The following is a 121896-nucleotide window of genomic DNA, read 5'->3' on the forward strand; positions in this document are numbered from 1 at the left end:
ACACATGCCTTTGGGTTGAGTTAGGAGCAAATAGGTCAGATTCTCTTTCTCAAACATCTCTATACTGTTCCTCCACTGAGCAGGGATTCTGGAGGAGTTGATCGGCTTTCTTCCTCTCCCCAAAATAATAGAAATCTTTAACTACAAAAATTTAAATGTGTATTGTTTGTGGGACACTGCTGTGCGCAATTGGCTACCACGTTTTGCCTACAAAATATACGGTCAATTCACTTTCAATATATTCTGTGGAGAGCTTTGAAATGTCTCAAAGACATGATAAGGCACTATATCAAATGCAAGGGTTATTATTATAAGTTTACAGTGGTTGCCTTGCTGTCAAACTCATGAGCAAGTACACTGGATTGTATAGTGATTTTTCTCCAAGTATATTAATGAATGAAACATTGTTCCCTACATCTTTTGCCTTTCTCTTTTAATCTTCTTCCTTCTGTGCCTGCAAACCTCCTACGCATAAATGGGATAAGACCAACAAGTTAATCTTGTTATTGAAGATGGTGGAATTCCAGAAATTGTTGGGTACAAATTTGTCTGAGAATTTATTGTGTAGCATATAAATGCTGACTTTAGTAGTGGACATTCATTTGTACATTTTTGGAGGATTTCAGTGGTTCAAATAATTACAGGATTGGAATTTTTGATGGCATGATTGCAGATAATCCATTATAGGGGATGGAAAATCAGTTTGCTTTAATATGCTACAATAGCATTTTGGCATATGCTACGAGATTCATATTTTCCTGTGTCTTAAACCTTACAGTGGCAGTAACTTGAATTCTCTTCTGTTGCCAGGGTTCTACCTGAACGTTAAATTATCTTGTTCATACATATACATATATATTTATGTGTATATAATATAATTTATATATTCTTGTTCATATTCATATCAAAACAATAGAGCACATGGTGTTAGTCCACTTTTTCAAAATTTAGAAATCCTAAACATATAAATCGTGATCCACTAGAATGACAGAACAGGGTTGAGGGGCTGAATGGCCTTCTCCTGTTCCTATGATCCAGTGAATGTGATCCATTGGGAATGCAGTTATTAGGACTTAGAAGAATGTGGAAGGAAGGAATGATTTCATGGTCATTTGTGTGTGAGGTCATATAATGTCATGTGAAAAATCTTGTCAACTCATAGTCCAAACGTATCCCATGCAGAATCAACAGAATCACCCCATCCTCCAAGTATTCAGTTTCAAAGTGCTACCAGAAGCATTAGATACCTTTAGCTCTTACCACAGTATGATAATCCAGTTATGCAAACCACAATGGAGTCAACACTCTTGAATGTACAGAATAGTTGTCAGCTAATTGGGAAACAGTAGAAGACTTATTTCCCCCTTTGTAGTAGAATGGGAAAACATTTTATTTTTATTTTTTGTTCCCTCTGTTCCCTCTGTTCCCTAAACACATGCGATCAAAGACCCAAATAATCATGATCCTAGCTGCTATTTAAATACAACTGGCTCAATTGTAGCCAGAAGTTTGTCATTTGAGTAGCACCAATCTAGCAACTATTTGCAGATAACTTATATTTTGAAGAATATCTTTTATTAAAGTTCTGTGATAGAAAATCATCTAGTATGGCTAGACTCCCCAATGACTTAGTAAGTAAAGCATCCTGACTAGTGTTGCATTGACCCATGTAAACCATAAAGGTTGATCTCTTTGGAAGATGAGCATTCTTAATACTGTGCTGTTCTCCACCTAGGTTAAACAAGGAAGAAACTTGTTGATTATCTATTGTGGGTATGATCATTCTGAAGGAAGTTTGACTTTTACATACAAAGTTCCCACCCAACTCATTTTGTTCTGAACTGATGCTCAAAGCTTTTGGGTTTGAGTGGGGAAAGACAAAGGCTTCCAATGACAGTGCTCCTTCCCATTGTCATTTGAGGCCTTTGTAACAACAACCACAACAGAATTACATTTGTATAGCGTCTTTCACGTCGGGAGGACGTCCCAAGGCTCTGGACAGACAGACAGTTTCAGACCCAAGATGAGGTTCGGGGTCAGAGAGGGTGGAGGGCGGGGGGGAAGCAGGGAGATCGAAAGCATGGTCTTGAGATGGGTCTTGAAAGAGGCAAGTAAGTGGCAAGGTGGAGGGACTGTGGGATGGAGTTCCAGAGGGTGGGGGAGAGTGGCAGAAGACTGTCCACCAACAGTGGGGTGAGCAATGCAGGGAACGTGAAGCAGGCTAGAGCTGGTTGAGCGGAGGGAGTGAGCAGGATGGTAGGGAGCTAGAAAGTCACAGAGGCAGGGGAGAGCAAGACCATGGAGGGCTTTGAAGGTGAGGACCATGATCTTGAACTGTATCCCGTGTGTGATGGGAAGCCAGTGGAGTCAGGCAAAGATGGGGGTGATAGGGTCACAGAGCCTGGAGAGGACACGGGCTGCAGAGTTCTGGATAATCTGCAGCCTATGGGGGGAGGGGTTGGGGAGGCCGACAAGCAATGAGTTTGCATAGTCAAGACTCGATCTAATGAAAGAATGTATGAGGGTTTCGGGGGACTGTGGTGTGAGACAGTGGCGGAGCTGGGCGATGTTGCGGAGGTTGGGGAAGACAGAGCGGGTCATGACGCAGATGTGGGGTAAAAAGGAAAGTTAAAGGTCAAACAAGACGCTAAGTTTCTGGACTGGCTTAGCAAGGTGGAGTGTGCAACCATGATGGTGATGCTGTCAGCACCTGAGGTGAGGAGGCGCTGATGGGAGCCAATCAGGAGCCTCGGTCTCGTTGATGTTCAACTGGAAAGTTATCTCTCATCCAGGACTTGACGTCTGACAGACATTCTGTCTGAACAGCAGTGGGTCATGGAGTCCAGGGTGGAGGCAGAGAGAGAGTTGGGTGCCATCCGCATACATGTGAAAGTTAACCCCATGTCTGCAGATGATGTCACCAAGCGGGAGCATATAGATATTGAAGAGGAGGGGATCAAGGACAGAGCCCTGAGGAACGCCACACGAGATGTCCGGGGGCTAGTGGAGAAGCTATTTGTGGAGATGAAGTGCAGGGGGTGTGAGAGGTCAGATCTGAACCAGTCAAGGATAAAGCCGTGAAGATTGAGGTGAGAGGAGAAGCGGTGGATGAGGATAGAGTAGTCGACGGTGTCGAAGGCAGCAGAGAGGTCAAGGAGAATGAGGAGGGAGCCCTGGTCGCATATAGACAGAATGTCACTTTGACTAGGGCTGTTTCTGTGCTGTAGGCGGCACGGAAACCCGATTGAAAGGGGTCGTGAAGGGAGTGGAAGGAGCGAAGCTGGGAAGCACAACTCGTTCCAGGATCTTGGAAAGGAAAGGGAGGTTGGAGATTTGGGAGTAGAGATGGGTCCAGGCAGGGTTTTTTAAGGATAGGAGTGATGACGGAGGGTTTGAATGGGATGGGAACAGTACCAGTGGACAGGGAAAGGTTTATGATGTCTGTGAGTAGCGGGGCAAGGAAGTGGAGCTGGGTGGTAAAGAGAGGAGTAGAGATGGGGTCGAGGGAGCAGGTGGTCGATTTCAATCGGGTTACAGTGGTGATGAGAGAGGAGGGGGAGACGTTCAAAGGTGGGATGGGTAAGGACCCAGGGAGGGGAGATGGGGAGGGGGTAGCAGATGGAATGGTAGAGGCTGCTGAGCGGATTCCCTCGACTTTGGATTCACAGTTGGCATTTGAGGTGAGGATGGACGAGACGTTAGAGGGTGAGTGGAGAAGCCAGTTGGTGATGGAGAAGAGGAACCTGGGATTGTTCTTAGCCTCCAAGATTGTCTTGAAGTAGAATGACGATTTAGCTGAGACGCGGGCGGAGCAGGAGGATTTGATAATTCAGCAACATCTGCCGATGGACAATTAAATTTGATTTAAACCAGGTGCATTCAGCAGAATGCACCTGTGCTATAAGGGAGCAGAGGCGGCTGGTGACTTACGTGAATAGGAGACGGTTCAGGAAGAGAGGGGAGCAAGGAAATCGAGAGTGGAGCAGAAGGGGCTGCGGAGAGTACGATAGGTCATTGCGGGAGGAAGCTTAGAGGGGAAGGAGTGTTACTGCTTCCAGTCCAAGAATACAGCTTATAACAAGGCCATATATCTATCTGGCTGAATAAGTCAAATAATATTTAAGCTGCACACTGCTATCAAGATGTTTTTTTTCGTCTTTGAATGATGGCAAAACCAGCTGTGTGTGGACATTCAACTTTTATCTTTTCGGATGAGGCAGGCCATGGCATATTTATTCAACTGGATTACAAAATGTTTATTTGTGTTGTGGAGGCAAATTTAAAAAAAAATCAGAAAGTTATATTATACTTGTTCTGCAATTGTAATGGAGTTTACCTTTGTGTTTTGAACAGAATAAACACTTGTGACTTGCCTGAAGTGCTAGCCCGTGTTAATGTTTAATTTTTTTAATGCTCCTACCTCTCTTGATCAGATAACCGATCCCCACCTCGAACATGTGGATTAAATCATTCAGATTCTTTGAATCGGGGTGATCGGATTGATTCCATAGCATCACAGATGGGGAGTAACAACAGTCAACTGAATTCTTTACTTCAAGTATATATTCCAGACTATTCTGTGCGTGCCCTGACTGATTTACAGATTATAAAGGTAAGAATGGTATGGGATTCTTTTAGAAAATCCATTTTTGGCCTCTAAAATGTAGGTGTGTTTCACATATATATATATAAAAACCCCTCAAACTATATATATCCACAATATTGTAGCTCAAGGATAGGCTGACAACCAATCCAGAGCTGGGGGCGTACTGCATTATTGGAGGTTCTGTCTTTGGTTAAGATGATAAATCGAAATTGGTTCTGTCTGTTCAAGTGGACATTAAAGATCTGATGGTACCGTTTGACGAGTGGGGAGTTTCCAATTACCAATTTTAACTGGGGGATTGTTCCCCTGGACATGGGGAGAGAATTCTCTGTTTGTATACTGCCGGGGTTCTTTAGCATTTACTTGAAAAGGCAGACAGCGCCTCAGTTTAACATCTCATCTAAAGGATGGCCTTACAATGTAGCGCTACTCCCAGCACTGCACTGGAGTGTCGTCCAAGCCTGTAAGCTCAAAGTCCTGACTTGGGGCTTAAACTCATCATCTTCTGACTCAGAGGTGAGAATACTATCAGAGGTGTTTTATATAGATGTTATCAAATTGAGTGTTATTCATTATAATGCTGTTGCACGGATGGGTAGAACACTGAGGCTTTTTTTAAAAGATAATTTTGTGCTTCCAATTTACACTTAAATTTATGGTGGTGATCCAAGATTAAATTAGGGTGATATTACTTTGAAGAAATATAAGTCAAGATACACTAATCTTTCTGAGGGGAACCAAATCAAGCAAGCAATAAAGAATGAGATGTCCTCCATGCTATAAACCAAAATAGTAGTCATATATGGATTTGCGCCACATTGCATGGTTATCATTAATTGCATCAGAGCAGGTTAGCACTTTGGATGTGACCCTTTATCAGAAACTAGAGCGCTTGTGATGGAGAAGCCCTTTATAACACAGATGAAGTAAGTCCAGGAAAACTAAGATGTTATGAAGACATGGATTCCTGTAGTATAGTGGTTAGAGCACTTGCCTCCCAAGCGAGAGGACCTGAGTTCGATTCCCGGGTAGGGTGAAACCTTAGGCAAGTTTCCTTACTCCACGTGCCTCTATTTACCAGCAGTAAGTAGGAACCTGGTTGTTAGTCGATTGGTGGATTGCTTTTCCAGGGGTAATAATTTCTTTAAAAAAATAATTTGGTCACTTAATTATAAATTATAAATGGAATCTTGTTGTTGTTGTTGTTGTTAATCCATGACTATTTGTGGGCCGCTGCTGTGCGCATTTGGCTGCTGCGTTTCGCTCACAAAATATACAGTCAATTCACTTTACAGTATATTCTGTGAAGCGCTTTGAGACATCTCAAAGACTCGATAAGGCACTATATCAAATAGAAGGATTATTTATTGTACAACCACTAGCTACATACAGAGCAGGAGCTACCTGGTTATTAATGGACGGTGGAAAAGGCTGTATGTATAAACACGCACAACATTCTAGAATTAATGAAAGTATAAATTCCAGCTTCTGGTAAAGGTTCTATCTTTGTTTCATATACACTGACGTGCCCTTAATCCTCAGCCTCACACTTTGCTTCAACTTGTAAATATTTTTAAAAATGGATTGCACTTTAAATATTTTGGATTTATTCTATGACCTCTGAGTAGAACTGGGTTTCACACGGAATGAAACATTGCTGCAAATCTTTCCAAAGTGCTTTTAAGACATTCTGGGAATTAAGTGGCTGTATTTTTAGTTTATCTTTTTTATGTCAGTGCAAAGGTTTTGCAAAATGTTGACATGCTTTGAATGGGAAATCAGGAATGTTGTGCAGCTGAATGTTCTGTTTAAGCAATTTAGTCACTGTGATAAACTTATGAAGTGCTCGTGCTCTTGCAATTCTTGTCAAAACTATTCATGCTTTTTTAAACAATCAATGCTGAACCCATAACTTAAAATAACTAACGAGAATGTACTTCACTTTCCACTCGTTTCTGTCTACTCTGACAATTACATGTGTACATTTGTTAATCACCTATTTGCAAGATAAATCATAGCTACTTTTTTACACACACATAGATTTCTCAAAAGATTTGCTTGTTAACTTAGGAATGTTGAAATTAGCCAGATGGCTGCAGAAAGATAACTTTCACTCCATCTGGAATATTTTTATTTAAACAAGGGGAAAAGTGGTGCCGTTGTGGGTTTTTGGTTGAAAGCTTGCCTTGACGGACAAAAATTAGTTACCCTTTCAGGTAGAAGTTATCATAATAACAATGCTTGCATTTCATACAACAACAACAAGATTCCATTTATAGAGCGCCTTTCACGTCGGGAGGACGTCCCAAGGCGCTGAACAGTTGGGTCAGGATCCGAGCAGGGGGGAGATGGTCAGGGTAAGGGGAGGGAAGGGAGGGAGCGAGGAGGGGGGGAAATGGTCAGGGTGAGGGGAGGGAAGGGAGGAAGCGAGGAGGGGGGAAATGGTCAGGGTGAGGGGAGGGAAGGGAGGGAGCGAGGAGCGGGTAGAGAGTCAAGAGGGGAGCTGAAGGCACGGTCAAAGAGAAAGGTCTTGAGACCGGCCTTGAAGGAGGAAAGGGAGGAGGCCAGGCGAAGGCACTGGGGGATAGAGTTCCAGAGCCGATACAGCGCCTTATCACGTCTTTGAGATGTCTCAAAGCGCTTCACAGAATATACTGTAAAGTGAATTAACAATATATTTTGTGGGCAAATGCAGCAGCCAATTGTGCACAGCAGCGTCCCACAAATAGTCCTGGATTGAGTGACCAAATTATTATTTTTTAGAACAGAATATTCTAAGTAAGATGATTTTAGTCTCATGTAATGGAAAAACATTGTATGGTTGCAAATGTATTAATTTATTTCTGTACTTTTTTTTGTTTTTCACTTTGAAAACAGATTACAAGACAGCATTATCAGAATGCCCTGATGGCATCCATAATGGATAAGACACCACAGTCTTCAGACAGTGAAAACACTAAGATTGAATTAACTTTAAATGAGCTTCAAGATCATTTGCCAGATGAAATGGCAAACCTACTAAATGAGCAGAACTGTGTGACTCATAAGTCAAATCACAGCATGCACAATGAAGGCAGAATTTAGAATACCTTCAGAACTATTGCCTTGTGTATTTCTCAGAGACCTCCTCCTGTATTCTGTACGCATGCACACATGCAAGCACATATGTCCACTGTCATGAGACCAAAGAGCTGTGCCTCTGGCACGTGAAGATGATGGAAGAAAGACAGAGCTGGGTGAGTTGATCCATAAACTGCCATGAATCAGACAGACCCTCTGTACACTACTCTGGTGGCATGTTATATTTTCTTTTTGTGGTACTTTCTTGCACGTAGGAGGAAGTTAACATGTTGAAAAGGCTGAGAAGAGAAACGCTTATCTTTTTATGAAGACCTATTAACCTGTTAAAATTAACTGTGAGGCTGTAAGACTTTATTATGATGGAATATGATTTAAGATGGTCATTGAAGCTAAGCTTTCCAAATTCTTGGTTCTGCACCCTCCTCATTCCCCGGCAGTTGGGTTAGGTTTAGGCCTGCGTCTGGGAAATGGCTTGGATGATCCTGGGCATTTTGATGGTAGTGCTAGTTGTCCTCAGGTAGCACTGATGTGCATGCTCCCTCCTCTTCCACAAAGTACGAAGGGTGAGTTTATTCATTGGTGCAAAATTCAGTTGTTTTTCTATCAAGCAAATATTCCATCTGTTCACTGAGATGTGAGCTACTCACACTGAAACACCTTTTTTAAAAAAAATCTTTGTACTTCCCTCTGGCTAGCATAATAGGGGAAACATATCTGTCCAGTCAGTCATCTGATCAATTGGCACATTTTTGATTGTTAAATATTTTTATTTTAAAAAGAGATAAAATGGTTCTAGTTAGCCACATATCCAAAAAAATATAATTTGATGCATTTGGTTTCTTTTGAGTTCCTAAATGCTTTCCATCAATTGCCATTTGCCAGTGAAATGTCCCACAGCAATTTAAGGGATTAAAATGTTTTACCAAACAAGTGTGGATATACTATTTTGCAGTTATTACCATTGCCTGTTTATTGACTAAAGAAAGTGGTATAGTCCAAAATTTTGCCAGAGCTTCTTAGCTTGCACCAAGATCTGTCCAACACATCCTACAGGAGAAAAATGATCTCCTCACCTGGACACCATCTATTTTTTGATATGATCCAATGCTGGGATTACAAGGGATATTTCCTGCAAATAGATTTTGGCCTTATTGTAGCAGATGAATAGGAGGAGGCGATGTGCAACAAAGAGAAGACCTACCAAATGCATCAAAAGTTACATGAAAAACTGATTAGGATGTTGGACACATTTAATGCTAGGGATGTCCAAGGCTTGGCATGACAACCCAGAGATCAAGCCCCTTCTTACAATCTGAGGTCCTCAAACATTCCTATTTTACTCTAGTAGTGACCTATGTAAGCATCCTTTAGTACCAGCCAAACAGGTCTACTTTATTCAATGGGCTAGAATTGAGGTTGTCACTAAATGTTCAATATAAACTGATCTCATGTACTAAGTGTTGAGACCTGTAATTTCATCGGAAGTTAAATCCTCTCTGCTCCATGGGGAGTCAACTCATGTATGGGTTGTGTATTGTTTCCTGATCGTCCAGATTGCTTGCCATCCAAGTCATTGGACTGGTTTTACTCGCCATTCGTCAAAATCCGTTTAAGACCAATTTTCTACTTGCCTTGGACAGCGAATGAATGTGGATACTCTAGATCTAGGTGTGAACTGATATAACAGATTCCCTTCAATGGAAAAGGCTCTGACAGTAACATTGTTCATTGCTAATTTGGTTGAAAGAGAGAGTCTGAGTTCTCCACTAGGAAATTTCCTTGCCAGTCTACTGCAGGGGCTACGGCAGTAGCCTGCAAAGGCCTATGGCAAGGCCTGCAAAGTTATTTCTGTAAAATATCTACAACTCTCAACTCCGCCACAGATGGTTTCAACTCTTTGCAAGCCAGGTGACTGAATGTAATTGGGAAAACAATCGATTAAATTTCCTGGGCAAACAGCTACATTTTTCATGGTAATATTTATTTCAACCACCTGAAGGGGCCATTGCTTGGTGAAGGGGCCATTGCTTGGTGAAGGGGCCATTGCTTGGTGAAGAGGCCATTGCTTGATGAAGGGGCAATTGCTTGGTGAAGGGGCCATTGCTTGGTGAAGGAGCGACTGGAAAAGGTGGATCTGCTGCTACCAAATGTGTTTGTGAAGAACAAAAGAGAAACCGATTTTATTAACCATGATTTCAAAAACCTTTTGAAGAATGCCATCTTGTTTTGGAACTCAGACATTCAACTTGTTTTTAAAAGGAAACGTCATGGTGGAAACACTGATCCTGGAGCCGGGTTTGTCACAGTGGACCACAAAGATATTATTGGCACTGGCAATATTGGTAACTGATTCCACTTTCAGAGTCATATCTAGCAATTAGGGGTTAATTTGGTCTAAGAGTATGAAGACCTTTGGGAATTCTGCCCTGGTAGCTGGTTGATAGGAACCCTGACAGTGAAATCCCTGCACATCCTGGTTACTATATGCAGACAATGCGGAATTAAGAAGACCGATTGTCTCCCTTGTTAGACGTTTTGTTTTTTGAATTCCTGCAGCCTCACAGCTGAAAGTCCCATCTTCCTTGAGCCTTGTGATGATTATATAGAAGGAGGTTTGCTCACCTTTACAGCACAAAGAGCATTGACAGCTACATAGTTTCCTTACAGGGTGGTCCAGGTCTGGTCCAAGTCTGGCCCAACTCCAGTATTGTCAGGAGGGTGCTCTCATTCAAAGAATCAAGATGATTAAGTTAAATGATCTATTTTGAAAATGTGTTCATTTCTCCAGCTTAATTGTTTAACATTTTAAATTCCCATTTCATTAAATGGAGATGCAGTGTACTTTTCTTTTCCCAAAAACAGTTGGGGCTGCTGGGCATTTGAACTGTAACTTGAATATGAAAGTTCGATTCAACATTTGCACAAAGCATTATTGAAGTAATCCATTTCAACACTTGTACACAAACTGTGAATAACACTCCTATATACTGTATAGGGGACTATATAACTCCTTTGGAAGAAATAGTTACATTTATATTGCAGTTAAGTATGCCAAATCCGTGATTGGAAGAATATATAAAAGGTGTATTTACAGTTGAGAAATAGCTAATTATGAAGGTGTTCTTATGGCAGAACTATCACTATATTGTTTAATCAATCAACTTTGCAAGTATATTGCAGTTTGTATTATATTGTACAAAACTGACTGAGGTGAAGTATTCTGACTACAGTATTCATAACTGTATATATTAAGCACAAAATCTATGGATGAAGTTAAGTGTAAGTTTCCTAAGATTGTCAGTTAAATGACATGTATAATTAACAATGGTTAAAATGTTGTAGATTTACAGACTTCTATTTATTTTGTATATGATTTCTTTGTATATTTTGTGATTTTAATTGAGTATTTTGTTTATGTTTATTCTATCATTCCATTTTGTTTAAATGGTGATCTTATTTTAAATGGCATTTCATTCCACTTTTTTCCCATTATATTCTCAATTGATGCATTTTGGTCTGTTCTTGGTATTAAGTGCTTTTACACCACCTTTGTCTCCTTTAAGCAGTTCTAGACTAGTTAAAATCATTAATGGGGCTAATTATGGAAATGTTAAAACACGAACATATGGCCTTGAGATGTGGTTAATGGAAGTTGGCGTTTTATACTTCAGAAGTGAATAATAAAGAAATGATTCTTAGTTAAATGGATACTGACTTTATGAGGGCAGATTTAAAAAGTAGCATTTGGAACAGATAATGAACAGAGAAGGCCTCTATTTGTCTTCCACAGATCATGAGTGACAACACGAAACCTCATCTGAGATTCTCTCCATTGATCGATTTTACTTTTTACATTTTTTTCTGGCAGCTGACAGTGGTTGTCCAAGTAATCCAATTGAAAGGGACTTAACCAGGTTGTATTAGCAACTATTATCACGCTAATTCCCATTTGCCTAAAAATAAATATGTTTTAATCTGTTGATGGAATTCTGTGTGTTAGAAAACAATACTGACAATATTTGAATTGGTGAAATGTTATCAAGGCAAGGAATGTTATTGGTAGGAAATGGATTTCCTCCCTCTGCCACCCCACTCGATCCCCAGGTCAAGTCAATATACTGTGGGTTGGATATAGCGTAAAATGCACTACACATTTCTCTTTCTCTCCCCCCTCCCGTGCCTTATCTCCTTAGAAGGGCAGTGAAACCCCTCTATGTGCAATTATATTTCCTACATTGATCCTATAGATGGTGTTTGAGTGAATGAGAGGGCCAATCCATACTAAATTCTGGGTAGCTCACTAACTGAAGTGGTTCCCAGTCATGTTTCACTTAGCACCCTCGCAGGTGACTTGAGAAGTGGAGAGATTCATCTTCTCTTTCTGAGTTCCTCAGAGCAAGAGAATAGGGCTTTGCAATATTCAACTAGAATAATATTTAAGTACATTTTCTGAATTGTAAAGAAGGTTAACATAATGTAAATTAAAGCCACAATCAATGAGAGAAAAAATAGCTTGTGGGATTTCAGTGACTGAGAGGATACCACAGACAAGTATTTTTCTGTAACTTGGAAGTGTCAGTTTTGACAAGTTTATAAAAGTTATTAAATATGAATGTTAGCAAAATGCAGAATCTTTGAAGTTGAGCACTATAATGTAGTTTGTAAGAGATGTATATTTGGTGAGTTTTCTAATGTTTATTAAGAGAGTGCCCCCACCCCAAAAGTCCTTCACCCACAGGGAACAGCTTTACTCTATTCATTTTTCTGTATCAGAACTGAATGACGATTTGAAAGCAAAGGAACAGAGTTAAAAATCATAGTCTTGTGTACAATTTCCTCCCCTGCCTGTGCTTGATGAACTTTTCTCAAACCTGAAATTGACCTTTGACTGAGTTTCAATGCACCTCGGTGCTTTAGCAGTGGAGTTGGCGATTTCTCACATTCTCCGTGTCTTTGGTTTGTGTTTGATAGTATCCATGTGTTCTTTCAATCATTTCCAATATTTTTGCACAGCACTTAACTCTTTTTTTCTGTTCTGTTGTATTGATTAATACACCAATGTGGCTTTCTTTCAGTGTACTTAACTTATCACTACTTTTATTTCAAATAAAATTATTCTGAAAACATAAATGGAAGTGTTCCTGTAACCGTTGACCTAGTAAAGCGTAAATTAGTCGCTTGGGGGATACCAAAAATGGTGAACAATATTGTAGGTAGTTACAAAATGTATTTTTGAATTGCCAGCGAGTTTGGTTCACGTTTTTGTTTGTAATCGGAACTGTTTCCCCTGTTTTGCCAGTTTGATGCTGTTGTATTTGTGTTTCTTGACCTGCCCCGTTTAGCATATGTTTCATTCAGTACCAAACTGTAGTCCACCAAACTCTTGGTTTGCAATAAATAGAATGTAATCTGTCCTAGCATTCTTGTGTAAGCTTATACATCAAAATTGATCTGTGATACTTTATTAAACTGCTAAACTGTGGCAAATGTTGCTGTCCTATATTTGTATGCGAACAGTAAATTGGTTGTTTCAATTTGTGCTATCAGAATTGCTTCTAAATCATGGTTATTGATTTTGAAAACCCATGATGGCCTCAGTGGGCATATGACTTGTTTGAAATGTACACTGTATTTTTGAAGGTTAGTCATCTCATTCAGGACCAGTTAACTCACAGAAAAGTCAATCAATTAATTGTCTTTGATCTGTCAATTTCAGATGCCTCTCCACTCACCTCAACTTTGTGGTTCTGGCCTTGAGTGGTTCAGATCCTACCCCTCACACCGTCTCCACTTCATTTCCACAAATGGCTTCTCCTCTTCCCCCCGCACAGTATTGTGCAGCGTTTCTCGGCTCTGTCCTTGGTTCTCTCCTCTTCAACTTGTACATGCTCTCTCTTGGTGACATCATCCGCACATATGGAGTCAACTCCCACATGTATGCAGATGACACCCAACTCTCTCTCTGCCTCCACCCTGGAATCCAGGACCACTGCTGTCCTGACAGAATGTCTGTCAGACGTCAAGTCCTGGATGAGAGCTAACTTTCCCCCACCTCCACAACATCGCCCGGCTCTGCCACTGCCTCATTCACGCATTCATTACATCTAGGCTCCACTACACCAACTCCCTGCTTGTCGGCCTTCCCAATTTTTCCCTCCACAAGTTGCAGATCATCCGGAACTTTGCAGCTTGTGTTCCCTCCTGGACTGGGCACTGTGACCCCATCACTCCCATCTTTCATCCGGCTCCACTGACTTCCCATCCTCCAGAGGATAGAATTCAAAATCCTCGTTCTTCCCATCAAGGCCCTCCATGGCCTTGCTCCCTCCTACCTCTGTGACCTGCTAGCCCCATATCAACCTGTCCGCTCTCTCCACTCAACAGGCTCTGGCCTCCACGTTCCCTGGCAGTCTGGTCTTCCCCACCATTGGCGGTCAGCCTAAAGCCTCTCTGCCCCGCCCTTTGTAACTCCATCCCACATTCCCCTCCCCCCCTCCTTCAAGGCACGTCTCAAGACCCACTATTCGACAGCATCTTCGGCCACCCTCCCACACCCCCTGCTCAGATCCAAATCCATGACTGTCCAGTGCTTTGGGACGTTCTCCCGACATGAAATATGTTCTACAAATGTAATTTTGTATTGTATTGTTTTCTACTGACTAAAACACTTGCAAAATAGCTGCCAATAAAATCAGGAATCTGATTTTGTTTAATCGTTTTCAGTGACTTAGAACTTTTGTAGGTTTGAGGATAAAAATAAAGACTCATTACTTGCTCATAGTTTAAGTTCCAATATCCAATTCACTGAACACATTCCTCTAACCTAGCCTGAATAATACATTTAATATTTTAATAACTGCTCGATTGAACCTGAACCCAGGAAAAAAAGATGGAACACCAGGTTCCATTTACCTTAATTTTTACTAATTTTCTTTTTGAGCAATAAATGGAAATAAAAACCCAAGAATGTCCTTGATCCACATTTCAACCTTCTAAACTAAACAGGTGGGCAGAATTGCTGGCAATGACTTTTCACAGATAGTCTTATCACAGTTTGCTATTCTTTCTACTTTTGTTTCTTCCTATCCCGCCCTGAAGCTCAGGTCATGGAGGATTTGGGACACCCACACTGCAGGGTGGAGAGAGAGGACAAAGATTTGTTTCTAAAGTTTCAGATGGTTAATCTTGGCATGGCTGTTGGAGAAGGAAGAATGAAATGGGATAATATATTTATATTCCAGTGTGAATCCCTCCCCTTGTGACTATTGCCAACCAAATACCCAGAAGCTGCCACACGGTCCCACTAATAAGTATAGCTATATTATGTCAGCTTGGCTCAGTTGGTAGAAGTCTTACGTCTTGCTCAGAAGGTTGTAAATTTAAGCCTCACATGAGCTAATTCCAGTTGGGGAGTGCTACATTACCAGACATTGAACCAAGATCCTGTTTTGACTGGTCAAATGGATGTTGAAGACCTTAAGAGACCAAAAGAGAATAGAGTTTCTTCCGATGGCTTGGTCAGTGATCCTCCATATTAATTAAAGGTGCTATAGAAATGTAATTTTGTTGTTTTTAATTGGTCATTTACCTCATGGGTGTTTGTGGATCCTTGCTGCCTTATGCCTACAAAAATGGAGTCCTGTAGCTATTGGTTAGAGCACTCGTCTCCCAAGCGAGAGGACCCAGATTTGAATCTTGGGCGGGACAAAAACTTAGCAAGTTTCCTTATTCCATATACCTGTGTTTACCTAGCAGTAAGTACGAACCCGCTTGTTAGTTGATCGGCAGATTGCTTTCCAGGTGTAATAATCCATTCAAGAAAAATAAATAATAATTTGGTCCCTCAATCCACGACTGTTTGTGGGACACTGCTGTGCACAATTGGCTGCCGTGTTTTACCCACAAAATATACAGTCAAATTCACTTTACAGTGTATTCTATGAAGTGTCTTAAGACGTCTCAACGACATGATAAGGCGCTGTATGAAATGCAAGGATTATTATATAAAAATTCAGTAGATTCGGCAGCAATTACCTGTGAAGGTCCATCTCGAAACGTATCCCTTTGACCGAGCTTTCAGTCATCCCCTTCCCAATCCTTCTGCTTCCACCCCAGCTCCTTTTTTCCGTTGTTTCCTAGAATTTGTAAGTTTTTAAATCAGAAGGTTAGCACAATGTTGAACCTGTATGGGATCTTTCACAAATTAAATTTGGATGAATAACACCCTTTGATCCTTCCAGAACACCTACCTTAGTGTCCTCCCCAATGTCAAGCAGATACTTAAGAGAGTCTAGAGACTTCAACAGCCCAAGAGCTGTAATTTATCTAATTGTTACTCATAGTTCATTCCTCTAACATCAAGGAATCGTGCTTGTTACTGTTCTTTGCACTGCTTTATGGGTCTGTGCTCGTTACATTATATCTCAGAGATTGAAACTCCACGCAATAGTCCAGGTGCGGTATCCTGTTTTCCTTGTTTATTGCTGCCTCACACTGTTTTGACAGGGTCTCTTTACAGGACTTTCTTTAAGCACAGCGGGAGCTTTGTTTTTTAGTTTCCTCAATGACTTGAACAGGCTACGTTGAGATGTTGAGAAGTTTCCTCAGACAACGTCAACTATTTAGGAACTGGTAAATCGTTTGATGTAACATTGAATCCAGAAAGCCACACTTACAATGGGTTGATGTACTAATGTGCACGGAACATCATTTAAATGTATGAATCAGAATTTGGGCTTAAACATCCAAAAGTGAATTACATGTTAAAAAACATTTCTTGTATTAAAAGCCAAAATGTTTCCTATCCAGAAACTGTTGTCCTGAGCTTCTTGTAGGATTCAAAGATTAGAACAAATGCAAGTTAAAAAAAACTTATTTTTTTAAATATTCTATGCCAATCTTCCTCAGAATGGGGAATCTGACTTTCAGATGTCTTGTAAAAGTCCCTTGTTTGATTCCTTAATATATATCATGTGACAATTGAAACTACTTGCAGGAAACTATAAATTTTAAGATTGATACTTGTGTTTGATATAGCGGCATACATAGCACATTGTTGAAGTGTTTCACAGAATTTAAAGCCATGAAGTGAACGACCAATTTTATTTGGAGAATTCTTGGCTAGGAGACTCCCTTCTCTTTTTGAATAGTGCAATGGGATCTTTGAAGCCAGTATGAACAGGCAGATCAGACCTTTTGTTTGTTTTATATCCTCCTCCTGACCTTATGTCCTCCCGATGTGAAAGGCGTTATACAAATATTATTTTGTATTGTGTGCCTCATCAGAAGTACAGCATCGCTAACAAGGTAGCAGTTCTCAGCATTGCACTGGAGTGTTAGCCTTGACAATGAGTACTAAGTCCTGACTTGAGGCTTGAATCCACAACAACTTCAACAACAACTTGCATTTATATAGTGCCCAAAGCTCTTGTGACAACCTTCTAAGTCAAAGTATTACCAACTGAGCCTGGTGAATGTTCCAATTTTCTTTAACCAAATTCATCTGGTGAGATTATTTATGAAGGGTGGGGGAATGAGCTGTTTGGATATGGCCTATGTCCTCCGGCTTCCAATAAGGCTGGTAATGAGTGAACAATTAGAGAGGAATCCGTTTGGCACAGTCACTGATTGAGCAAAGGCACTTTCAAGGTTGCCTGTTGTTCGCTAAGAGGGGTGATGCCAGGAAATCGGTATTGATAGCTTTGTATAAATATGATTCAAGCTGGTACAGCTCGCATTATTGCGACCTTCATTATATTTCATTTTCTGATAACCGGCATAACTCTTAAACAGCAAATCAGTTCATATTTTCAAACAAAGTCTGGATAAGAGAGCGTGCCAAATATATTTTTTTACTAAATCACTTCACGAAGAGTTAGCAATCATGTAATCTATAATTACAATGTTTGTATATTCTTGGTTTATACAACGCTTGTTGTAATGCAATTATTATAATATGTTGGCCTGATTATAAACAGTTACAGTGGTGCATAGTAGAGAAAGGGTAGAGACTCATATGAAGTATAAATACTGGCACAGTCTAGTTGGGCTAAATGGCATGTTTCCATCTATGCAGTTTATGTAATTCTATGTTAATGTATATTAAACAAATACTCAGTTTTGTATTTAAGTTGGGTTTTAGTCTGGCTCAAAATGGCAGCAGAATTTTGTGGGTTATGGGTTAAATCCTTACGGCGGTGTTTAATATTGGGTTTAGGTGTGTAGGTGGCAATCCAGGAGAATACAAGGGAGAGCTGTATTGTTGGAGTTGCTGTCTTTCAGATGAGATATGAAAACTGAGGCAAAAACAGAAGTTGCTGGGAACACTCAGCAGGTCAGGCAGCATCTATGGAGAAAGGGAAGTGATTTCCTTTCTCCATAGATGCTGCCTGACCTGCTGAGTGTTCCCAGCGACTTCTGTTTTTTGTTTCAGACTTCCAGAATCAGCAGTATTTTGCATTTTATTAAAACTGAGGTCCTGTTTGCCTGTTCAGGTGGACATTAAAGACCCCAATGATTATTTTTAAGGGAGAAGGGAGTTTCTACCAGGTGTCCAGATTAACAATCTCCCAGACTAAGTTGTCATCTAACCTCTAGTCTGTGTGTGGGACCTTGCTGTGCAAAAAATATCTGCTGCATTTACCTCTGACATAAGCAATGTTGGACATAAGGATTTCTATCCATCTTTTATTTTCTTTAGCTAATTGTACACAAGTGCTCTATGAATACTTGCTGAATCATAATGTTTTAAATTATCCATACTGTATTTCAGAGGCTGGCCCTTGGCTTACACAGAGGTCATAAGTGAGCAAAACTGCTCAGGTAGTTATCGACATTGACAACGCCTCTCTTAAAAGAACAGTGTTTAAACCTTGACAATCTCTTATTAACAGGTTATTGCAGTGCATAGATGTAAGAATAATCCTTACATTTGATATAGCGTCACGTCGTTGAGACATCTCAAAGCGCTTCACAGGATATACTGTAAAGTGGATTGACTGCATTTGGGCGAAACACGGCAGCACAAATTGCACAAACTGCTGTGAAATGAGTAACCAATTTTATTTGGGGGATTGTCGGCCAGGACACCAAGAGAGAGAAACTCCCTTCTCTTTTCGAATAGTGAATAGGACAGAAACGGGAACTTGGTTCAACGTCTCAACTGAAGGACGGCACCTCTGACAGCAACACTCCCCCAACGCTACATTAGAGGGTCAGCTTGGACTATGTGATTCCAAGTCCCATCGTGGGGCTTAAACCCACAAACTTCTGATTCAGGCGAGAGTGGTATCAGTCAGGCCAGGCTGACACACAGGCTGATATGTATCTCGATGAGCAAACCTCCCCTTCCTCTCAAGCTGTCTTTATTGTAAATCACTGAGAACTTGTCCATTAAACTTAAAACACTAGCTTTCCCTTTTCAGGTGTATGGTATTACTGTTAACGCTAATTACGAAGCATATTGATGGAAGCTCCGCAAGTCATTACATTGTTAGATAGTTGCATTAATGACTGCAGTGTTCCGCCCACAAAAATAAAAGGGCAATTCACTTTACAGTATATTCTGTGAAGCGCTTTGAGACGACATGAAGACATGATAAGGCGCCATATCAAATGCAAGATTATTATTATTGAAATAAAACACACACACAAACGTAGAAGCACACAAGATCTATTTGTGTCCAGGTGATTCTTAATTGGATATAGAATGTGAGATAGACATATTATATGGAAGCCCAAAGTTAGAAAAACCTTTTTTTTCAGTTTGATCTTCTCTAGAGATTGTAATCGATAGCTGACACTGAGCACAACACTGATGTATATAAAGCTTGGCTAACCAACACCACGCTTTTTTTTTCCCCCTCCATTTGGCGGGCACTGGCCTGCTCCACGTCCCCCTGCCCGCCCCACCACGGACGGGCCTTCAGATTCTCTGCCCCCACCTTCTGGAACTCCATCTCCATATCCCTCCCCTCCCTTGTCTTCTTGAAGGCCTTTCCCTGGAACCATCCTCTTTGACCATGTCTTTGGTCACAACCCCCTTTTCCCCCCCCACTTCCCCTATCTTCCAGCCCTCTTGATTTCAACCCCCAGCTCTGGTGCAAACTGTCCAGCACCTTGGGACATCCTTCCATCGTGAAAGGTGCTACATAAACATAATTTATTGTTGTTGATCTCAGATAGTGGAGATGGCAAGTGTGCTGTAATAGGTCTCTGTGCACTGGGTCAACCATTTCATTCCAGATAGTAAATTGTACAAAGTGATGGGTACTCGCATGCTAGGCCTGTGTGTAAGGTGATTTGTGGCCTTGAAGACTGAAGTCTGCAGAACATGCAAAAGGGTAAGTGCTTAACCTTTCTTTAATTTCTTTATCCTCATCTAAATTTGAATCCTGTAGCGAGGAGTCCGTAGCTCAGTGGTTAAAGCACTCGCCTTGCAAACGAGAGGGACCTGGGTTTGATTCCCGGGTCAACGTTAGGCAAGTTTCCTTACTCCACACGCCTCTGCTTACCTAGCAGTAAGTAGGAACCCGGTTGTTTATCGATTGTCGGATCGCTTTTCTGGGGGCTAATAAATAAATAGAAAATTTAATTTAATTTATAGTATATAGTCAATTCAAATAAATAGAAAATTTAATTTAATTTATAGTATATAGTCAATTCAATTTATAGTATATTCTGTGAAGCACTTTGAGATGTCTTAAAGACATGATAAGGCATTATATCAAATGTAAGGATTATTATTATCAGCACACAGGTCATTAACTACTGTAGCAGTTGTAGTTGTGTCTGGCTAAGCAATAGCAAAGTATTGTCCCATGCTTGTTCCTGTTTGTTTGTGCTTGCTCCTGATCAATATTACCGAATTGTTCTGTCTGGCTCTAATTTTACGTAATTGCCGGTGTAATCAAATTTATGACCGTTAGTCATTTTTATTAGATTCCTGCTCTAATGTTTTGCATTTTCTCTTGATGTTAAATGACTGACGTAGCCACATAATAAACTTTTATCTGAGCTGTTAAAGAGCCTTTTCATCAATGAATCATGATATTTTTTAAATGTTTAATGCAAAGTAATGAGATGAATTCCTTTCACTGAGCCAGACGCTTCTGAAGTGGTGTAAATTCTATCCAGGCTTTCAGATGAAATAGAATCATAGAATTGTACAGCACAAAAAGAGGCCATTCGGCCCATCGAGTCTGTGTGGCTCTTTGAACAGAGCAATTAATGTCAATCCCACTCCCGGCCCTTTCCCCATAACCTGCAAACCCGTCCTCCTCAAATACCCGTCCACCGCGTTTTTAAAAGGAGTTATCGAATCGGCCTCGATCACCCTTTCAGGCAATGCCTTCCAGATTCGAACAACTCGCTGCGTGAAAACATTTCTTCTCCCCTCCCCTCGGCTTCTTTTAGAGACTATTTTGAATCTGTGACCTCGAGTCACCGACACACCCACCAGTGGAAACAGTTTTTCTAACCTATCAAATCCCCTCATGATTTTGAAGACCTCTATTAGGTTTCCTCGTAACCTTCTCTGCTCCAATGAGAATAATCCTCACCTCTCCAGCCTTTCCTCATCATCACGGTCCCTCATTCCTGGTACCATCTTCGTAAATCTCCTCTGCGTCCTTTCCAATGCCTTAACATCCTTCCTATAGTGCGGTGCCCAGAACTGGGCGCAGTATTCTAACTGAGGCCTAACCAGTGTTTATATGGGTTAATCATAACCTCCTGACTCTTGTACTCTATGCCCCTATTTATAAAGCCCAGTATCCCATATGCCCTTTTTACAGCTCTATCTACCTGTCCTGCCACCTTCAAGGATTCATTTACCTGCACACCCAGTCTCTCTGTTCTTTTACCCCCTTAATATTGTATTACCGCCTATATTGCCGCCCTCATTCTTTCTACCAAAATGCATTACTTCGCATTTCTCTACATTGAAACTCATCTGCCACGTGTCGCCCATTTTACCATTCTGTCTATGTCTTCCTGCAGTCGGCTACTATCCTTCTCACTGTTAGCCGCCCTACCTAACTTTGTGTCGTCCGCAAACATGGAAATGGTGCTTGCTATACCCAAGTCCAGATCATTTATATATATTAAGAAGAGCAGTGGTCCTAATACCGACCCCTGGGGGACGCCACTTTTTATTCCTAATAACTGTTTCTAACTCAGTTGGTAGCACTCTTGCACCTGAACTAGGAGGTTGTAGGATCAAGCTCTAATTTGGGACTTGAACTCATGTAGTCTAAGCTGACGCTCCAAAGTGCTGGGGGAATGTTGCTCGGTCTAAGGTGTTGTCCTTCAATGAGATATCAAACTGAGGTTCCATCTGTTCAGGTGGACATTAAAGATTACTTAATTAATTAATTAATTAATTAATTAAAGATCCCATGGTGCTATTCGAAAAGGGAAGGGAGTTTCTACCAAATTTCTGGCCAAATAAAATTACTCATTTGTTTCATGGCAATTTGTGGGACAATATCCTGGGTGGTGGTGGGGGGAGTGGGGTGGGGGCTGGGAAGTGACCATAAACAGTAGGGTTTAAGGCTGTACTTCAAGTCAGATAGAGAGGGTCAAGACGAAGGTGTCGAGGGTGGAAGTTGGAGTTTTGGGCCACTGGTGGTGACACGGATAGAGCTGGGGACATACAGCAAGCCTGTTACACAGGTCTGTCTCCTGTAATTTGATTGTTCCAATATCTGATCAGAAGTACAGTAGCTAAAATTAGTGTCTACAATAGTTTCAGTCCATTGGTCTTTATTAACAAGCTGGAATGCATTGCCAGAAAGAGGGTGGAATCTGATTTGATAACAACTTTTAAGAGAGAAGTAGATAATTAGAGAGCGCGGGGGAGTGGGATTGATTTGGAAGCTCTTTTCAAAGAGCCAATGGCCAATTTACAGACACAGTGGGCCGAGTGGCCTCCCTCTGCGCTGTGTAATTCTATGAACTGACTACATGTTACTGACTATCAAAGGGAATGAGTTGCACAGAGGCATTTAGGAGTGTAGTGGTTCGAGCGCTCGCCTCGCAAGAAGACCGAGGTTTATTCCCGGACGGTACAAAACCTTATGCAAGGTTCCTCACTCCACTTGCCTCTGTTTACCTAGCAGTAAGTAGCAACCCGGTTGTTAGTCGATTGGTGGATCGCTATCCTGGGGTAATAATCTCTCAAAAAGCAGTCACTCAATCCACGACTGTTTGTGGGACACTTTAATTGGCTCCTACTGTTCGCCCACAAAATATAGTTGATTCACTTTACAGTATCTGTGAAGCTTTTTGAGACGGCTTAACGACATGATAAGGTGCTATATCAAATGCAAGGATTATTATTATTATAGGAGTATCACAGTAGGTGCCTGTTTCTGTCAGAATCGTAATCTCAGACTTCTGGCAATTGCCTTTTCTATATTAGAAGGAGCCAATCTCTGATTTTGTTTTACTCTTAAGAAATGACACTGGTTTTGTCTTCCATTGGTTTGTTTCAATCAAAAATCAACTAACTGGTTCAGATAGACAATTCTCTCTCTCTGTGACTAGGGGTTCCTCTGCCTCCTCCTACTCCTGGACCTCTCCTCCGGGTTCGACATATACGATCACGCCATCCTCCTCCAATGCCTCTCCTCCCTCATCCACCTGAATGGAACTGCACTCACATGTTCAAGCCCTAGTTAACAAACCACCAACAATACATCTCAGCCAATGGTTTCTCCTTCTGCCCCAGCCTAGTTACCTGCGGATTACTCCAAGGCTCCATCCTTGGCCCTTTTCTTCATCTACATGCTCCCTCTCAGTCATCTACAGACATGGGGTCATGTATGCGGATGCCACCCAAATCTACTTCTCCAGCTGCGACTCCCAGTCCCCTGATGTCCTGTCAGCTTGTCTAACGGACATCAAGGTCTGAATGAGCACAAATTTCCTGCAGATGAATGTCAGCAAAACAGAAACCATACTCTTTGGCTCCCGTCAACGTCTTCTCTCCAGTAACTCTGAACTCCTCACCCTCCCTGGCCTCTCCCTCAGACTCACTGAAACAGTGAGCAACTTTGGCATCAGGTTCAATCCCCAGCTCCCCTTTCTACCCCACATCTGTTCCCTGACCACTGCCGCTTTTTTCCACCTCCGCCACATTGCCCGCTTCCATCCATACCAAACAACCAACACAGCCAAAAGTCTCGTCCATGCCTTTGTCACTTCCTGGCTGGACTATTCCAATGCCCTCCTCGCTGGTCTCCCCAACTCCACAATACACAGAATCCAATTAATTAAAAACTCCACTGCCCAGATAATCACCCGCACAAAACTCCATTGCCCCAGGCTCCACCGGCTCCCAATTATCGAACTGATTGATTTCAAGATCCTATCACTCGTTTTCAAAACGCTTCATGTCCTCGGACCTCCCTACCTCTCCGACCTGCTCGCCCCCCACTCCACCACCCACTGCCTCCACTCGGCCAGCTCCAGCCTCCGGTTCGGCCCTCGTCTCCTCTGCTCCACTATCGGTGGCTGTGTCTTCAGCCACTTTGCCCTGAAACTCTCTCCCTCAAACCCTCCACCTTGCCCCCTCCCCATTTTCAAATCCTGCCTAAAGACCTTCCTTTTTGATCGTGCTTACAGTCACCTCCCCTCTCCCTCTCCCTCTGGCTCGGGGTCAGACTCTGCTGCTGTGAAGCGCTCCGGGACGCTACCCCGCGTGAAGGGCGTTGTGTAATTCCAAGTTGTTGATGTCATTTACAGGTAGGATGAAACTCAGATCCTGTAATCGTTGTAACCGCCTCCTCTTTAAGGTGCCGAATATGCGAAGGATCATTGTACCAACATATTCAGAAACCACGTTATTTTACAGCAGCCTGTGCTTCGAAAGATGATCTCTTACACACGTCTAAATCTTAGCGACTTCATCTCACAATAGGCTGGTTACTTTTCAAATATTTTGCTACCTATTGGGACACTATCAAGTTATTCATTGCAAGGTGTGGAATCAAGTGAATTCTTCCTTTTGAAAAATGTAATTATGTCTGAGCAGTTATATCGATGGCAGCCCTTCAAGAACACAGCCCCTGACTTATCAGCACCACTTGCAGCAGCAGACCAGTCACTGGGGGTAGGGATTCTTTCCACTCGGCTCCTGAAAACCATTCAAGCCAAACCCCTAAGGGGGAGTACAGTGGTCCTAGCTGGACAAGCGGTTTGACAGAACTCTCTGAGGCTCCTAGCTCAAGGCTAATAATACAGGATTAGGTAAGGAGGGTGAGTTCCTCTGGGGAGAGCATGCACATTCAATTCCAGACGAAGGGAAATACATGCATGTGTGCAACTCAAGCTGTGTCTGGTTTGGTTACTCTTAAAGCATGGCTCATGTGTCAGACAGCTGGATGTGCGAAACGCAAACAAATATGGTCCAGTCCACGAAAAAAATGGCTTTGCTTTGTTTTTCCTTCAAGGCCGGTCTCAAGACCTTTCTCTTCGACCGTGCCTTCAGCTGCCCTCTCGACTCTCTACCCCCTTCTCGCTCCCTCCCTTCCCTCCCCTCACCCTGACCATTTCCCCCTCCTCGCTCCCTCCCTTCCCTCCCTCACCCTGACCATCTCCCCCCTCCTCGCTCCCTCCCTTCCCTCCCCTCACCCTGACCATTTCCCCCCTCCTCGCTCCCTCCCTTCCCTCCCCTCACCCTGACCATTTCCCCCCTGCTCGGGTCCTGACCCAACTGTCCAGCGCCTTGGGACGTCCTCCCGACGTGAAAGGCGCTCTCTAAATGGAATCTTGTTGTTGTTGTTGTAAATAATTATCCTTGCATTTCCTCACGTCTTCGAAGCCCTTCAAATAATATGTTGTAAAGTGAATTAATTGACCATATTTTTTAGGTGAAACACGGAAGCCAATTGCACACAGTAGTGTCCCACAACAGTCGTGGATTGAGTGAACAAATAATTTTTTTTTTTTTTAAAATTTGAAGGAATTATTACCCCAGGAAATGCAATCCGCCAATCGATTAACAACCAGGTCCCTACATATTGTTAGGTAACAAAACATATTGCTAGGCTTGTGGAGTAACAAAACTTGCCTAAGGTTTTGCCCTGCCCGAGAATCAAACTCAGGTCCTCTCACTTGCGAGTCGAGTGCTCTAACTAATAAACAACAGGACTCAGTACGTAACTAAGTAATGATTTGCTTTACGGTTTACAGATCTTCATTCTGCTGAGACTGTGATTAGGCCAGGTTATTGTTGGTCTCCAATCGTTTTTGGCACACCTCAATAGAATGGGCTAGCTGCCCTCGCTCTCTAGAACTCCCGTTGTGATTATTTTTACCTAAAAGAAAATTTGAAGAGGCTACAAATGAGACAAAGTAAGAATGGAGGTCAGAGGTTCTGCACAGCAGGTTGAATGAACAGCAATTTGCACATATAACGTTTACTTTCATTTCTAAACAATTTTGCAAAGAGCTTTGAGATGTTTATTCTATATGGAAGGATACAACACAATAAAGTTACATTCATATAGTACCTGACACATCAGGAGGACATCTCAAAGGGCTTCATTGCCGAGGTACATGAGCTGAGAGGTGGGAGGTGAAAGCTGACCGAAAGTCCAGTCAAAGGGTTATGTCTTGAGGTGGGCTTTGAACATGAGGTCGGAGGGAGCAAGTTGGAGGGACTCCAGGTTGGAGTTCTAGAGAGTGAGGGCAGCTAGCCCACCTGCCAATTCAAGATAAAATCTTAAAAGCATTTTTGCAGAGATGGGATCAAACACATAGCAAGGTGGGAAGCTGGGAGCTAACTGAAAACCCATTCGAAGAGTTAGAATTTTAGGAGGGTTTTGAAGATGGGGAGAGATTTGGCAGGAAGTTCCAGAGCTGATTGGCTGAAGCCTTGTCCTTTGCCATCCTTCGGATGAGTTGTTTAACTGAGGTCCCATCTGCCTCTTCAGCTGGACATTGAAGATCCCATATAACTATTTCCAAAGAGAAGAGAGATTCTTCCGGTATCCTGGCCAACAATCTCCAAATAATATCAGTCACTCACTCCATAACTTTGCAGGACATTGCCCTGCACAAATAGGCTGCCATGTTTGCCCACACACACTCAGCCAACTGCACTTTAGAGTATATCCTGTGAAGCACTTTGGGATACCCTCCCGAGTGAAAGGACGCTATACCGAATGTAAGGATTATTGTGATGGCGATGGGTTTGAGACGACAAAGGTAGGAATTAAATTAAATTGATTTTAACCAGCAAAGCAGGAGAGCTTGTCATTAGGATCGTAGACAACCTCTCTGCTTGTTCCAGCTAGGACCACCTTACTCTTAATCATGTAGGTAGAGGTATTAACTGAGTTGATTGCAGCACTTCTCCTCCGATGTAGAACATCCTGAGCGGCCCTTGTAATGAAATTAATTGAGAAGGGAATGATTATTGAATTGTACATTCTATGTTACAGGAATGTTAAAGCCAGGGATGAATTCCAATACTGTTTGCTTTGCTGCCTCCAAAGAAAGATGATCTCACTGCATTGGAAGTGCCATTAGTCCTTGGCAGTGGCTGGAAAGAAAAATCACTTCACACAGGATACAACCAAATTGCTGAATGTGAGTGAAATTTATGAAAACTCAGTGGCTTTAGCAATATTTTGTGGAGTCCTGTAGCATATTGGTTAGAGCACTCGCCTCACAAGCGAGAGGACCCGGGTTCCCGGCCGGTGAGAAACCTTAGTCAAATTTCCTTACTCTACACGCCTAAGTTGGCCTAGCAGTAAGTAGTAACGCGGTTGTTAGTTGATGGTGGATCGTGGGTACAGATCCCTTTAAAAAAAAGATAAATAATTTGGTCACTCTATGCACTGCTGCTTGTGAGATATTGCTGTGCGATTGACTGCAGCATTTCGCCCCCAAAATATATAGTTAATTCACTTTACAGAATATTCTGTGAAGCACTTTGAGACGTCTAGAAGAAGTGATAAGGTGCTGTATCAAATGTGAGGATTATTTTTAATAGAATTTCAAGAAAAAGAAACTCCCCACTGCTTCCTTTATCAATGTCCTCTGAAGGCAATTAATAACAGAGAATGATTTAGAAAGACACAGCAGTGTGGCAAACACACAACCATAGGAATGTCCTCCTCCTTCACTCCTCCGCCACCTCTTCTGTGCTGCTGAAAATCTTGCTTTTCTTGCTGTTGTGTTTTCAATTGTTTATCGGAAGAAGGGAGATCCACACTTGTGACCAAATCCTGAAGGGCTGCTGAAAGATAGTCTCTCCCTCGCTTGATAGGGGAACATTCTCAACTGGGTACAAAGGGGGTTTCTGTTCAGATTGTGTGAACAGCATCGTCTAGAGGGAATTAGATAGCTACTTGGCAAAGAAATAAGTTATGTGAGAGGAGAGGAAAAAGTAGTGTGGGATATGCTTTGTGGGCAAACAGATGGAATAAAATACCCTTTTTTTTTGGTCCACATTATCCAGCTTGAATTAGAAGATTTTTTTTCCCTAAAAGGAAATTTTTGTGGAGTCCTGTAACGTATTGGCTAGATCACTCACCTCACAAGTGAGAGGGCCTGAGTTTGATTCCTAAGCGGCGTAAAACATGAGGCAAGTTTCCTTACTCTACACACCTCTGATTACCTAGCAGTAAGTAGGAACCCGGTCGTTAATCGATTCGCGCTTTCAAGAGTAAACAAGAGTAGTAATCCTCCAAAAAATACTCCGAGGGCAGGTCTAAACTATCTAATAATAATAATATTCCTTATATTTCATTTAGGTCCCTATCATGTTGTCTAGATATCTCAAAGCGCTTCACAGAATAAAGTGAATTGACTGTGTATTTTGTGGGCGAAATGCAGCAGCAAATTGCGCACAGCAGTGCCCCACAAACAGTCGTGGATTGAAGTATATATGAATTCAAAGCCTGACGTGGGGTCTTGAACATTCTTACTCAGAGGCAAGAGAGTGCTGCCAACTGAGCCAGGCTGCCACAGACTGAATCCCTAACCTGTATATCCAACATTCAGAACTAAAATACATGTACTGTTTGTTGCTGGATCTGTGATCCCACACCTTGTGGTTGAATTTGTGTGAGTGGAGACTTGGGATTTACGACGCAGTAATGATAATAATAATCCTTGCATTTGATATAGTGCTTTTCACATCTTCTGGACATCTCAAAGCGCTTCACAGACTGTAAAGTGAATTGACTGTACATTTGTGGGTGAAACGCAGCAGCCAATTGCGCACAGGAGCGTCCCACAAACAGTCATGGTTTGAAGTGACCAATTTATTATTGTTTTTTGGAGGTTTTTTCTTGAAGGATTATTATCAGGTGTGTGGAGTATGGAAACTTGCCCAAGGTTTTGCAGTGCCGGGAATTGAATCCCTGCTTGTGAGGCACAGCACTCCATTAATTGTATCGGGGCCATATCAGCAGTGAGACCTTGATACCTCCTTCTGAATCACTTTCCCAGATTCTAGACAGTTTTCATCTCTCTTTCACTTTCCAGGGTTAGTAATCCCTCCAAAAAAAAATTGGTCACTCAATCCACAACTGCTTGTGGGACACTGCTGTGCACAATTGGCTCCTCAGCCCCTTGGGACATTCTCCCAACGTGCAAGGCGCTCTATAAATGTAATTTTGTTGTTGTTGCTTTGACCACAAACTACACAGTCAATCCACTTCACAATATACATTCTGTGAAGTGCTTTGATGACGTGATACAGTGCTACATTAAATGTAAAGATTATTATTATTATTCTATACAACTCTCCTGGTGATAATATTGGGTATAGAAAATATACAGAGCAAATACGCCATGTATTCCAGCAACAAACGTGATACAATGTTCTTCACGCAAGATAACATCTCGAAGTGCAACATAAATTTTTTTTTGATGGATTATTACTTCTGAAAAGCGATCCATCAATCGACTAACAACTGAGTTTTCTACTTACTGCAAGGTAAACAGAGGCGTGTGGAGTAAGGAAACTTGCCTAAGGATTTGCCTTGTCTGGGAATCAACATCAGGTCCTTTCGCTTGCGAGGCGGACATGCGAACCACTACGCTACAAGACTCCACATGGTGGGGTGGATTTGTTGGGGCAGGTGAAACTGGACTTGGAGTGTGAATGGGGCTTGGATGATCTTGGTACGCCACTTCATCGCACAAGGATGTGGTCAAGAATTTCCTCCTTTACGGGTGTCAGCCTGGCTCAGTTGGTAGCGCTCTACCCCAGCACTGCGTTGGAGCGACAACCTAGACTGTGAGGTCAAAGATCTGACAAGAACCTGGAACCTTCTGACTTGGAGGCAAGAGTGCTGCAGTCCAAGCCAGCCTGACGTGGGTCTAATTTTAAGACTCGGTCCCATTGTTTCAGATCCCTCTTATCAGATTCGTCTTCTATCCGGCTCACCAATTCCCTCTTTCACATCTTTATTTTCTTGGTCTTAAAGTAATATTTTATCTTATCCAGAACAGCAGAACCAGATTATATGGCCTGAGATTGAAGGGCGTAAATTCAAGACATATCTGTGGAAACACTATTTCAGTGAGCGAGTAGTAAATGTATGGGACAGGCTCCCTCGGGAGACGGTGGAAGCAGAAAGTCTTGATTCTTTCAAAAACAAATTAGATTTTTTTACAAAATAATATCTGGGGATACAGCGTATAGTTTGGGTCATGATGTGCGAATGACTGCCAGGATGGTGGAAGGTGAACTGGATGGACCTTGGTTTTCTTTCATCTGGTAATTCTTGTGTTCTTACGAGTTCTCCCGAAAACACAGGATGAATGAACGCACCGATAGCTGTGTAGAGTTGGGTGGTGCACATTACATTAAACATACACGCCAGCTGTATTTTGAGTAGCTAGACTAGACGGTACAAGTTAATGTAGTATTTCACTTTGTTTTGTTTGTATGGGATTAATTTGTGCTCTGGGAGTTTTTTTCTTTTTGAAAATTGGTTAAAATGTACAACACTATTATTCTTTGTAATGTTTCGACAGTTTCTCATAAAATAAAGGTCCATTTGCCTTGCGGGCAAACCGATTGCAGCTGTAGACTGCGGTGGAGAAGCACAAAAAATAAGTGATGCATGGAGTTGTGGGGAGGGGAGGGGGGGCGAGTGGGACCGGGGGAAAAGAGAGAGTGCATTGAGTTGGTGGGTAGGGTTAGGTGAGATGAGAGAGACTTGGGACAGATAAGTAGGAGAGCGGGGCAGGCAATGTCAGGGAGAGTGGGACATAGAATGTGGGGTCAAGAGTAGGATAGTCAGCCTCTCGAACATTGAATATTAAAGTGAGAAGTAACTTCTAACAAGCTTTGAAGCTGAATACGTTTATTGTACGTGAGCATGTGTGACCTGCTTGTCAGAAATAACCGTGTATTGCCTTGACGTTCAGGCTGAGCCTCGGAAACTCCAGTTAAACTCAGATGCAGACGGCTTTGATTGTCGTATTTAAAAATTGACCAAATGAATCTTTTTTTTTTTGCTTTGAGAATCTTGCAAACAAGTCCCGCACGTTATTTTCATTTAACAAAAAAAAAACCAAAATCTCACTGTCTGTCTGAGTGCAGCGCGCAGTGAGAAGTGGGCAAATAATCACCTGGAATAGGTTTACTATGTGGCCAGGACTCGTTTAAGAAATGCACGAAACTCCACCTCGTCTCTAACCTGTTTCGCCTTAAATCCTAAAGCGGCACCAAATTGTGGAAAATTCTTAAATTCAGAGATCATTCCAAAGCCGTTTGTTTTAAGAACTGGATTGAATTTTAAGACAAAATAGTTTGTCAAAAGGGGCTGCCGGAGATGGCATGTTTGCAGTTTGTCCACAAAATACGCAGTCAATCCATTTCGCAATACATTCTGTGAAGCCCTTTGAGCCATCAACTATTATTATTATTATATTTAGACAAGCCCGTTCAGAGGAATAGTATCAGGGGGTAAGAGTGAAGGAGCAGGGGATTTGGGATTAAGCGGGGTGGTTTCTTGGAGGCTAAAACATGGACACTAAAATATGCAGGTGCCAGCCTTCAGATGAGACGTTTTTCCGAGCTCCCTGCCTGCTTGTTAGGGATCTTGTTAAAGATCACACTATTTGAAAAGAGAAGGGAATTTCTCCTGGTGTCCTGGTTGACAATCTCCCTCACTCACTAGAATTGGTCTCTCACTTAAGGACTGTTTGTGGGATACGACTATGTGCAAATTGGCTCCCGTGTTTGCCCACAAAACACACAGTCCCTGCACATCCTGTAAATCCTGTAAAGCGCTGTGAGATTACATGAAAGGTACTGTACCAAGTGTAAGGATTATTACTATATTATTTACAATTCACCACAGTGAGCAATTTAGGCCATTCCCCCCACCAACTCTGATTTATAAGTTCCCCGTTAACTGAAAATATTCTGGTTTTGCTGGATTTAGTGGAAGGAATATTGTGGTAAATTGAATGGGTGTCTACATGGATTGATGTTTAATGTTGCAGTTCTCAGACACATGTAAGAAGTAGGTTCTGGATTGAATTCAAGATTTTCAACCTCCTCATATTCAACTCCCTGTGGGCCTCACCCCACCCCCCTAGGGGCATAGAGTACAAGAGTCAGGAGGTTATGATTAACCCATATAAACACTGGTTAGGCCTCAGTTAGAATACTGCGCCCAGTTCTGGGCACCACACTATAGGAAGGATGTTAAGGCATTGGAAAGGGCGCAGAGGAGATTTACGAGGATGGTACCAGGAATGAGGGACCGTGATGATGAGGAAAGGCTGGAGAGGAGAGGATTATTCTCATTGGAGCAGAGAAGGTTACGAGGAAACCTAATAGAGGTCTTCAAAATCATGAGGGGATTTGACAGGTTAGAAAGGGAAAAACTGTTCCCACTGGTGGTTGTGTCGGTGACTCGAGGTCACAGATTCAAAATGGTCTCTAAAAGAAGCCGAGGGGAGGTGAGAAGAAATGTTTTCCTGCAGCGAGTTGTTCGAATCTGGAACGCATTGCCTGAAAGGGCGATCGAGGCCGATTCGATACCTACTTTTAAAAACGCGGTGGACGGGTATTTGAGGAGGACGGGTTTGCAGGTTATGGGCAAAGGGCCGGGGAGTGGGATTGGCATTACATTGCTCCATTCAAAAAGTCAGCACAAACTCGATGGACTGAATGGCCTCTTTTTGTGCTGTACAATTCTATGATTCTATGTTTCTATACATCTGTGACCTCCTGCAACCCTCCCGACCCAGCCCCTCCCTTCACTCCATGGACACTGACCTGCTTCAAGTCCTCCGCTCTATCCCTCCACCAGCTTCCAGCCATTCTGCCCCTGGAACTCCATTCCTGAGTCTCACTCACTGTCCCACTCCCCACTCCTAGCCGCCTCGAGACTTGCCTCTTTGACTGTGTTTTTTGGACGCCTTCCCCCAGCTTGAGTGCCTAGCCAGTTGTGTAAGGAGCTTTCAGATATCCTCCCGTGTTGGATTAATGGGTGTGTTTCTCTGATGAGTGTATCTATTTTAGAATATTATTGTTCTTGCTCAGTTTGTTGCTGAACACAAGACAGGGCAAGTTTGGCCTCAGGAACATTTTTATGGAAATCAGAGACGTATGGTTGCTCTAGCTATAAATGTGTATTATATTGAATCTCTGGACCAAAGTCCTCAGAGTGGGCTCTCGGGTTATTGCGCTTGAGAGCCGTTACAGACACAATGGGCTGAATGACCTCTTCTGTCTCCTTTCTCTCCAGCCTGCCTGCTCCACCATTGTAAGTCAGGCCTTCAGCCTCTCTGCCCCCACCCTTTGGAATTCCATCCCACAGTCCCTCACGTCCCTTGTCTCCTTCAAGGCACGTATCAAGATTCTCCTCTTTGACCGCACCTCCGGTCACTCTCCTACCCCTCCCCTCCTTGCCCTCCCCCTGCTGATCCCAACCCCCAGCTCGGGTCCAAATCCCTAACTTTCCAGGACCTTGGGACGTCCTCCTGATGTGAGAGGCGCTGTATAAATGTCATTTGTTGTTGTTGTTGAATGGTCTTCTTCTGTGTTGTAAATTTCTACAGTTCTATCTCAAGATGGGAAAGCCCAGGGGAATGGGATTAAAAGATCTGTTGTGAAAGGATAAAGTGGAACAGGCTTGATAGGCTGAATGGCTTCTGTTTCTATATGTAAGAAGTGAAGTGTCTTTGATAAGAGTTTCCCCAGCACAGACCCGATGGGTCAAATGGCCTTTCCTGCTGTACATTTCTATGGTTGAGTGCAAATGTGCAATACACCATATGTGCACGAGATGGTGCTCGTGAGGTTTCTTCCCCTCACGTTGACACTAACTGTGGTGAGGTATTAAACATCTGTTTGGCAACATCAGAGGGAATTTACCGGGTTTGCATTATGTGATGCAGATTCAATATTATGCGCAAAGGTCTGAATGTTGGAGATTAATGTAATTCAGATTTCTTGAAATAATATAATAGTTATGCAGGTGGTTTTATAGAGAAATGGAAAACAGATGGGTTTCGCATTGTGAAAGGCAAATCTCCCTGGTTAACCCTTTCGTAGGAACAGACGGGAAGATCTGCAGTCTGACAACATGTTAATCTTTGGCTTCAGTGGCTGATGCAGGTTTAGGCTGATGCTCCATGGAGGTGGGGAGGGGGGCGGGGGGGGCGCTGCATTGTCAGAGCTATCCTTTGTATGAAACATTAAACCGAGGTCCTGTCTGTCTGTTCAGGTGGACGTTAAAGACTCTGCGGCGCTATTCAAAAAGAGAAGGGAGTTTCTCTCTCTCCTGGTGTCCTGGCCAACAATCCCCCAGGTAAGACTGGTCACTCACTGCGTGGCTGTTTGTGGCACACTGTGGCACACAAAATACACACAATCACGTCACTTTATGGTACTTTACAGTACTGTCGCTGTGAAGCACTTTGAGACATCTCAACGACTTGATAAGGTGTTGCATCAAATGCAAATATTATTATGTTTAAACTCTGAATTGAGATGAAAAATGAAAAACTGTTTCATGGGTGGTTAATGGGTACAGTCTCAGGATTGTTTGCAGAAGAATTGGGAGATGAGGTTAGCAGGGATTTCGTCGCTCAGAGGCTTGTTGTTCAACACCACAACATGTAATTGGGGAACTGGATACACACCTGAACAGTAAAACCATTAAGGGATCTAATAACAACCCTTGTATTTGATACAGTGCTTTCATGTCAGGAGGACGTCTCAAAGCACTTCCCAAGGTTTACTATTTAAGTGTAGTAACTTTATTTGTATGAACATGGCTGCACACATCAACACCCCACAAACAGCCATGGAGTGCCTGCCCATTTGTATCTGGGGCCAGGATACAGGGAGAGAGAAACTCCCTTCTCTTTTTGAATAGTGTCGCGAGATCTTTAACGTTCACCTGAACAGAATATAGACTGGATCTCAGTTTAACATCTCGTCCAAAGCTCTGACAATGGAGCACCCCCCACCCCCCAGCACTGGACTGCCAGACTGTCCAGATTATGAGCTTACAGTAGTGGGACTTGAACCTGCAACCTTTTGACTCACCTGATAGTGCTATGGACTGAGGCATTTTATGTGGGACAGAGTGCGGTTATGAATTGTTTGTAAACAGTGAAAGTTACCTATCTCTCCAATCTCCTCCTAGCTTACTCCTTAGCCCCCCTCCCCCCAACAATCCCCTCTCCCTCCCCGGACAGCTAGCACAGGCTTGCTGTCCCCTCCCGCCCCCCCTTGCCGTGTGCCATCAATTGCCGAGCTGCCTGACCTCCTAAACTGTGGAATTCTATTCAATCACTTAATCTCACCTCCTCTCTTTCTATCATTTAAGTCCCAGCTCAAACCCTATCTCTTTGAATGTGGATGTAGCCACATCCCTCTTTTACCCCCATCTTCTTCCCCCGCACCCCCCCACCCCTCTTGCTCAGTGTCCAACCCATTCTCATCCCTGTAAAACGCTCTGAGACATTGCCCTTTGTGAATGGCGCGATATAAGACATTAAAATAAATGGATTAATGGTTTATTCTTCCAGCCACTGAACAATTTATTGACATTTGGACACTTTAAATTCCACTTTGGCCAGTCTCTCACTATCTCTGCCTTCAGGGTCCTGGGCTCCAATTTCCAGCGAGGAGAAATCACGCAGTTTAGAAAAAACCCAATTAAAGCACCAGTGTTTGCAATAAATGGAACCATACCCAGGTGAGCACTTTAACTAGTTGTGAGTTTCACAAGGAGGAAAAAAAATCCCGTGGCAGCCTCTCTACACTAATCAGTTGTTAATGGGTCGGCTGTTTATTTTAATGGGGTTTTCTGATTTAGGCTCGAGATATTCAAAAAATATGGTCACTCAATCCACGACTATTTGTGGGACGCTGCTGTGCATGATTGGCTGCCGCGTTTCGCCCACAAAACACAGTCAGCTAGTTGGTATTTCTTTCATAGAGCCGGCACAGGCATGATGGACTGAATGGCCTCCTTCTGTGCTGTAAGATTTTATGATTCTATCAAATTCAAGGATTATTATCATTATTATTAGAGCTGCTGAGAATCGCATGCCCTGTTAACACACAAACACTCCCTTACCATGGGTGGGGGTGAGGATATGGGTGAGGGAAGGGTGTGGGTAGGTGTGAGGTTACAATACAAAATGACATTTGTATAGCGACTTTGACATCGGGGGGACGTCCAAAGGCGCTGAACAGTCAGGGATTAGGTCCCGGGAGTGGGGTGGAGGTGCTTAGGATCAGGGAGGCTTGAGGGCAGTGAGGGTGGCCGAAGGCATGGTCGAAGAGGAGGGTCTTGAGGCATGTCTTAACGGAGGGAGCGAGGCGAAGGGAATGTGGGATGGAGTTCCAGAGGTGGGGGCAGAGAGGCTGAAGGCCTGATTGCCAATGGTTGGGCGGGAACATAGAGCAGGCCAGAGCCCCCTGAGCGGAGGGAGTGGACACATTGATAAGAGGTGAGCAGGTCGGAGAGGTAAGAGGGGGCAAGGCCATGGAGGGGTTGAAGGTGTGGATGAGAATTTTGAACTTGATCCTCTGAGGGATGGATGGGGGAGCAGTGGCGAGGGTGGGGGTGATGGGTTATGGAGCCTGGTGCAGGCGAGGACATGAGCTGCAGAGTTCTGGTTGGTCTGCAGCTTGTGGAGGGAAGAGTTGGAAGGCCGACAAGCAGGAAGTTGGCATAGTCGAGCCATAGTCGAGAATGTGTGTGAGGGTGGGGGTGAAGATGGGGGTGGGGTGGTAAGGATGTGAGTGGTGGAGGTGCCTGTGCTGTGTTTGTTTTATTGAAGAGTGAAATAAAAAACAGGTTAATTTGCAGATGCTGTAATTCTGCCTTTTTTTTATTATTATTGCTAAGTGCAATGAATGCTTATTGTAACTTCCAGAACACACCCAGCGCATTCAGCCACCACCTGACATCTGCCAAACAGATTGCCAGTAACTGGCTGGCTCGGGCACTTATGAACCATAGTGTGGGTGGGGGTGGCGTTAGCGGGGGCTGGCGTTAGGTTGGGTGGGATTAGGGTGGATTGGGTTAGAGTGGGTGAGGTTAGGGTGGGTGGGTAACGGGGTGGAGGGTAGTGGGTGCTCCACTTTGGGGAAGGAAGGAATGACTCACATTTCCACAGCAAGCGAGGGGTTAACAGTGACGCGGGGAGACCCTGGCACCCCACGGAGTGAATACCCACAATTATGGGGGGATTTTGAAGCTTCCTTTGGTGTTGGGGAAATGCCAGGAATTAGCAGAGTTAACTTTGATGGCTTTTTCCCCCCAATATAAATTTTGTACACTCGAGAATGAAAACAACAGGATTTTAGGATGAGTTGTAGTGACTGTGTGTTTTGTAAGCGAATGCAGCAGCTTGTGATTTGTGCTCAGCAGAATCCCCACAAACAGCCATTGGGAAATTGAACGAGCGATTGGATCTGGGGGATTGTCAGACAGGACCCCGAAGGAGAGAGAAATTCCTGTCTCTTTTTGAATAGCGCCATGGGTTCAAGCGCTCTGGGAAGCTACCCTGCGTGATGTACGCTATATAAATGCAAGCTGTTATTGTTGTTGATGGGTTCGACGGGGGTGGGGATTGGTGGGGTGGGGGGAGTGAAGTTAAAACATATTTCTCAAAAGTTACTGTTTTTTTTCCTGCTTTTCCTTTTTTGAGTTTCTACCATTATCGTTTCCAATAAGTGGAATTCACATCCTGGAATTGCCTCGAACAGACAGCATCAAAGGGTTTGACGTGTGTGGTGGTGTTGTGGCTGTGAGCGGTGGCTGCCGTCACCTCAGGTAGCTCAGGCGTTTAGGAATTGTAAGTGACAGTGGGAGACGGCTAGTATTTATGTTGTGAGTTTATGGGATGCTGTGTGGGTGTCCGTAACCCAATAACTCCATCCATAATTGCAAAAAAAATTATAATGCAAAACATTCCCTGGAATTTTTTCCCCTTTGACTTTCATCTTCCAGACATAGATCCCTGGAACCTTCTGCACTGTGTGTCTTTGGGAGTGTGTGTTGGGTGTGTGTGGGTGTATGTGTCCAGCGCCTTGGGACATCCTCCCGACGGGAAAGGCGCTCTATAAATGGAATCTTGTTGTTGTTGTGGTTGTATGTATATGTGTGTGTGTGTGTGTGTCAGGAGAGCGGAATAAAGTGATGGAACACTGTCTTCCTCTCCCTTCACCTTGCCCCCTCCCTTGGCTTCTTCAAGGCCCGTCCCCTCGATGGCTCCGGTCATCCTCCCTGCCTCCCACCCACCCAGCCATTCTGCCCCCACTCCATCCCAGAGACCCTCTGACTCCCTCTCTCACCTCACTTAAGTTCTGCCTCAAGATTTTCCTCTTTGACCGCTCCCTAATCTTTGGCTCAGTCCCAGACTCCGGTGCCAAATGCCTTGGGGTCCTCCCCAGTGACAGTTGGTGTCAATGTAAATTTATGTGGTGTTTTGTGGGTCCCGGGTCCATGTGCTATAGACAGCGGTGCTTTTGCCTCCAAATACAGTCACTGTGATTGACAGCAGTGTGTGTGTGTGTGGGCGGTGGGGGAGGAGTTGCGCTGTGTCGGTGGGGAGGGGGGTGGTGGGAGCAATGTGTGATAGCGCATGTGATTGTGTGTTACGGTGATTGTGTGTGTGAGAGTGATTGTGTGTGATTGTGTGTGTGTGTCAGTGATTGTGTGTGAGTGTGGATGGGGGTGTATGTGTGTGAGGGAGAGCTCTGCTCTCCCCTCTGGCTCCTGCCACTTCAGTAACCCCATGCGTTTGATACACCACCTTTCACGTCAGGAAAACATCTCATAGTATATGCTGTATATAATGTTTCGCACCCACACATTCACACACACACGCACTCGCACCCACATTAGTGTGCAGATTGAGTGCTGGAATCTGAGAGCAGCTGGTGTGGAGCAGCACTTGCCGTGTGTCAGACCTGTCGTCGCGTGCAGCCGTTAATCAGCTCACATCTGCTCCTCGTTCCTCCCTCTCAGCCCCTCTAGTCATCGCCGAATCTCCATCTCCTTAACCGTGACCACCCCAAGAGCTTGAGGTCCACGGAAAGTTCCAGAACCAGGTATTGTGCGTCAGCCTGGCTCAGGGAGCTCTGCTCTCCCCTCTGGCTCCTGCCACTTCAGTAAACCCATGCGTTTGATCCACCGCCTTTCACGTCAGGAAAACATCTCATAGTATATGCTGTATATAATGTTTCACAGTGCATTCTGTGAAGTGTAGTAACTTTATGTTTTGTGGGCAAAATAGGGCAAAACGTTCCATGCTGTCTGCAAACGTAGTAGCCAGTTTGTACATAGCAATGTCTGTCACACAAGCAACCATGAAGTGAATGAGCAGTTTTATTTGGGGGATTGATAGCCAGGACACAGAGAGAGAAACTCCCTTCCCTTTTCTGATCAGCCCCACAGGATCTTTAACATCCACTGGAACAGACAAACAGAACCTTGGTTTAACATCTCATCCAATGGACAGAGGTTGGTGTTGGGTGGAGGCGAGGGGAGTAAGTAGGTTGGCCATAAGGCCTTTTTTCTATGGTATAACTCTATGGTTCTATGAATCCTTCAGTCTCTCTTCCCCCCCGCCCCCCCCCTTTCCTGCACAGTACAACAGCTCAGGGCATTTGGCAGTGAGTTTCACGTAAGATTGCGGTGCTGAAATTGACCGAATCTGTAAATGGGCTTTGAGCTCGTTGTTAATTTCAGCGTTCATTGAATCAGCTGAAGGTAGGATAATGGCCGACTGGCGACAATTTAGTCCAAGGACGGATGTATTCCCGTCTGGAACCCCGAGAGCAAAGCTGAAATAGTTAATCAAAGACAGCCGAGTCATCAGTGCTGGCCAAGAGCTCGCTGACATCCATTTGTTATTCTTTATTATCGTTCAGACACAGTTAATCTCGATGCCTTTTTGCACCCAGTACGGACAGCAGAGGTGGGTTTGATGCAAGTCAAGTGGGCAGTGGGTTCAAGTCCATGCCCTGAAAAAATAATACAGTATACAGTTTGGGATGTGCATGTGACTGGCAGGATGATGGAAGGCGAACTGGATGGACCCTAGTCTTCTTTCCTCCAGCAATTCTTATGTTCTTAATCGTCCCAGGAGAGGGCCAACCACTGCTTCCTCTTTTGAAGTCTAAATATCCAGGTTGAGCAAAAAAAATTGAAATGTGCTATTAGCCCAATCGGCGCTTCAGATCCCGTTGCCGGTAAAAACAATTCTGTGGAGGTTTACTGCTGTGTGTAGTCTGTAACTTTGTGTAAATGTTCCACTTTTCAGAGAAGAAGCACTTTGAGATGTTTGGGTGTATTTGACAAGAGAAGAGGGGTTCTCTCTCCCAGTCGACAAACCCTTCCCCCAAAAAAAAATAATTCATTTCATTGTGAGACGTTGCTTTGAAAGACATACGATGAATAATTAATTTTATCTGGAAAATTGTTGGCCAGGGCACCGGAAACTCTCTTTCCTTTTCCAATAATGGTACTGGGACCAAGTTATTTCTTAAATGACTCCAGTGTCCTGGCCTCAATCCCCCTTTCTGTCTCTTTACAGCGAGATCCCTACTGCGCGTTAAAGGCCAGAATCAGGTTACCAGGAAAGGCTGAGTGTCAACAGTGATCGCGGTTGTGGCCTCAAATCCCAACATTGGAACTTGAAATCCCACAATCTAAGATGACGCTGCAGTGCAGCCCTGGTGGTGTGGTCCATTGTCAGAGATGCCATTCTTCGGATGACAATTAAACTGAGGTCTGCTCTGTGCCTATTCAGGTGGATGTTAAACATCCTGTGTCGCTATTGAAAAAAGGGAATTTCTCTCTCCTGATGTTCTGGCCAAATAAAATTGGTCATTCACTCCACGACTGTTTGTGGGACACTGCTGTGCGCAATTGGCTGCTGTGTTTTGCCACAAAATATACAGTCAATTCACTTTACAGTATATTCTGTGAAGCACTTTGAGATGTCTTGAGTGATAAGGCGCTACATCAAATGCAAGGATTATTATTATTATTGAGGACAATATTCTGGAAGAATGAGATTAAAGTGGAGCTTTCTTCATCTGAACCTCTCTTGTAATGAGTGAACTTTTTTGGGGTGGGGGGAGGGGGCGAAGCAGAAGTGGACAAGACGGAGGGAGTAAATTGGAGCAGATTCAAAATAGAATGTGTGAAGCTCAAATGTTGATAATGGAGTTAACAGATTAAAACCTGTTCAATGATTTCATCTCAATACAGACACGAGAGTCTTAAGTCTTGGAAAGTAACTGTGTGTGTAAATGTAATGTAGAAAGAGGAAAATGTCTCACCTACATGAGTGAGGTTTACTGGAGACCCCAAGGCTTCTCCCAACATCTGGAAACAAATAAAAGTAGCAGCATTATATTACAACACTTTTTCTGCATGTAAATGGCCCAGTTGTGGGCAGCTGGCAAGGAGGTGAGACAAGCTCCGTCTGAACACTGAAACCAGTTAGCAGCCTCAGTGATATTTTATGGCCCTCGCTCTAGACTGTGCCTGATGTTTTTATTTTGTGACTAAACTGCCTCGCTTGAATAATCTCCAGCCTTTTTTTTCCCTTTTCCCCTCCCCCTCTCCTTCTCTTCAATCATTTCCTCCTGTAAAGGTGTTAACTTTTGACTAGGCATCATTATCATTGGACAGTGACCTATTTTTATTTTGAAGGGGTTATTACCCCCGGAAAGCAATCCGCTAATCGACTAAGCGTTCTTACTTACGGTTGGGTAAACAGAGGCATTTGGAGTAATTTAGGCATTTGCCTAAAAATTTTCTCCCACCCGGAAATCAAACCCGGGTCTTCTGGCTTGCGAGGCAAGAGCTCTAACCAATACACTACAGGACTCCATATGCTACAGGTCTCCGCTATAGAACCAGTCTACACTGGGGTGACTATTCCATGCGGTTAGTGAGTCGAGGATGGTCCTGGCTGCGCACGCAGAGGAAAGCTTGCCAAGCAGTCCTCTCAATGTGTGGATAAAGTAACTAAACCCTGTTCACTCCCCCAGCCCCATCTCTCACATGCACACACACAGGTAGGCTTTTGCCCGAATGGGAGGGAGAATTCGCACACATGTGTAACTCTTAGTAGTTTGGTTTGGAAACTCTTAAACGATGATGAGTTTCCACATGTGTTGGATATTGTAGCTATGCATGTCAGCCTGGCTCAGTCAGTAGCACTGTCTCCTCTGACGCAGAATCTTCTGTTGTGAAGTCCTGTAGCATATTTGGACTGTAGCGTAGTGGTTAGCGCTACAAGCAAGGAAGAGGACCTAGGTTTGATTCCCGGGCAGGGCGAAACCTTAGGCAAGTTTTCTTACTCCACATGTCTCTGTTTACCTGGCATTAAGTAGGAACCTGGTTATTAGTTGATTGGTGGATTGCTTTCTGGGGTTAATAATCCCTTCAAAATAAAAAAATTAGTCTTTCAATCCACGACTGTTTGTGGAACACTGCTGTGCGCAATTGGCCACCGTGTTTCGCCCACAAAATATACAGTCAATTCACTTTATGGTGTATCCTGTGGAGTGCTTTGAGACATCTCAACGGCATTATATGAAACGCAACGATGATTATTATTAGAAATCTCCGTACTTGCTCCTGCCCTGCTTCCCTTATTTTTTAAAAATCATTCTTCAAGCAAAGGTCATTTGTCCTGCAAAATAAAATAAAATAAAGAGTCAGGCCATCAAGCTGTGCTAATGTGCTAATGTGGCCCATGGCAAGCTGTGTGCTGTGTGTTTGCGAGGGCCTCGTGTCTTGCCAAAATATTCATGGCATGTTTATTTGGCTAAATCCAAACCTGCTGCCCCTGTCCCCGTTGAGACAAAACACATGGGGGCGAAAGGACTTAATAATTTAAATGTTGTTTTCCCTACAGACAGACAGCAATTTACCACTCAGGCCATGAGTTAATTCGTCTAATATTCTTTTTGTTTCTTGTATTTTTTTTTCCGTCTCAGCTTGGCTTTGCTCTGCTCTGCTCTGCTCTGCTCTGCTCGCTGACAGCGACCCGGTGATGGGGAGCAACTCACAAGCCAGAGTTCCTTCTCCAATGCCTGGCTGAGCTGCCTTGGCACACGATCAGTCGCACGCCGTTGGGCTGAGGTGGCTGAAAGCCAGTCGGAAGGAGGGAAGGAGGAAAGGAGGCGGGGGGAGAGAAAGAGCGAGCGAGAGAGAGGGTGTTGGGGGGTGGTGGGGGGAAGAGGAGTGTAGAGTGGGTAGATTTACCTATAATCTATGATTATAAATTTTACAGTGTCTAGATTCTGGTCTGTGTGTGTGTGTGTGTCTGTCTGCGCGAGTGTGTGTGTCTGTGTGTGCGAGTGTGTATGTATATATGTGTGTGTGTGTGCGTGCGTGTATGTGTGCGCGAGTGTGTGTATGTGTGTGTATGTGTGTGTGTCTGTGTGTGTGTGTGCGTGTGTCTGTATGTGTTTGTGTATGTGTGTGTCTGTATGTGTGTGTCTGTGTGTGTGTGTGTGTGTGTGTGTCTGTATGTGTGTGTCTGTGTGTGTATGTGTGTGTATGTATATATGTGTGTGTGTCTGTGTGTGTGTGTGTGTGTGTATGTGTGTGTGTGTCTATGTGTGTGTGTCTGTGTGTCTGTGTGTGTGTGTGTGTATGTGTGTGTATGTATGTGTGTATGTATGTGTGTGTATGTGTGTGTGTGTCTATGTGTGTGTCTATGTGTGTGTATGTATGTGTGTGTGTGTGTCTATGTGTGTGTGTGTATGTATATATGTGTGTGTATGTATATATGTGTGTGTGTGTTTGTGTGTGTATGTGTATGTGTGTGTGTGTGTCTGTATGTTTTTTAAGAGATTGACATGGGAGGAGTGGTCACGTGGCTTGCTCTGTCATCAGCCCATCAGATTCGCTTCCGTAACTTTGCCTGAAGCTGACGGCAAAGCCCGGCATTAAAGGAAACGAAAGACGGGAGAATCTCATTTTCCAGAGATCGTAATTTTAAAAAAATTCAGTTTTAATGTCCAAAAAACTCCGTCCCTCACCGGTGGGGATCAGTTTACAAACCATTTACTGCTTCACTGGGGCTCACTTACATCTCAAAGTGATTGTGGAGCTGGATGTTGATGTGGGGGCAGAAAGGCATACAGTGTAGTGCAGTACAGTGCAATACAGTGCAGTACAGTGCAGTACAGTGTAGTATAGTGCAGTGTAGTGCAGTACAGTGTAGTGCAATACAGTGTAGTGTAGTACAGTGCAATACAGTGCAGTGCAGTGCAGTACAGTGCAGTACCTGCTTGAGTGTTGCTTAAAACAAGTCCTTGCACTTGATATAGTGCCTCTTCTCAGTCTGCAGTAATATTAATAATAATAATCCTCGCATTTGATATAGTGCTTTTCACGTCGGGAGGACGTCCCAAAGCGCTTCACAGAACACACTGTAAAGTGAATTGACTGTATATTTGTGGGCGAACGCAGCAGCCAATTGTGCACAGCAATGTGCCACAAACAGTCATGGATTGAAAATGACCAATTTATTATTGTTTTTGGTTTTGGAGGGATTATTATTAGGCTCTGTGTGGAGTAAGGAAACTTGCCCAAGGTTACGCCCTCTGCCTGGGATCGAACTCAGGTCTCTGACTTGCAAAGCGAGTGCTCTACCACTGAGCTACAGGACTCCACGATCTTGAGTTAATCTTGAGTTAGAAGGTTATAGAATCGAGCGCCTGGGAACTTGCTTATTCCCAGCTGATGCGCCGATTCAGTGCTGGGGGGAATGCCGTGATGTCAGAGGTACCGTCCTTTGGATGGAACGTTAAGCCGATGTTTACCTACAAAGGGGTGGGTGGATGTTAAAGATCCTGCGACGCTATTCGGAAAAACAAGGCAGTTTCTCCTGGCGTCCTGGTCAACAATCCCGTGCATAAAATTGGTCATTCACTTCGTGACTATTTGTAGGACATTGCAGTGCGCAAATTGGCTGCCACATTAACCCAGAAATACCCAGTGACTGCACTGGATAGTAAATCTTGTGAAGAGTTTTGAGAGGACCCCTTCTCATGACAAGGCTCTATATCAAAGGCAAAGGTATTATTTCCTGTAAAGTGTAGCAGCTGTGTATTTTGTACACTTTCCTGTAAAGTGTAACTGCAGACAATTTGGGCACAGTGGTTCCGCAACTTCTATCTGGGGCTTGGTTGGTGAGGCTACAGTCCACACTAGGCTTCATGGGCCCGTCACCTGCATCCTTGCCTGGGCTACACTGTGTGTGTAGATACAAGGGCTAATTTGTGGTGTTTCTTAACAAAAACAACTTGCCTTTCTTGCAGGGTAAGCGTCTTGGAGAGATTAACAGTGGCGAAGCCTGATGCTGAGCTGGGGGAGGGGGAGGTGCCCGAAGGCTAAGGTTGAAGAGGAAGATCTTCAGGCACAATTGAAAAAGGAGAAAGAAGGGGCAAGGCGGAGGGACAGAGGGAGAGAGTTCAAAGTTTCGGGGCGTAGTGGCTGAAAGCACGACCACCAATGGAGGAGTGGAGGGGATGAGCACCAAATTTAGGAGGCCGGAGCCAGCGAGCGGAGGCAGCGGGTAGTGGAGTGGAGAGTGATCAGGGATTCCTTCATAAAAATAAAAAATGTCTTCCAGTTTCTAACTGAAAATTGCTCCAGCCTCCAGGAGCTTTCCTTCATGATTCCAAAGACGGGCTTGTGCCGGAGTTTCCGGGCTACGTCCCAACACAGAGAGGCTGTGAGTGCATTCGGACTTTGCAACGAAAGTTCATAGGAGCGTTGACCAAAGCAGCGCTGATAAAATGTCCGTGTGACGCAGAGCATGTGAGAAAGTGAGAGGAAAGGTTACCACAGGGAGGGGGGGTTGTGGGGGGAGGAAATGGAGGCCAGAGCAAGGGAGGGGGAAATCATCTCTCCGATGGCCAGCTGTCTTTTGTATCCAGTCCAAGAGACTAAGGCAGATGTGGGGGAAGCGTTCAGGTCTGGGGTGCACTTAGTAAATTAGTTATAAACAGAAATCTGAAAGTATTTAAATAGATTTCTGAGGTAAATGCACATTGCTGGCAATCTGCCAGTCAGTTGTGCACATCTAATTGCGACGTGGCAATATTCAGGATAAGGCAGTTATGTCATTCCTCATCACGTTACTTGGCTTTGGCTCTGACCAGATGGACCTTATTGGTTATCTCCAGGCTTGTCTTCTCCCATACGAGCCATAGTGAAATGGTTTCCCTAAAGTTATAACAACCCTCGGGTTTGATACCACGCTTTATCACATCGTCGAGACGTCTCGAAGAGCTTTACAGCATATACTGTATAGTGTGACTGTGTGGATTTTGTGGGAGAAATGTGGCAGCCAGTTTGTGTACAGCAAACTGCGGGAGATCTTCTTCCACTTGCGGTAGAAGATGGTGGTAGGTTTGGAGGCAGTGGGGAGAGGGATATAGGAGTTGGGGGAGATGAAATGGTGGTCAGAGATGGCCTTGTCGATGATGGTGATATCCGAGACGCTGAGGCCCCGGGTGATCACCAGGTCGAGCGGGTGTCCGTGAAAGTGGGCAGCAGAGTGGATGTGGAGGGAAAGGTTGAGAGAGGAGAGCAGTCTGAGGAGGTGGAGCAGGAGGGGGTGAAGTGGAGGTTGAAGTCGCCTTGGATGATGAGGTGTCGGAGCAGAGGCAGAGGGAAGCTAGAAGGGTGGAGACGTCAGAGATGACGATGGGGGAGGATTTTGGGGGGGCGGTAAATTAGGAGAATTTTTGGTGAGAGACGGGAGGGATGGCAGAGGGTAAGGTTTCAAAAGAGGGGAATGAGCCAGCGGAGTAGGGGGATAGGGCAAGTGAGGCCCTGGATATGAGGGCCACACCACCACCATGGCAGTCGGGGCGTGGGGCACGGTGGTAGGTGTAGCCGGGTGGTGTGGCCTCAGTGAGGGTGAAGGTGTCGCCTGGGGTGATCCAGGTTTCCATGAGGGCCATGATGTCAACGTTCTCATTGAGGATGAGTTCATTGACGGCCAGGGTCTTATTGGAGATGGAGCGGAAGTTTTGAAGGCCAATGCAGAGTGGACAGTTGGCAGGGTGATGTGTGGGATGGGAGGGGGTCGTGGGTTGGTTGGGAGGGAGGGTGGGGATGCGGATGAGGGAGGAGAGGTTAACCTCCGGGGTGGCTTGAAGGTGAATGGGTGGCTGCTGCTGGACAGCCAGCGCTGAATGCCACAATATGCACACCATCATGGACAAAGTTTGGGGGAGCTGGTAGAGAATAGAGGGTTCATGTCATTTACCCACTTATACTGCCCCACTCACTAATCCACTCACTGTCCCAGTGGAGATTGTTTGCCCACCTTCGCCTTGGACATGACAGCCAGACTCCGCACTCCATCCCTTTCGGACAAGACTGAAGTACCCAGAATTGTTGCGTGATGTGTGCACACACATACAAACACAATGCAACACATGTCCGGGAATTGGGAGCAGTGAGAAGGGGGGTTTAAAAGGTATTTAGGGGGTAACAAAACTATAGCGATTTCACCTACATATCTACACTCTGTGTTGTTATAGTGCTTTGCCAACACTCACTGTTATCACTCAAATGAACGACACCGTTAGTGCAAATTTTCATTGAGAGGCAGATGGGGTCATTGGTTCAGGAGATTAAAGCCTGGATATATCTATTTATATACGTGTGTACAGGTGAGGGGGGCAGGGTGTCAAGTGTGGTGGAGAGGGTGCTGTGGAGAGGGTGCTGTGGAGAGGTGCTGTGGAGAGGGTGCTGTGGAGAAGAGTAAACGCAGCGAGGTTGGTGCGAGAGGTGGGCCAGAGGGGGAGGAGTTCAGAGGACTCCAGGGCAGCGGAGAGGGACTACGGGGAGATACGATCTTCTTCCATGGGTAATTGTATAGAAGAAGATAACCCTTAATAAATAATAATAATCCTTGCATTTGATATAGCGCCTTTCACGTCTTCGAGACGTCTCAAAGCGCTTCACAGAATATTTTGTGAGTGAAACGCAGCAGCCAATTGCGCACAGCAGTGTCCCACAAACACTCATGGATTGAGGGACCAAATTATTATTACCAACCCTTGTTCATCACACGCTCGGTGAGGACCTGGCTCAATCCTAGTCAGCAAAGTACATTTGCCAAGAAGCTGCCCAGCTCAGCCTCCAGCCCAGCTCAGCCCAACAGTCAGGCTGAGCGGCTGTTAAGCACTCCGAGAAGCTGCCCCAAGTTAGACATCCTCCCAACATGAAAGGTGCTACTGTAACTGCAATTTGTTGTTAGTTAAATCCCACCCGAAAACCTCCTTGGAGGGGCTGCAGCGCAGAATCCCCTGAATAATTAGAGAGTTAAATGGTGAGGACAGGGGGGTAAACTTGGTCTCTATTCCCTTGAGTTTAGAAGGTTAAGGGTTGATCTGATTTAAAATGGTGTTTAAAATGGTGAAGGGATTTGATAGGGTAGATACAGAGAAACTATTTCCTCGGGTAGGGAAATCCAGAACAGGGGGGTATCATCTTAAAGTTAGAGCTAGTCCATTTCGGAGTATAATTCGGAGGCAGTTTTAGGAGATAGTGCAAATGAGAGACCTGAGTTCAATTCCAGGCAGAGGGCGAAACCTTGGGCAAGTTTCCTTACTCCACACAGAGCCTAATAATAATCCCTCCAAAACCCAAAACAATAATAAATTGGTCAATTTCAATCTACGACTGTTTGTGGGACATTGCTGTGTGCAATTGGCTGCCGCGTTCGCCCACAAATACACAGTCAATTCACTTTACAGTGTGTTCTGTGAAGCACTTTGGGACGTCCTCCCGACATGAAAAGCGCTATATCAAGTGCAAGGATTATTATTATTATTATTATAAATCTGGAACTCTCTCCCCCAATAGGCTTTGGATCAATTCACATTTTCAATACTGAGGTGAATAGGTATTTGTTGGGTCAGGACTAAGGGTATGAAGGGATATGGGGCAAAGGCGGGTAATTGAAGTTGAGGTACAGATCAGCCATGGTCTACTAGAATGGTGGAACAGGCTCAAGGGGCTGAATGGCCTACTCCTGTCCCTATGTTCCCTCCTCTGCTGTCACCTCCTCAGCCCCTTCTTTGTTTGGCCAACAGCCAAACAAAGAAGGGGCTATGCAACTTCATTCCCCGCCTTCACGGCCTTGTTCTTCTCTACCTCTGCGACCTGGTGACCCCATATCAACCTATCTGCTCTCTCTGCTCAGCAGAATCTGGTCTGCTCTACCATCGTCAGGCGGGTCTTCAGCCTTTCTGTCCCTACCCTCTGGAACTCCATCTCACCATCTCTTCCCCTCACTCCCACCCTTGCCTCCATCAAGTCACACCTCATAACCCTTCTCTACCACCCAGCCTTTGGCCACCCTCCCTGCCACCCACACTCCCCAATCGCTACCCCCAGCTCGGGTCCAAATCCCTGACTTGGGACATCCTCCTGACGTGAAAGACACTATACACAAATGCAATTTGTATTGTACAGTGGAGTCCTGTAGCTCAGTGGTTAGAGCGCTCGTCTCGTCAACCCCAGAGACCTGGGTTCGATTCTCGGGCGGGGCGAAACCTTGGGCAAGTTTCCTTACTCCACATAGTAAGTAAGAATCCGGTTGTTAGTCGATTAGCGGATGTCTTTATCAGGGGTAATAATTCCTTAAAAAATAATTGGTCACTCAATCCACGCCTGTTTGTGGGACGCTGCTGGGCACAATTGGCTGCCATTTTGCACCCACAAAATATTAGTCAATTCACTTTACAGTCTATCCTGTGAAGCGCTTTGAGACGTCTCGAAGACGTGATAAGGCGCTGTATCAAATGCGAGGATTATTATTATTGTTGTTATTGTATATCAATGGCAAGCTATGTGGTTTTAGCTGGTTACACTTTGCCGTTCCCCCATTGTACACTGTGATTCCCCGAGGCTTGGCTCCTGCCAACCTGTGGGAAGGAATTGCCTGCCTCTATTTCTTGTTACAAAAATTTCTCTGCCATTTCTCCCTTTGCCTTTCTCCCTGGTTTTATTTGGCTATTACACCTTCTCTATAGCTGGTCTGTGGCTCTCGCTGCCCAGCGCTGTGAAAGTGACTTGGGGGAAAATAGCTGAGTGCAGCCAGTCGAGCAGAGGGAAGCTGTCATTCGATAGGGCCCTGAGTAACAGGGATCACGTTCTCTCAGGCCAAACTCCGGGCTCTTATTTTGGCAGCAATGGCACCGCTGATTGAAATCACGTAATTTCTTTTTATTGAAGAAGAGAGTACGGTAATTGTGTTAACCTCCTTACTGAATGCAACACAGATGTGAGCGTTTTGGGTGACGGTGACCCCTGCTCTCCCACCCAAAGCGCCTCTTCTCCCCCCCACTCCCCACCCTCCTTCCGAGCCCCCCCCCCCCAGTGCCCCCCACCCAACCAAACCCCCAAAACCAGGATTGATTAACTTCAGCTCGCCCTACCCAATGCATTGCAAAGGTTAGGTGCAGCCACACGGGGAGAGAGGGGGGTCAGGTATACTTCCCACTCAGCTCCTGTTAACCCTGCGAGCCAAAACCTTGAAGGGCTGGGGGTCACTGGCCCTGACCAACAACCATCAGGACACGGCCTGGCTGGCAATAAAAGGTCCCAACCACACCCCCCCTCAGAGATTTCATGCACAGTCAAGGTCTGGGCCAGTTAGCACATTGCCCTCGGGCCGGCTGCGGAGGCCAGGAGACCATGGACCACCTCTTCCTGGTGTGTTGTTTTGTAAAGGCAGTTTGGAAACAGATGGAATAGATTCTCTTGCAGTTTGTCCCTGGGGACCCGCTGTCATGGCACTCGGTGCTGTACGACCTCTTCCCGGGGACACACGGCGAGACCCACAGCGAGTGAGGCTGGAGGATCAGAAAAGGAGGCCCTTTGGCCAGTCTCAAAACCAGGTGTTCTTCTGGATGAACGAGAGGATGGTGAGGGCCTGCCTCAGGCTCACGCACACTGGGATCAGGGACTATACACTGAGGGACAAGCTGAAGTTCGGCTCAATCACGATAAAGGCCAGATGGGGCCTGACCCCCAGCAGGAGCCGCTCCAGCACAAACCGCTCAGGGCCCAACCCCCACCGTGCAGCCCACGGCACCCAAAACTGACTGAAATAAACGTAAGGTACAGAAGGCTGCTCGACATGTAATCAAAGAGCGTCCCGGAAATGTATGTACATGTGCGCGTACGGTGCTCATCGGGGCACCTTCCAAAAGCAGCAATGGACGTGGTGTACACAGAGGCGACTCTCCACTGTTTTAAAGGGAGGGTCCCAAAAAACGTGTGCACAACCTGTGTGCGGTGAAGGAATGTACCACAAACAACAGAATGTTTTGGGAATCGGGAGAAAAGAGGAAAATTGTAAGAGCAGATGTTGTGTTTGTTTTAGATCTCTGTGGTATTAAACAATATGTTTATGACCCACTAAGGTTCCATGAATTCTACTCCTTGCATTCCTTATTCGGAAAATCCGTTTAGAAATGTCACAAATTAGACTCCGTAAGGGCTGAGGGAGAAAAAAAAGTTTAATCCTGGCATTTGATACAGCTGTCAAAATATCTCAAAGCGCTTCACAGGATTGACAGCAAAGTGTAGTGACTGTGTGTTTTGCGGGCCAACACGGCCACCAATTCAGGGCACAGCGACGTCCAACAAACAGCTGTGAAATGAAAAAACGATTTTGCTGGAGAGATTGTTGGCCAGGACACCAGGGAGAGAAAACTCCCTTCTCTTTTCACACCATGCTGGAGGCTAGGTGTCTAAAGGTGCAGAGGATGGAGGGTGGGGATTGCTCTCTAAATCAGCCAGTACAGACATGATGGGCCAAATGGCCTTCTTCGCTGCTGTAGATTGTTTTTATGATTCTCATGGCAACGTGTTAGTCAGTGAGCAATTTAATGTGGAGAATTGTTGGCCAGGGAACAAGGAGCCTCAGACCTGACTGTCTGCTCAAAATCCCAACCCACAATGCCAGCGACTGAGCCTGGCTGAATTAGCTCAAACTGAATTCAAGTGAATTACTCACTGCAAAATTAGACAGCACTCTAAGCATCCAAGCTCTAGGCAGAAATTAAATGTATTTTTATTTATACATCAAGGCTTCTGGTTTAAACCCCTGAACCGTGAATGATTGGGGTATGATGGCTCTGTGTTCTTTCTCCCTGTTAAAAAGACAGTGACGAGCACCTAATTTATATATTTCTCTCTCTCCAGCAATGCAGATGGCAGTGTGTTGTGACTCGTGCTAAGGAAGGGGAAGTTTAGTTGTAAAATCATAGAATTTTAGGGTCCTGTAGAGTAGTGATTTGAGCACTCGGCTCGCAAGCAAAAGGACCTAGGTTCAATTCCCGGGCAGGGTGAAACCTTCGGCAAGTTTCCTAACTCCACATGCCTCTGTTTACCTGCAGTACATAGGAATCCGATTGTTAGTCAATTAGCGGATTGTTTTCTGGTGGTAATAATCCCTTCAATTTTTTAATAATAATTTGGTCACTTTATCCACAGCTGTTAGTGGGATACTGCTGTGCCCAATTGGCTGCCATGTTTCGCCCATAAAATATACACAAAATTCACAATATATTCTGTGAAGCGCTTTGAGACATCGCAACAACATGATAAGGCTCTATATCAAGTGCAAGGACTTAGCTAAAATTAAAATTACTAATTTTAAAGTGTAAGAAAAAGGGGAACCAATTAATTAACGATTTGTGTTGATGGAACAGCCACAAAATACACAGCTATTCACTTGATAGTAAGCACTTTGAGATGGTCTCCTGGCATGAAAGGTGATGTACTAAATGGAAGGACTATTATTATTAGGAATCCCACCTGTGTCTAGTTTTATTCCACTTGCTCAGCATTGGCAGACATTGGCCGATTCTTAAAACGCAGCCTTTATTTGGAAACTTTGTTTTCTGTTGGTTTCTTTTAAGACCTGCAGGAAACTAGCTTCAACACAGAATTTTCCAAATACTGCATCTTCTGAAACGATAAGTATACTCAGTGGTTGCACTCTCACCTCTCAGTCGGAAGATTGTGGATTCAAGCCTCACGTCAGGATTTGCAACTTGTATAGTGTGAATTGATGCTCTAATGTGGTGCTACTGGAGGGGGAAGAATTGTCAGTGGGGTCGTCCTTCAGATGAGACGTTAACCCGAGGTCCCGTCTGTGCCCTGTTCAGGTGGACATCAAAGATCCCATGGTACCATTCAGAAAGAGAAGGGAGTTTCTCTTTCCTGGTTTCCCGACTCAGAGTCCCCCAGATAAAACTGGGCATTCAATTCCTGATACAACACCAAAGGCAGTAGGGATTTTTTCAACCAGTTTGCCTTTCATAGCAGTGTCTGGCAAGCTTTCCCGCTACTTGTCAGCCAGGACCACCCTAGTCTTTGGGCTTTGGCTGCAGCTGAGGGGGAGGATTCCCTGTCCCCAGTGACTGGTCGGCTCTTCCAGGTCCTGCTGATGAGTCGGGCCGGGCTGTGCTGCCATCAGCAGTGAGTACCCTGGGATACTGCGGCCCCTCCTGGCTCAGGAACTGGACTAGAGACCGGCACAGAGGGGGGGCTCGATTCCAACATTCTGTTGCCAACATATCACCTTGGAGCCAGTTCAGTTCAGAATAACTCTCCAACTCTCAGCCGCTGCTGCTTATGTGTTCTGTTGGATTTCATCAGGGTTTGAGATGAGCGCTAGGCTAAGTGACCGTGTAATCGCTGGGCAGGAACCAAGCCCTCATCCATAGGAACATAGGAACAGGAGGAGGCCATTCAGCCCTTCGTGCCTCTTCCGCCGTTCTATCAGATCATGGCTGATCTGTACCTCAACTCCAAGCGGGTGCTTTTGCCCCATATCCCTATGCCATTGATGGCTTTTTTTCTGCTAGAGCTGAGCAGCTTAAAGTCTGGCTGTTCAGGTGGACATTAAAGATGGCCTTTCGATATTGCAGTCATCTCGCAGGAGCTGTACCTGAGGAGGGCACAGGCGGGACTGCAGCTTAACCTCAGTTCTAAGTGAGAGATAAGTTTTGATCAGGTTCTGTTGCTGAAAAGAAATCACAGGCCAATACCCCAACAATACACATTTACATTTATACAGTTATACTTAACCAGGCCAGTTACTTAACTTGTTCCAAAAATATTGGTTTTGTGATTCTTTATTTCACCATCCTTCGGATGAGACGTTAACCGAGGACCTGTCTGCCTGTTCAGGTTGGTGTTAAAAATCCTGCGGCGCTATTGGAAAAGAGAAGGGAGTTTCTCTCTCTGTCCCAATGTCATGGCCAATAAATCACCCAATAAAATTGGTCACTCACTCCATGGCTGTTTATGGGATGCTGCTGTGCACAAACTGACTGCCGTGTTTCGCCCACAAAATACACAGTCACTACAGTTCACAGTGAATCCTGTTTGAGACGTCTCAATGATGTGATATATCAAATACAAGGATTATTATTTATTATAACAATGGCATAAAATGACATGAGACAAAACTGGTGACGATGCAGCTCTCCTCCTCTTCCCCACTGCCCCCTCCTAACCTTCCTCCCCCCCCAGCGCTGCACAGAAGCATGGGGAGAATGAAGACCTGGGCCACAGACGCTGCGGCCCAATGAATGGCATCTTCTGTGACGTGTTATTGGGGTCTGTTTTTTTGCTTTAAAGGAGCCCCCCCCTCCCAAACAAGAACCAAGATCATCTCACAACTACGTGATAGTTCAGGTTGAGCTAACTGCTCGAGCGAGTGTGTATGTGGTGTGTAAGGAAGAGATCGAAGGCTTCGCTTGCCATGTTTAACATCAGGAAATCTTTATCTTATTGCTTTGACAAGACAATGGTAACCTCTGCTTTCTCCCAATGGGCTGCGAGATGCCTGAAACATTTGCCGCAGCAACAGGAATGTGTTTCCATCACTTGTCTTAACGGCCAGCTTTTTTGTTTAATGTTTAATGTCAAAGCAAATGCATTCAGGCTCCTTCTGAGCACTGGGCTAAAACCTTCAAGATCGATCCCATTTACGCTCTGTCCCAGTTGAGATTTTTTTCTTATTTAAAGAGAGCAGTTATTTTTCATTGACTGTATAAAGTTTGGCCTTTTTATTTCAAACAAAAAAGAGTAAATATTTAATGAGAGTTTTCAGAAATTCTGTATGTCGTAGGGAAGGTCATCAGAATAATTGATTTAACATACGTTATGGCAGTTTCTGGTAAGTATCTGGTTGGGAAGCTTAGCCTAGCTGGTTAGGAACTGTGTGTTGCTTCTCACTTTACTCAGCGGGCACTGGCCTGTTCATGCCCCCAACCCTCTCCCCCCCCACCATAAATGTATTGCAATATATGCAGTCACTGCATTTTACACTAAACCCTGTGAAGCCCTTTGAGGCGTCCTCCCGATTTGAATGGCGCTGATTCAAATGCAAGGATTATTATTATTATCATTTGAAGTCTCTCGTTCCAGAAAAACACAGGCCTTAAATCTGTTTTGTCTTATTATTGAAGTGGACGCAGAATTGTGAAAAATTTTCAATGAATTCAGCCTTAAACGTCACCTACAAAACCACCTTAAACCGTAACACAGTCTCACCCTCCCTCCACCTCCGCCTGCTGTGTCAGCCTGACGTTCCAATGTGTTGGTGGGGGTGTATTCCCTTTCTCGTCCCCTCCCTCCCTTGCCTCCTTAAAGGTCCCGTCTCAAGACCCTCCTCTTCGACCGCACCTTTGGCCACCCTCCTACCCCCACTCTCCCTGCCCTCCAACCCTCCTGATCCCAACCCCCAGCTCAGGTCCAAATCCTTGACTGTCCAGCGCTTTGGGACATCCTCCCGACGTGAAAGGCTCTGTGTAAATATCATTTTGTATAGATTGGCACTGTTGGAGGTCCTGTACTTCGGATGAAATGTTAAACTGAGGTCCCGTCTGCCTGTTCAAATGGTGTTACAGATCCCAAGACTTTATTCAACAACAGCTTACATTTATATAACCCCCTTCATATAGGGCAGTGTGTCGGAGCATTTGAACTGGGTGGAAACCGACGCTGAGTGGAAGGTAGGGGAGGGGCGAAGGTCTTCAGTCGTGGTCTAAAAGAGGGGAAAAAGGGGGCAAGACAGAGGGATTGGGGCAGGACTTTCGAAAAGCTTCAGGTCGATCTATTCGAAAGAAGAAGGGAGTCTTTTTCTGTGTCCCGGCCAACAATCCCCCAACAATCCTATTTCTGAGAGCTGTGCCACAGAACAGAGATTGCGAAAGAAAACAAATGTTTTGTTCATTGCTGTCCATGATGCCACTGCCCCTTTTCGCCACCACATCAGAGATGCTGGACCCTGAGAGCAGGGAGTTACCCTGAGAGCTCTTAACCATTCTCTGGTTAACGCGGCTGTAAAAATACCTTCACTTATTCGAAGCAGAGCTGGGAGAAGGATGCTCTGGACACTTTCTGGAGAACCGTTTGTCAGGCCAATTGTCCCCCTCCTCCTGGCTTCTCCCCCTCCCCCGGGATCCGTTACTGTAAAGAGCTCTGAGACGCCGTCCGGGGTGGAGGGCACTAAATAAATACAACTTGTTGCTGTTGTTGTTGGGCGTGCTAACACTGAGCCAGGCGGATGGGGAATGAGGTGAGGGACTCTGCAATTTTGAAGACATGGGGATGTCACCACAATAAGATAGGCTTATATATATGTGTATAAGGTCTATATGGGGTCTAATATATGGTGATAAAACCATGTACGCACTCTCTCCCACAGTTCAGTCTCTGCTCTGAAATAACCCACGTGACTTTCCTTATGAAAGAATTCCATTAACCAGGTCCCAGGATTAGTTCCCACAAGCAGATCAATATCCGAAAATCCCAATTTTCTCATCAGACCTCTTTCACCCCAATTCCCCTCCCTCCCCTGTGAAATTTGCAACAGGAAGCTCACAAATTGGTTCAATCTCATTAAAAAAAATCGTTACATTTGAATTAGCGCCTTATCACGTTTTCGAGACGTCTCAAAATGCTTCACAGAATATACTGTATAGTTGGCAAATGCCTCTGTTTGTCCTACAGTAAGTAGGAACCTGGTTGTTAGTCGAATGGCAGATTGCTTTCTAGGGGTAATAAGTCCTCAAAAAAAATCTGCAACTGTTTGTGGAACACTGCTGTGCTCATTTGGCTGCCATGTTTTTCCCCCAAAATACACAGTCAATCCACTTTGCAATGAGAAAATCTTTGGGACATCTCAACAACGTGATAATGCTAATAATGCTTGGATTTGATATAGCGCTTTATCAAATGCAAGATTATTATTAATATTATTGTTATACTGTGTGGAATGACGCAACAGAGAGGCCTTGTTTAGTTTTGTTCTTTATTAAAAAAATTATTTGCATAATTTAATAGAACGTCAGCACCTTTTAAGGCAAGTAAAATGCCAGAAAAGTATTCAGTCATTGGCAGACATGCTATATTGGGGTGCTGTGCTATGATCCAGAGTCTGGATAAGGAAGAGTATACAGGTCATAAACATGAGAAGCTTTATCTTTTCGAGAGATATCAACATCTTTTGTTTTTAACTAAATACTTTGTTTTAAAAAAGCGAGGCATCAAAATATATTAAGTGTTGTTAATATTTTCTGTTTCTGGTTTACTGCTAATTACACAGTAGGGCACTTGTCAACAGATTTACTGAACAAGTAGAGGGTGTGTTTCAGTACTAGGAAGAAAGAGAGAGAGAGAGAGCATACCAAGTTAGCAAAATGAGATCAGACAAGCTGGAAGAGCTTGAGACCCAAAATTCCACCTAGTTTTAAACTACGAAACCGTTTTGTTAACATTTAAGACCACCCAGATATTTGGAAAAAAATTCCTTGTAGTCTTTCTTGGTATTCCAGTGTTCCATGTTCTTCCCGACATGATAGGTGGGAATGTATAAATGTAATTGTGTTGTGTTGTTCTTTAAAAAAACATGGAACTGTCTGGCCCCAATTGAGAATTTTTCCACTCTTCGATTTTTCCAGATGACGAGGTGTTTCGTGCTGATGCGGGTGGAATCTGTGGGCTCAGAGGTCTTCTCTCGGTGAGCTGGGAAGCGGCTGGAGGTGGTCATGTTGGTAGGTGATTGGGGAGGAAATGTGAATTTGCACAAGAGCTGGGAGCAAGAGGAAAGTGAATGCTCTTCTGCTGTCTCCAAGTGCAACCTTAGATTCCGTTCACTGACTTACTTACTTTATCAGAACGCAGTGGACGGCACTAAGTGAACGGAAACTAAGGATGATCTGGAGCTCGAGGTGGTTTGGATACAATAGAATACAATATAAAATTAAATTTCCACAACGCCTTTCATGTCGGGAGGATGTCCCAAGGTTCTGGACAGTCAGGGATTTGGACCTGAGCTGGGAGTCGGGTGGAGGGCAAGGGGAGGGGGGGGGTTGGAGAGTGTCGAAGAGGAGGGGTTCAAGATACGCCTTGAAGGAGGCAAGGAAAGGAACGCAGCAAAGGGAATGTGAGATAGAGTTCCATAAGGTGGGGGCAGAGAGGCTGAAGGTGCGACTGCCAATGGTGGGGCGGGTTAGGCTGGTTGGGGGAACGAGGAGCAGGCCAGAGCCTGCAGAGCAGAGGGGGTGGAAAGGATGCCATGAGTAGTTAGGAGAGCGCTGTTGAGGTTTCCACTGGATGACGTCTGTCTTCCCAATAGAACAAAAGCCCTTTTCTGCCTAGATACTGACTGTGGTGTACAATCCAGACTTGCACACACAATTAGATCATAAAGTCCTCTTTTGTCTCCTGAAGAGAATACCCTCAAAATCATTAAAACACGCAGAACTGGTCAGTCACACAGTCAGCCTGTGTGATGTGAGATTGGTAAGAGCAGAGGTTGGGGTGGAATGAGTGAGCTGAGGTGTATTTGAATGGGTAGATTGGTTTGGGTTGCAGTGGAGTACGTTGGTTCAGAGAGGAGGTGGATTGGGGAGAGGATAGATTGGGGTGAGGGTACATTGATTTCAAGTGGAGTGGATAGACTGTGTTGAGATGGGGTGGATTCATTAGGGTGAGTGGGTTGGTTGGGGGTTGTGTTGTGTTCATATAGATTAGATTTGGTTGCATTGGTTCAGATTGCACTGGTTACATTGGTGCAGGTTGGAATGAGTTGCATCGATGCAGGTTGGAGTGAGGTGCATTGGTGCAGGCAGCAGAAAATTACGTTGGTGCAGGCTGCAGTGTGTTGTACTGGTGCAGGTTTGGAGTGGGTTGCATCGACACAGGTCACAGTGGGTGCTTTGGTGCAGGTTACAGCGCGTTGCATTGGTCATGATGCAATGGGCCTCATTGGCGCAGGTTGGAGTGGGTTGCATTGATGTAAGTTGGAATGGACTGCATTGGCGCAGGTTGGAATGTACTGCATTGGCGCAAGTTGGACTCGAATGGATCAGGTTGGGTGGGGGTTGGGTTGACAGAGAGTGAACTGGGGATGGATTGAGTTGGGCAGGAGTGGGGTGGAAAGGTCCCATTTCCTGGGGACTCCTCTCCTTTTTCAGGTCCTGTTGTCAGAAGAAGGATCAGGACTAGAAACGCCGCTGTCCTTCTCCTCCCCTTGGCGGAGTGGCTGGGCTGCCGGCCAGGCAGAGTGGCTACCGAAACTTACAGCAAGGAGCGTTGGCGTTCTTCACCACGTAGAAGCCGATAGAGAGAGGAGGCACCACCAGGATGCGACCTGCCCGCAGTGTTTTGGGTTTCATCTCCGGGAACGTTTCATCATCGAGCAATGCCAGCAGCCGACCATTTAACTGCACCGACCTGGGAACACAACGAAAAGGCGCGTTAGTGTCTGTGACCGTACAGGAGTCGGAAAGGACTGAACACATGTACAAGGTAAAGGACTTCCCCTGCCTTCTTCACGTCAAAACTCCTCAAAGTGCTTCACAAATCATTACTGTCATGTGTTGGTAAATACAGTAGCTGTTTGCGAGAGCAAAGTTTGCAGAACCCCATTGGCGGTCGATTAGGCCTTTCAAACATCTCATCACCAGATTTTCAAACTCAAAGTTTTTTGTCGACAAACTCCGCAGCCAATAAACACAGACTAAATGCCCCACAAACAGTCAGGGAGTGAGCGACCAAACATATCTGTTGGGATTGTCGGCCAGGACACCAGCAGAGAGAGAAACTCCCTTCTCTTCTTCAATAGATTTGAGGGATCTTTAACGTCCACCTGAACAGGCACTGACAGGACCTCAATTTAAAGTCTTGTTTGAGGGAGTGGTCTTTGTGCAGCAGTCAATGTAAGACAGTAAAGCTCCACTGGGGAAAGCAATTGTTAAAGTGAAGCAGGGGAGGGGATTAGAGGCTACAGTGTGTGAGAAAAGCGATCCGTTAGGAGCTCAAAACACAGCCAGCGCAGTCAAAACACTGAGGGGCAGGTCAAGCAGGGCAAATAAACACAGAGCGGGAGAGAGAGGGATAAATATACAGAATAAATAAAAAGTAGTCACAATATCAAGATCTTTCCTGCCAGCAGCCAGCTTAGTAGCTGCAGGGCATTTGGTGATGTGGGGGTCAGTTATTTTCATAGCAAAGCTGCAATTTCTACCCAAACTGGACCTTGATTACTCAGGATACTCACTCCTGATCTGGGCTGCAGAGCTGGTTATGATCCTCACACTGGATCAACGACAATCGGTCAAAGTGCTTCATAGTAATCTTTGCACATGCATTTTGATATAACGCCTTTATCATGTCATTGAAATGCCTCAAAGCGCTTCACCAACTATACTGTAGAGTGAATTGACATCCTCGCCGGTCTCTCCAGCTCCACAAGATCAGCTCATTTAGACTCTGTCGCCCACATACTGACCCCGACCAAACCCCGTCCCCATATCTCCCCAGCTCTAGCCCAGGATTAACTCCCCATCGACAAACGGCTCGACTTCAAGATCCTCTCACGCGTGTTCAAATCCCTTCACTCTCTGACACCTCCCTCCCTCTCCAACCTCCTCACTCCCCAATCCACCACCTGGTACAGGACTCCTAAATTATTGGGGATAATTTAGGAGTCCTGTAGCTCAGTGGTTAGAGCACTCGCTTTGCAAGTGAGAGACCTGAGTTCAATTCCAGGCAGAGGGCGAAACCTTGGGCAAGTTTCCTTACTCCACACAGAGCCTAATAATAATCCCTCCAAAACCAAAAACAATAATAAATTGGTCATTTTCAATCTACGACTGTTTGTGGGACATTGCTGTGCGCAATTGGCTGCCGTGTTTGCCCACAAATATACAGTCAATTCACTTTACAGTGTGTTCTGTGAAGCGCTTTGGGACGTCCTCCCGACGTGAAAAGCGCTATATCAAATGCAAGGATTATTATTATTATTATTATAATTACCCCCCCGGGAAGGAAACTTGCCTAAGGCTTTACCCCGCCCATGTATTGAACCCCGGTCCCCTCACTTGCGAGGGAAGGCACGTCACAGGGAATCGCTGTTGAATGTGTTGGTAGGCAAACTCTCCAGACGTTCTTACACATTGGCAGTAAGCCACAAAGTGAAGTCCAACCTGTGGGATTGTTGGCCAGGAACCCGGGGCGAGGGAGGGGAAGCAGAAACTCCTTTGCCTTTTAATTTTAACATGCACCTGATCAGCCACAGACGGGACTCAGTTTAATATCTCACCTGAAGGGCGGTATCTCTGGTGACACAGCGCTCCTCCCAGTGCTCCATCAGCCTAGAGTCTGTGAGTTCAACGTCTGAATGTGCAGCTTGAACTCGCAAGTACCACGTGGGTTTGTATATAATTCCAGGAGAGAGTTCTGGATGAAGATTACCCCTTTGGTCCCTTTTATCTCCATACTATCATCTCGTTAGTGCATTGAGTTGTTATGTAAATAAAGTCTTGCCCACACCATGCCTTCTTGTAGTATATTGGTTAGAACACTCGCCTCTCAAGCGAGAGGACTTGGGTTCGATTCCTGGGCAGGGCAAAACATTAGGCAAGCTTCCTTACTCCTCACGCCTCTGTTTACTTAGCAGTAAGTAGGAACATGGTTGTTAGTGAATTGGCGGATCGCTTTTCCGGGGAAAGATATGATAATAATTTGGTTACTCAATCTACGACTGCTTGTGGGACATTGCTGTGCGCAATTGGCTGCCGCGTTTCACCCACAGAATACAAACAATTCACTTTATAGTACAGAATCATAGAATTATACAGCATAGAAGGAGGCCATTCGGCCCACTGTGTCTGTCCCAGCTCCTTGAAAAGAGCTTTCAAATCAATCCCACACTCTCCCTCCGCTCTCTCCCCATAGCCCTGCAAACTTGTCCTCCCCAAATAATTATCTATTTCTCTTAAAAGTTGTTATGGAATCGGCTTCCCCCAGCCTTTCAGGCAATGCATTCCAGATCCCAACAAACCACTGTGTGAAAACATTTCTCCTCACCTCGCCTGTGTTTCTTTTAACAACTATTTTAACTCGGTGTCCTCGGGTTACCGACCCTCCCGCCAGTGGGAATAGTTTCTCCTTGTTCACCCTATCAAAACTCCTAATAATCTTAAAATCTTCTATCAAGTCTCCTTTTAACCTTCTCTGCTCCAAGGAGAATAATCCTCGCTTCTCTACCTCTCCTGATAACTGAAGCCCCTCATTCCTGGTACCATCCTGGTCAATCTCCTTTGCTCCCTCTCCAATGTCTTGACATCCTTCCTGAAGTGTGGGGCCCAGAACTGAACACAGTCTCTCGCTGAGGCCTAACCAGTGTTTTATATAAAGGTTCATCATAACTTCCTGACTGTTGTACTCTATGCCCCTATTTATAAATAAGTATCCCGTATGCTTTTTTCACAGCTTTATCTGCCTGTCCGGCCACCTTCAAAGATTTACTATATGACTCCCAGGTCTCCCTATTCCTTCACTCCCTTTAAGATTGTCCCATCAGCTTATATTGCCTCATTTTTCCTCCGAAAGTTCATCACTTCCCATTTCTCCACATGTGTCTGCCCGTGTTACCAGTCTGGCTATGTTCATTTGCAGTCTGCTACTATCCTCCTCACTTTTTACTACTTTTCCTGGCTTAGTATCATCTGCAAACTTGGAACTTGTCCTCCCTGGACCCAAGTCCAGGTTATTTATATAGATCAAAAACAGCAGTGGTCCCAATACCGATCCCTGGGGGACACCACTGCACACTTCCCTCCAGTCAGAAAAACAACCGTTCACTACCACTCTCTGCTTTCTGTCTCCCAGCCACTGTCCTTTTAATATATTTGGTGAAGTGCTTTGAGTCGCAAAGATTGATCAGGCGCTACATCAAATGCAAGGATTATTATTATTCCTGATAACCCCATTCCAGCTGGATGCAAGGAAACACTTCCTGGCTGCTATCCTGAACTCTCCCTGTGGCTTCAGTCGGGTGCAGTTGCCGTGTGGTCCACTAGGAGGTGCCTGAGCTCTGAGTCAGAACGCAGTCAATATGCTGACAGACCTGAATGGGAGTTTATCAGGAATATTGAACCTGGGGGAATATCAAGGACTGATCTTGTTAAAATGTGTACAGATATATGAAAATAACTGATATTTAAGTGATTTCAGAACATGACCAAGCGTTGGAGAGATATTGATAATAATCCTTGCATTTGATATACCACCTTATCATGTCGTTGAGATGTCTCAAAGGCCTTCACAAAATTATATTGTAGAGCGAAGTGACTGTTATCTTGTGGACAAAATGCGGCGTCAGGTCCACACAACGTAAACAACCATGGAGTGAGTGTCTGATTTTATTTTGGGGATTGTTGGCCAGGATACCAGGATTTAACATCCACCTGAGCAGGCATGCGGGACTGGATATTGAACTGAATCACTCTAGATCTAGCGGAATGATGGCAATGATGAATGATGAAGCCCCTTTATAACATGGTTATTGGGGTGGAGGGAACTGTAAAATCCTGGACGCAATGGCCTATCAGAGCATTCACATCTTGATGTCAGTGATCACGTGCCTGGTGACGTCAATTCCCTCATTTAAAAGAAAATGGCCAATTTCTGGATCATGAGGTGCCCGCTGCCGCCACTTCCTGTGAGCCACAAGAAATGACATCAGTGGTAACTTGACCAATCTCAACTGGCAGGGAAGCCAGCTGGAGGGGCATGGGTCCTCAGTGAAGCCGAGTAATAATAATAATAATATAATGAATATAATGAGGAGGGACTGTTCTGAGTAACTACTTATTCACAAGATCACAAGGTCAGTTTGGTTGAAGAAGAGGCTTTCGCCCATCTGATCTCATCCTTCCAGAACACCCACCCTACCATCCCACCAGCACATCATCAAGCTGTGTTTTTTAATGAGTCCAGTGTCCTGGCCTCAACTACCCATCCTGGTAACTTGTGCCAGTCATTAATTGCCCTCTGGGCAAAGAAAAAGGTCCTGGTATCTGCCCTTTGCCAGTCTAAACCTGTTGGTCTACTGTTTTGGTGCATCCTAAAGTATTAGTTAAGAGATTACTTTTTCGATCGTATTTAAATGTTGTACACATCTACAAGGTGCCCTCTTTCAGTGGATTGTCTCACACCTAACGAGCCTTATCGTTTGTTTCTAACTGTTGCTCAAAGCGACATTTAGAGTCCTGTAGCTCAGCGGTTAGAGCACTCGCTTTGCAAGTGAGAGACCTGAGTTCAATTCCAGGCAGAGGGCGAAACCTTGGGCAAGTTTCCTTACTCCACACAGAGCCTAATAATAATCCCTCCAAAACCAAAACAATAATAAATTGGTCATTTTTAATCTATGACTGTTTGTGGGACATTGCTGTGCGCAATTGGCTGCCGCGTTCACCCACAAATATACAGTCAATTCACTCTACAATGTGTTCTGTGAAGCGCTCTGGGATGTCCTCCCGACGTGAAAAGCGCTATATCAAATGCAAGGATTATTATTATTATTATTGTCCTTCAGAAGAGATGTTAAACTGAGATCCCACCTTCCTATTCAGGTGGATGTTAAAGATCCCATGGCGCTATTCAAAAAGAGAAGGTAGTTTCTCTCCCTCAAATGAAGTTGGTCACTCACTCCACGGCTGTTTGTGGGAACGCTGCTGTGCGCATCTGCCTGCCATGTTTTGCCCACAAAATACACAGTCACTCCACTGTGAAGGGCTGTGAGACATCTCAACAGTGTGATAAGGCGTTGTATCAAATAGAAAGATTATTATTATATCAGTACAATACCTGTCTACAGATAACTCATGGAATGTGATATTCTTTTCATACATGCAAGTTCCAAGCAGTGAGGGAAGGTTTTTTGTCAGAGAGGCTGATGGCTGGAATGTTATTGTTTTATCGCTGACAGCGGGTGAAAGGTCCACGTTTCACACGAATGCTCAGTTCTCTGCTGAAGAGGTTACTCCCTCAGGTCAAATCCGATGGCCATGCTTTCCCCCTCCAGCCTCACTAGGCTCCAACTCAGGCACTGCGTGAAGCATGGTTCCAGATGCTTGTTAACATTCGAAGCTTCTGTGTCTTTTCTGATCGCTACCGTTGATTTATTTTCTTAAAATAAAACTAAATGTCATTACCCTCGTGTACGGGCTGTGGAGCTATTTGGCGTTGCGGGATATTTACACAGACTCTTTCCTCCTCTAAATCGTCCCATCCACACATCCCCACCCAACCCCTGCATTGTCCCCGACCCTCAGCTTGTCATCAGTCGGTCGTTCACTTCACAGCTGTTTGCGGGATGTTTACTTGTGCAAATTGACAGCCGTGTTTGAGCTAGAAAATGCACAAGGCTAGAGTTTGCAGTGAAGCTCTTTCGAGTGTGAAAAGTGTTGTATCAAATGTAAGGATGCAGGATTTGGAGGTGAGAGAGCTACCGACCGAGCCAGGCTTCCAATATCTCAACTTGTCACGCTCCCAACTGAGCCATTCACAGAACCTTGATCTGTCCTGAGAGATCTTATTTCTTAAATTGCCCTCAGGGCCCCTGAGCTAGGGCGTGCAGACTGCCTTTGGGGTGCAAATGAGGGAGGATGAATCGCCCTCTAGCAGCTAGTGATAGACTTGCTTGGTCGTGGGGCTCGGTGTTATCCTGGCAATAACAACTAGTTACATTTATTTTGCGTACATCAGAGCGCTTAACAGTGGTGTAGTTTGACACTGAGCCACCGAGTGAGGGGAGATGGGGGGAGGCAACTATAGGCGCTGTTGAAGAGAAAAATCTTCAGGTGTGATCTGAAGACAGGTGAAGACGCATTGAGTCAAGGAATTCCAGAGCTTCAGGTTGTAGTGGCTGAAGGTGGAGCGGAGGAGGATGAGCGACGTGCAGGAAGCCGGAGCCAGCTGAGCGAATGTGACGGTTTGAGGAGTGGGGGTGTGAGCAGGTTGGAGAGATCGGGAGATCTCGGATGTGAAGTGATTTGTCGGCACAGGGACATGTGAGTGACAGACGGGGAAGAGATGGAGTGATTTGGATTTATGCCAAACGAGTTTGTTATGAAGTTTGGAATCTCACGTTAAATATTTACACTGCTCAAAAGTTCAACACGTAGAACAAAACGAGGTTAATGATGGATGGAGCTGGACTTGGACTGGGAGTAATGGTGGGTTAAGCAGCCCTGCTTTTGTCTGTGGAATAGGAGGGGCGGGAGCTGGTGTATAAACACAGGCACGGGCTGGTTGGATCAAATGCCTCGAATCTATGCGACTCCCTGCCTCAGCCCTTTTGTCTTGTCCCCTTTTTGCCCATCCTCAAATTATACCTGAAGACGGTCTCATTGGTCATCTCCCCTCTCTTCCCAGCTTGGGGTCATACCACAACGCTGTGAATCACTTCGAGACAGGGTGCTATATAAATGCAAGTTGTTGTTGTTCCCACACCATTTGTCTCTAATGTGACTCTGTTATTCTCTGTCACACAATAAGAGGACGCATTACTCATTCCTCCTGTGTCTCTTACACACAATAACATTTCCACAAACAGCCATGAAGTAAATGATCAATTTATTTTATCTGAGGGCATTGTTGGCCAGGACATTGAGAGAAGAGAAACCGCCTTCTTGTTTTCGAATAGAGCCACAAACAGCCAAGGAGACAACTGACTAATTTACCCGAGCTTCAGAGGTCCTGTCTCCCTGTTCAGGTGCATGTTAAAGATCCCTCAGCGCTATTCAAAAAGAGAAGCGAGTTTCTCTCTCCCAGTGTCCTGGCCAACAATCCCCCAAATAAAATTGGTCACTCACTCCATAGCTCTTGTCAAGACATCTCAAAGCACTTCACAGGATTTACTATAAAATGGAGTGACTGTATTTTGTGGGCAATGAAAAAACAGAAGCGATGGGGTTTGACTGAGTTTGGTCTCTGGAGATGGAAGGGGGGGGGGGTTAGGGATTAAGAGATTGCAGTCCGGAACTTTTCAAAGGCGTCTTGATCCAGATATTGGATTTGCGGCAGGGAATGGTAATGGTGAGTGTGCAAAATATACTTTAAATGAATCTGTCAAATGCTCTTTGATGCTTTCTTTGGGAAAGCTCAATGCTCCCCCAGGCTCCTGAACCATCACCCAAGGCTAGCCAATCGCAATGATTCCAGTCTCCTCCCAGACTGGTACATCACTGTGACTAAACACATTGGTTCTGGCTCTTTCCCGACTTAAATGCTCACCCGCGCTCCCCCACACCGTCTCCCCATTGCCCCTTCTGATTCCACAAGTTTGCACTGTTGCCTCGTCCCTTGAACCGATACATCAGTCGCACACTCGCTTTCACTCTCCATGTCTCAGGTTCCAGTCAAGAGCAGTATTGGCTCCATTCGCATTAATTCTAAACATCCAGCTATGGTGCTGAGCATTGGGTTTAACCCCAGAGGGCAGACGCAGGCTATGGCTCGCTCCATATCTCTGACATCTCCCCCACCTCAACAACAACAACAACAAGATTCCATTTATAGAGCGCCTTTCACGGCGGGAGGACGTCCCAAGGCGCTGGACAGTTGGGTCAGGACCCGAGCAGGGGGGAAATGGTCAGGGTGAGGGGAGGGAGCGAGGAGGGGGTAGAGAGTCGAGAGGGGAGCTGAAGGCATGGTCAAAGAGAAAGGTCTTGAATTCGATCCTCTGGGGGATGGGGAGCCAGTGGAGGGGAGCGAGGGCGAGGGCGAGGGTGGGAGTGATGTGGTCGCGGTGTCTGGTGCGGGACAGTACACGAGCTGCAGAGTTCTGAATGACCTGCAGTGTGGAGGGAGGTGGCGGGAAGGCCGGCGAGGAGAGCGTTCCCATAGTCCAGCCTTGAGGTGATAAAGGCGTGGACCAGAGTTTCAGCCGCGTGAGGGGTGAGGTAGTGCCGTAGTCTGGCGATGTTCCGGAGGTGATGGAAGGCGGTGCCAGTTGTGGCGCGGATATGAGGGAGAAAGGACAGCTCAGGGTCGAGGGGAACCCCGAGGTTCCTGATGGCTTTGAGAGGTGGAGAGTGCGGCCTTGGATGCTGATGCTGTCAGCGCCTGAGGTGCGGAGGCGCACAATCAGGAGGGCCTCAGTTTTACGCACGTTGAGCTGAAGAAAGTTGTCTCTCGTCCAGGACTCAATGTCGGACAGACAGCTGTCAGGACATCGGGGGTCGTGGAGTTGAGGGTAGAGGAGGAAAGGTAGAGTTGGGTGTTATCCGCATACATGTGGAAGTTAACTCCATGTCTGTGGATGATGTCACCGAGGGGGAGCATATAGAGGGTGAAGAGGAGGGGACCGAGGACAGAGCCCTGAGGGACACCGCACTTCGCCCTCCCTCAAAGGCAAGGATTATTATTTTTATTGTTGTCTCATCCTTCCTTGAGATGAAACGTTAAACTGAGGTCCCATCTGCCTGTTTATGTGGATGTAAAAGAACCCATGGCACTGTTTGAAAGGAAGAGGGAGTTTCTCTCTCCCAGTGTCCTGGCCAACAATTCCCCAAATTAAAACTCCAAGGCTGTTTTTGGGACACTACTGCAAATTCGACTGCTGCACTTCACCACAAAATATAGTCAATTCACTTTACGGTTTATTCTGTGAAGCTCTTTGAGACGTCTCAGTGATGTGATAATAATAATCCATGCATTTGATATAATAATAATCCTTGCATCTGATATAGCACTTTTAATATCTTCTAGGCATCTCAAAGTGCTTCACAGAATATACTGTGTGGGCGAACGTAGCAGCCAATTGTGCACAACATTGTCCCCCAAACAGTTGTAACCAAATTATTATTTTTTAAAAATCTTTTTTTGAAGGGATTATTATCCAAGAAAAAGAAATCAACCAATCGACTAACAACCTTAGTACCTTTGGAAGAATAAGGCTGCTATCTTCAGGGGGTGGTGGGGTGGGACGGGTGGAGAAGAAGAGTCAAATCCTTTGCGTGACAAAAAGCGATTGATGAGACAGCCCTCTTTGCTAAAAATTATTGTGGGGGTATGGGTTGGGTTATTTGGCTGCTTCTGGGATTACTTTAAATATTGCTCAACCCCAGCTGAGAACAGAATTCCCAAGTGACATTCACAGTGCCAAGATTTACTAGCACCGTAACTGACATGCTCTGACATCAGAAAGCCCACTGGAAATCTCGAGACATTACCTGCTATTCATAAACCAGTCATTCAGTTCTCCTCCTCTCTCCCATCCCTCACCCCTCAAATCGGTCTGATCTCATATCAGTCTGATATAATTTATAAACTCCCACAGCTTTCTGGCTCAGAGGCGAGAGTGCTACCGACTGAGCCAGACTGACACAGATAACAATGATTAAGGCGTTATGTTGCATTTGATATAATGCCTTATCGGGTAGTCTCAAAGCGCTTCACAGGATATATACCGTAAATACAACTGTGTATTTTTGTTAATGCAACGAATAATTATTATTATTGTTTCATTAGGTTGACAATTCGCCCGAACCTCAGGAGCTGATCAAACCAGTCTGTACTGCTGGAGGAAGCAGTTTGGAGACTTCTCCTGTCCTCTCCACCCCTTTGTATTGGCTGTCAGTGACCCTGGGGCTGGCCTATGTTAACCAGAGGGTAAGTGACTGTGTTCTTACTTTGCCTGCAAACCCTGTGTCCCGTGCGGTTGCAGGAGGTACTGATGAGCTGTTTTATCCCTCAGAGCCCCGGTTAGTTTGATTTTCTTTCTTGATCTGTGCAGATTGATGATGTAAATGGTGATGGACCCTCGCGGGTAATTATGGCTGAAAATAAAAGAAAAAACACATAGAGGTAATTCATTGCAAAGGTTGTGAGTCTGATTCCCACATCAAAGTGGAGTGACTGTGTAGTTGTTGGCAAACGTGGCAGCGCAATTGTGCACAACAATGTCCCACAATATATAATTTCCTAACTATAACTAGCTCCCTAACTATATCTAGCTCCCTAACTATAACTAACTTCCTAAACAACCATATATTGTGGGACATTGCTGTGACATTGTGGTGCGGTGCTCAGTGTTTGTGTTTACTGAGTGTGGCTGTCTGTGGGGCACTGCGATTTGCTAATTCGCTGCACATTTCGCCCACAAAATACACGATCGATCAGCATTTTACAGTGTATCCCGTGAAGCGCTTTGAGACCTCTCAAAGATGTGATAAAGTGCAATATCTAATGAAAGGATTATTATTATAATTATGTATTGTGAATCTCTTGGTACTGTACACAACACAGGGCCATTCCCACACAGTAACGTCTCTCTTCACAGTTGCAGGGACGGGTGCAAAGAGGTGGGGAGGGGAAGGTGGAGGGGGAGGTGTCTATAGTCGTGGCCCAAGAGATGGAGCATTTAATAATAATAATTACCTTGCTTACGATGTAGTGCCTTATCACGTCGTTGGGACGTTTCAAAGCGCTTCACAGGATACACCTTAAAGTGTAGTGACTGTATATTTGTGGGCGAAACATGGCAGCCAATTGTGCACAGCAGCGTCCCACAAACAGTCATGGATTGCGTAACCAATCTTTTTTGAGGGATTATTTACCCCAAGAAAAGCGATCTGCCAATCAACAAATAACTAGGTTCCTACTTACTGCTGCGTATACAGAGGCGAGTGGAGTGAGGGAACTTGTGTAAGATTTCGCTGTGCCTGGGAATCAAATCCCGGTTCTCTCGCTTGCGAGGTGAGTTTTCTAACCACCGAGCTACAGGACTCCATGATTGGAAGCTCTCTGTTGGACACTCTGTGGGTGTAGGAATAGCTTTCTGACAGAGCCCACCCAACCCCACTGCCTGGTCGGTGATTATCAGGCAGTTTGAGGATTGGAAAATATTTTCCAGAGTGAGTCACATTCCTCAGCCCAAATACTATCCTTTTCTTGGCAAATTCACCTCCCAATTCTTCACCACCTTTGTTTCTTTTTTAAAATGTGTTTATAAACAATATATATATGTACAGAGAGAGAGATTTGCAGTTTTGCATCTAATGTATGTGAGACATTAAACCCAGGTCCTGGCCACCCTTTCAGTTTGGATGTTAAAGATTGGAAGTTTGTCCTGAAAGGGAATGGTAATAGAATTCTCAATTGTTGAGGACAGACAGAAAGAGGTGCTGCTTTAGGAGGACAGCGGAGGCTCTGGGTGTGGAGATGAAATCTTATGAGGCTCTTATGAGGAGGCAGTGATGGTATTTCAATGATGGTCGTCTGTCTTTGAGGACAGCATTTGAAATGTCAGTCAGTCAGGGATCTCCACAAAGGTGGCCATCCTGTCCACCCAACCCCACCTCACCCCGCCCCGCCCTGCCCTGCCCTGCCAGGCTGCCCTTTGATCACTGCCCTAGTGTGGTTTACATCACATGCCCATGTCAGTCTCTGTGTAACATACACTTTACCCGCGTCTCTGTAGACCTGTGTGTGTGTGTGTGAGCGAGCAGTGAGTGTGTGTATCAGTGTAAATGAATGTGAGTATACGAGAGTGAGTGTGAGTGATGGTGTGAGTGTCGAGTGTGAATATATGAGAGTGAGTGTGAGGCGAATGTGAGCGAGTGCGTTTAATCATGAAGAAACAGTACAAAAGGAAACTTACTTGCGGAAATGTGTACAGTGGGCGTAAATCCGCAGTTTGTCCCTAATGATGCGCCCTGGCCTGGGTTTGCGTTGCAGGCCCGCCACGTGCACAGTCAGAACCTTGGTTCCCACCAATCGCTTGTACAGCAGCGACAGCCAGTAATCCTGTGAGTAACATGGACAAGAGAGGGCCTTAGATTAGATTGGAGTCCTGTAGCGTAGTGGTTAGAGTGCTCGCCTCGCATGCGAGAGGACTTGGGTTTGATTCCCGGGTGTGGCAAGACCTTAGGCAAATCTCCTCACTCCACACTGTTTACTCAGCAGTAAGTAGGAACCTGGTTGTTAGTTGATGGTCGGATTGCTTTCCGGGGGTAATAATCCCTCCAAAAAATGAGCTAAAAAAACACTCAATTCGCAATTAGCTGCCGCGTTTCACCCACAAAACACACAGTCACTACACTTTACAGTTGAGTCTGTGAAGCGCTTTGAGATGTCTCGAAGATGTGATAAGGTGCTGTATCAAATGTAATGGTTACTATTATTAGATTGTAATTGTTGCATTTGATGTAGTATCATCGGGGGGACGTTTCAAAGCGTTTCACAGGCTTTGTGTGTCAGCCCGGCACAGTGGCAGCGCTCTCTCTGGCCTCTGAGTCAGAAGGTTGTGGGCTCCCGCCCCACGTCGGAACAGTCTGAGCCATCGTCGGGCATGTGAATCCGAGGCTTGCTCAGACGGATGTTGAAGATCCCATGGCACTATTTGAAAAGAGAAGGCAGTCTCTTTCTTCCTGGCCAACAATCCTCCAAATAATATTAGTCACTCATGGCTGCTGTGCGCAAAACTGGCTGCTGCGTCTCACCCACAAAATATACAATCAATCCATTTTACAGGAGATGCTGTGAAGTGCTTTGAGATGAAGTGCTTTGGTGTAACATCAATGCAAGGATTATTATTATTATAATTGGAGCATGTGATGCAGCACCTTATCATGGCGGGAGGATATCTCAAAGCACTTCACAGAATTTTACTGTGAATTGTAGTGACTGTGTGTTTTTGCAGGCAAACAGCAAAGATCCCTTTGGCACTATTTGAAAAGAGAAGTGTGTGTGTGTGGTGGTGGGGTGAGGGGGATTGGTTTCTCACTGTTGTCTTGGCCATCAAATCCCACCGCGCCCTCCCACAGATAAATTTTATCTGTCTGTCTGGGCTGCCGCGTTCGCTCACAAACAACACCTTCACTAACTTTACAATGGAGGGAGACAGACGCTGGAAGCAGACAGTGTCGACACAAATAAGACAGATTTCTGTCAAACACAGACAACAGCAGAGAGGATTACATGGATAATCTTTAGTCAATACTTTAGGAAGTTTTCCGACTAGAAACAGCACCTGGCGGGGGCTGCCTTTCGGGTGCGAGCACATGGCTCAGCAGCTCAACCAGTTCTGTCAATGGTTGACAGACACTTTGTGTGATATTGTTATTCCACCTCCAGCAGCTTCATGCTGGAGGAGCTGTTACACGAGCTAGAACAACAACAACAAAATTACATTTCCACAGCGCCTTTCACGTCAGGAGGATGTCCCAAGGTGCTGGACAGACAGGGTTTCGGATCCAAGCTGGGAGTCGGGATTGGGGAGGGTGGAGGGCAAGGGAGGAAGGAGGGTGACCGAAGGCATGTTTGCTTCGGTCTTGTTGATGTTCAACTGTAGAAAGTTATCTCTCATCCAGGACTTGACGTCTGACAGACATTCTGTCAGGACAGCAGTGGGTCCTGGAGTCCAGGGTGGAGGCAGAGAGGGAGAGTTGGGTGCCATCCGCATACATGTGGGAGTTGACCCCATGTCTGTAGATGATGTCATCAAGAGGGAGTATATAGATATTGAAGAGGAGGGGACCAAGGACAGAGCCCTGAGGAACGCCGCATGAGATAACAACAACAACTTGCATTTACATAGCTCACCTCATGCAGAACAGCGTCCCAGAGCTCTACAACGATATCCTGGCGTGAGGTGACGTGTCAGCAATTGAGCTAAGCTGACGAGCTCAGCATTCCCTCCTTCCCCGCTCCCATCCACCCACTCCTAGCTCCTCTTCTTCCACAGACTCTTCCCTGGCCCCACCTCCCCCCACTCCCCCTCCGCCCCTTCTCTACCCAAGCTAAAATCCTAAAAAAACTCCCCAGGTCTCTGTTTAGCTAGTAATAAGTCAGAATCCGGTTGTTAGTCAATTGACGGATCGCTTTCGAGGGTAATAATCAAAAAAAATGTGGTCACTCAATCCACAACTGTTTGTGGCACACCGCTGTGTGCAATTGGCTGCCACATTTTGCCCACAAAATATAGTCAATTCACTTTACAGTACATTCTGTGAAGTGTTTTGAGACGTCTCAACGATGTGCTAAGGCACTATATCAAATGCAAGGATTATTATTATACAGTTGCTAACTTCCCCTCCAACTCTTTACTCTAATTTTCTGTTCTTTCTCAGTGCCGCTTAAATGTTTCTAATTATTTATCCAATTCATCTCGACTTCTCAAGAACTTGCTTGAGAAGTTCTAATTTTATACTCCATCCTGCCAACTCCTTCAGTCACAGTCTAGCGTATGTAACCTGGTGACATCCCCATTTTCCATGCCTTTCACACACTTTGAAATCCTGGATCTCATTTCCTTCTCTGTCTTTTATGAATAACACTCTTGCATTTCATATAGGGTCAAAAAAGCTCACACCTCACAGGCAATAATAATATAATAATAATCCTTGCATTTGATACAGCGCCTTATCACGTCATTGAGGGGAATAGGAGTGTACGCATGTAGAGTACAAACACTGCCATGGACCAAATGTTCGTGTCTTACTACTTTATCTATAATGTGAATGAATGATTTATCTGAGTGATTGTTGGCCAGGACACTGGGAGAAACTCTTGTCTCTTTTCAAACAGTGTCACGGAATTGTTAACATCGTTGAGTTGCATTTGTGTAGGTGAAGAGATTAACGTTTGTGGATACCTGTAGTGCAGTAGTTAGTGCGCTTGCCTCGCAAGCAAGAGGACCTGGGTTCGATTCCCGGGCGGGGCGAAGCCTTGGGCAAGTTTCCTTACACCACATGCCTCTGTTTACTTAGCAGTAAGTAGGAACCTGGTTGTTATTCAATTGGTGGATTGTTTTCCGGAGATAATAACTCCCCCAACAAAAAAAATTGGTTTCTCAATTCACGTCTGCTTGTGGGACGCTGCTGTGCGCAATTGGCTGCTGTGTTTTGCCCACAAAATATACAATCAATTCACTTTACAGTATATTCTGTGAAGAGCTTTGAGACGTCTGAACGATTTGATAAGGTGGATACCAAATGCAAGGATTACTATTACTTATTATTGTTGATATCCACGAGGTCCTAGACTTCGCCTCAAAGATTGAAAACATCCCCTTGGCTGCATCGCTCCCCCCACCTCCCTCCATATCCCCTCCCACCCCACTCAGACCATCCACACCGCTTTCTCCCTCCGTCACAGCTCCTGCCACTCCCCCTCCTTACACTCCTTTGCCCCCATTTCACCCGCCTCCCTCTCAACCACAATTACGGATGAAGTTCACTACCTGCTGCCTCGACCCCCACCCCACCCAGCTGCTGGTCACTCAACTCCCCCTCCTTTCGCACCTACTGGCCGACACAGTCAACCAGTCTCTCTCCTCAGGCTCTGTTCCCCTCCCCCTGAAAACTACTGTTATCACGCCCCCCTCCTCAACAAACCCTCCCTCGATCCCTCTAATCCCTATTCCAACCTGCCTTCCTGGCCAAAGTCCTGGAACACACTGTTTCAGGTCAATTTCAGTCACACCTCTCCCCCCACTCCCACCTCGAGCCCCTGAGTCTGGTTGTTGCGCTGACTGCCCACAGCACAGAGACAGCGCTTGTCAAAGTCTCAAACGACATTCTCTCTATCTGTGACCAGGGCTCCCGCTGCCTCCTCGTCCTCCTGGATCTCTCTGCCACGTTTGACGAGTCGACTATGCCATCCTCCTCCACCGCCTCTCCTCCCTCATCCTCCTTAGTGGCACTCGCATGGTTTGAATCCTACTTAACCAACCACCTCCATTTCATCTCAGCAAATGGTTTCTCCTCCTGTCCCCGCCCGGTCGGCTGTGAGGTACAACAGGGCTCCATCGTTGCACTCTTCTTTTCCTTATCTATATGCTCCCTCTGGACGATCTCATCCGTAGATATGGGGTAAATTTCCACATGTATGCAAATGACACATAAATTTACTTTACCTCCTCCAGCACCAGCTCCAGGTCCCTGATGTTCTATCAGCTTGTCTGGGCAGACATCAGGGCCTGGATGAGTGTAAACTTTCTGCAGCTGAACATGGACAAGATGGAAGCCATACTCCTTGGCTCCTGTCAATGTCTTCACTCCCGCAGATCTAAACTCCTCAACCTCCCTGGGCTCTGCCTCACACTCACAGAACCAGTGCACAATCTAAGCGTCTGGTCTCAATCCCCCCCCCCACATCCTTCCTCCCCCACATCCAGTCTCTGACCAGGATCACCTTCCTCCACCTCTGCCACATTGCCCGACTCCGACTGTACCTTACCCCAACTGCAGCCGAAACCCTTGTGTATGTGTTTGTCACCTCCCGCCTGGATTACTGCAACCCACTCCTCGCCGGTCTCTCCAGCTCCACCATTCACAAGATCAGCTCATTCAGACTCTGCCGCCCACATACTGACCCCAACCAAACTCCAAAAACAACTTATGGTGGTGGCCAAACCCAGAAACTGCGCTAGGTGTGGGACAAGGAATCAAGTATCTAATCCCTGGGGCCACAGGACAAGCCATCCATTTAGCTGAGGGAAATGGAAGGAATTTGGCGTCTGTGTTGACTTTTTAGTTAATGTTATTTCACGGCACAAGTCCAGGCAGCAGGTAGAGCATAGAGACAAGATGCTTTTATTCCAGTTTCCTATGTTGTGGAAACGTGGTCAATACCTTTAGTATGAGGCTGATATGTCATTAATGCTTGTTAGCCTGTCTGTCTAACCTGAAGGTCCCATAAGAAGGTGCCATCCTTTGGATGAGATGTTAAAGCGAGGTCCTGTCTGCTTGTTCAGGTGGACGTTAAAGATGCCTAAGAGAGAAGGGAGTTTCTCTTTCCTAGGATCCTGGCCAACAATCACCAAGATGAAATTCATCATTCACTTTATGGCCTTTTGTGGGACGTTTCTGCAAACAAATTGGCTGCTGCATTCGCCTACAACATACACAGTAACTACACTTTACATTGCATCTTATCTGAGTAATATAATACATTCATTTGATACCGCCCCTTTCACGTCAGGACGTCTCAAACTGCTTGAGGTTATACTGTAAAGTGTAATGACTGTATTTTGTAGGCGAACACATTTTAAGCAGAAGCAAACAAAGGTATCTTTCTTGATCAGTTTCATGTCCCAATAACCATGTGTGTGTGTGTGTGTACGTGTGCGTATATACAAATCTACTGACTATTTTATGCCATGTCCTTTCTGAAGCACTTGGAGGAGTTCATCATAATGTGAAAGGTTAGTGTGCCTCATTTTCAAAGCAATCCTCCCTAGACTCTATCTCTCATATACCGTCTACCCTCTTCAACAACACTGGACTCTGCCTCTACCCCTTACCTAGCAGTGAATCCAAAAAACTTTCTAAGAGAAATAATTTCTCCTAAACTTTCTTTAGCTCATATGACTTATATCTGTGCCCTCTAGCCACCAGTAGAAATCTGGCTACTACCAAAGCCCCTCATCATAATAATAATAGTAATAATAGATTGAATTTGATACAGCGCCTTATCACATCATTGAGATGTCTCAAAGCGCTTCATAGAATATATTTTAAAGTGAATTGACTGTATTTTATGGGCGAAATGCAGCATCCAATTATGTACAGCAGCGACCCCACAAACAGTCATGGATTGAAGTGACCAATTTTTAAAAATTTATTTGGAGAGATTATTACCCCCTGAAAGCAATCTGCCAATTGACTAACAACCATGTTCCTACTCACTTCTAGGTAAACAGAGGCATGTGGAGTAACGAAACTTGCTTAAGGTTTCGCCCCACCAGGAATCAAACCCAGATTCTCTCGCTTGCGAGGCGAGTGCTCTAATCCCAACAGCGCTAAGTGACTCCATTCGTAACTTTGTCCACCTCTCTCAGGTCTCTTCTCTGTTCCACCGAAAGCAAACCTGGCTGGTCCAATCTCCCCTCCTAACAGTAGCCTACGACACATGAGCAGAATGCGCTTCATCCCCACCCCCCCCTTCTCTTTTCCTAATTTCACGCAGCCGTGTACTAAAACCACGCTCAAATGCACTTTCCGGAGGTGAGGTTGGATCTGTTATGTTTGATCTTTAAGATCTACCACTGAGAAAAGCAGAGTTTTGTAACTGTTTCTCTTCCCCCCCACCCGTGAGAAGATGACTATTTCAGTAATAACGCGAATTCCTGCTTTTACCACGGAGTTTATCCTCGGAAGGAGATTTTTCGTGTAATTTTTCCCATGTGGGAATGTTTAACTCCCAATTTTCCTTTGACCGAAGAAAGAGTGGAAAACAAGAGTCCCTTCTCTTCCTTCCGCGTCTCGCTGTTTTGAAGAGATTAAAGCTTTGTGTTTCAACTCAGCGATGCGTTGCTGCTTGTTTCACGATGCTTAGTTTAAAACAACACTTATGTAAACAAACCCGCTGTTTTGCTTGCTTGTGATTTTCCCATGTCAAAGGTTCCTCTCTTTGTTAAGCACTGTGATGGTTTGAACAATGAATCGTTGGGTCAAACTGATTTTGCTATATACTGTATAACTAAAATGCCCGATTACAAAGGAGAAAGGAGTTCCTCACTCCCGGTGTCAATATTTCCCTCGGCTAAATGGATGGCCTGTGGCCCCAGGGATCAGATACTTGATTCCTTGCCCCACACCTAGCGCAGTTTCTTGGTTTGGGGTCAACAATTCTCCAAAGAAAATCAATCAAGACTTTAAACCGAGGCTCCATCTGCCCAGCACATTGGGACGTCCTCCCAACGTGAAAGCAAAGGCTGTATACAAATGTCATTTGCTGTTGTTGTTGCTGTTAAGATGGACGTCACAGATCTCGTGGCACAAAGGAAAGTGAGTTTCTCCTATGTGCTGGCCATGTTTGCCTACAAAACACACAGTCACTGTACTTTGCAGGGAACCTTGTGACTCTCTTTGAGACATCCTCCCAATGTGAAAGGTGCTGTAGCAAATTAAACCGTTACCAAATTCAGACCATTTTAAGGTAAAATAGATTCTAAGATAAAATTGTGCTAGCATCCCCCTCAGCCCCTCTCTATCTTTAATTCTCACCTTAAAACTTTAAAACCTACCTCTTCGACCATTCTATTGTTACCTACCCCATCATTCTTCCTTGCCTTCATACATGGATTCGTCACCTCAAGGCTCGACTACGGAAACTCCCTCCTTGTCAGCTACCCCGACTCTTCCCTCCACAAGTTGCAGAACTCTGTAGTTTATGTCCTCTCCCTCACCAGGCTCTGTGACCCCATCACCCCCACCCTCGCCCGTCTCCACTGGCTCCCCATCCCCCAGAGGATAGAATTCAAAATCCTCATCCTCTCCTTCAAGGCCCTCCACGGCTTTGCTCCCTCCTGCCTCTCGGACCTGCTGACCCCCTATCAACCTGTTTGCTCCCTCCACTCAGCAGGCTCCTGCCTGCCCCAGCTCGACCTGCCCTAACGTCAGCCGCCATGCTTTCAGCCTCTCTGCCCCCTCTTTGAAACCCCTTCCCACAATCTCTTTGCCTCGCTCCCTCTCTTGCCTCCTTCAAAGTACCACTCAAGGTCATCCTTTTTGACCATGCCTTCAGCCGCCCACCTACCCCATCTGTCCTCCCTCACCCCAACCCTGTCCCCCCCACACTCGGGTCCTCATCCACGACTTTGGGCTGCCCTCCAACGTGAAAGGCACTTTACAAATGTAATTTTGTTTGTTGTTGTTGCCGGTCACCACCACTGTGAACCCCTCTGAGACGCCATCCTATTTGAAAGACGCTGGAAGTAGTTGCTGTATCACACAAGCTAAGTTGGAATTTTTGATTTTTTCACCCTAAATCTTTTTTCTGGGCGTTGGGGGGGTGGTGGTGGAGGAATTTGTTCAAAGTTTTGGGTGCTGTGTCAGAGTGGCAGGGTGGGTGGAGTAGGGTGGGGTGGGGTATGGTGGGATAGAGTGGGGTGGGTGCTCTAGATGGATGGCATCAAATGGGCAGGAGGGTCTTCTTCACCTGAACCTCTCAATTGCTAATTTGGAAGCCAGTTTTCATTGGAAAACAAATGAGATTGATATATAATAATAATAATCGTTGGATTTGATATGGCGCCTTATCACATCTTCAAGATGTCACAAGTGAATTGACTGTATATTTTGTGAGCGAAACTCTGCAGCAAATTGCACGCAACAGTAGCCCACAAACAGTTGTGGATTGAGTGATTTTTTAAAAGGGTTATTACCCTAGGAAAAGCGATCCGCCCATCGATTAACAACTGGTCTCCTTACTGCTAGGTAAACAGGCGTGCAGAGTATGGAAACTTGCCTAAGGTTTCGCTCTGCCCGGGAGTCGAACCCATGTCCTCTCGAGCTCTCCAAACACTAAGCTGCAGGACTTTAACTATATAAGTTGTCTTGTTGTTGTCTCGCAGGCAAAAGCGGGGAGAAATTTTGAGTTTCAAGTTGTGGTTAAGAGAAGAATCTGTCTTTGCTCCATGCCAAAGGGTTAATTGTTTTAGCGGTGGTCAGAGCAGAGTCCTTGGCTTGAAGATCACTGTTTAGGCTGGATTTCACTTAATTACATGATTAGATGACCTCTCTCATCTGGCAACGTTTTACATTACACTTCAAATAATCCCACTCACAGTAACTTATCTAATGGAGCATAAAATCACCCAGTGTTACAGCGCTGGAACAGGCTGTGCAATCCAACAAGGCTGAGCTGGTGTTTGCCTCCACTCTCTCTCCTCCTCCCTCTCCCCACCCCCCCCCACCCACCCCTCTCCCCTCACCCACACTACCGCCACCACAAACAAATTCTTTTCACGCAAACTCATGGAGTCCTGTAGCATATTGGTTAGAGCGCTCACCTCACAAGTAAGAGAACCTGGGTTCAATTTCCAGGCGGGACAAAACTTTAGGCAAGTTTCTTTACCCCACACGCCTCTGTTTACCTGGCAGTAAGTAGGAGCCTGGTTGTTAAGACGATTGGCGAGTTGATGAAAACTGATAAAATTTGTGCATCGTAGTGTCCCAAAATAGTAATAATAATCCTTGTACTTGATATAACGTCTTATCATGTCGTTAAGACGTCTCATAGCGCTTCACAGGATGCACTCTTAAGGAGATTGACTGTATTTTGTGGGCAAATTTTTAGGAACAGATGGAAAAATGCGATTATTCTTAACTTCCCCGTTGTGCAGGGTGAGGTATTAAACCTTGTTCCTCACAGTGGCAGCCAGGTAGGTTATTAGCCCTGAGCTGGAGGTTACAATGAGGCACTCAGGTAGCACAGAGCATCTATTGCTACGCCTCGTGTCTTGCTCTCAGGTTCCATGTCTCTCAGGAGCTGTCAGTCGCACACAGAGGCCACATGCTCTGTTCTGCCAGGCCAAGTGGTCAGGACGAGTGACATGAGGTTATGTTTCAGACGGTCCCTCTGTAACTCAGCCCCACATTCCTCAGAGCAAAACGCTGTCGCTTTCATCTTCCTAACAGCTCCCACGGGAAAAATACAAGCAGAGGAGTCTCAGCTCACAGAGAGCTGTGACCGGAGAGCAGAGCAGAGAGCAAGCCAATACTTTGACCAGCAAATATCACACACACTGCACAGATATACACACTGATATAATTATAATACTAATAATCCTTGCATTTGATATATCGCTTTATCAGGTCTTCGAGACATCTCAAAGCGCTTCACAGAATATACTATAAAGTAGATTGACTATATTTTGGTGGGCGAAACGCGGCAGTCAATTGCGGTGAGAGGCAATGGTGGAGGCCGGCAATATTGCGGAGTTGGGGAAAGATGGAACGAGTCATGGCACAAACGTGGGGTTTGAAGGATAGCTGAGGGTTGAAAATGACAATGAGGTTTCAAATTGGTTGGGCGAGGTGAAGAGGGCAGCCAGGAATGGTGATAAAGGCAGTGGCTGAGGTGAGGAGGTGCTGCCGGGAGCCAAGCAGGAGGGCCTCGGTCTCGCCAACATTGAGTTGGAGGAAGTTAGCTCTCATCTAGGATATGATGTCAGACAAACAATTAGCCAGAACATCAACGGTTCTGGAGTCAAGGGTGGAGGCGGCAAGATAGAGTTGGGTGTCATCTGCATACATGTGCAAACTGACCCCATGCATGCTGATATACACATATATGCACGCATGCACACTGAAATACACACACACTGATATACACACACTGATATACACACACACTGATCTACACACACACTGATATGCACGCACTGATATACCCCCATACACCCACACACACTAATATGGTCACAGACTGATATACAAACACACTGATATACATATGCACTGATACACACAGCAACAACAACAAAATTACATTTGTATAAGATCTTTCACGTGGAGAGGATGTCCCAACACAAACACTGATATACACACAATTACTGATATACTCACACACACTGATATACACACAGACTGATATACCGACACACTGATAAATACACAGACCAATATAAACACACACACCGATATACGCACACTGATATAGACACATACTGATATGCACCCACACTGATATCCACACACTGATACACACACATGCTGATATACAAACACACTGATATACACATACAGATAAAGAAACACTGATACACACACACATACAGATATACACACACACTAAAATACACACATACTCTGATACTCAGTGGAGTCCTGTAGCTCAGTGGTTAGAGCACTCGCTTTGCAAGTGAGAGACCTGGGATCAATTCCAGGCAGAAGGCGAAACCTTTGGCAAGTTTCCTTACTCCACACAGAGCCTAATAATAATCCCTCCAAAACCAAAAACAATAATAAATTGGTCATTTTCAATCTACGACTGTTTGTGGGACATTGCTGTGCGCAATTGGCTGCCGCGTTCGCCCACAAATATACAGTCAATTCACTTTACAGTGTGTTCTGTGAAGCGCTTTGGGACGTCCTCCCAACGTGAAAAGCGCTATATCAAAATGCAATGATTATTATTATTATTATACACACACACTAATATATACACACAATGATATACACACACACTCGTATACACGCATACTGATATACACACACTGTTATAAGCACTGATGTATACATACACATATATACACACACACATTGATTCAGACACACCACACGCTGATATATTCTCGCACTGATACACATCCACTGATATATACACACACACTTACATAGAATCACACTGATATACACACTTACTAATACACACACACTGATACACATAACACTAATATACATACACAAACTGATATGCACACACACTGATATACACACTGACTTACACACACATTCTAATACACATACAAGGATATATACAAACACTGATATACGTACACTGATATACACACACTGAGATACACACTGATATACATACACACTCACTTACACACACATTCTGATACACGCACTGATACACACACATTGATATTCATACAGTCCTGTAGCTCCTGTAACTCCTTGTGGAGTCCTGTAGCTCAGTGGTTAGAGCACTCGCTTTGCAAGTGAGAGACCTGAGTTCAATTCCAGACAGGGCGAAACCTTGGGCAAGTTTCCTTACTCCACACAGAGCCTAATAATAATCCCTCCAAAACCAAAAACAATAATAAATTGGTCATTTTCAATCTACGACTGTTTGTGGGACATTGCTGTGCGCAATTGGCTGCCGCGTTCGCCCACAAATATACAGTCAATTCACTTTACAGTGTGTTCTGTGAAGCGCTTTGGGACGTCCTCCCGACGTGAAAAGCGCTATATCAAATGCAAGGATTATTATTATTATTATTATTATACACATTGATGTACACACATACTATATACACATATACTGATATACATACACTGATATACCAGTGTGTGCATATATCAGTGTGTGTATAAATATGTGTGTATATCAGTGTGTGTGTGTATATCAGTGTGTGTACACAAACACTAATATAAACACGCACACTAATATACACACACTGATATACATTCACACTGATATACATATGCACACTGATAGACATACACACTAATATACACACACTGATATACACACATTGATATACATACACACCAACTTAGACACACATTCCTATATACACACACTGATACAGATACACTGATATACACACACTGATGTACAAACAAACAGATATACAAGCATACTGATATATACATATACTGATATAAACACACTGAAATACACACACTGATAAACACGTGCACACTGATACATACACACTTATATATATACTCACACTGAGATACACAAACTGATATACACACACTGATATTCACACACAGATTGATATACATAAACACTGATACACACACACACTGATACATATAAACATTGATATACACACACACTGATATACACATACATTGATATATATACGCATAATGGTACACACACAATGATACACACGCACACTGAAATACACATTGAGGTACACATTCTGATACATGCACTGATATATACATACGCTCTGATATACACACACTGATATACCAACACTGATATACACACACTGAAATACACACACACGATATACACACGTAACAACAACAACAACAACAAGATTCCATTTATAGAGCGCCTTTCACGTTGGGAGGACGTCCCAAGGCGCTGTACGGTTGGGTCAGGACCCGAGCAGGGGGGAAATGGTCAGGGTGAGGGGAGGGAAGGGAGGGAGAGAGGAGGGGGGAGATGGTCAGGGTGAGGGGAGGGAAGGGAGGGAGCGAGGAGGGGGGAAATGGTCAGGGTGAGGGGAGGGAAGGGAGGGAGCGAGGAGGGGGGAAATGGTCAGGGTGAGGGGAGGGAAGGGAGGGAGCGAGGAGGGGGGAAATGGTCAGGGTGAGGGGAGGGAAGGGAGGGAGCGAGGAGGGGGGAGATGGTCAGGGTGAGGGGAGGGAAGGGAGGGAGCGAGGAGGGGGGAAATGGTCAGGGTGAGGGGAGGGAAGGGAGGGAGCGAGGAGGGGGGAGAGAGTTGAGAGGGGAGCTAAAGACACGGTCAAAGAGATATACGCAAACTGATATACGCATTTATATGCAATCACACTGATAGATATACACACACTGATATACACATCCACACAATATACACACATAATGATAAACTCACACTGATATATACACACTAGTATACACACATACTGATATACATACACACTGATATACATACAAATTGATATCAACACGTACTGATACACACACACTGATATACACTCACACTATTATACACTGATACACACACTAATACACATACACACAGGTATACACACACACTGATATACACACACTGATATACACACACATTGATACCCAAAAACATTGATACACATACACACTAATATACAGAAACACTGATATATATACACACACACACATATATACACACATGCTAATAAACACACACACTGATATACACACAATAATATACACCCACACTGATACAAACACACACTGATACACGTACACGCTGATACATATATACCCTGATGTACACACACACCACCGATTTACACACATAGTCTGATACACACACTGATACACACACACTGATATACGCACACTGATATATACACACACTTATAAACACACATCTATGTACACTCACACTCTATATAAAACCACACATTGATGTACACAAACACTAATAGAAACATGCACACTAATATACACACTGATATACATTCACACTGATATACATATGTACACTGATACACATACACACTAATATACACACACTGATATACACACATTGATATACATACACACCGACTTAGACACACATTCCTATACTCACACTGATACAGATACACTGATATACACACACTGATATACAAACACACAGATATACTCATGTACACATATACTGATATAAATACACTGAAATACACACACTGATAAACACGTGCACACTGATACATACACACTTATATATACTCACACTAAGATACGCAGACTGATATACACACAAACTGATATACACATACTGATATTCACACACACATTGATATACACAAACACTGATACACACACACACTGATATACACACACATTGATATACACTCACACTGATATACACACTGATATACACACACAGATATACACACATGCTGATATAGACACACACTGATATACACCCACATTCTGATACTCAGACACTGAAATACACACACACATATACACACACTGATATACAAACACACTGATATACACCGCCACACTGAAATACACTCACTGATATACACACATATTGATACACAAACACATTGATACATAGACACACTCATATACACACACTCATATACAGACACACACTGATATATAAGGACACTGTTATACACACACAGATATACCCACAAGCTGGTATGCACACACACCGATACACCACTTAGATATATACACGCTGATAAACAGAGACACTGACATACACATATACACATACACTGATATACACACAATGATACACACATGCTGATATACACAATGTTAATATAAACCCGCATTCTGATACACACACATTGATACACACACATACTAATATACATACTCTGATACACACACACATGTAGACACACACTCTGATATACACAAACTAATGTACACACTCACTGACATACACACACTGACATACACACACTGATATACACACACAATATACACACCGATCTACACAAAGTGATATACACACATACACTGATATACACACACAAATATATACACTCACTGATACACACAAAATGATATACACACAGACTGATATATATATACATATATATACATACACACTGATATATACACACACTGATATCAACACACACTGATACATATACACCCTAATACACACACACACACTACATAAACACACTGATACACACACACACTGAAATACACTCAGACTGATATAAACACATTGATATACAGTCACACACTGATATACACAAACACTGATATACATGCACACTGATATATAGACACTGATATACATACACTGATGTACACACTCACAATGATTACACACACGTGGATATACGCACACTGATACAGGCACACTGATGCACACACTCAGTGATATGCATACACACTGATATGCACTCACACACTGAGATACACACACACTGATACACACACTGATATGCACTCACACACTGATATACACACATACTGATACACACATACTGATACACACACTGATACACACACACTGATTCACAAACACTGATATATACACACACACTGATATACACACACACACGTAGACACATCCTTGCATTTGTGGTAGAGCCTGATCACATCTCAAAGGGCTTCACAGAATATACAGTATAGTGAATTGACTGTATATTTTGTGGGTGAAATGCAGCAGCCAATTGCGCACAGCAGCGTCCCACAAACAGCTGTGGATTTAGCGACCAAATTATTATGATTTTTTTTACCACTGAAAACTGATCCACCAATCATCTAACTACCGCGTCTCTATTTACTGCTAGGTAAGCAGAGATGTGTGGAATAAAGAAACTTGCCTAAGGTCTCGTTCCGGCCGGGAATCAAACCCAGGTCCTCTCGCTTGCGAGGTGAGCTCTCTAACCACGGAGCTACAGGACTCCATAACAAGTCGAGCAGCTAGAATGGAAGACTGGAGACTCACTGGTAACGGGTTAAAGTTCTGATCCACCAGGTGGTTATATCCATGGTCAAAGAATGAATTCCGGATCACAACGTCAATCCCTTGTTTAGCTGACATTCCGAGCGTGTGCAACCACCTGCAGAAAGGGGAAACCAGGGAAAATAATCACACTAACCAATAATAATAATAATAATAATCCCTGCCTTTGATTTATTTTTTGCCCAGCCGGGTGTCTGCCACATGTGGAAACCCATCACCATGCTTAAGAGTATCCAAACCAGACTGAGATTTCCATGCATCCCACCTACACATGCAAATCCATATGTATGGGACAGCCTTGTTATATCGGGAGGATGTCTCGGATTGTTTTGGATATATTGTAAAGTTTTGGGGCTATTCTTAATGGGTGTAAGGCGTCCGTCTTTCGAATGAGATTTGAAGCTGAGATTTCATCTGCATGTTCAGGTGGATGTTAAAGATCTCACAGCGCTATTCGAAAAGAGTTTCTGTCCCGGTGTCCTGGCCAACAATCCCCCAGAGAAAAAAACAATTGGTCACTCACTCCATGGGACTTTGCTGTGCACAATTGGCTGCTGTGTGTCTCCCACAAAATACACGTCTCAACGACGCAATAAGACGCTGTATCAAATGCAAGGATTAGTATTATTATTTTGTAGGTGAAAGTGGGAGCTAATCTGCGGACAGCAAAAAGCCACAAAGTTAATGACTAATTTGTTTTTATCTGGAAGATTGTCGGCCAGGATGCTGGGAGACAGAAACTCCCTTCATTTTTCTATCATCGCCACTTTAACATCTAGAGATCGTTAACATTCAGCATGGACAAGACCTGGGTTTAACTCGGAGAGAGATTAGACGGTTTCCCGGCCAGAGTAGCTTGTCCAGGAGAGGACGAGAGGAAAGAGGGGAGAATTGTGCAAAGAGGAGAGGTACTCACAGGAAACCCGCTGCGTACGTATCTGAAAGATTGTTGGTTCCACTGGCCCAGGCTGGACCCACTCCCCCGAGCCACACCTTCTTACCAGGAGCCCGTTTGTGCACAACCTGTGCCAGTCAAACAGAGGGGATCGGAGTGGGGATTGGGATGGAGGCGATGAGCAGAACAATACAATACACATTTACACAGCGCCTTTCCTGCTGGGAGGACGTCTCTAAGTACTTCACACTGCTGGCTGACTCCGGGTTCCTGCTTGTCCAACGTGCCCTCAATCGCACCATTGGTGGCCACACTTTCAGCCACTCTGCCCCAAAACTCTAGAACATTCTCCCTCGATCCCTCCGTCTTGCCCCCTCCTTCTCCATCTTCAGGCTGTGCCTCAAAACCTTCCTTTTCGACTGTGTTTACAATCACCTTCCCATGGCTGCAACATCGTGCTCTGCCACTGTCCAGCGCTTTAGGATGTTACGCTACCTGAGGGCGCTGTATAAATGCAAGTTGTGGGGCTGGGAAGTGGAACAATGACCGAAAGCGCAGGCAAAGAGGTACGTCTTGAGCGAGGTGAGGGAGGGAGTTGGAGGGATGAAGTAAAATCCTAAAAATCCTTCCACGTCCCAACGTCTCAGAGAGCTTCATAGGAAATTGCTGCCAAGTGTAGTGACTATGGTTTTTGTGGGCTAACGCAGCAGCTAATTTGCAACATCCCACAAACAGCCACAAAGTGACCATGTGACGTATCTGAGGAACTGTGGGCCAGGGACATTGGGAGAGGAACCCCCTTATTGCAATTGCACTCTGGGAGCTTTAATGTCCGTCCGCCTGTCCACCCGCAGGTTTCTTTCTCTCTTTTGCTCTTCCTCACTTTCTTTCTCTCTTACACAAGCAAACACTAGCCAGAATTTTGGGCTGTCAAGTCACAATCGTTTCCTATTATTATTATTACAACTATTATTATTACATGAGGAAGTAGCCGGAAGTAAATGATGCTCTTTATGGAATAATCTATGAAATGTGATGGGTTCTGGTTCAGTTCAATTTGGGGGGAATAGTTTGTCCCCCACGCCATGGTGGTGATGTGATTGGAGAGGAAGGATCTTCCACAAGCAGCCCCAGTGTCCAGGCCATAGAGGGAGCTGCAGTCACCCTCTCCATGGTCATGGCTGGGAGGCGAGAGTTGGGGTAAGGAATCTCACACCATATTGGGGGGGTGTTGTCAAAAAAAGTAATGTTTTAGTAGCGATTGGCTGATTGTCGAACATGTCACCTGAAGCTCAACCCCAGTGTTAGATGAATGAGCTATGACTATAAGGAACTATTAAACACCTGATTGGAGACATCTCAGAGGGGACCTGATAGAGGCGTATAACATCTTCATTGGGATTGAGGAAATAAACCCACAACAATACTTTTGGATGCACCAAGACAGTAAAACAAGGACACAGGTTTAAATATTAATAATAATAATCCTTGCATTTGATGTAGTCTGATCATATCATTGAGACATCACAAATCACTTCACATGATATACTGTAAACCGGAGTGACTGTGTGTTTTGTGGGAGAAATGCAGCAGCCAATTTGCGCACAGCAGCGTCCCACAAACAGTCATAGAGTGGGAGACCAAAATGTTACCATTGCAAAGGACACTTTCAGCACAAACACCAGAAAGCTTTTCTTTACCCAGAAGATAATTAACAACCAGAAAAGGTTGCCATGAAGGGGATTTGAGGCCAGGACACTGGACTCATTTAAGAAGCAATTTGATGCTGTGATGGGGGTGGGGCAGGGAAGTGGGGAGCAGTAGGGTGGCTGTTTTGGAGAGGACGAGATCAGATGAGCCAAAGGGCCTTTTGCATCCAAACCAATCTTGTGACACAGCTTAAAAAAGGAGAGCGACTTAGCTCAGTCGCTGAGCTCAAAGCCTCCAAAGCTGAGAGAGTAGTTTAGGTCTCTGCTGGTGACAGAGCAGAGGGTGGTGAGCCTAATGAGAGGGAGAGGTTGCTGACCAGGTCACTCACCCTGTGTACCTTGGCAATCTGATCTGACAGTGTGTCCAGCAGCCTGGTTTTCATAAAGTCCGCAACTTTGGCCATGCGTCCGTCTATGTAGTAACTGTAACAAACAGAGATTGGGACAAGTTAATAATCATCATCATCCTCACATTTGACATAGTGTCTTACACGTTGGGAGGACGTCTCAAAGAAAAGAAAAAGGTGGATGTGAAGGATCCCGTCGGGCTACATAAAAAGAGAAGGGAGTCTCTCCCAGTAGGTATCCCAGCCTACAATCCTCAGGACAAAATTTGTTTAATTCCTTCAAATTAACTGAAAATTCCTTCAAAAAAATAATAATAATCGATTGGTCACTTCAATCCACGACTATTTGTGGGACGCTGCTGTGCGCAATTGACTGCCACGTTTAGCCCACAAAATATACAGTTAATTCACTTTACAGAATATTCTGTGAAGTGACTTGAGATTTCTGGATGACTTGATAAAGCGCAATATCAAATTCAAGGATTATTATTATTAATCAGTTTGAGGCTGTTTGCGGGTCGCTGCCGTGTGGAAATTGGCTGCCGCGTCATTCCTGTGAAACACTTTGAGACATCTGAACAACGTGATAAGGTGCATCAAATGCAAGGATTATTATTATTGGCTACATGTTTGGCATGTCAATATCCTGAGAAGCGCTTTGAGATGTCCTCCTGGTACGAAACACGTTATATCAAATGCAAGGATCTGTTTTTACTGTTCTTTGCACGGGTGCTGTGATCATTTATTTCTCTCCCGCTTGTAACGGTGACTAAATTTTAAAATCCGGGCAAGAATCTGGTATAGGAGTGAAGGGGGAGGGGTGGGGGAGGTGGGATGGGGAGCCATGCTCCTTAAGGTGTGAAGAAGAAAATAGCTTCATTCCTTCATCTCAGAGGGAATGACTGTGACCGGAGTTAATATTGCTTGCTAGTTTTACACTGGACAAAGTCAATACTCAGGGAATGAGATGTTGGCGGCAAAATGAACCCGTCTTATACACCAAATCCAGGCGATTAGTTACACATGAATAGCTTATTTACTATGTTATTTGATATCTATGGCAGAAACACACTGCCTGAGTTGCAGACTATTATAGGAATCAATTGATCTTATGTCTTCACTTCCCAGTCCCCTGTTCCCATACATTTTTTTGCAGTTTCTCGCTGCTTATCAACAACACATGCTCTTCCCGGCAGGTGGGTGGGATGTGGACTGGCTGGGTTTGCCTGGCACATTGATACCCATCGATGCCCCCATCCCACCCGCCTGCCCGCCCCCAAGCACCAGCTCCCAGGGCAGAGAGTACCAGTTCTGACAAATCGATCCGACTCACCTTGATGGTTTGATGACCAGTTTAATCGATTGGTTATGCCTCTCATACCCCTAGTTATGACCAATCAATGAAGCGATGCTTCCTAATCTGGCGCTAAGAAGGGAAGAACTCACAATTGTTTTTAATCTAGCGTTTTATCGCCAGCGAGTCGCAGTGGAGATGGTGGGGGGAGGGGTCAGGGAGCCATTGTGCCCGTAAACACCCAAGGCCTTAACTTACTTAATCTGGGGAATTGTTGGCCAGGACACCGGGAGAGAGAGAAACTGCCTTCTCTTTTTCCAATCATGTCCTGGGATCTTTAACGTTCACCCAGACAGAGAGAGGACCTCAAATTAAAGACTCATCTGGAGGACGGCACCTCTGATAATCTCTTTTGACGTCTCTTCCTGCACCCCCGCCATTATCTCAAAACCGAATATTCCAGAGAATGTTTCTGAGTCCGGATCCTCCCAGCACGATCACAATGACGTGTCCTGTCTGTCCCACTGATTTATAGGCTTGCAATCACTTTAGTGGAAGCAAAGTTTAAATACCTACTGTTGCCACGTGACCGCACTGACCAGGGCGCCCGCTGTTCTCATAAACCTGCAGACAAGACAAAGCAGTTATTAAACACCCCCTTCGCTTGTGGAATTCGTGGAGTCCCATAGCCAGCGATTAGCGCTCTCACCTCACAAGCGAGAGGACCCGGGTTTGATTACGCCACACACCTCTATTTATCTAGCAGTAATAATAATAATCCTTGCATTGGATAAGGCGCTAAGCCTTATCACGTCTTCTAGATGTCTCAAAGTGCTTTAGAGATTTACTGTATGTTCCAGGGAATTTTTACAGTAAGTACAGTAAGAATGTTTACAGCAATTTTCCTATATTAAGTAAGGTTGTTAGTCGATTTGCGGATCACTAACTGTGGGTAGTAATCGCCTCCAAAAGAATATATTTTGTCACTCACTCCACGACCGTTTGTGGGAAACTGCTGTGTGCAATCTGCTACCGTGTTTCACCCACAAAATATAGTTAATTCACATTACACTATATTCTGTGAAGCGCTTCGAGACATCTCAATGATGTGATAAGGCTCTGTATCAAATACAAGGATTATTATTATTATAATTTGGATAAGATAAGGGATGGAATTTGTCCTGAGTTTAGTACTGCTGCATTTAGAATGGTACTGATGAGGACCTTAATTTACAACTGCTACACTTACTGGAATCGCTCACTCTATTGCTCCTTCCCTGTTTAGACAAAGCCTGGGAAAAGCTGATTTGCAGTGATTTTCTCTGCCTGGAGGAACCGTGAACCAAGAGGGGTCACGTAAGAAAGTGACAATCCATTGGCTTTCCCTCCTTTATAGTTTGTGGTCCATGCGAACACCACAACGATTAGTGTTGATAGAGGGGAGAATGCTGTGTGAGGAGGGAGTCAATTGCAGGTGGTTGGGAAGGATGGGGGTTGGGAATTTTACGGTTCGGGAACAATAACAACAACATCTTGCATTTCTATAGCACCCTTCGCAGAGCGCTTAACAGTGGCGAAGCCTGACGCCAAGCCGGGAGGAAGGAGGAGACGACCACATAGTTTTGCAATGGTACAATTCGGGAAGGATAACGGCAGAGGAACCGGAATGCTGCCTCCCTCACTGCGGCACGGCTGACGATGTTGCTGATGAGCTGTGATGGAACTGAGTTCCTGGAGTTTGCGATATCGTTACAGCGCTTCCCTGTGACATCACAACATGCAAAAATAACTCAACTCAGTGACACCATTTCACCCAGAAACACACAGTCAATTCACTTTACATTGTATCCTGTGAAGCGCTTTGAGACCTCTCAAAGACATGAGAAGGCACTATATTAAATGCAAGGATTATTATTATTATTTCCTTTCCCAAATGGCAACAAACTCCTCTCTTGCCTGTCATTTGTGTACATCAGTCACTGGGCAGTGTTTGACTGATAAACCCATTCCCCATCTCGCTCGCAAAATACACAGTCCCTTTATAGTATATTCTGTGGAGCGCTTTGACGTCTTGAAGACGTGATAAGGCGCTACATCAAATGCAAGGATTATTATATTATTATATCCATCGCTTAAACCGCGCTTTCAGTCATCTTTCCCTTCCCACCCCAGCTCGGGTGAAAGCCGGGTCTATTAAGTGCCTTGGGACATCCTACCAATGTGACTGGCGCTATATAATGTAAATGCAAATGTATATTGTGTCCTGAGTTGAGTGTGTCTTCCTTTAGATTGGTACAGCCCAGCTACATTGTGGTAAACGATGCCCGGTATTTGAAGCAAAATAAAACTGTTCAGTCTCTCTCTCAGAATCTTATGTCATGAAAACATCTCAAAACGCTTCACATGATTCACTGTAAAGTCTAGTGACTGTTTATTTTGTAGGTGAATGTGGCAAACAATTTTTGCATGACAGTGTCCCACAAATAATGATACTAATAATCCTTGCATTTGATAAAGCACCTTGTCACGTCGTTGAGACGTCTCAAAATGTTTCACCGACTATACTGTAAGTATACCATGTACTGGATTAGTTGTGTATTTTGGGGAAAAATACGGCAGCCAATTGCGGACAGCAGTGTCCCACCAACAGTCCCACCACATTTTTTCGGGAGGGATGGGGTGGGGATTATTACCCCTATAAAGCAATCCAAAAATCGACTAACAATCAAGTTCCTACTTACTCAGTAAACAGAGGCGTGTGGGAGTGAAGGAACTTGCCTAAGGTTTTATCCCACCTGGGAATCGAACCCGAGTCCTCTCGCTTGCGAGGCGAGTGCTCTAACCACTGAGCTACAGAACTCCACAAGGCAGCTGTGAAGTGAGTAACTACTTTTATCTGGGAGGATGGTTGCTCAGGGCACTGAGCGAGAGAAAGTCCCTTCTCTTTTTTTCGGGGGAGTGGGGGAGTGTCCTTAACCCCCACCCACACAGGGCACAGACGGGGAGCTCGGTTTAATGCCTCGTGCGAGGGCTGGGAGTGAGCGAGCCCCACTGTTGTGCCTGCGCTTTGCCACAAAGTGAGTTGTCGGGTGGCAGTCAGCCTGAGTTGCTTTGGCCCACGCTGCTTCTCTTTCGCAGCTTTAGTGAGGAATGCGAGCAGGCAGCGTGGAATGTGTGATGGATGTGTGAGCTGCAATCTAATAAAGATATCAGCCACGCCATTGCTTTGATTTGCTTCTTATGCACCCCAGGCGGTGCAGTCAATGTCAGCCCAGTGATGTGTAGGCCGGGCCAGCTATCAGGACAGGATAACATCAGGGCCGTGTTCGTTCTACTGATTATAGAGCCACAGCTATGATGAATGATTTGGACTTTCTCTACAACAGCTGGGCCTTTCACAAAAGGGATTACACATCCAGACAGATTAACCCAAGTGAGCCTTGTAGACATCCGAAGCTTCCACACATACAAGATAGATTAACCGGATGGGAATCACCTCTCTCTCTCTCTCTCTCTCCATGGGCCTTGACTTTCAACTGGTCACAGGAATTTGTGGATTGCTTTCCGACTTGCAAATCTCTCACACTTGGCTCTTTCAAGCACTGTGAGCTAATAATAATAATAAACCTTGTTATAGAGCCTTATCGCAAAGTTGAGACGGCTCAAATGGATTCACAAAACACATTATGAAGTGAATTTGAGCGCTTTGACACATCCCAACGTGATAAGGTGCTAAATTAGATGCAAGGATTATTATTATTTTCACCCTGAGATCGCTCAACATGCAAACTGGTACGTTGTGCGTGTGCCAAGGAGCACAGGCCGTGTTAATCACCACATCAAACCTTGCAATTTCCACCCTGTGATTTCGGAGTAGAGTATGGAGTCAGTATGGAATTTAAATAATTGAAGCAGGGAGGCTGCATGCAGGAGGAGGGGGAACACTACCTGTATTTTTATTTGGCTTTATTAAAAAAACACACCATTAAACAGCAAAGGTTTTGCTCAGAAAAAGTTGCTCAGGAGATTGATGTTGAAGCTGGTTGGGTTAATTGTTTTCATTAAAGTCGGGACCTCAGGGTGCTCTCACTAAGGGCCCGTTGATTTACAGCAAATCTATAGAAAGCCTCAGGTTGTGTTCACACCAGCTGTGGGTCTACACTGCAGGCATGGTTCATCCCCTAACCCGCTGCAGCTGATTGTGAGGTTTAAATACGTCCCTGACTCAAGGGAAATTCAGCCAGACATGATCTTGGTATCGGCTTTTAATGCCAATGATCCTTGCATTGGATGGATGTGTGTGTGTGTGTGTGTATCAGCCTGGCATAGTGGTAGGCACTCTCGCCTCTGAGACAGAAGGTTGTGGTTTGCTGCATTTCTCCCAAAAAATATACAGTCACTCTACTTTACCGTCTATCCTGTGAAGCGCTTTGAGACGCCCCGATGATGTGATAAGGAGTTATATCAGATGAAAGTATTGTCACTATTATTATTGCTGCTAACATCAAAGCATCCCGATGGGTACCTGCCCTCAGGGAGGTGAGCGAGCGAGCGAGAGAGAGAGAGAGAGAGCGAGGCAGACAACCAAAGCCCTGTTCCTTGCTCAACAATTAGCTAAATCTTGGGCCGTTGGCTGAGTTTAAAGTCCGCTTAAAGGGCAGGGGGAGCAAGTCATTTAAAGAGGAGGTGGGGGGGTGGAAGTTGGGTCGCCTGCTTTTTAAATCATTACCACTGCAGACAAAATTGCTCACAGCTGTGTCTGGCTTTCCCATTTCCCCCATCACCACTGACCTGCGCCGCCCCCCCACTCCGCAATCTTCTCTCTCATCTCTCTCTCCACCGCCCCCCCGCCACCACCACACACTGATCTCCCCGGCCCGGACAAGCGTTCTAGGACCCTGGTGATGGGCGCTATATATAAATATTGAGGCTGTTGTTGTTGTTACTCACCCGTCCAACAGAGTCACAGCATTCCTGCGTGGCCTGCCAATGCTTGGTCCGTACAGGCTGGCTTTGGTGTAATAGCGCACGGACTGCAGCAAACCCTTGAGTTGGACATAGTCCCTGCCCAGCTGACTGCCATTGATGGTCCTGCCTGTCATTGTTCTGAAGCTGTTGGGTTCTGCAGGAAGACATTAGCACTTTAACAACAATCAGATGTTAGAGCTGCCACAGCCAACCTTTATGGTCGACCAAATCCATTTTCTTCATTGAATAATTAAAAAAAATTTTGGAGGGGGGGTCAGCCGGGTAACTGACACACGCAGAAAGCCACCCATCACCGTGCTTAAGAGTATCCAAACCAAACCGAGATTTGCCATGCTTCCACCTAACATTGAAATCCCTGAGATAGATTGTTTGAATGGAATGGGCTCTCTCTCTCTCTCTCTCCCTGGAGGGACACATCCTGGTTACCTTATTCCAGAAGTTATTAGGTGCAGGTTGGCTACAGCCAAGGCTTAGGGACCCTAGAGTGTATGTTGGGGGAACTGCTGGAGTCTAACCAGCTAAACCCACACACAGCTTGGCCATTGATATCAGTGCTTGACCATCAAAAATCCAGAAATGTTCAATCAAGAAAAAAACTGAAAACTCACGACCGATTGAACACGGACTTTACACAGACTCATGCGAATGTTCGGGGTGGGGATAGGGTGCAGGGAGCCGTTCTTGACGGCCTCAAGCGCCAATTTTGGTGACTGTTAAATAAACATCCTTGTAGTGAGTGTAGGGGGTGAAGGGAGACAACGGGGTGGAAGAGATCTTTAGGCCCAGACAGTATAAACTGAGGTTTTTAAAGATCCAGTGATGCTGCTTTTCTTCAGTGTCGTGGCCAATAATAATAATAATCCTTGCATTTGATACAGCGCCTTATCATGTCGTTGGGATGGCTCAAAGCGCTTCACAGAATATACTGTAAAATGGATTGACTATATTTTGTGGACGAATTGTGGCAGCCAATTGCACACAGTAGTCATGGATTGAGTGACCAAATTGGTTTTTTTTGGGGTGGGAAGGATTACCACCCCCGGAAAGCGATCTGCAATCAACTAACAGCCGGGTTCCTACTTACTGCTGGATAAAAACAGAGACGTGTGGAGGAAGGAAATTAGCCTAAGGTATCGCTCCAACTGAGATTCGATCCCGGGCACTCTTGGTTGTGAGGCGAGCGCTCTAAGCCCAATGGGTCTCCATGACTGACATACTGAGATAGAAAAATGCAGTAGGTAGCAAATAGTCCCTTGAAAGACCGCAAACTCCAGCCCTTCCCTTTAACTTCCCCACTTTCCCTTTAAGTAAGTGCTTGGAAAATCTCCTCATCTGCGCTAATGGTGATGTAGTCTAACACCTCATTATTCACTGAACGCGAGACTGTAGCCACTGTAAACATCACACTAAATGTTCTTTACATTGTTCTCAACCACCCCAGGATTGTAAATATGAAAGTGTGTTTCCCCAAATGACTGTTTTTATTCAACAGCATGTTTTTATACAGCTTTCAGTTAACTACACAAGCTCTGATAAATGGGTTTGAATTCAGCTGGCACATGCAGAAGTCAGTCTCTAAACCAGGCTCAGTTCCACATATGTAAGTATTTATTTATGTTTATGCCACCTACGTGTGGAAATATAGTAATAATCCTTGTATTTGATATAGCGCTTTATCACGTTGTTAAGACGTCTCAAAGCGCTTCACAGAATAAACTGTAAAGTGAATTTTGAGGTCCAAATGGAGCAGCCAATTGCTCACAGCCATGTCCTGCAAACAGTCATGGATTGAGTGAACACATTATTTTTTTAAAGGATTATTAACCCCGGTAAGTGAACCGCCAATCGATTGACAACCAGGTTCCTACTTACTGCTACGTAAACAGAGGCCGGTAGAGTGAGGAAACTTGCCTAAATTTCACCTTGCCCGGAAATCGAACCCGTGTCCTCTTGCTTGCGAGGCGAGTAATTTAACCACTGACTCATAATCATAATAATAATCATAATAATTATCATAGACCCTGGCATATCCCTATCCCTGTGTCTGGGATGGCATGCGCTCTCTCTCCCTGGAGGAACACATTCTGCTTACCTAATTCTGGAGTATATTGGACTCATGGTTGGCAAGAGCCAAGGCTTGGGGTCCTCAGAGTGTGTGTTGGGGTAACTGCTGAAGTCTAACCAGCTAAAACCACATAGCATGCCATTGAGAGCATTGCCTGGCAAGCTTTCCCGCTGCTTGACAAGTTCGGACCACCCTACCATTTAGGGCTTTGGCTGCAGGTTTAACGAGAACTGAGTGGGAGGATTCCTTGCTCCCAGTGACTGGTCTGCTCTTCCAAGTCGTGCCAATGAGCCAGGCTGGGCTGTGCTGTAACCTGGAATACTGTGGACCCGCCTGGCTCAGGAACTGAGCTGGAGACCATCACAGTTCTGCACTTAAACCTTCACTTCCGCGGTGGTTTAACCTCCCAGAATGCTCCCACTTTCCCACTGGTGTCTTGTGATCAGAATATAAATAAGATAATCCCCAACCTACGAACCCTATGCCACGGCCTGTCAGCACACTGCCGTTCCCTCCTTATATTTAAGTGGGACTGATTTTATATAGAGAGAGAGAGACTGTGGACACAACAGCCTGTCAGTCAATTACTCAGACAGTCTGCCCCTTCACTGTGTTAAACCCACCACAGGCGGCAACAGATGTGACGCCTCACTAATGTGCTGACACCCACCCCCACCAACCCGCACTCACACAACCCACGCCACCCCACCCTCGTGAAGGGAGGTTAGGTATTGCCCATGCACCGGCCATACCTTGCTCTTCCCTCCGCTCAGCAGGCTCCGGCCTGCTCCATGGCCTTCACCCTCTCTGCCCCCACTCTCTGGAACTCTATCCAATACCTTGTGCGCTCTCTTGCCTCCTTCAGGGCGCATCTCAAGACCCTCCTCTTCAGCCGCACCTTTGGTCACCTTCCTACCCCCACCCTCCCTGCCCTCCACCCCTCTCTGATCCCAACCCTCAGCTCGGGTTCAAATCCTTGATTATCCAGAGCCTTGGGATGTCCTCCTGACATTTAAAGGTGCTGTGTAAATGTAATTTGTTGTTGTACCTTGAAGCAGACACATATTTGTGGTGATGGTGTGGGGGTGTTTGGGGGCTCGGGGGTGGTGGGGAGGGGGAGAAACCCACTCTGGCAGGACGGGATGGAGTAGGTCACTTACCGTTTCCCAGTTCCCAGGATATGTTGTACTTCTTGCCAGCGCAGTACTTAAGGAGACTCAGAGCGCTGGAGCCGTTCCAAGATTTGTCAGCATTCCGCAGGAGGGAATTCAGGCCAAAGATCAGATGCAAACCAGAGCACTCGGCAAAGTTGTAGAGTTTGTCTAGAGACCTGGCTGGGTAAAAACCAGGCACAGTTGAAATTTGGCCGTAACTTTCAGGAAGGAAAAAAGATAGGATTATAACAATAACGGCAATAATAAACCATAACGATGATGATAATGCGTTTCAGATATGGCCTGAGCCGACATGATCCAATATGCCTTCTCCCTCCCCACCTTCAAATACAGTCTAAAGACCTTCCGTTTTGATCGTGCTCACGGTCACCTCCCCCCTCTCTCTCCCCCTGACTCGTTGTCAGACTCCGCCACGTGAAGCGATGCTGGACGCCACCCTGTGTGAAGGGCCTATATAAATGCAAGTTGTTAATGTTGTTCTGAAAAGCACATTGAGACGCACTCTTGACAGGAAAGGTCTTATACTGAATGTAAGGCCTATTGACCCAATTTATATTGATGTAACGCCTTTCATCCTCAGGATATTAATAATAATCCTTGCATTTGATAGAGCACCTTAAAGCCCTACACAGAATATTTTGTAAAGTGAATTGACTGTGTATTTTGTGGGTGAAACATAGCAGCCAATTGCACACAACAGTGTCCCACAAACATCCGTGGATTGAGTGATACAATTTTTTTCAGGGATTATTATCCCGCAAACTGCGATCCGTCAATAATCCTAGCATTCGACTAACAACCAGGTTCCTACTTCCTGCTGGTACCAGAGGCATGTGGAGTAAGGAAACTTGCCTAAGCTTTCACCCCGCCTGAGAATCAAGTGCAGGTCCTCTTACTTGCGAGATGAGCGCACTAACTTGGGTATGGGATTCCAGGGATGTCTCAAAGCACTAGGTATGTGTGTGCTGGGTGGGGGGATGACCGAAAGCAGGTCAAAGAGCTGTGATTTAAATATCCAAAAGTCTCAAAACGATCCACTGTGAAGTGTATTGAATGCAAACGCATTGAATGTTTTGCATACAGTAAGGTGCCACAAACAGTCTGGTGTGAAGCTGAGAGGCTAACGTCCTACCAATCTATCCCACTGCACCATACCGCAAAATACAACAAAATACATCAGCAAAATGATTATTTTTGATCACTTTATCAGGAGAATTGTTGGCTGGGATACTGGGAGATCATCCCTTCTCTTTTCCAATAATGTCACAAGATCTTCGGAAAGCACAGAGTGTTTCTCTCTCCCAATGTCCTGGCCAACAATCCCCCAAATAAAATTGGTCACTCACTCCATGGCTGTTTGTGGGACGTTGCTATGGGCAAATCGGCTGCCGCATTTCAGCCACAAAACACGCAGTCGCTACACTTTGCGATATATCCTGTGAAGCACTTTGGGACATCTCAATGATATGAAAGTGAAAAATATTTATATTCATATTGTTATTTAAAGAAAGATAAATATTATTATCTACTCCAGTCCAGGCTAGAGTGTCAGCCTGGCCTGTGAGCTCAAAACTCTTTCTCCCCCCCCCCACCCGTCCCCCACCACTACCACTCCCACACAGACACACACACACACACCGCATTTAGGTGGTAGTGGATAATAATAATAATAATAGCATTTGACAAGGGCCCCTATCACATCGTCAACACGTCTCAAAGCGCTTCACAGGATCCACTATAAAGTGAATTGACTGTATACACGCAAGATATCAAACGGGGCAGTGATGGGGGCTGATGAGAAACAGCTCATTGTGAAAGCTCTGTGCAGCTCTCCATTGACAAGACGTGTTAGCTGGTAAAAGAGCCAGGTGTGCACTGAGGCTGAATGTTTCCAGACACTGAGGCTGTGAGAGCCAAGCCCAGCCGAGCTGGCAGCTGTTCCAACCCAGAGAGAGAGAGACGCACCTGTGTATTGTCACCACAGCCCAACACACTGACCTGAGAGCAGCACAGCGGGCCAGACAGCCACCACACCCACCCCCGCAACCATCTGTCCTGCACGTCTATTCCCTTTAGTTTGGAAAATGGAATTAATCTGTTTATCTTATTTTGATAATAATCCTTGCTTTTCACACAGCGAGTTGTTGGGATCTGGAATTCGTTGCCTGGAAGGCTGGTGGAAGCCGATACGGTGACAACTTTTAAAAGTGGAGTAGATCATTATTTGGGGACAAGTTTGCAGGGCTATGGGGAGAGAGCGGGGGAGTGGGGTTGATCAGGGCTATGGGGAGAGCGCGGGGGAGTGGGGTTGATCAGGGCTATGGGGAGAGAGTGGGGGAATGGGGTTGATCAGGGCTATGGGGAGAGCGCGGGGGAGTGGGGTTGATCAGGGCTATGGGGAGAGAGCGGGGAGTGGAGTTGATCAGGTCTGTGGGGAGAGAGCGGGGGAGTGGGCTGATCAGGGCTACGGGGAGAGAGGGGGGGAGTGGGGTTGATCAGGGCTTTGGTGAGAGAGCGGGGGAGAGGGGCTGATCAGTACTATGGGGGAAGAGCGAGGGAGTGGGTTCATCAAGGCTATGGGGAGAGAGCGGGGGAGTGGGGTTGATCAGGGCTATGGCGAGAGAGCGCAGGGCATTCGGGTTGATCAGGGCTATGGGGATAGAGCGGGGGAGGGCGTTGATCAGGGCTATGGGGAGAGAGGGGGGAGTGGGGTTGATCAGGACTATGGGGAGAGAGTGGGGGAGTGGCGTTGAACAGGGCTATGGGGAGAGAGCGGGGGAGTGGGGTTGATCAGGGCTATGGGGGAAAGCGGGGGAGTGGGGTTGATCAGGGCTATGGGGAGAGTGAGGGGGAGTGGGGTTCATCAGGGCTATGGGGAGAGAGCGGGGGAGTGGCGTTGATCAGGGCTATGGGGAGAGAGCGGGGGAGTGGGGTTTATCAGGACTATGAAGCGAGAGCGGGGGAGTGGGGTTGATCAGGGCTATGGGGAGAGAGCGGAGGAGTGGAGTTGATCAAGGCTATGGGGAGAGAGTGGGGGAGTGGGGTTGATCAAGGCTATGGGGAGAGAGCGGGGGAGTGGGGTTGATCAGGGCTATGGGGAGAGAGCGGGGGAGTGGGGTTGATCAGGGCTATGGGGAGAGAGCGGGGGAGTGGGGTTGATCAGGGCTATGGGGAGAGCGCGGGGGAGTGGGGTTGATCAGGGCTATGGGGAGAGCGCGGGGGAGTGGAGTTGATCAGGTCTGTGGGGAGAGAGCGGGGGAGTGGGCTGATCAGGGCTACGGGGAGAGAGGGGGTGAGTGGGGTTGATCAGGGCTTTGGTGAGAGAGCGGGGGAGAGGGGCTGATCAGTACTATGGGGAAGAGCGAGGGAGTGGGTTCATCAAGGCTATGGGGAGAGAGCGGGGGAGTGGGGTTGATCAGGGCTATGGCGAGAGAGCGCAGGGCATTCGGGTTGATCAGGGCTATGGGGATAGAGCGGGGGAGGGCGTTGATCAGGGCTATGGGGAGAGAGGGGGAGTGGGGTTGATCAGGACTATGGGAGAGAGTGGGGGAGTGGCGTTGAACAGGGCTATGGGGAGAGAGCGGGGGAGTGGGGTTGATCAGGGCTATGGGGGGAAAGCGGGGGAGTGGGGTTGATCAGGGCTATGGGGAGAGTGAGGGGGAGTGGGGTTCATCAGGGCTATGGGGAGAGAGCGGGGGAGTGGCGTTGATCAGGGCTATGGGGAGAGAGCGGGGAGTGGGGTTTATCAGGACTATGAAGCGAGAGCGGGGGAGTGGGGTTGATCAGGGCTATGGGGAGAGAGCGGAGGAGTGGAGTTGATCAAGGCTATGGGGAGAGAGTGGGGGAGTGGGGTTGATCAAGGCTATGGGGAGAGAGCGGGGGAGTGGGGTTGATCAGGGCTATGGGGAGAGAGCGGGGGAGTGGGGTTGATCAGGGCTATGGGGAGAGCGGGGGGAGTGGGGTTGATCAGGGCTATGGGGACAGAACGGGGGAGTGGGGTTGATCAGGGCTATGGGGAGAGAGCGGGGGAGTGGGGTTGATCAGAGCTATGGGGAGAGAGTGGGGTAGTGGGGTTGATCAGGACTATGAAGCGAGAGCGGGGGAGTGGGGTTGATCAGGGCTATGGGGACGGAACCGGGGAGTGGGGTTGATCAGGGCTATCGGGAGAGAGTGGGGTAGTGGGGTTGATCAGGACTATGGGGAGAGAGTGGGGGAGTGGGGTTGATCAGGGCTATGGGGAGAGAGAGTGGGGGAGTGGGGTTGATCAGGGCTATGAAGCGAGAGCGGGGGAGTGGGGTTGATCAGGGCTATGGGGAGAGAGTGGGGGAGTGGGGTTGATCAGGGCTATGGGGAGAGAGTGGGGGAGTGGGGTTGATCAGGGCTGTGGGGAGAGTGGGGGGGAGTGGTTTGGAAACTCTTTTCAAAGAACCGACACAGACAGAATAGCCCAAATGGCTCTTTCTGTGCTGTATGACTATATGATTCTATCATACAGTGCCTTATCACGTTGTTCAGACGTCTCAAAGCATTTCACAGGATATACTGTAAAGTGAATTGAGGATTTTGTGAGTGAAACGGGGCAGCCAATTGTGCACACTCGTATCCCACAAACAGTTCTGGGTTGAGTCACCAAATTATTATTATTTAGGGGAATATTACCCCTGAAAAGTGATCCGCCAATCAACTGACAACCGGGTTTCTGTTTAATGCTGTGTAAACAGAGGTGTATGGAGTAAGCTTGCCTAAAGTTTCACCCTCCCTAGGAATCGAGCCCAGGTCCTCTCGCTTGTGAGGCGAGTGCTCTAACCAATACTCTACAGGACTCTATAATAATTGAGAGGGGCGCTTTGTCTCTCTGTACTCAGCGCTCTGAGACGCCTGCAGGGCGGGCTCTGCATTAGTGCAAGTTGATGTTGTTGTTGTGCTGTGTCAGGTGGGGGGATGGTCGGGAGGGGTCCTCTGTATTCTGATTATTGTTTTATTTCCAGAGGACTGGTTTGTAACCTAGTCAAAAATGCATAGTGACACGGACGTTGTTTAGATAAGGGTATGTGGGGGGTGTGGTTATCCTCCTGGTTATCAGAAGCCCCAAATCACAGGAACAGAGCCACGAAACAATGTAAACAGGCGCCCTGAGCCCCGGCTGTGACTCCCCTACACAGCACTGTGTAGCCCAGCCCAGCCAGTTACCACTCTAGTCTCTAGCTCAGAGGGTTGTGGGTTCAAGCCCCATGTCTCAGGCTGGGACTCTGAGCTCACAGTCCAGGCTGGCACCTTGGTTTAATGTTTCTCAGTGTTTCTGTCAGCCCCGTGCTGGATCGTGAGCTTAAAGTCCCGGACTTGGGGCTCAGACTTCTGACTCAAAAGGCCAGAGCATGGCTAGCTGAACCCATTCACCATCAATCAGACTGACTGAGTTAGTCTCTAGAGGTGAGAAGAAAGTGAAGAGAAGAGAGAAATGAAGATACAGAAGAGGAAAGAGAAGAGAAGAGGGGATAACAATAAGCAGCAGAGAGTGGTGGGTGGTGGAAGTCAGGGTCAGAGTCAGGGCCCAGGGCGCTTTGTATGTGAAGCTTTTGGCTGATGTTGACTCTGTGTTGGACCAGGGACAGACCAGCCTGAGTAGCAGTAAACCCTGATTGCAATCAGATAAGGGGACACCGGCACCTCACGGTTCCTGTCACGAGCTATCATATATCACCAGACAAAACCAATTATACAGACAGATGTAATCTACTGCAATAGCTATTGAGATAGAGAACACGGTGGAGCTGTGTGCAGCCACTTTCCCAGATTTGAAATAATAATGATAATTCTTGCACTTGATATAGTGTTTAAAATGTCAAAACTTCTCAAATCCCTTCACAGGGACCTGATGCCAAGTGTTTAAACATTAGATGGAGATTATTTGGCCTGTCCAAGACTCACAATTCCACCTAGACTTATCCCATGTGACTCTTTCCGCAGAGGGTGGAACTCACTGCTGGAAGCTTTGGTTGAAGGAGAAAGTGTCAATGTATTTAAGAAGAAATTGATAGAACAACAACTAGCATTTAATGGGGTGTCTCACAGTGCTGTGCCCTCCAGACTCCGGCCTGGTCCCTGTCCCTCACCCGGCCCGCCCCACCATCAGCAGTCAGGCCTTCAGCCTCGTTGCCCCCACCCTTTGGAACTCAATCCCACAGTCCCTTCGCCTCACTCCCTCCCTTGACTCCTTCAAGGCCCATCTCAAGACCCTCCTCTTTGAACGAGCCTTCGGTCACCCTCCTACCCCTACTCTCCCTGCCCTTCACCCCTGATCCCAACCCCATGCCTCGAGTCCAAATGCTTGACTTTCCTCAGGGATTTGGCACTATACAAATGTTATTTGTTGTTGTTATTATCGAACAATGACAGAGTTTGACCCTGAGCCGAGGAGAAAGGGAAGGTGACCATATGCGATGTTGCGATGTGAAGATAGGTAAGGAGTGGGCGAGGCGGAGGGACTGAGGCAGGGAGTTCCGCAGACATACCTAATAATAATAATCTTTACATTTGATACAACTCCTTTCATGTTGGGAGGACACTTCAAAGCGCTTCACAGGATTTACTGTAAAATGTAGTGACTGTGTGTTTCGTGGACAAATTAATCCATAATAGTGTTTAAAATGGAATTGAGGAAATCTCAGCGATACACGGAAAAAATCAGAGGAACGAGATTAGAGTAGAGAGCTCCAGTGGGGGAGCGAGCACCAGCACAGACATAAACAACCTCCTTCTTAACATGACGAACAAGGAAGCGAGAGACAGAGAAACAAGGAGCATGTACAGAAATAAGATAAGAGAAAGCAAGGCAAGCAAAGAGATGAGAAAAGAATCAATGAGTGAGTTCAATGTTATCAGGATACTTTTGCTGTATTGCCTCAACTCAGAGATAAACACAACAGCTTGTCTGTGCCTGTTCAGGTGGATGTGAAAGATCCTGGGAAGCTATTTGGGAGAGGAAGTTTCATTTAGGCTGCCTGTTTGCCAATACATAGTCACTACACTTCCTGGCGAATACTTTGAGCGTTTTAATAATAATTAATAATAATAATTCTCTCATTTGACACAGCTCTTTATTAAGCCACTTCAAAGCGCTTCACAGGTATTACTGCAAAGTGTAGTGACTCTATATTTCGTAGGTGAGCACAGCAGCCAATTTGCTCACAGCAATGTCACATAAACAGTCAAAAGTGAGTGACCAATGTTTTGGGGGAGTGGAGGGGGATTGTTGGCCAGGAGAGAAACTTCCTTCTCTTTTCGAATAGTGCCATGGGATCTTTAACATCTCATCCAAAGGACGGCACCTCCGACAACGAGCGCCGCACCCCCCCCACACCCAACAAGTCCCAATGTGGGATTTGAACCCACAAGCTTCTGACTCTGAGGCAACCGATTGAGCGCTACTGACTGAGCCTGGCTGATACCTGACAAATGTGCTGAGGCAAGTCTTTTTCCATTAACAGAGTGAAAGCTCCTCACTCCTTACTTAATGGATGCCAAATTTATTGGTGTTCTGTATTATAAAGCAGCACAAAATGGAAAACTACAGAGCTTCTGAAGGAAGGACTTGAGAAGCACGGAACTGACCACACCTCACTCTCTCCTGGCTCCTGTCCAGCCCGTTTAATTTCCCACCTGCCACTGTCACCCTCGGGCAGGCTGGCCTGTTAGCCCACTCTTCCCTTCATCCCCTCCCTCCTGTCCCTCACTCGCTCCCCTCCCTCACTCCCTCCCCTCCTTCCCTACCATCCTACCTCCTCTCCCTCTCTTCCCTCCCTTTCGCCCCAACACACACACACACACAAATTAGCCTCTGTTTCAGAAGGTTTTATATGTTCAAGCTCCACGTTTGGATTTGCTCACAGTTCAGGCTGATACTCCAGCCCAGTATTTACCCCAGTCTGCGTCCTGTTCAGGAGGATGTTAAAGATCCCGTGACATTATTGGAACAGAGAAGGGAATGTCTCTCCCGGTGTCCTGGCTGACAATCTCCCAGATTAAAATTTGATCATTGAATTCATGGCTGTTGGGGGGATATCGCTCTGAGTAAAATGGCTGCAACTTTCTCACCTCTCACAATGGAGCTCCTCCCCCAGCACTGTGTTGGAGGGTCAGCCTAGATTATGCGTTCAGAGTCCCGACGTGGGGCTCGGACCCGTGAACCTTCTGACCCAGAGAGGCGAGAGCGCTGCCGACTGATCCAGGATTTAACAGTGCAGACCACACACTGGCTTTACTGTTACACACACACACACACTGAATTCATTGAGATGGCTTCACCGCTGTCTAGAGATGTCATATAAATGCCCCGTGTGTCCGCTGTAGGCGTGACTCGAGGTTTATGTGAGTGTCTGTGTGGGAGTGTGTCTGTGTTGTACAGTCTGGCACTGAGACTGAGAACAGCTGGAAAGCTTTGGCTGACACCAATGGCATTAGCTGGGATGTCAGACACAGCGAGAGGGCTGAGGGCTTGAATTCCAGTTTCAGCACATTCTAGCTCAATCAATCAGACAGTGCTACAGCGCAGAAGCCGCCATTCTGCCCATCCTGTCTGTGCCACTCTCTGTCACAGCCTTTCTGCTCTGCTCTTGTTACTCTCCTCCTCCTCCCCCTCCCCCCACACACACATACACCTGCACATGCCCTTTTATAACAATAATAATCCTTGCGTTTGATATAGCACCTTATCACGTTGTTGAGACGTCTCAAAGTGCTTCACAGGATACAACAACAACAACAACAAGATTCCATTTATAGAGCGCCTTTCACGTCGGGAGGACGTCCCAAGGCGCTGTACAGTTGGGTCAGGACCCGAGCAGGGGGGAAATGGTCAGGGTGAGGGAGGGAAGGGAGGGAGCGAGGAGGGGGTAGAGAGTCGAGAGGGGAGCTGAAGGCTCGGTCAAAGAGAAAGGTCTTGAGACCGGCCTTGAAGGAGGAAAGGGAGGAGGCGGCGAAGGCACTGGGGGATAGAGTTCCAGAGCCGAAGAGCTGAGAGGCTGTAAAGTGAATTGATTTAGTATTTGTGGGAGAAACGTTGCAGCCAATTGTGCACAGCAGTTTATCACAAACAGTCATAGATCGAATAACCAATTTTTTTCGAAGGGATTATTACGCCCAGAAAGCGATCCGCCGATTGACTAACTGGGTCCTTACCTTGTTAGTTAAACAGAGGTTCATGGAGTAAAGAAACTTGCCTAAGGTTTCGCAACGCCCAGGAATTGAACTTGAATCCTCTCACTTGTGAGGCGAGTACGCTAACCAATCTGCTACGGGACTCCAAATATTTTGAATATTTACTGAATTCCCTTTTAAAAGCTATCGTATTGTCAAAACATACAGTCACTACACTTTATGGTAAATTCTGTGAAGCGCTTTGAGACGACTTGATGATGTGATAAGATTCTATATCAATTGCAAGGATGATTATTATTATTATACATTCTGTTTTAAAACTGCATCAATCAAAATCTTTAACCTGGACTCAGAGAGAGTGTTCTGCTATTGATAGAAAAAAGCTTTAACTGCCCAGGCATTCAGTGATACTATCATATCCCCAACAGGTCTGTTACACTGATCTCCATTGCTGGTCAGATATCAAATCACCAACTCGTGACCATCCTCCTACACACTACATACACGCGCACATAGAAATACACACACAAACACACACAATAGTCACATAGACATCACACAGACATCAACATCCCGCACCCACACAAACACATACATCCACATAGAAACACGTGCACCCAAACACATATACCGACACATACACACACAAATCCTGTTCAGAGACATTTGTCTAAAATGTTTTGCCCGTTTTACAATGGGAGACTGAGGCCAAGGTGCAGTGAGCGAGATTCCGTCTTCTTTACAGCCCTCCCTCCCTTCCTCCTTCCTCCGCGTTCATCCCCTCCTGGCCTATAAAGTTAATTCATGCCCAGGGAATAAATGGCTCCTTAAAATCCTCACATGTGGGATCCGGCTCGGGCCATGGCAACAGGCTGAGTGATTTCAGACTTGTAATTGGACCCTAAACACACTTTTAAAACTTAAAACTTAAAACACCTAAATACCAAATTCCACCGGCTTCAAGTTTTTCCATATGAACGACTGCAATTACCCCAGCCTGTCTGTGCCACATGTTAACCCTTTCTAGTCGGTTAACTCAATGAAGGGAACAAATGCACTCGTCATTAGCCTCGTGTCACGAAAGGCCAGCCTGTAGGGTTTCACCAGTAGATGATAATAATAATAATAGTAATAACAATAATAATAATCCTTGCATTTGATAAAGTGCCTTACCACATCTTCGAGACGTCTCAAAGTGCTTCACAGAATATACTGTGAAGTGAATTGTATATTTTGTGGGTCAAACGCAGCCACCAAATGCGAACAGCAGTGTCCTACAGACATTTGAAGGGATTATTATCCCGTAAAAGCGATTACCCTGTAAAAGCAATCTGCCAATCTACTAACAACCGGGTTCCTACTTACTGCTCGGTAAACAGAGGCACGTGGGGTAAGGAAACCTCACCCTGCCAGGGAATGGAACCCGGGTCCTCTTGCTTGCAAAGCGAGTGCTCTAACCACTAAAGCCACAGGACTCCACTTACAGATCCCACCTACAGTGACATAAGTGTCTGATCTGTATCGGTTGGTGGGAGTGATGGTGGTGCAACTCAATTCTCTTCTACAGTAACACCACAGGATCTTTAATGAAGGATCTTTAATTAAACAGACCTGTTTAATGTCTCACTCAATGGACAATGCCACTGACAATGAAGCGCCCACTGACAATCCCCTCGCCCGGCCTCCCCGTGGCCCGGCCTCCCCGTGGCCCGGCCTCCCCCTCGCCCGGCCTCCCCCTCGCCCGGCCTCCCCCTCGCCCGGCCTCCCCCTCGCCCAATCTCCCGGAACAGCGTCAACATAGGACATTCTAACCCCACAGCCCATGTTATCCCACTGTGAGTAGGCCCCAGTCTCGTTACAACACACCCCTCGGTGGCAGTCAGGCTGGTTTTAATTTGGATCTTGATGTGTCAAGACCACTCTAACCTGTACTCAATACCTCACCCATAACTCAGACCTTCATTCCTATCAGTCATATCCTGCTGGGAATGAAACAATTACTGCTCCTTCCCTTATTTGTGGCAAAGGGGGCTGGGGTGGTGGAGCTGCTCTGTTTGTTGTAAGTGGGTAATTTATATAATGGACCTCATTAAAGAGGCATCAAACACTGGTTTAAAGAGACGTCAGGCCCTGATGTAGTGGGAGCTTCACAAAGTCTGAGTTCACTACTTGCACTTCAGTGTCGTTGCCTCTCGGCGCCAATACCCACTTCACAATTAATTAACTGGAGTCCAGTAGTGTACTAGTTAGCACGCTCACCTCGCAACCGCGAGGATCCGGGTTCGATTCCCGGGCGAGGCAAAACCGTAGATACGTTTCCTTACTCCACTCGCCTCTGTTTACCCAGCAGTAATTAGGAACCCGGTTGTTAGTCAATTGGCGGATCGCTTTCTGGGGTGGAGTCCTGTAGCTCAGTGGTTAGAGCACTCACTTTGCGAGCGAGAGACCTGAGTTCAATTCCAGACCGGGCGAAACCTTGGGCAAGTTTCCTTACTCCACACACTTGATAATAATCCCTCCAAAACCAAAAACAATAATAAATTGGTCATTTTCAATCTACGACTGTTTGTGGGACATTGCTGTGCGTAATTGGCTGCCGCGTTCGCCCACAAATATACATTCAATTCACTTTACAGTGTGTTCTGTGAAGCGCTTTGGGACGTCCTCCTGACGTGAGAAGCGCTATATCAAATGCAAGGATTATTATTAGGATTAATAATGCCTTCAAAAAAAATTGGTTATTCAATCCCCCCAGAAATGTAGGACACTGCTGTGTGCACACAAAATACACAGTCAATCGATTTTACAGTATGTTCTGTGAAGCGCTTTGAGACATCTCAATGACATTCTAAGGAGCTGTATCAAATGCAAGAATTATTATTATTATGATAAGATTTAAGACGGTGACTGTATGTTCTAGGTAAACTTGGCAGATGATTCGCACACAGCACAAACCACTGTGAGGGGAATAAATGTAAATTTCATCCGTAGAGGGTGGGGTGGGGGTGAGAAAATGTCAGCCAGGATAACGGGACAAACTCCCTCCCCTTTTCCAACCGCTCTCCGGGTTCTTTGACGTCCACTCGAACAGGCACAGACAGGATTTGGTTTTGACATTTCATCCGAAGGACAGTGTCTCTGTCAATGCATAACCCAACCCCCCCACCACCACATCCCACGCCCAGCACTGAGTCAAGACATCAGCTTTCACTGTGAGCTCAATGATGTGGGTGGGCTTAAACCCACTGCTTTCTGACCCAGAGTCAAGAGCACTGCCAAATGAACCAAAGTCTACCCTGCGTCACTATAATGATCCTTGCATTTGATATAGCGCTTTCACGTCGGGAGGACGTCCCAAAGCGCTTCACGGCACACTGTAAAGTGAATTGACTGTATATTTGTGGGCGAACGCGGCAGCCAATTGCGCCCACAATGTCCCACAAACAGTCGTAGATTGAAAATGACCAATTTATTATTGTTTTTGGTTTTGGAGGGATTATTATTAGGCTCTGTGTGGAGTAAGGAAACTTGCCCAAGGTTTCGCCCTCTGCCTGGAATTGAACTCAGGTCTCTCACTTGCAAAGCGAGTGCTCAACCACTGAGCTACAGGACTCCATGAGGTTATCCTCTGAGGGTGGTTTTATTACTGTTTCTGAGCCTCTTTCACGCACGCAACCACCTCCTCCAATATCCGCCTCTGTAAATACTCAGCTCAGTGGGTGTCTGAGGTGGTTTTTTTATATCAAAATGAAACGATTTGTAACGAGCAGCTGTTGTCCAGTGAGGCAGCGATTTAACACAACCACACACATTCCTCCGGGCATGAACCTTATGTCAAAACAATCCATCTTGGGGCACCTCATGAACTCTCACTGGCCTCGCTATAGAGAGGGCGAGAGCGCAGAGGGCATGGTGTACAAACGAGCAGTGCCAGTGAGGATGCAAAGGGCTTTGTGGCCATGTAGGTACATGGGAGACTGTCCTTGCTGACAATCTATCAGATAAAGTTGGCCATTTCTGCGGAGTCCTGTAGCTGAGTGGTTAGAACGCTCACCTCTCAAGTGAGAGGACCCGGGTTCAATTCCCAGGCAAAACCTTAGGCAAGTTTCCTTACTTCACACACATGCCTCTGTAAGTAGGAACCCGGTTGTTAGTTGATTGGTGAATCACTTTTCTGGGGATAATAATCCCTCAAGAATAAATGGTCACTCAATCCACAACGGTTTGTGGGACGCTACTGTGTGCAATTGGCTGCTGTAGTTCTTCCATAATTACACAGTCAGTTCAGTTTACAGTATATTCTGTGCCAGTAAATCCTGTGAAGCTGTTTGAGAAGACTTCCTGGGATCTAATAGTAATAATGCTAATACTCCTTGCTTTGATATAGCGCTTTTCACATCTTCTAGACGTGTCAAAGCTCTTCACAGAATATATTGTAAAGTGAATTTGTGGGCGAAATGCAGCAGTCAATTACGCACAGCAGCGTCCCACAAACCATTGAGGATTGAGTGACCATTTATTCTTCAGGGATTATTACCCTCGGAAAAGTGATCCACCAACAGCGCCATATCAAATGCAAGGATTATTATTATATTACATATTATCAAATGTAAGGAATATTATTGCTACTGTATTTAAGGAGCATTTTGTGTCAGCCTGGCTCAGTTGGTAACACTCTCGTCTGAGTCAGAAGATCATGTGTTCAAGCCTGACGTCAGGACTTGCAACATATATAGTCTGTGCTGACACTGCAACAATAATATAATAATCCTTGCATTTGATATAGCGCTTTTCACGACTTCGAGACGTCTCAAAGCGCTTCACAGAATATACTGCAAAGTGAATTGACTGTATATTTGTGGGCGAAACACAGCAGCCAATTGCACACAGCACTGTCCCACAAACAGTCGTGGATGGAGTGACCACATTATTATTGTTTTTTTTGAGGGATTATTATCCCCGGAAAAGTGATTCGCCAATTGACTAACAAACGGGTTTCTACTTACTGCTGGGTAAACAGGGGCATGTGGAGAGAACTTTTCGCCCTGCCCGAGAATATAACTCAGGTCTTTATCTTGTGAGGCGAGTGTTCTAACCACTGAGCCACAGGTCAACAACAACTTGGATTTATATAGTGCCCTCCACGCCGGACGGCATCTCAGAGCGCTTCACAATAACGGATCTCGGGGCCGTGCCAGGGGGAGGGGGAGGAGCCAGGAGTGTGGGGGGGAAGGAGCCAGGGGGAGGGTCAGGAGCCAGGGGGAGGGGGAGGAGCCAGGGGAGGGGGAGCAGCCAGGAGTGGGGAGGGGGAGGAGCCAGTAGTGGGGGAGGAGCCAGGTGTGGGGGAGGAGCCAGGGGAGGGGAGGAGCTATGGGGTGGGGGAGGAGCCGGGGAGGGGGAGGAGCCAGGGGAGGGGAGGAGCTGGGGGTCGGGGGAGGAGTTGGGGGAGGAGCTATGGGGAGGGGGAGGAGCCAGGGTAGGGGGAGGAGCCAGGGGGAGGGGAGGAGCTGGGGGTAGGGGAGGAGTCAGGGGAGGGGGAGGGGCCATGGTAGGGGAGGAGTCAGGGGGAGGAGCCAGGGGGAGGGGGAAGCCAGGGGAAGGGGAGGAGCCAGTGGGAGGGGGGAAGCCAGGGGAGGGGGAGCCAGGGGAGGGGGAGGAGCCAGGGGGAGGAGCCAGATTGGGAGGAGCCAGGGCGAGGCCAGCATGAGGGGGGAGGCCAGGGGGAGGAGCCAGGGGGAGGGGGAGGAGCCAGGGGAGGGGGGAGCCAGGGGGAGGGGGAGAAGCCAGGGGAGGGGGAGGAGCCAGGGGGGAGGAACTATGGGGAGGGGGAGGAGCCAGGCGAGGGGGAGGAGCCAGGGGGATGGGAGGAGCTGGAGGTAAGGGGAGGAGCCAGGGGGGAGGAGCCAGGGGAGGTGCCAGGGGGAGGGGAGGAGCTGGGAAGAGGGGGAGGAACCAGGGGGAGGGGAGGAGCTGGGGAGAGGGGGAGGAGCCAGGAGAGAAGGAGCAGCCGGGGGGAGGGGAGGAAGGTGACCAAAGGTGCGGTCGAAAAGAAAGGTCTTCAGCAGAGACCTGAGAATGGGAAGAGAGGGAGTGAGGGGAAGGGAGTGAGTAAGGCAGTTCCAGAGCCTCGGGGCACAGTGGCTGAAGGCACGGCCGCCGAGGGGGGAGCGGAGGACTCGGGGGACGAGGAGGAGACCAGACCCGGAGGAACAAAGGCAAAGGGGACTGTTGTGAAGAGAGAGGAGGTCAAAGAGGTCGGAGGGTGCAGAGGAGTGGAGGGATTTGGAGACAAGGTTAAGGATCTTGAAATCGATCCTCTCTGGGATAGGAGCCAGTGCAGTCTGGCCAGGACTGGGGGGATTGGGGAGAGGGGTTTGGTGCGTGGAAGAATGCGGGCGGCAGAGTTCTGGATGACCTGGATTTTATGGATGGTAGTGGATGGGAGACCAGCGAGGAGGGCATTTGAGTAGTCCAGCCGAGAGGTGACAAAGGCATGGACCAGGGTTTCAGTGGCTTTTGGGGTGAGGTATTGGCGGAGACAGGCGATGCGTCGGAGGTGGAAGAATGTTGTGCTGGTGAGGGACCGGATGTGGGGGAAGGAAGGATAATTGGGGGTCGAACCTGACGCCTAGATTGCGTACGGGTTTGAAGAGTTTTACGGGGAGGTCAGGTATGTGGAGGAGGTGAGAACCATGCGATTTTAGATGTTGACGAAAGCCAGAGTATGGCTTCCGTCTTGTCAACGTTCAGCTGAAGGAAATTTGTGCTCATCCAGTCCCTGAGATCGGACAGGCAGAACATCAGGGGACTGGGGGTCGCAAAGAGAGGTGGAAAAATAGAAGCTCAGTCTCCGTATTGTGGGCAGTCAGGGCGGAAACCAATACAGTGATTTGGATGAGATGTTAAACAGAGGTCCCATCTCTGCCTGCTCAGCTGGATGTTAAAGATCCCAGGGCACTATTCAAAAGGAGAAGGAAATTTCTCCCCTCCAGTGTCCTGGCCAACAATACTCCCCACCCCCAAATAAAATTGGTCACTCACTCCATTGCTGTTTATGGACATTACTGTGGTAAACTTATTGCTGCATTCGCCCACAAAATGCACAAACTCACATCATTTTACAATATATCCTGTGAAGCTCTTTGTGAAGCCTCACTGACAAGATAAGGCGCTGTATCAAATATAAGGATTGTTATTATCATTATTATCATTATGGATTCTGGTTCTATTTATGGACCGTTTTAAAGCATCCATTGGCAAATACTCAGTTGAAACTGTTTTTTATATATGTTTCTTTTAAGAACTAACAGAAAGTCGACTTCAAAGCTGAGATTGGATTCAACAATTTGCCAAATCCTGCTCGCTTTGAAATGCAACATAACTAGAGTAAATCGAGATGGACCGGGTGGAATTTGTCTCCACATGTGACGTCAATCAGATCATTCCTAAACCTTTACCCTCTGGTGAAAAAAACCTTAACTTCTCAAGACTTTGTTGAAACCGCTCAACCGTGGGATCCTAGTGAATGGGTAACACCTCACTGAACCAGCCACCCCCTCTACTTTGACTGTTTCATTTCCCCACCCAATCAACCCCACTCTCTGGCAGTCGCCTCACAAGCAAGAGGACCCGGGTTCAATTCCAGGGTAGGGCGAAACCTTAGGTAGGTTTCCTTACTCCACACGCCTCTGATCACGTTGTTGAGACATCGAAAAGCTCTTCACAGAATATCTTGTAAAGTGTATTATTTTTGCCAGTAATTCCTCTGAACGTTGATAAAATAATAATCCTTGCTTTTGATATAGCACCTTATCACGATATTAGGACATCTCAAAGTCCTTCACAGAATATACTGTAAAGTTGAGTGACTGTAGATTTGGAAGGCAAAACACAGCAGCCAATTGTGTGCAGCAGCATCCCACAAACAGTCATGGATCGAGTGACTACATTTTTTTAAGAAAGAGATTATTACCCCCAGAAAGCGATCTGTCCGCCATTCGTCTAACAACCGTATTCCTACCTACTGCTGGTAAACAGAGACGTGTGGAGTAAGGAAACTTGCCTAAGGTTTCGCCCTGACGGGAATCAAACTCAGGTCCTCTTGCTTGCGAGCCGAGTGCTCTAACCACTCTCTCCACTCTAGCTGGTTAAGATGTAGCCCAGACACACTAATCTTCTCCATCTGGTACCTTCCTTATCTCACAGTGTGAGGCTAGGTTATCTCCTGGTAGAAAGGTTTGGAAGTAGCAGATGTTAAAGATATCGTAAAAATTGTATTCTCAAAAGAAGACAATGGAAACTCCATAAATGGGGTTAAGTAGCATCAAAGCTTTTCTTTATTAAGATTTTATTGAGGTTTTTTTCCTCCCGTCACCGCAGTCTCACATCTGGGAGATTGCGTTTTGTAATGGAGAGATCACAGGAACACAGGAAGAGTAGGTCATCCAACCTGTCCAGCTCATTCCACTAGATTATTAGACCATCTATCTCTTTATCTATCTCCATCTTTCTCTCTCTCTCTCTCTTTATCCCATCAAGATGATCTGTAGCATAGTGGTTAGCATACTTGGCTCGCAAACAAGAGGACACGGGTTTGATTCCTAGGCGGGGCAAGGTGATATATAACAATAATATAATATTATTTATAATTATAATATGATTAGATAATAATTCTTGCATTTGATTATAGCATCTTATCACGTCAAAGTGCTTCGTAGAGTATATTGTAAGTGGATTCACTGTGTATTTTGTGGGAGAAATGCTGCTCCAATTGCGCAGCAGTGTCCCACAAACAGTCGTGGATTGAATGACCAATTTTTTTTGAAGAGATTATTACCCCTGGAAAGTGATCCACCAATCTATTAACAACTGGATTCCTTCTTACTGGTAGGTAAACAGAGGTGTGTGAAATAAGGAAACTAGCCCAACGTTTTGCCCTCCCCGGGAATCGAACCTGAGTCCTCTCGCGTGTGAGGCAAGTGCTCTAATCTGAGCCACTAGAGGAAAGAAAACAAAGCACAGAAGGAACGAAGGAAAGACTGAAAATGAAGGGAAGAGCGAGTAAGAGGAAAATAAATGGGGGAGAGAGAGAGAGAGAGTGAAAATAAAGGGGAGAATTTGGAAGGCTGAGGTTGGCCAGCGAGGATCCAGAGTGTAACCAATGCCAATACGTGTGTTGCTGTCTTATTTGGCGATTGAAGTGAAACCTGATGTTTCTAATGGTAAACACGGCCTGACAAAAAGACAAAATCTCTGCACTGATAACATCTCCATGTGAGCTCCATTATTCCTATAACTCAATTTGCTGCCTCCTCATCAAACGACTACCTGCTCCCTTTGTGTTCAGGGATGGGAGGCTGACAGGCCAGGCATTGCGTAATAAAGTCTCCAGTAGAAATCCTGAGTCACTGCACCACTTTCCTCTTTCTCCATCGCCGGTCACTCACAATAACAAATAACCTTCTCACCTGCTGGGATATGTACTTTCATCTCGCTCGGGATGAGAGGACACAGTCTTAAAGGTTCATCTTGTTCCTAATGCAAATCGTCTACTTATTGCTGGTCGCTTGAGGGGTCTGGTCTGGGTTAGTCTGGTCTAGTCTGGTTTGCTATGGTCGGGTCTGAGTTAGTCTGATCTGCTTTGCTCTGGTTTGGTCAAGTCTAGTTTGCTTTGATCTGGTCTGGTTTCATCTTGTTTGGTCTATCAGGTCAGCCAAACGCAGTGGTCAGAAAGTTGTGGCTTCAAACCCTACGTCGGGACTTGGAATCACGTAGTCTAAGCTGATGCTCCAATGCAGTACTGGGGGAGTGTGGCATTGTTAGAGATGCCATCCTTTGGATGAGGCATTAAACCAAGGTTCCATCTTCCTATTTAGGTTTAAGTTAAAGATCCCATGGCACTATTTGAAAAGAGAAGGGAGTTTCTCTCTTATGGTGTCCTGGCCAATAATCCCCCAAATAAACTTAGTCATGGCTATTTGTGGGATGTTGCTATGTGCAAATTGGCTGCCACTTTCGCCTACAAAATGCACAGTCACTAATAATAATAATCTTTACATTTGATATTGCGTTTTATCACGTGGTCGAGACCTCTCAAAGTGTTTCACAGGATTTACTGTACAGTGGATTGACTGTGTATCTTGTGGACTATCCTTTACAGTGAATCCTATTAAGCACTTTAACATAGCGCTATATCAAATGTAAGCATTATTATTACCATTATTAATAATTATTATTATCTTTGGAGGCTGAGGGTAGATTAAATGCTGCCTTAGCCCAGACTTTCACAGCTGCTGCCTCCAACTCACCATAACTTCCCTTGAACTATTTATTTGAAAATAAAACAGCAGGGCTTGGATAAATTCGTTTCAAAGTAAGGACTTGGGATTATTTATTTATTTTCATTCTCCAGTTCATTTATCTGGTATGTAATCAAAACTATAATAACTGTTGCATTTGATACAGCACCTTATAAGATTATTGAGATGTCTCAAAGCGCTTCACAGAATATATTGTAAAGTAGATTGACTGTATTTTGTGGGCAAAACACAGAAGCTCTTTGTGCACAGCAGTGTCTGATAATCAGTTGTGGATTGAATGACCAAATTATTATTGGGTGGGTTTATTACCCCCAGAAAGTGGTCTGCCAATCGACTAACAACCGGGTTCCTACTTACTGATAGGTAAACAGAGGTGTATGGCATAAAGAAATATGCCTAAAGTTTTGCTCTGCCCTGGAATTGAACCCAAGTCCTCTCATGAGCTAATCACTGAGCTACAAGAGTGACTGACCGAGAGCCAAATGATCTTGGGGAACTTGAGATGGAGTGGCATGTTCAGTTGGATATTATCTTTCCAATACACAATCTTCCAGGTGAAAGCACTTTAATCCCACCTGTAACGAATTGTGGTGGAGGTTTCTCTGTGGTATGTTTGCAGCAGAATTTCCTGTCATCAACTTTCAACTTTTAAGACGAAAGGAAATGGGTTTCAAAAACCCTAAACCTGACAACTACTTGGTGGTGCAGGAGTTTCTGGAGACGCTGAAGCATTCTCAATCTGGGCGGAGATCCGGAGCTGGATTTATGAGGAGAAAAAGTTGGATCACTCAGCAAGGGACGTTCCTTTGCAGTTTGTCAGGGTCCTGCCTGCCTCGTTCGTAGCATTTGAAATGTTCTTTCATCTTGCTTGATAATTATTCCTTAAAGATTCCCTCGTTCATAATCTACTGACGTGCAAGTTGCAAGTTTCCTTACTCCACGCGCCTGTTTACTTAGCAGTATAGTAATAATAATCCTTGCATTTGATATAGCGCTTTTCGCATCTTCTCGACGTCTCAAAGGGGTTCACAGAATAGACTGTAAAGTGAATTGACTGTATATTTGTGGGCGAAACGCGGCAGCCAATTGCACACAGCAGCGTCCCACAAACAGTCGTAGATTGAAAATGACCAATTTATTATTGTTTTTGGTTTTGGAGGGATTATTATTAGGCTCTGTGTGGAGTAAGGAAACTTGCCCAAGGTTTCGCCCTCTGCCTGGAATTGAACTCAGGTGTCTCGCTTGCAAAGCGAGTGCTCTAACCACTGAGCTACAGGACTCCACAGAAAGTAGGAACCCAGTTGTTAGTGGATTGGAGGATTGCTTTTCCAGGGGCAATCATTCCTCCCCCATCCCCCCCTCCACGCCCCCCCCCCCCCCCCCCGACCCAAGAAAATCTCAACTGTTTGTGGGATGCTGCTGTGTGCAATTGGCTGCCATGTTTCACTCCCCGAATATACAGTCAATACACTTTACAGTATATTCTGTGAAGCGCTTTGAGACGTCTCGACGATGTAATAGGCACTGTATCAAATACAAGTAATTTTTTTAAAAAATACCAGAATATCTACCGGAAAGGTAGTGGCAGGCTGGTTCAGTAGCGATCTAGCCTTGGAATCCAGAAGTTTGGGGAATCAAGCCCCATATCAGGCTCACATAGTATAGGCTGATGCTCCAGTGCAGTGCTTTAATAATAGTAATAATTTAATAATCCTTGCATTTGATAAAGCACCTTATCACGTATATTCAGACTAGGTTTAGGCTCTGTATCATACTGCAGTTACTAAGCACAAGGGCTGCTGATTAATG

The 121896-nt window shown here is 45.6% G+C and overlaps 1 protein-coding gene across 1 annotated transcript; it reads right to left on the bottom strand.

Moving 5' to 3' along the window:
• Positions 1-58705: 58705 nt before the first annotated feature.
• LOC103188922 (heparanase 2) lies at positions 58706-102662 on the bottom strand. The gene is made up of 10 exons (XM_042336786.1): positions 102611-102662; positions 100598-100771; positions 97334-97505; positions 92960-93007; positions 91081-91165; positions 89055-89161; positions 88121-88235; positions 72191-72336; positions 70221-70367; positions 58706-59970 (listed from the first exon to the last, which is right to left on the bottom strand). The coding sequence occupies exons 1-10, from the start codon at positions 102660-102662 to the stop codon at positions 59805-59807; spliced, it is 1212 nt and encodes a 403-aa protein (XP_042192720.1). The 3' UTR covers positions 58706-59804.
• Positions 102663-121896: the final 19234 nt, after the last annotated feature.

Source organism: Callorhinchus milii, unplaced genomic scaffold (genome assembly GCF_018977255.1).
Source record: "Callorhinchus milii isolate IMCB2004 unplaced genomic scaffold, IMCB_Cmil_1.0 Scaffold7, whole genome shotgun sequence".
NCBI lineage: Eukaryota > Metazoa > Chordata > Chondrichthyes > Chimaeriformes > Callorhinchidae > Callorhinchus > Callorhinchus milii.

What these genes read in the sequence shown, in the direction of transcription:
- LOC103188922 (XM_042336786.1), bottom strand. Translation starts at nt 102,662, where the DNA reads ATGGTTGCGGGGGTGGGTGTGGTGGCTGTCTGGCCCGCTGTGCTGCTC. An exon ending in GCTGTGACTCTGTTGGACGG is followed by an intron (nt 93,008 to 97,333) that starts GTGAGTAACAAC and finishes TCTTGTCTGCAG; the next exon opens with GTTTATGAGAACAGCGGGCG. An exon ending in CACTGTACACATTTCCGCAA is followed by an intron (nt 70,368 to 72,190) that starts GTAAGTTTCCTT and finishes TTTTATTTTCAG; the next exon opens with CCATAATTACCCGCGAGGGT.